Source organism: Chamaea fasciata, unplaced genomic scaffold, assembly GCF_029207755.1.
Source record: "Chamaea fasciata isolate MVZ Bird 193981 ecotype frontalis unplaced genomic scaffold, bChaFas1.0.hap1 SCAF_4, whole genome shotgun sequence".
Taxonomy (NCBI): Eukaryota; Metazoa; Chordata; class Aves; order Passeriformes; family Sylviidae; genus Chamaea; species Chamaea fasciata.
Genome location: NW_027094089.1, coordinates 30,657,993 through 30,802,171, shown reverse-complemented (window position 1 = coordinate 30,802,171; position 144,179 = coordinate 30,657,993). Strand labels below are relative to the sequence as shown.

Here is a 144,179-nt window from a genome sequence, read left to right as displayed (position 1 = left end):
ACAAATTTTAATGAGAGAAAGACGAAGAATGATGGGTTTGAGGCCTTGGTCTCATGGCTGTGGATGTGTCCTCTCACTCCCTTTTTCCTCTAGCTGAAAAAATGCGATGTGGCCTTTTCCCGCTATTTTGACCAAAACAGGTTTCTGGCACCACAGGCGTTCTGCCTGCTCATCTGCAGGTGGGCAGATGCTCATGAAAGACTCAGTGGATGAATATGGCATCAGGTATCACAGGTGCCTTGGACCAGTACTGCATAAAATTGTTTCCTGTTGAGTGTGGCCTTTCTACCCCCTGGCTTTCATGCTGAGGACAGGATTCCAGAGCATCTTTGAGATTTGGCCAGCAGCCACCTCTTGGTCTACCGCAACAAGTGTTCTTCAGGCCTTTATCGGGGCTCAGCTGTGGCTTGTGGCTGCTCAGAGCTGCGGCCAGGATGGGGGCTGGAATGCTGGAATGTGCAATTCTGCCACAGCAGCTGGCAAGCCCCGATCAGTTGTGTTTGTGTGGGGTGCTGCTGGGTTCTGAGCCCCTGCAGGTCTCCTCTGTGAGCACCTGAGGGGAGGCCAAGACCTCGGCATGGTTTGGCTTCACTTCAGGGAAGTGTGGGGAGCTGCTTGTGCCAGGCTGAGCAGCAGCCCCTGCCCAGCCTCCAGCTCACCACAGCTGCCCCCTCAGCTCGAGGGGCGAAGGGGCTGCCGCAGGGAGCAGCCACCACAGCTCCCAGGAGAGAACACTCTGTGTGGGAACAGGATGGCTTGAGCTGAGGTAGAAGGCCGGGGACAACGGTTTTGGGGGAGCTGTGCTGGGGCTGCTGGTTTGGGAAAGCTGTGGAGGGGCCAGGGAGCAGGAGGAAAGAGTGGGGTCATGAGACAGAGTGTGAGGAGCTGAAGAAAGCTCAGTGAGGGGATCCTGGGGCAAGAGTTGGGTAAATAGGTCAAGTCCACAGGTCGCAGCCAGAGGAGAGGTACCCCTACAGAGGAGCGGACATCGCTCCTGTGGGTAGATGGAGTGCAAGAAACTTGCAGAAATGGCTTTGAGCTGAGAGATGTCCCATGCAGAAGCTCAGTCTTCAGGGTGAAGAGTGGAGAGCCCTTGCAGAGCCTGCAGAGACAGGGAGACCCTTGGTCAGTTTAGTCCTTTTGGTGAACACTTGAAATGCTATATATATACTACTAGCAAAAGGAGCTGTCAGTCTTTCAGTGAGTTCAAGCAGTGAGCAGAACTCTATACCACTTTGGATAACCTGTTTTTATTTGCCATGCTGTATTTAGCAGATGAGTAAACTGCAAATAATCACAAAAATCATGTCTGTAAATTTCCCTGCCACAAAGACAGCTGCTTTCTTGAATGCCAGATACTTGCTGGGTCCTGAGTAATTCTGCTGAACTGATGAACAAATGCTTACAGGGTGTGTTGACTCTCAGCTGGTAATCAAGATAGAGGAGGGCTGCCAAGAGGTTTGTTGCTCGTTAAGAGTATGACACTTATAGCCTTCAAAACAATGAACCTTGAACCTTCTTTAAAAAGAAAAGAGAGAAGTAACATGTTTTGGTAACTTTGGACTGAAATTTTGATCATTCCTCTGTGGCTTGAGAAACTTGATTACAAAAGCAGTGACCTTGCATAGGGTGTCCAGAGTTGTGCAATGGAGTCTTGTGGTTACATGTGAAGTCTCAGCTTGATTTTGCTTGTGTTTTTCTTATTATACCATGTATGTCATTCAACAATATATGTTTACCTTTGTTTTGATTCAGTTCATGCTGGTTTTGGAGGTATGGACCATTCTTACCTGGATAAAATGTACAGAAATTTGGAAAGGGATGGACAGATCACCCTACTGCAAAAAAATCTCGACCCAGGATTTAGAAAAAAAATCATGCATATGTCTGTGAGAAATAAACCACCAAACCAAAGTCAAACTTCTGAGTTACCATTCTCTTACTAGCCTTTTTTAAGTCTTATGGTTTGCTTGTTTCAGATTTTCCTGCTCTGTATACTGAAGAAAGCCAGAAAATCACTTTCTAAGGGGAAGAAGAAAGGTAGGAAACACAACAGTTAGATTTATGCAACTGAAGAGTCTTTCAGTAGAAAACACAAATATTTTCACTCATTATAATATTACACAGGCTAACAGGATAATACCCTATGCTGATTAAGAACTAAATTCTCATTACACTTCTAAGAAAGCGATAGGTATCTTCCTCAGTGAAGGCAACTTTTGTAAAGCTTTAAGGTTTCACTCCCATTTTATAAAAATAATGACTTGACTTAGCAAAATGCTGCATCCTTTTGGGTCATTACAACGGATTGTCTTCCAGCTGGAAACTCTCAGAGTCCAGGGTAAACTGCCCACATTCTCTTTGTGACCTGCTAGGAAAGAGAAGGCTGCAATGCCAGCTCTATACTAATTAGTAAACCATCAGCATCAATCTAGCATCATCCTATCTTACTTGTAACTCCTTTCAAGAAGATGCCCAGTGAACCTGAGCTTGTGGTCTCCTGAAAGATTCCTCAGAAGGTACACAGGCAGTGTTGTTCTACAAGAGTCTTGCTGTGCCAAAGAAAGTGAATCTGGAAAAAAAGTCAGAAAAATGATAATTTATAACCAGGTTTGAGTGGACATATGCAAAACCAGTGCCTTTGGCTTCCATTTGGGCTGACTTTTAAATTTATTTTTTTTTTACACTTTCTGGAATAAAGTATAGAAAAGGTGGCTAACTTTGTCTTGGTAATAGATAGTAGATCATGGATAACTATCTATGATCTAAAAGACAGTAGATCATAATGTAACTATCTTCCTCAAAGTCTCATTTTTAATCAAGGCCTCTGTTAATTACATCATCAAAATTTGCCCAGTTGAGACTGTAGATGTATCTGCTATAAATACTTGCAGAGCAGCTTGAGGCCAACATAACCTTGTTCCAAATCAATTTTTAAGTTGAAAAATATACTTTTTATTAAAGAGTTGAGAAACAGTGGATTCCTGTGCATCAGTAAATATAATGAATAAAGTATGTAGAATTAATTATGGTAGGGCATTTATTACAAAGCAACTGTTAAAAAATCTTGAGGGAAAAAAAGAAATAAATCACACAGACACAATTTAAAATAATTTCTAATAAATAAGCATGGAAAAAACCCCTCAAACTAAAACATCTTTTGCTGTTTAGAGGCAGATAATCCATTCTTAGTCCAGTGCACAAATTTGATTTACAGTGCATTTCAAAATATTTATCTTCTTTTTAGGGTTTCCATCACTGCCTAAGCCAATAGCCTGCTGTGTTTGAAAATGTCCGGGCAGTAATTGTAATTGTTTTTAAAGCTATTTTGGAAAATAGTGAGCTTTGTTGCATTTTGTAGATTTAAGGAATGCAATTATCAACATTGTATATATAATCCAAGTGACCTGCTGGCTTCAGAAGCCCAGACCCATAGAAAAAAAAATTAACAACAGCAAAATGTTTGTTTAATTTTTGTTCTGTAGTTGGTCAGTGCTAGGTGAATTATGTTACAGCCAGTTTGGCAATAATATGATTAAATAACAATTCCATATAAGTACATAACAGTGTTGAAGTAAACATACAAGGAAAAGAATGATTTTCTGGGTGGATAATCTGACCCATTTTCATATGTCAGTATTTGATGAAGTACTGAGCTGATACGATGGTATCTGGGTACTCCTGTGATTCATCCGAAATTGTTGACAGTTAGGTCTGAAAACTCAACACAAAGTAATACATCTTAGAAACTTATGTGTAAATATATTAGATAAAGAACTGAGTTTTCTTCAGTGTTGTTCCTTATAAACTGATAGAGATCTATCCCAAACTATTTTGTCTCCTTTCCTTTCTGTTTAAGAAGAAACCTACATGAGGTTCCAGACTGAATATACTTTTCTGATAGGCATCTGTTGAACAAGTGCTAGGGTGAGGAGAATGAAGAATATGTCAGAATTTCAGTTCCAATTTTTTAAAATAAGAAGCACAAACAGCATTTCTGACTTAGAACTAAAATTATTAGTCAGTCTCTAAAAGCTGTTGGCAGTCTGCTTTAAAATATATACCTGCACTAGGAAAAATACTCACAAAACATTAGTTGGAGAAACAACTTTGAAATAAAGTCTTTCACCATGACCCATACACTGCATAGCTAACATGCAGTTGCGGGTTACTGACAGCACAGTTAAATTTAATTTATAAAAATATTATAACCAGTTAGGGTCACATTTCAGTTAAGCCTCACTGTTCTTTATTGTACCTTGACACATTTAACAGAAATCAATTAATGCTTCAGAAAGTTCACCAACATTCCCAAGATCATGTGTAAATGAGCATATCCAAGCATGAAGTTATTTATTCATTGGTAGTTGCATAAGCTGTGCATCCATGTTATGTATAACCTCTAGGAACTTCCAATTGTATTATATGCTGCCTTGTAACTGGTATATTTTTCTGTTAAAATTTTGTTAAAATTTTTTGGAAAGCAGCTTGGGAAGGGTTTTATAACAAAGTTACCTCTAACTTCTTTTTTGCAAACCAAGCATTAGCAGTCATATTTAAGCCTTAAAAGCTATAAGCACTTCATTCCACTGTTACCTGGAACCAGGTGCAAAATTATATACGTTGCATGTTTCTACATTTATTTTAAAATCCTCCTCTTTTCAGATTAGTTACAGGTTTATTGTTGGTTAGCAAGAATCAATACAGTGTCATAAGATGCATTTACACTGCTTTCTGGTTAGTGTAAAATAAATATATATTTTTAAAAACACTTGTTAATAGAACTACTCATTTCAGAATAAGCTCATTTTAAATGCTCATTTGCATATCCTGGGCTTTGTGCCACCTGATTTCTCAAGGTCAAATCAATGAGTTTAGACTGGGTCACAAACTTGACTGCCTGTTCCTATATCTGGACAGAGCTTTTTTCCTCTCTGTTGTCATATTCATCTTGGATCTTACCTTCACCCAAAAAAAAAGCCAAATCTCAACCCTGATGAAGCTTTAGGATGTCTCTGTCAATACTGAGCTAATCTTTCTGTTCTGTGTAACCCACAGCAGATCCTCTTTTACATTTATGAAGAACTTGCTCTGGGCAAACTGTAATTCTTAGTCTTCGTGTCATGTTCCTTTTGTGTAGAAGCCAGCAGAGACAGACACAGGGCAGTGATATCACAGAAAAGAGGGAATGCACTTGCTAAACTGATGCATGGATGAAATTGACTGGAAGAGTTTAGGAACAAAACTGCTGTTCCTGTTTAATGGAGCTTTGAGATACTAATTCTGCATGGCTAAGCCAAAAAGCGTATGGGAAGTGAACTGATAATACATGTGAGGTGCAGTCCCATGTTTACTTAATTTACAAACCCTTCAGATGTTGTAGTCTGTCTCTCTGATATGTTACTCCCTGGTTTGGTTCTGTCATTGCAGCTATCTAAAAGGCCATGTACAGATAGGACTGTATACAAACAGGGTCAAGTACTTGCACATTTGCAAATCAGAGATCAAAAGTTCTTCTGAAACAAAAGTAGAGCATCCATCACACACCAGTTGGGCACTGGAAATATAAATAGATTTGAAAAAGTTTGGAAACCATCTGTGAACCTTTTGCCGAGAGTTTTGAGAAACCATTTGTCGTAGGTAACCTCAGACACTTTCTAAAGCCAACAGAGGTAGCTGTCAGGCTGTAAACTGGGTTTATTCCCACCCTTGCATTTCCTCTCAAAACTGCCTTTGGGTGCCTATCCCTATTGGGTGACTACTGAGGGGGAGGTTACAGAAGATTATTTATGTGTCCTTTGGTGTTTCCTTTGAGGTTTGGAAGGGTATTTCTGGCATTGCTATTGGAGCAATTCTGTCTGAAGGAAAGCTAAAACTCTTGATGATGTTCCTGTGACTTGAGGTTTGAGCATACAATTCTAGTGAATAGGAAGTTGCTTCCAAAACTTTTTCAAGAGGTCTTTGTGGTGCTATCATGACCTGATCTCTTGAAATGATAAAGTGGTCCATACAGATGCCTGGATTTCACAGTGAATGCTTGATCTGGAGCTGGGAAAAGCAGCAAGACCATTTAGGTTATTGGATTTGTGTGGAGCAAGTTATCACATTTAGTCAATTCTATACATTCTGTTTTACTCAATAAAGTTGTATGAGAACAATTAGAAAGACACAAAGGCAGATCCCAGGTTTACCATGGTGTTGCAGAGTCCTGTAATCTATGCTTTCTCTCTATATATCTGTGTATTTAATAATTTTAATAATATGTATATAATTCTAACAGTTAATCTCTTACCCTGTGGAACATTCAATAGAGGGCAAGATACACAGGATGGTTGCTGTTTGTAATCCCTTTTGAAGGTTAGAAAAAAAGTTCTTTATCATTGATGGAGATTAAGACTTTTTCCCTAGGAAGTTAATAGGTTTTTAGATCTCTGCCTAAAACAAACAGGCAGTAAAATAGGCTTGGTCTCATCCTGTAGCACTGAGAACCCATAATTGAGCCTGATTCAGTCAGAAGAACTTCAGTGCTGCCAAACTCAGAGCACATAACTCCTTTAGGACTGCAACGACTTAGGGCTGATATAGGTTTTCAGGTAGTTAATGCAGCTTTACTGATGTTCCTTGCAGGGTGACAAGGGAGGTCACATCACTAATGTGAGAGGAAGCAAGCATTTGGTATCTGGTAATTAGGTGAAAATCTACATTTCAGAGGTTGTAGATCATGCAGACATTATCAGAGCAGGAATAAGTAGAGATTTGGCCTAACCAGGTCTGATGATCCTTTCAGAAGATAAAGTCATTCTGACTGAGCCTTTGTTTTGAAATCAAGCAGTGCTCTGGCATGCGTGCACATTAAGAGACAATTCTAATTGTCATTATTGAACTCTGTTAACAGTCTTGGAGAGTTAGATCCTGCATTTGTGTGATTAGCTATTTTGAGCCCTGTTTGAACAGATAGAGAAGCAGAAACTCTATTCATACTCTGCTTTCACATAGATATTATTTTTTTTTAAAGAGCTGATAATAAACTGAAAGAGCAGTAGCTTAAACATTGCTAGGTTTAGTCACAGTTGTATTCTCAGTATTCAAAGAATTATAGATGCTGCAAGTCCAGGTGGTAAAAAAGCTGTGAAATATCTGAAGTTGCTGTCTTGCTGAGTTGCTGATCACTTGAGGAACAGGATGTTATAAAAGAGAAATCTAGTAATCTTAATAAAGAACCATTGCTAATGGTCAAACCTATGCTAGAAAAGAACAATTATGGTTTCTCCTTTTCCTTATCCCAAGGAACTTCAGACCAAAGGCAGTGAAGTGTGATTCCCCTCCTTGCATGTTTATAATATGTTCATTGGCTTCTTTATTAAGATGAAGCAAAAAATCCTTTGGTGTTGTATTTACAAAATCCATAGTGTGTTACTGAACTCTGTATTATTCTTATTCTAAAAGCAGTAGAAGAAATTGAGGTCCCTACTGTTTGTGCCAGAACTTGTGAGATCTAGAAAAAAATTAAACACTTGGCTCTAACCAGACTCTCGGTGTCCAAGTGAGGTTTCACTTGAAATCTACAGTCAGAATGTATACTTATCCCATCTAATGCTGCTTATCATCACATATCTGTCACTTGTTGTGTGCTATTGAAACAGGCAGAAGCTTTCTGAAAGATGAAGCCAAACCTAAGACAAGCCCAGGAAAACACAGCTCAGAGTGTGTTCAAAATATAAATCTTTTAAGATCAGCTGAGCAAAGCAGAAATAGTAGGAGAGAAAAAAACAAACAAACAAACAAACAAAAACAAAAACCAAAACAAAACCAGGTGCAAAACCTGATGTAACTTTCTTTTTAAAGTACTACTTTGTCTTCACTTTACTTTCTGTTTTCCAACTGTGCTTTTGTAACTGTCAGCATCATTACACCTTGAGACTGTAAGGATAAATGGAAAGTTTGAGTTATAGGTAGTAATTTTCTCAATATCCTACAACTGAACAGCATCCTTAAAAATTAATATTTTTTTTCAAATTCTTTGCCTATTTCTTTATTTCTAAATCCAAGTGGTGGGCTATGTGACAAAACACCCACAAAGGAGGTCAGAAGAGACAATGGCAGGAGGGGGAGGCTGCCAAGCCCATCAGAGGAGCCAGCAGTTCACTCAGTGCCCATTTGCACACAAGAAGCCAAATCAAGGGCTCCTGAGGAATGACTACCTTGTCTGGTCCCTCCTGAAAAATGGAAAAAATTAAGTGGAATGGGAGGACCTTGTACGTAAGGAGTCGTCTCATAGGGTGTTTGATACAACTTTTCATTATCAGATATGGCAGACAGAAAAACAAGACATTCCTGGAGAATTCTTAGTGAAGGGAGTATCTGCATTCTTAATAATGCAGATAATTCTTCTGCTGTTTTTTTTAGTTTAAATTGAAAATAGAATTTTTATTTCAGAGCTGTGAAAACTAGACAAAGGTGTGTCTTCAGCTTCAGTCTCATAAAAGGTTGCTCCTTTGCAAGAAATCTGTTTGAATTCAATTTTTGAGAACAGATTCATCAGGTCTCCACCTAAACAATTACAGGCCTGTCAACTGTTCTACTTCAGTGTTCTATCTACAAGCCTTTAACTCGATTTTGTACAGCCTTTGATCAATGCTGTGGCCTTGGTAGTGAGCTAGTAAGAAATAAGTTACAAAAATTTAGGTGGGATTTCATTTATGTAAATCTGGGCTAGCCTTGTGTGTTTTTATCTTTGGCTTCTAGTTTAGGGAGAAACAAGCTGTGCAGATATGTTAAGGAAAAGCACCAGGAAGTAGCAACATGATTACTCAGCTTGGCAACAAGAGACTAAAGTTTGATCAAATTATTTTGATTTTATTTCAGTTTACTTTTCAACTCATATATGCAGATACTATTTTGCACTTTTTGTTTACCTTTAACCAATATGAATACTTCTATGACATACTACATTGTATTATAAAACAAGGCATATTTTGAAACTGGGCATATGTAAATTATCTGTCTACCATATATTTTAGAACTGTTCTCCCTAAGTTAAATCAAAAGGGTTGTTGACATTGCCAACATGGAGAAGCCACCATTTAAGGACCATTTATTGAAACACATCTTTCTAGATTCAGAATTAGGAATTTCATCTACTTGTTTACAATGTTTCATTCTTAAACCTTGCGGAAGGGAGACAGGACACTATATGACTTAGACACACAGGCTTTTTCGGAAGGGGAGAAAAAAGAAGTCCATTACAACCCTATTAGCCAGATATTTACATCCTTTAACTGACATCAAAAAATAAAACACAGACCTGTGATTAAAAGCAATTATCAAAGCATGCAAAATTGAGAGATGAAGAACTATACCTTAGTCAGGGATCCTTTGTACTAGTTTCCTATACCAACAAAAATGAAGAACTAACCTGTACTTCAGCCTAAGTAAACAGTCAATCTTATCATCCCCTAGCCTATATTGATACTGGGGGTTGTCCCAGCCCAGGTGAAAAACCTTGTTCTTCATCTTGTTGAACTTCCTGACATTCATGGGGGCCCACTTCTCAAGCTTGTCCAGGCCCCTCTGGATGACATCCCATCACACAGGTGTGTCAGTCACACCACTCAGCTTGGTGTCATCTGCAAACTTGCTGAGACTGCACCTGGTCTCATTTATGTAATTAATGAAGATATCAAACAGTAGTGGTCCCATTACAAACCTGGGGGACACCAGATATCACTGATCTTCATTTGGACTGTTGACCAATACCCTCTGCAGGTCACAATCCACCACCAACCTTCTACCCATCAAATCCATTTCTCTCCAGTTTAGGGAAGGAAGCTGTGGCAAGATGAGGTTGACAGGTTCATATTCCCCAGGATCCCATTCACCTTTTTAAAAAATGTGTGTGCAGTGTTTCCCTTTTTTCACTGGGCACTCCACCTGACTTCATATATCAGAGGGGGCTTGGCAGGCTTGGAAACTGGATTAGCCAATTCTCTTAGGACTCTGGGATGGATCTCATCAGACCTCATAATCTTATGTGTGATCTGGTCCCTCAAGTAGTCATGAATCTAAAGTTCACTTACAAAACCAAAGACACACTTCACTTTCACTCAATTTTTAGGAAGAGATACTTGAATCGTGGACAACCTGGTGTTCAGTGTTAAAGAGGAAAATTTCTTTCTCCCAGATCTAGTGCAATTAGAAAATCAAAGGTATGGAGCGTAAAGTAAGCAAGAGAAGAAACAAAACAGGTCATTTTAAGATTAATCCATGTAGGAAACCCACAATTTATCTGTGAAGAGGAGAAAAATCACAATCTAATTCTCCAGTGTTTTGCAATGATTTTGGATTATATGTAGCCTGAAGCTTTGTGGTCAAACCAGTATCAGCTGAAGGCAGTTTATAACAAAGAAAGAGGAAAAAAGAATAAAACCTTTATTTGACCTTATAATTAATTGCCAACTTTTGTAATTAAGTTCTCTGTATTTTACCAACCACAATGAAGGAAAGTACTTTCTGTCCTGAGAAATGAGCTTTAATACAAACCGCTGAGGTCCTTCTATTTGACATCAATTTTCTAAACAGTTTCACATTTTAAAAAGTTTAAAAGACTTGTCCTGTGAAATCTTAGAAAATAACCAGGCCTATAAATATTATTTCCTTAGTTTGAGCTATTTCATTAATGAAGTTCTAAAGGTAGAAAAATGTAAATGCCATTTTTTGTGTTTAAGACAAAGAAGACCATATTAGATATTGTAGAGATTCAGAAAACAAGGGAAAAATGCACCAATTAGGAGAATTTTGCACAAAATAAGAGAAAATGGCCTCTATCTCATCTTTTTCTAATGCTTTATTTGCTAATGACAGTATAAAACCAATAAAGTATAAAAATAATAAGGTATAGAAACAGTAATGTATAAAAATTATAATCCACAGAATTGCTGTTGTTTTTCTCCTTTTGAAATTTAATAATTACTAACCAGGATGACAGTGCTAACAGGAATACTGTTTGGAATTCTGGATTCTGTCGTTAAACAAACTCAGCATTTTTAAACAGGTCCTTAATGCAATGTATAGGAGTTTTACACATGGGGCCAAATATATTCTGTAGCTTTATTTGCTCCACTACTTCTGATACTATAACTGTTGATGAGATAACAAGGAAACTAACATCTAAACCCAACTATATTGCCTGTGCTTTTAAAAATTATGCTAAATAAATAGATTTATTAACTTTCTGATTGTTTCTTATGGAAATTGACATGACACTATCTAAGCATTCTCAAATAATAGTAAAGTATCTCTAATACTTTCAAAACACTTTAAACAGGTCAATAGGTCTCATATTTCACAATTTAATAGGTCAGAACTTGTTTTTACAATTGAATGCTCTAACCCACTTTGGGTGTCCAGTTTCCAAAGTCTTGAAATTAATTTTTTCTGTGGGTTTTTGGGGTTTTTTTAATTATTATTTCGTTCCTTCCTTCCTTCCTTCCTTCCTTCCTTCCTTCCTTCCTTCCTTCCTTCCTTCCTTCCTTCCTTCCTTCCTTCCTTCCTTCCTACCTACCTACCTACCTACCTACCTACCTACGCAGCATTGTATGGCATTGTATTGCATTTATTAAAATAAAAAGGGTTATGCAGAGACAGGTCCAGAGAAAAATGCTTCAGATTTTCACTTATCAGCCTTGACTATGAAACCAGTCTCTTCTTACTGCAGTTCTGGCTTTGTTCAAATATTTCTCCCAGTGTTTTTGGCCAAGCAGAGTGCTTTCAGAAGACAGCCTTTTGTACTTCATGTGCAGCCTTGATTCACCCTCCAAGTCTCAAACATACAGAATGGGGCAGAGGTCATTAATGAAAAATTGTTTTGTGATCATTAAAGTATGCAACATAACATCATGGACAGATGAAGGGAGGGAGGATTGCAGACTCATAGGGAGTGTCCTGAGGTTCAGGCTCTCCCTGCTGAAATGCTGTTACTTCCCTCAGTTTTAGGAATTGCCACGTTCACAGGAAAGGAATGTGGTGGTGTTTAGTCTCTTAGTCTGGAATCAGCATTTACACAAGAAAATGTTAGACAAGTAAGTAAATAGCTATTTACCCAACCTCAGGATTAACTCCATAGTTACAACGTTAACTTAGATGAACTCCTGAAGGATTTTTTCCTTTCATTTGGTGAAGACTTTCATACTTCACATCAAGACTAAGACTCAGTCCTCCCAAATTTTTTCTTGCATAAAAAATGTTACATGTAATATTGAACTTATCCTGAGGTTTTGCTCAGATTCAGCCCCCTGTCTTACTAATAGAAATACATTCAGAATTAAATGTCACTTATGCTTGTGGCTTGTTCACAACCCCTACCTGCCTTGAACTGGAAGTACTCTTGGGCAACGTTCAGGCTCCCAACAGTAAGCAGAAATTTTAATGACTGTCCTGCTGCTAAAATACATACAAAATATTACACTGTTGTGAGAGTAATATTGGACTGACGATTTTGGATTTGGTTCTAAGTGTGTGTATAATTGCTTTCTGAACTGAGACCTATTTTTCCAACAGGCAAACTAAGAATTTCAAAAGCATGCACAAACTATTGCAAGTTCTTCTCTGAAACTAGATGGGCTGTTTTAAAGTGACTTTTTGAATGTTAATAATTTTGCAGAGAATATTACTGGCCTTGGCTTCAAGAAATGCCTTTGTAAAAGACTAATGTCCTTTCAGCTCCCTTCCCTATTAGATCTGACCTGAGCATACATAAATATGTAGCTGAATTATGTTGCATAAGCAGGTCTCAGTTTCATATCTTTGTTGCTCTTGAGTGATTGATTTTGAAAATCACACTGCTTTCTCCAAGGTGCTTTTTTCATTCAAAATAGACTGAAATTTTCAGCCTTCAAAGCAAGAACTTTGAAGTAAGCAAGCCATTGGCAGCAATAATAGGTTGCTGTCCTCTATGTGGATCTTGGATGCTTTGACAGTGGTTTTCATAAATCTAGTTGGTGAGGGAACAGGGAAGTCTAAGATGAGTATTTTCACTAAGATCATGTTCTTTTTAAGCTCTCCATTTTTTTTCCTAACCTTTTTTTTTCCCCAGAAACAGCTAGATCATTTTGACTGGCACATTAAGTATGGCCTGCTTGCCTGCAGAGGCTGCTCCTCCCAAGATCTCAGATTGCATTACTGTTTTACAAAAAACTTGACAAATTTTCAAGGTGTGGGTCTTTTCTTAAAGATAGGGACACAAAATAAAAGCTAGTCTTTTATTGCTGGCATTAGCAAAAGTTTTTGGGGAAGTGATATAGAGGAAAATTCTCAATCTTGCTATCTTATATATTGCAAACAGGCATCCTTAGGTTTTTTATAGTTAAACAGTAAAAAGTTAAGAAATGCCAGGACTCAAAGTTGCTCACTGCTGAGTGGAGTTTATCATTTGAAGCTCAATAATGTGCTAAATGCACAGTATGGCTTTTCATTCAGAGCTGGCACATGTCCTGCTGGCTCTGTTTGTGGAATTTTCATGTGCCTGCCTGCAAAATGCCATGTAAACAAATACTATGGGGGGAATTTCCAAGAATATGTAATGGCTAGATGCACAAGAACATGTTGTGTCAGAGTAATGGGATATCTCCCTTAGTGGCACATGCCTTCACCTCTTGTTTAAGGTGTCCCAGATCTTGGTCTTTGAGGAAAAAGTATTGAGAAAAAGCATAGGTGGGGTATGGACTCTAAGCCTCAGGACAGACATAAGTACATGCACCCTGGTCTCCACGTCCTGGACACTCGTCATTGCTGAAGAGCAGAATAAGTTACATGACATGAGCAGCACAGCTGATTTGTTAAAACTGGAGCAGCAACAACTTTGAATCTGACCCGGCAGCACAAACCGCATCCGAGAAGATGAAACACTGCATCCTGTTCATGCATGCAGTGAACATCCAGCACTGCCCAGGCAAGCACAGGAACCTGTAACCAGCAAACATTAAGTGGAGCAACTTATCACAGCTTTGAAAGTATAAATATAAGCACTTGAAACCAATAAAGGTCTTTGCACTAACATTGCAGAATCCATGCCTTATTCCGCCGTCAGGTCGTAATCACAGGGTAGGAGAGAATGATGATATTTCCTTTGTGTCTTGTCTGGAAATATATGTGTTCTGAATGCATATACCCACAAGTGAGAAAAAGTCAACATCTCTGTTCTGCAGTTAAAGATTAACCTAGTCCACCCCTGCTTAATGCAGCTAAAGAGGTACATATCTAAATCTAAGTTAATTTCTTAGTAACTTTGGTTATTTACAGACATAGGTAGGGAGGCTTAAGGAACAAGGTTTTCATGGGTCTCTAAGTGGATGCAAATCTTGAGCCTCCTTATGAGCTTAACGTATTGACTTCCCCTGTCCTCGTAGTAACCAAAAAATACTTCTCTTTGTTTGCCTGAAGGTCAGCCTTAAACCATTTTCCTGTGCTTATGCTAATTAAATAAATGAATGAATGAAAAAAAAAATCCTTTTTAATGTGTTTGTGAGCTGAATGCTCCTGCAAAACTTATGCTGCATTTAAATAATGTCAGAAACTGTTTTAAGAGGGATGAGTCCTGAGGATAAGCATTGATTTTTGTGAGTTTTGACTAGCTAGAGTATAGTAACTGGGTGTTTGGGGTTTTTTTAACTATCTTCCAAGTTTTTCTTAGCTTCTCTTCCCTCTGGGGTAAGCTATGCCCTTTGGAAGCTTGGAAAGGAACAATAAGATTTGATGCATGTTTATGCAAAACAATTCAGTTAATAGCTGAAGGGGTAATTCTGTAAAAGTGACATGATTTATAAAACACAAGGTCAGCTTGGAGTTTTTGAAGCCTTAAGGAATGGATGATTACAGTGCACCATTTGTGGTCAGAGATAACATAGTTTGCACCTATGAAAGAGCAGTTGCTCTTTCAACATTTGTGCTCTGTGCAATTGATTTCTCAGAGGCCCCCAAGGCTATCCAAGATGATATGGTCTAACCTGCTAAAATGAAGAATAAAAATAGAAGGTAAAAACATAAACCCAAAAAAACCAACCAACAAAAACAAAAACAAACCCCAAAAAACCAAAACCAAACCTGAAAACTAGTTTAGGCAGAGAAAGTGTGTCAAAATTTTAGTTAGAAGCTATTCTGTGTTGAGTCAAAAAACATCACACTTCTTATTTGGTTTTGATCATATTGAATATAACTAGCAAATAGTCCATATGGCTGTGTAGCACTTGTAACATCAGCTGTGTTAATTTCTTTGTTCAAACAATGTTTTCAAAGGTTGTAAGAAAATGATAGGAATAAAGAGTGGAAAGACAGTCCATAGGTTCTCAACTTCCAGCAAGGTTAACTGTGTCATTTAGAATACAGAGATATTAAATGACAGATGATGACAATTCAGAATGGTGCTACATGAAGCTGGTCTCATAAAGTATTGGAGATGCTAATATGGCTCTTTTTATTGTTTTTCTTATCACAATTTTTACATTTAAAAATTAGTTGTATTAAACTTGTAGGGCTGCTCTTGTCCATCTGCACTAATTCATTGGTGTTTGTACAGGCATTTTTTGTTTCATGGTAAATCATTCTTTGCTTTTGATTTTCTTTTCTTCAGTGAATCTTTCTCATGACTGCTGTTATCAAAGGCCAGGCTGCATGGGGCTTTGATAAACCTGGTCTAGTGGGTGGCCTCCCTGTCAGAGAGCCATAGAACCTTCCTGACTTTTAAAGTCCCTCAAACCCAAACCACTCTATGATTATATGATGCATGTATTTTAAGCTCATGTTTTTTCTGATGATCAGAAATGCTGTCCATAACAAGAAGTTATCATGGTGATTAGGGCAGTTAGAAGTGCCACTTAAGAACTAAACAGCTCACTGAAACTAAACACAGTAGTATTTCTTTAATTGTTGCATACTGATGAAGTGTGCCAGTCTTTTAACGTCACTTCCCACAGAAACTCTTTCCCCCTCTAGAAAAGATAAATTGTGTGACAAACTCTGGACATGAGTGTGCAAAGGCTTGCTGATAAAAAGGGTGAAGGCCTTTATTTAAGTATAAAGGCTGTTTTGTGGCTCTGCCTCTTCTATGATTATGGCTATGCTTTTCTAAGCTTCATCTTGCTAAAAATGTTCATACTTCTGTTTTGAAAAAGTATCTCCCATGGTTGTATAGTACTTTCATCCACCAGTAATGTGAAATGGTATGAGAGAAGATCTTTAAAGAAGTTAGTGCAATAATTTACTACCTGTATCTCAGCTCCACGAGCCAAATCACATTACGGCAAGAAAATTGGTGTTTGGAGTATTTTTAAATTTGGCAGCTCAAATTTTGTACTCAAGAGTCTAAGTGCACAAATAGAGAACTGTAGGTACATTCTGAACTTCTGGTCATAGATATTTTTCAATTACTGAGGCTAGTAAATTCTTATAAATAGAAAGGACAAATTAAAAATATGAACTATTGTCCTCCAGAGTAAACTAACACCGTAATTTAGGGGAATTAATTTGGGGTAGTGCTTTGAGAGAGAAAGGGAAGGGATTGCACACATCAGCTTGCTGCTTTTAGTTGTTTTATCTTAAAGAAATTATTCTCTTTATTTTTTTTCCATTTTTATCTCACTTTGACCATGCAAATTGTGATGTCTGCATTTATAAAAGTGCTTACTTATTATAGACACTTCTGAAAGTGTCTCTTCAACACTGAGTTGTTTCTCTTATGTCTTTTAGTGGTGTTCTATTGCTGCTCTGTAATCTCTGAGCACTATTTACGTGTCTTCATGGCTTGTAGCACTTTGGAAATTTCTCTTAAGTGGTCAGATGTGTCTGGTGCGTTATTCAATTAACTTCTGCTTCTGTGAGGTTGGAGCCTGCCACTGGAGTGAACACATTCATGCTGTATTGACTGATGCAGCTGTCTGTGATAGGTGCTTTATCAGAATGAACTGACCTCTTCAACTAAAAACACCCTGTGACAATCGACATGAGTACAGATACGGGATATCTGCTTGCCTAAAACACAGATAAATGGCCTTTAGTGCATGGCCCCTTTTCTACTGTTAGATGATCAGTATTAAAGGTGAACAGATATCCAAAGAAACAAAAAACCAAGTTTTGCAAATATGGGTTCCCTGTCTTTCCTTTATTATTTCCAAATCTTGTACCAGTGTCGCACAATTTTTTTACCTTTTCTAGTGAGCCTTCACTATACCTGTCTACAGCTCAATGCATTTGTTCCCTGGCTCCTTCCTTCCTTCTTCTATAGAATGTGGTAATTGCATCAATTCTTTCTCCAGCCCTTTTGTAACACTCTGTTCTCAGTAACCTGTCATAAATCTTTTCTGTAAGGTTTACAGTTCTCCTCTCTTCCGCTGGGTATTTAGGACATCTGGGTCTAGTGCTTTGTTGCCTTTCAGGAGTTCTAATTGCCTTCTTATCTGTTTTATGGTGAGGGTAAAGCTTTTCAACAATTCACTCCCCAAGCCTAAGAAAACATACCTAAGTCCCTAGGATGCTTTCTTCTTTCTTTTTGTGTGGACTGTCAAGAAAAAAAAAGCAACACCTGCAACATACTGACCATCTATCACTAGTTTTCTTTTTTGATCAGCTAGTGTTCCTCCTGCATATTTTCTTTTTGTTTTGATGGCATGGGGCTTTTTGTTTTGTAGGGTTTTTTTGTTTGCTTGCTTGGGGGTTTTCTTGTGTTTGTTTTTGTTTGCTTTGGGTTTTTTTTTTTTTTGCTGTCCTTTCTTAGTTGATTTTCCATTTAGGAACTGCCTTCATTAACTATAAGTTATAATTACTTTTGTTTCATCCCAGATGTCTTATTCAGTTCTTCTCTTGGAAACATGAATTTCTGACAACTCACTCCCTTTCTCCCTTGTTGATTCAGTTTTGGTTTTTTTTCCCCCAGAATTTTATGTTATTTTATGTTTATGATGCATGTTTTTGGCAAAACGACACACAAAAAGCACTGCCCATGTAACTAAATGTAGATCTATGCAATTTTACCTATAGCTATTTCAGTAACTCTAAGCATGTATTTCCTTGGCAAGTGATTCAAATCTCTTTTTACTGATTGCCTAAAACTAAAAAACTAAAAAGCCTATTGGTCCTATCACTATCCAAACAGACAGACAGTCACATTGCTTGAAGTTCTTAAAGCTCTCACTGCATGTTCTAAAAAAATTGTGTGTTGTGTTTGGCTTTGGTTGTTTGCAGTTGTTTTTGTGTGTGTGCTAACAGCTTACTCAGTTTGGGAGGGGGAATGGAATGAATATTGGCTGAGTGTAAATGTCTGAATCCAAAGGAATTGCACAGGAGACCAGGAAATGTGAAAGCAATCTAAACAATCAGGTTCTATTTCAGCATATGAAAATGAAAAAAGTAAAAGTAATGTAATGTAATGAAAAAGTATGTAATGTGAAAGTATGAATTGTAGAGGTTTAATCTCCTTTCCCTCTGAGACCTATCAAATGATAATCTGCCATTTGCAGATGAAAAAAATTTATTTGATTTCCAGATACTTTCAGTATTTCAGTAACACATTTGTTTTCATAAATGTTTAACATCTACATTTATTTATTGCTTTTTAATTTTATTAAATCTATTTTATTATTAAATTTATTTATTGTTATTCCAGCCTTTATTGCTATTTTTTTGGTACATAGTCCAGATTACATCTTAGTCCAGGAGAGACTGAGTGAAATCACTGCACATGGATCCTGCACAGGGAGGGAAGGATATCTGTTTGTTCAAAGAACCTGCAGAAGCACCACGAGATAGGAAGAAATGTTTTCTTTGTTGTTGTTGTTTGTTTTTTGTTGTTTTGTATTGTTCAAAAGAACTTCTCCCTTCCCCAGAGAGGTAATATCTTATTTATATCACTCTGAAGACTGTGGTAATGAATGGGTTGCACTGATCTGGAGAGCCTATTACCTTGATTTGAGAGTCCTAGTTTAAAAACTAAAAGTTTAAAACTAAAACTTTGGGATCTGACAGATTTGTTGTACTTCCATAATGTTTTGTGTTAAAGGGGTATCTTTTACTTCTTATATATTGCTAATGGACCTCGTTTATGTTCTATGTCTTTTTTGAGTCATCTCCCATTGCCCAAATCCACTAGGGAAGCTGTCCTTTATTTTGAATGGATGGTGAAAGACTTTAGATGATCCCATAAAAGGGGACCTTTCTCTCAGTGTTTGGGTCTAAACTGTACCGAACCTGAGCTCATAAGACAAGGTGGTTCTTGTCTTATCACTTGTTAGTTGGGAGAAGAGACAGACGCCATCTGGCTACAGCCTCCTTTCAGGCAATTGTAGACAGCAATAAGGTCTCCCCTGAGCCTCCTTTTCTTCAGGCTAAACACCCCCATCTCCTTCAGCTGCTTCACTCCTCATTGGACTTGTGCTCCAGACCCTTCACGAGCTTCATTGCCCTTCTCTGGACTCACTTCAGCGTCTATCTTGCAGTGAGGGCCCAGAACCGGACACAGCACTTGAGGTGTGGCTTCACCAGTGCCCAGCACAGGGGGACAATCCCTGCCCTGCTCCTGCTGGCCACACCATTGCTGATCCAGGCCAGGATGCCATTGGCCTTCTTGGCCACCTGGGCACAGCCTGGCTCATGTTCAGTCACTGTCACCAGCACCCCCAGGTCCTTTCCAGCCCCTCTGTCCCAGCCTGTGGCCCTGCCTGGGGCTGTTGTGACCCAAGGGCAGGACCCAGCCCTGGGCCTTGTTGAACCTCACACCATTGGCCTCAGCCCATGATCCAGCCTGTCCAGATCCCTCTGCAGAGCCTTCCTGCCCTCCAGCAGATCAACAGTCCCACCCAGCTTTGGTGTCATGCATGAAACTTAGCTGAGGGTGCACCAGATCATCAATAAAGGTATGACACTGCGCTGGCTCCACTACTGAGCTCTGGGTAACACCACCTGTGACCGGCCACCAGCTGGAGGTTATTCCCCTCACCATCACTCTTGGGGCCCAGCCATCCAGACAGTTTTTAACCCATGAACTGTGCACCTGTCCAAGCCATGAGCAGCAGTTTCTCCAGGGGAATGCTGTGGGAGACAGTGTCAGAGGCTTTAGTAAAGTTCAAGCAGACAACATCCACATGCTTTTCTCATCCACTGTGTGTGTCACACTGCCATAGAAAGAGACCAGGTTTGTCAAGCAGAACCTGCATTTCACAACTCTGTGCTGGCAGGGCCTGATCCCGTGGTTGTCTGGCATGAGCTGCACGATCACTCTCAAGATAATCTGCTCTATAACCATCCCTGGCACTGATGGGCCTGTAGTTCCCCACATCTGCCTTCCAGACACTCTTGTAGAATGGCATCATACTTGCTAACTTCCAGCCAACTGGAAACTCCATGGCTCACCAGAACTAATGGTAAATGATTGAAGGTGGCCAGAAGAAGAAATAGAAGAAACCTATTTGAAAATAAGGAAGAACACGGAGGAAGGATTTTTTAGAGAAACCCTAAAAAGATAAAAGGAAAGAGAGAAAATGAGAGAGAAATTGAGCTATCTATTTGAGTTTTATCCCCTCATAATTTTTCCTTTTCTTGTGCTACACATAATTCTAAATAGACCTTTTATACTATAAAGAAGTCCAGTAGTGACTCCAGAATAGAGAGTATGATGACAATTATTTTGAAAGAACGACTACAATTATTTTGAAATCATGACTACAACTTATTTCACACAGTAATTTTTTTTAAAATTTCATGGAGTAATTAAGTTTATGGGCTAAGAATGAAATTATTTCCTTGATGACTCCTTGGAGGGGAGTTGACCATCCATTCAAGAGTTTCTAAGAAGATGGAGAGAGAGAATAACTTTTCTAAAGCAACAGTATATTTTTTTTGCTGTAAGGTTGATTTACATGAGAACAGATTGGATGAGATCTTAGTTGGATTTTTCTGTCCCATTAGCTTTTAAATCTCTTTTTATTTTATGAAACATGCTTTTCTTTCACTTCAGAGAGAAAACATTCATACAGACTACCGTGCAGTTCATAATAATTTTTGTGCGACACTGAGTACTAACTCTGTAGTTGCCGTAATATGTTGATTGTGGTGAAGGAGAAAAAATTGTAACCAGCCCAGAGACCTTTCTTTCAGCAACCTCTAAAGATATACGGTGATACCCTTCAGATTGTTCATGAATGAAGAAAATCCATCTGAATCTATTTTAAAGGTATTTGCATTTAATCTATTTTGTGCATCAAATGGATTTAGAATCATAGAATCACAGAATGGATTGAAAGGGACCTTAGAATCATCTTCCAACCCACTTGCCATAGCCAGGGACACCTTCTCCTTGGCCAGATTGCTCAGATCCCTATCCAGCCTGGCCTTGAACACCTCTAGGGATGGAGTATCCACCACCTCTCTGGGCTACTTGTTCCAGTGCCTCACTACCCTCACAGTAAAAAATTTATTCCTAACATGTAATCTACACTGCTTAATTTGTCCTGTCACTACATGCCCTTGTAAGAAGTCCCTCTCCTTCTTCCTTGCAGGCTCCCTTCAGATACTAGAAGGTGATCTGAGCTCTCCACACACGCTTCTCTTCTCCAGGCTGAACAACCCCAACCCTCCCAGTGTGTCTTCATAGTCCAGTGATTAACTTAGTGGCTCTCCTCTGGACTCTGTTCTAGAGGTCCGTGCCCTTCCTACACTAGATTCCCTAGAGATGGAGAAAAATTGGTATGGAGCTCAGTAGGGCCAAGTACTGGGTCCTGCACTTGGGTCACAACAACTCCAGTTGCCCTAGAAAAATATTCCCAGAATTCTGGTGAAAGAGAATTCATAAAACTTCCTCTAAACATCACAAAATGTATGATAATTTTTTTCCTCATTAGAAATGTAGTCTAATGTTTAGAGCCGTCAAGACTACTACAGTTTTAAATCTCTCAGGTACTTCAGAATGGCTTTTAGGTCTCCTATCTAGTCTAAAACCAAAATCCTGAGTTTGAGAGCTGGTCTTGAAATACAGGTCATTACTCAATACCTAAAACTTGTCCTAGTTCTATCTGCATGTAAAATATAATCAGGGTCCAAGAACTAAGCAGGGATATGCTCTGTTGGGTTTTAGGGGAATGAAGTTCTGTATTCAAGCACTTAATTTAAGACTTCTTCATAAGCATGGGCCAGTGTAGCAAGAGACTGAAACTGTATTATTTTGGAGGTGCGTTAAACTGCTTTCAAATAGCATTGTCCCTGTCTGTCTTCTCCCTCCCTACAGCCTAAGAGAAATTTGGCATGGGTGCTGTGGAAAAATACTTGTAAAGAGAAAAATGTCATATTAGTAAAACCCATACAATAAGATGGAAGGTTTAATGCATGCTTTTCTTTTTGGTCTTCTTCCAAGACAGATTTTGGCCAAAAATGAAACCCCCAAACAAACACAGCTTGTTGGTAACAGTAGCTTCTAATATCAAGTAAGTAAAAATACATTAGGTAAAAGAGAAGCAACTGTTTTGGTGCAACCAGTGTATAAACAAGTAGTGCTCTTTACCTCTGACACCTTGTATTTTGCTCTAACAGGAAAACAGTTGTTTTTCAATGGACAGCCTCACAGCATAAATGAGGTGCAAGCAGACAGAGGAGGTAAGTTAGCCCTGTGTCTGAAGCAGCATGCAGGTGTTTCCAGCTAAGACAGACTGAGCTTCTGCAATGTGCTTCTTAGAAGTACAGCCCAGACTGCAGCACTTAGACATGGCTGTATTTTGCCTGACAGGTTCTGCTTGGGAAGGGAGAGACCTGCAATACAGTATGAATCCAGTCAACCTTTATGTAGGACTGCTTTCATTCAGTTATGAAAAGATGAATATTTAATCTTTCTCTTTAGATCTGAAAAGTTTTTTTTTCCTGTGCATCCTACAGTAAAAGATTTCAGTCTTGTTTGTCATGCTAAAAATCTTCTCATTTCAAAAAAATGAGACTGGTGTGTCTTTTGTAGGAGATGTATCTCTGACTGTTGTTTGGCCAGCTGTTTCTTATTGTCCGGGGAACAAAAATTTGGAGTCCTAAGGCACAAACTACTCTTACAATAGCCACATCTGTTCTGATTAGGTAATGGCCACTGAAAAAGTCTTATTGAAGAAATGCAGAAGTGTTCATTTATTCAGATGATATCATGTTTGGGTCTGAGTGGCTCTGTTCAAGAAGTGTCTTGTTTAAGAAGGGTCAAAACTTTGAGGATGGGAAGGGATAGTTCTACAGAATGCATCAACAGCAGAGCATGAAGACTATGTTGATCCCAAGGAGTAATTGTATGTCCAATACCTCTCAGGAAACAACCATCACTATTTTTTACTTATAAAAGATTGCCCTATTAATTACCAGGATTAAAGCAGTACATGGAAACCCTATTCCCCTGAACTGGACTGGTATATCAACAGGAACATGGAAAATCAGTTGCTTCCCAGATCAACAGACTTTTCAAGTCAATAGGTATTGTTTTCCTTAGATTTTGTTTAATGAACTAGCAGGTCTCATCCACAAAAATATGCCATTTGATTCTGAGAAGACAGACAAATCAAGCTATCTGAAGTCTCACTAATGTGCAGAGAAAGGGTCAGAATCAAGGGCTACATAAAGCAAAGACTGTGCTACCAAGGACAAATGTATTTGGACTTAAATAGTCGCAACAATTCAGACAGAAGATGTGTTCTGATTACATGTCCAATATTTCAAAAGATAAAAGAGGAGAGATTCCCCATCAGCATCACCAGTGACTGAATAGATGCTGTTTTCACATGCAAGATTGCGGGTCTTTTTAAGAAAACATCCCAATATCTCACCCTATGTGCAGTTGGCTTTCATAAATGTGAAATGCTGTTTTACATTCACAGTCACCACTAAGTAGTTCACACATTTAGCATCTCTCTTATCTTCCTTCTCTGTAGGCTGTGGGCTTCCTTTCAGTGGCAGTACATTAGACTAAAGTGTAAAAAACCATGTGAAATCTAAGAACAATGGCTAGAGGCATTTCACTGCCTTTGTGCAGACATGTCAGATCAGTTATCAAATGACAGATGAGAACAGTTGTTCTGACATTTGATTCATTTCCTTTTCACTTTCTACATTGGTTAGAGAAATTATAACCATTCATATGAGGACTTACAGGAAATGAAATTGTTTTAGTTACTGTGCATACATAACACAATTTTCCATGTCAACACAAGGAAGATTCCCTTTTTTCAGGAGCTCCATACCCTTGCTAACATGAAAAGATTAAAAAAGCTCAGGAGTGTTTACCTCCTTCACATCATTCTGTTCAGACCCTTTTTATTCACTTCCATACTTTCATCCAGACAGTTTAAACGACTTGAGGTTTGAGGTATACTAATTCCTGAACAATAGTTATTCTATTGTTCATTACACACCTGGGGAAGAGAAATGCCTGTAACTGACTGGATAATCAGGCTTTAAGCCTCAACTCTGTGTTATCTTGGTTCATTGCTGTTGGATTTAGTCAAGTATGAAAAGCATTTCTTGTCTTACACAGTCTATATAATATTAAGGATAAATTGCATCTCAGAGTATATTTTCCTTCCAAGGAGTAGATTTTTTTTCCTCCATCATATAATTCTTCAGAACGTGATGAAATTTGCCTTAGTTTTGAGAGCATAAATTTACTTTTATTACCAGTTTGAAGTCTGGTGTAGGGTAATAGGACTTTCATGTAGTAGAGGAGTAATGAAGTTTGACCATGTGATGGTTTGACCAGTTTAATTTCATATGCTGATAAGCATTCTGTGAAGTACTGAGTTGGTGAAACTCAGCTAGAAGGCCTTCCAAGCATGTTTGAGAACAAGACAAATCCATAACGATTGCAACTATTTGATAAAAAACACCAAAACAACAGAGTGCAGTTCAATATGGATGAATATCAAACCACCACTCCTGGGAATAATCAATTGCTATTATAAAAAAAATCCCCAACCTGCTAATCAGTATATTAATAGCAAATAATTTGAGAATTATGAAGGTTGAAGGCTGAACATCATTAAAAAAACCAGTGCAAATGGAGGAGAAAGAAAAGTCCATTCTTGGATGTACAGACAGGGGTGTAGTGTGTTTAGATTCATTCCTCTGTTCTTATCACGAATCAGACTTTGGTGAGATTGCTGTTCCCAGCTTTCTTCAGGTAAAGCAGGTAAAGAAAAATGTAGGTCAGCTGGGAGAAAAGCCAGAGAAGATTAGTAGGAATGATTTAGAGATATGCAAAACATGACTGTTAGGGAGAGAATTAAAATTTTGGGATTGTTTATTCTAGAGGAGAAAAAGGACATGATAAATCTTCCAATACATAAAATACTGCTGCAGAGAGGAAAAGGTTATTCATTCAGACTAGTACAAGAAGTTACGGGTTGTGCTACAGCAAGAGACATTTAGGTAAGATTTCAGGAAAATACTTCTGAAGACAAGAATAGTCATACACTGGGAAAAAAACCCCAAATGTGTGGAGTATTGAGGGAGGGAGGTTAGACAAATCTCTCTCTTAAATTGTAGAAGTATATCTGATTATGTGCTGTCTGCTCTGACTCGAAATGATATTTAGTGGCTGTGTTATTATTATTTGGAAACTCAGTAGAAATAGGATGCTATATATAAGCAGAGAGCTAAAAAAGCATGAAAAGAGAAGTTTCAGGAAAATCTGTTTCATATGTAGCTCCATTAGGTGTTGTAGCTTTGATACTAAACATCCTTGATTAATTCACAGCTGTTAAGGGACTCAAGACTTTTGTTTGGTCCTGTCTGGCCTTTGTACAATAGCATCCTTTTTTCCCTTATTAGCACTGCAGCCTGTATTCTCTCTTCCTAGTGTTGCCTGTATTTCTGAAGTGCAATAATTAGTGTGCAATAGTGCACAATAATTAGTTCACTAGTTTGTGAATAAATAGCACCTCAGCCTCCAAACTCTCTTTTTAGATGCATGCATATGATTTATAAATACGTACTTTAGGTATTCAAGGTAGAAATCAATAGATAACTTGAGGCCCTGAGTCCTTCTTTGTGTGAGATATCTTTGGATGTTTCCTCTAACCAAGAGTTTAACATATTTTTCTTCTAAAACTACATTCCACACAGGGTGTCCAGAAGCCAAATACTGTCTGTCCATAGCTGTGTGATACTGTACTGGCTTACTCAAATGGTTCTGAATGCTTGTGGCTTTCTGTGGTCACAAGGGACTGCTACTCCAAAAGCCACATTGTGGAAACAGCAAACATTTTGTTGCTTTGGAAGTTCTTTACTTGCTTCTCCCCCTCCTGTCTGGAACCTGAATTAAACCTGTGGTCTGACAACTGAAAGACCAACTTATATTTGTGAAATACAGATCAGACCAAAACATCAGAATGGCCAGAACAGAAAGAGCAACAGTCCACCCTCTGCTGCCAGTCTCAGTAATGTTGTTGCTTTGACCAACAGTCTACAAGAAGTATTCTCAAAATTAAAAGGTTGCTTAGCCTAATGTAGTTTTTATCATATGGTAAAAAGTCCCAGATTTCTGCATGTTTTGGTGCTGTCAGAAAGCATGGACTGGATTGGCACATTAACAGAGGAAGAATGGCAGCTACTCCACAGTTCTGTAGAGTATATCAACATTAATTTTCCATATTGAAAGCAGAACTATTACAGAACTTTATGCAGTGGCCTACACAGTGGCCTACACCTTGCTTACCTGGCTGAGATCCTTACACAGACACAGTACTTTTCCTTCCTCAGCCCTCGGGGTCTTCTATCGTGCTTCTGGTCCTCCAAATCTTAATTACACTTTCTTAATGAGTTTGATGCACTGAGATTGTTTGAGTGCCAGCTGATTTTCACATGCTATAATTTTTGGTGTATATGGTAGTGCTCATCTGATGTGGATTTTTTAATCTTAGCAATTTTCTCAATGATTTTAGTCAGCAACAAGGACAAGTTTCAGGCTCTAAAGAATCAGAGTTTGCCAGAAAAACTGTTATAAATTGACCAGAAGTAAAGTTGATGGATGAAAATGGTTTTCTAAGAAAAGACCTTGCGAAGAAATAAACATGCTTGTTTTACGCTAATTGCCTTCAGAAACACTTGGTCGTGGGACTAATTACTTCGGCTTTGAAGACTGTATTGTCTTCACCTCAGTATTTTTTAAAAGCTTTTTATTGGAGTTCCTGTCATTACTCTCCTATCCATTCCCTGTTCTGAGACTGCAGCTGAGAATGTGCTGTCCTGTCTGCTTGTGAAGTCATATGTCTGTGTTACAAAGTCCCTTTTGAAAAATATATTTTTTGAATTTTTAATATCCAGGTAGCTACTGAATTCACATCTATTTCTCACTTGTGCATTCATATTTCTGGTTAAGCTCAGGAATTCCAAAAATAATATCAGGGAGGAAAACTCAGAAGCTCATTGCTTTTGTGGCTTTTTTCACTGAGGCCAGTTTTAGCCCATGTTGCCAATGATCAGTCTGTACACTTTAGTTCTATTTTGTATACTTAAGCTGTGTGTGCAACAAATGATGTTTTCTTAGCCTCTCCATACAGCCTATTAAACAGTGGTTGGAATACTTCCATCTGTAAAGCAAAACCTTTGGCATAAATAATATTGTCATTTGGATAGGCTAGACATACTTTTGCAAAGTGACCTTGTAAAAATATTGTCTGAGGTATGACTGAGCCTAAATTATATGACAGTGAGGTAGTATATTTTGGTCTCTCTGGTATATGAGGTCTCATCTTGTAGCAGTGAAACCACCTGAAATAAAACAAAAAAAAAGTAATGTGTATCAGATTTAGATGCTGAAGAAAGCAGGGCTGAGTTTTTGGGGTTTTTAAAAATCTATTTGCAAAATTTTATGTAAATTCTTTGTTTGGCAAAAGCAAACATTGCTCACTGTGGTCTTCCTGTCTGATGATTATTGTCCTTGTAAAATAAATTGATATGAAACACTGTGAGGAAAATCTTTAGACTACATTATAAATGTAAGTAAATCTGTAATAGTTGGGTCAGAATTATTTTTTCCTCCTCCATTTACAGCTCTTTCAAATGCTTTTTCGTTGTCATTTGGGATAACTTGGTTGTTTGGGTGCCCTAGATAAAAACATCTTGTACAAGATGCACAAGATGAATTATTTTTGTGTCCCCTCAAGGGTCAATCATCTTAAAAAATGTTCCTAATCTGTAGGGCAGGGTTAGGTATTGTAGTTAACAACCCTATTTACCAGCTCATGCCCCTGAATCGTTATCCAGATGTTCATACTTACTATACCATCTTGCCAAGTCTACTTGAACACTTAGGACCAGCTCATGCTCTGACATTTGAAATAATTCATGTGTTTAATGTGCAAACCCTTTGGTTTGTATATTCTGTAAATGTAAGAGAGGGCATACTGTAGCTGTAATGGAAATCTTTTTTAAAAACGACTGACCACATACTGGCGGTTATTTTCTGCTGTTCCAGTGAAATAACATTTTAGATGGAAGGATGCAATACCTCATTATACAGGTCAGACCATACTTCCCAAGACTGGAGAGTCTCTGTTCAAGCAGGTGAAGGAAGTATCTGTTGAATGCAATGTTGTATTAAAATCTGTTTGACTTAGAAGTTACTTCTGAAGAAGAGCACATATGATTTTGGAACCAAGTTTCAATAGTGGCTGCAAAAATGTGATCTTCAGACTGTGTTGAATATAAAGAGGTTCAGCTTTCAATGCGTTATCGTTGCCAAATAAAGCTGCCAAAACTTAAGGCTATCCTAGGGCTATTCTGTGACTGTGCCTTTTTACGTCTACAAACAAATCACAAAGGGCAAGTGTGCAGCCTAAATAACCTTATGAATATTGGACTGGACGTTCAAGTGTGCAATACCCATTGACGTAGAAATACAACCATCATATCGTGCTTTGTTCCAAAGCCAGTGCATTTCATAAATTAGAAATAGGCACCATAGTAGAAGCTGTTCATTTCAGGACTTGTTTTCTCTTCCATGTGATTGTCTAGGTCACGAAGTGTAGATTTCGCATCTGCCTTCCCTATAATGAAATATTTTTCATTTAGATTTGGTGAATTAGTCTTAAAAATGCAAATTGTTTTCTGATGTGTTGAGGTTTAGTGTAATTTTTTTCCCACAGGGTGCTGTCTTGTTGTCTGTAATCTTCTTTAATGTCTGTAAATTTAGAGATATTAAGGCTTGTGCTTTTTTAAAACAGTGCTTTAGGAGTAGAAGGTTGTTAGTACCAACAAATTTGTGTTCTAAAAAAAGGTCTTAATTTTTCCCCCCCCCCAAAAAAGTAGCTTTCAGGCTTTTGTACCACTTTGGCAGTACAGTACCAGACAACAATTGTAGGTTACAATCAGCAGATCCTCATTCTCTGGCCAGATTGGGTACAATGCTATTTTGGTATGTGTTTCAGGAACAATAATTAAAAATAGTAATAATAAAAAAAGATATACAGAGAAAGTGTTTAAAACATAAAAAAGTTAAAATCTAAATTTTAAGCCTACTCTCTGAAGCTTTGGCTTCATGTTTTTTGCATTTGTAGTATGTACAGAATCCACATAGGCACACAGTACAATAAAACGCAGCTTCAGCTTTTGTGTGTGACTTATCTGGTGGTTTACAGATTGTCCAGCTCAGCACTGGGAAGCCAGGAGACATACAGAGAGCTGGAGAGGACAGTGGGGCAGAGGCTAGATATAAATGCAAAAGCTATTGAGAGGTTGAGGAGGAGGAGGAGGAGATAAGTTCCTTTTCTGGCCCTTGGCAACAGAGGCTGACAATGAAGGCATGATGGCGAGAGACGTGGTGACAAAGTCTGGAGGCAGAAACCAATTCTTAGGTGTCAGTGTGAGATGCACAAGAAAGACCGGTACAAGTGTGCAGCAGCTCTTGAAACACACTCTTCCAGTCTGTGACTTACAAACGAAACTTGTGCTCTGTGAGCAGGTTCTTAAAAAACCAAAAGTAAAAAAATCAAATGGAAAACCCCATCTATGATGGTTATACTGAAGTGGAAGTGAAATCTTGCAAAGAAAAAGTACTGCGAAAAAAATGAATTCAGAGGAATATTTTGTTGTCACATCAGCTGAGGTGCACAGGCCTCTGACAGGCTGTGTGCCACCTGCCCGGGATGCCTTGCAGATCAGAACTTACCCATCAGATAAGCCTGCCTGTGGGTACAAGGTGTCTGTCAGTTTGCATGGGGAATTTGTGACTCTCAAGCTGTAATGTGGCACATCTGCCCAGGATAACTGAAGGGAATCACTTTATGGCACTCAACCAGTAGGGCAGGACTGTGCTATCAGATACATTCAAAATCTTTTCAGTTAAATTCTCTATGCTGTATGTACATCAACAGGAACTTTATAAATATAGCCACTACATGATCATTCTTCAATGCAGTGAAAGATGTAAGCAAATACCTGCATCTTTTACTGAAAATACACAGGTGAGAAGTCCCCTCATCTTCTAACAGCCTGAGTCTGTCATCATTTAAGTAATGACAGATGCACATGTCTCTGCCAGAATGAGGCAGAGTCTGGAGCTATCCTTTCTGTCTGAAGCTGGTTTTTATGTTGCCAAAACATAATTGTGTCTCTTGCAAACTTGATGTCCTCTAGACGAAAGCAGAAAACATTGCTGTGTAGTTATTTTAACCATTATAGTTCAGACACTCTTCTGCTGGGGAAACAGTATGGGAAAAACCCCTTCCCAAACCTGCCCATGCTGGAAGCCAGCAGCTCAGGGAAAGCTACGCAATGTGGCATTGCAGACTACACCCCTAGCAGCCTAGGCATACTGGCTATTTGACAGAAATAAACCAGGCTCTGCTGTACTTCAGGGTTTTTTTAGCTCCAAAGCAAAAAGGGCACATTGTATTAGCTGTTGGCATCACTGACAGCATTTGAAGCAAGCCTTTAAGCTCTTCTCAAGGATCTTGCTATTACCAGATGCAGCCTAGAGGGCCCTTATCACCTCAAAATCCAGCTGGTTTGGAAATGAAAATGTTGACTTTACCAACATAATGGTGTCTGCAAGGATGAAAACTTTCCCCCCACCCCTTCTTTTCAGTTAGAAAAGTCACATTCCCTCTTACAAAATGAAAGGCTCCATTAATGCTTATATTAAAAGAAAGGCAGGGATTACTGGAGGGACTGTCTCACAGAACATTTGCCAACACTGGCCCACTGTGTTGGTAGCAAAGCTGATGTATTGAAATTGCAGGTGAGCTGCCACTAAATATTGCTGGACCTTTGGTAGATCTAAGTCAAAATCCGAGTTTACTGTGGGCTTTTACAATTTTTTGCTTGATGTAATGAGTAATCAAAAAAGCAGGTGGTGATGGTGGGAAAGTAGATCATACAGAGCAATTTTAAACACTGACGTCTACAGAAATTATTACATATCAGCATTGTGGTTTGCATCTTTAAGCTGGGCAATCTGTGCTCTTAATCAGTATTTTTAGGAATTACAGCTTCACAAGCAAAGTTAAGACACTGCTTTTGTATTGTTAGTGTATAGACAAATGTTCCTAGCTGAATGTTACAGCCATGTAGAGATTATGATCATGTTTTTAAAGACAGGTGTGGTGGTGGCCATAAGGGTGGAACATGGGAGATGCTTAATAAAGATTTAAGAAAATACAATCAGTCAAAAATCTCATTAACAGAGAACAAATTTCATCAGCCACAAAACCAACTGCTCCTTCAGTTTTCACTAATCTAGCTCAATGTGACGGTTTCTCAGAGAGGGACGCATCTGCCCACATTGTACTCCCCACTCGATTTTCAGTATTGACAAATGAGAAGTAACCCTGAGCACACATATTTCACAGTCTATAAAGAAAACTGCAATGTTGTACAACTCAACATTTTCTGTACTTACGACAATGCCAGATGATGAATGAAATAGGTTTGAGTTAAAATGATTCTGCCAGCCTGGCAGTATGGGAAACAGGCAGGACTGTTACTGGTAGAAAGGGAGTTACCTGTGACACTGCAAACTATTTGTTTCAGACAAGTGTCATCATTTCAGTTTCTTTCTGTGAGGTTCTCACTCTTTGGTGTTGATTTTACCTGACTGAGAATGTACTTCGGAAATACGCTTTTCTTAATCTTGGTCCAAATGTCTCCTAAATGAAATACAGAACTACTTTTGCTTCAGTGAAATGAGTAAAATTTAGACACCTTAGCCCATTTCTATGTGACCCTCAGTTGACTAGTTGTGATAATCTGACTTTCAGTGCACACTTACCAAGAAAATGTCAACGCTGTCACTCTCTTGTTCTTGTCAGGTTACCAATCCTGTGTATGCAAGGTCCAGAGACTTTTCAAACCTCTTCCAACTGAGCAGTGTCCTAACCCCCACATTAAGTTTCCTCTTAGCGCTTCTCTAGTGCTTAAAACTGGGAATCATCTAATACAGCTTACTCAGAGCTGCTGCAGGTAGTCAGCAAAAGTAGTCAGCTAAGAACAGTGTTAGTAAACTTGCCTATTTATTGACTCACACATCCTAGTTTAGCTTGCAGGAAAAATATGTAATTAGAACTTTTTAAATTTTTTTTTTAATTTTTTTTTTTAATTCCAGGGGCAGTAACTGTCCTGGAATTGATGCTCAAGGCTCTTTTCAGACCTAGCCCTCACTTCTTCCCCATGTTCACCACCTTTTCCTCCCTCCCATCTCCATCAGAATGGGGGTTTGATTTGCTCATTTCCTGTCGTGACTGATTTAAAATTTTCTCCACAAAGCAATGAAAAGAGGTAACAGCATGTGACATTAGATGTCCTTCACTTTGCCAGCAGCAGCCCAACAGAAATGATTTAATGATAAAAAAACTCTGACTCATTAATTTGTGAATGGCCATGTTGAGGAATGTAACCCCTCTTAACTTCTTTACACCATGGCACAGTATAATTCACTCAGCCTAAGAGGAGGATAATGACAGCTTTATACAGGATCTCACTTCACACCTCCAAGTTTTCTCCTTATCTCAAAGGTTGCACTGTGCATTAAAGCAATAGTCTGTATTAATCTAACCTCTGACATTCGGGCCATATTAACCCACCAATGCAGGTTTATGTATCTCACACTTCAAACCCTATCAAGAAATTTGGCAGTAGCAGCTTGATAAGGACACCATACCTTACTGAACTTGTTCTAAAAACAACATCAGCAAAAACACTGCTCTGGTGGCACTTTTTAATGACCTTGTTCACTCTTCTTTTGGTATTGGCCATTTGGGTAATTCATGTTTCTGTGGCACCAGAACTGCTGTAAAGAAGGAGCAGTGGAAATTACTGTCTATCTGTAAAAATATTAACACCTAGGTTTGTAAAATATGAGAAAAAAACCTATAAACTGGAACCTTGAACTGTTCAAGTTTAGATGATAAGAGTAATTGTTAAAACCAGGGTTATGTTTTTATTGAGACAGATCACATTTTCTTTTGTTTCTGTACTGGACTAATTTACAGGCCAATCTTCATTACCTGCCACTTTACAGTGAAAATTCTACCAAAGAGATCTTTCTGGAATTGCAACAAGTGGTTTAAGCAACCATTACAGCAAACTCAGACTCTCTTTTTTTATTCATGTGATATGGATAGTGTAATAACACATCTAAAATGTATTAACCCAGTGTCCCAAGATGGGATCTGTACTGGAATGTGTACATCGAAAGGAGGTAGTAGCCAGGTTCTCAAATTAAACATAGCTTGTTTCAAGAAAGCTGTGACCATTCTAAAAAGTACTGCATCATCTTAATTCTGTGTCAGAGTGGTTCAGGCAGGCAAAGTTTACATGTCTTTTAAAGAACAATGAAAATAATTAAAATTGTACTTTCATAAAATCTTAAGAGCCTGCAGATGGAGTTTTCATCTTCTAAACTGACCCTCACTTAGACAAATTCTCATTCATTATGCTGAAACTTTTTGATTACCATATTTGGATCAAACAAAGATTTTGACTACTGTAATTAAAACATGGACAAAAGTCAAGTCAGCTGTTTTATTAAATACATAATTCTAAAAACCTTTAGAGAGGCTGGATAATGAATGCAGTGAGAGCACCTGACTGCACAACTTAAGAAACAAATGATAGCTCTGCTTCAAAACCGCATGACAGGTTCTTGAGAGATTCCTTTTCACACTTGTCCAGTGGTATTTTTAGGATCAGCTTACAAAAGAGCCAGTGCTTCATTGCAGTCACTTTCCAAGGCAGCTCTGGCTAACTTTACACTCCTTTTATCTCCTTTCCTTTTTTTCTCTCATTATCTTCTTGCTTTCTTCTCTTCTCCTCTTAGTTACAGGATTTCGTGGATCATAGATCTCAAAAGTGTCTTCATCCTGCATGCTTGCATCTTTCACCTTTCTGCTTCTGTCTTCAAACTGAAGCACATGTGACATCCTACAAAAGAAACCCAAACTCCAGTTCAGTGAAAGAATGGAAGCTACAGTTTGTAATTATGATATGCATGGGAAGATTTCTGATTTAGTTTCGGGCATAGCAAAAAAGAACTGACCTGGATTTCTTTTGTTGGTGGTTTTTTTTTTTTTTTTTTTTTTTTTTTTTTTTTTTTTTTTTTTTTAATTTCTCAGAAGACCCTATTATAAGGTGATAGTTTTGTAAAGACTCCTTTTAAAAGTACAGCTAAATACAGACAGAGTTGTCTCTGGATTTTATTTCACATACTGAAGTCTGGGTTTTTGTCTTTTTCTATTTAGCATATCTTCCAAAATGTATGGCAATTTTTTCCCAGGAACAGGGAGTGTTTCTCAATTTTCCTATTAGTCACTTTAGACACCTTTCACCAGGGTGGAGAACTTTACAAATTGGGGAAGAGTTTACATGGAAAACGCTTGAAGTAGGTACACAGAAGATCAAAAGGGGAATGCTTCATGTCCTGCTGCTCTACATTAACTTGGTTTAGATCATGCTTTTTAATTCTCTGAACACCAGATTAAACAAATACCTTGTTCAATTCAATGTTTTTCCTACTGCTCATTAGAAGTTTCCCCCCCCCCCCATTAGATATTTCCTTATTTCAGCAAATTTCCAGTAATCTGCAAACATAACTGTTACTTAAAGGAGAAGTGGCTCATGTGAACCTCAGGAGGTTCAACAAGGCCAAGTACAAGATCTTACACCTGGACAACTGCTGGTATCAACACACACTGGAAGAAGAAGGGATTTAAGCAGCCCCACCCAGAAGGACCTGGGGGTGCTGGAGGGTGAGAGGCTGGACATGACCCAGCCATGGGCACTCACAGCCCAGAGAGCCAAACGTGTCCTGGGCTGCATCCAGAGCAGTGTGGGCAGCAGGGCCAGGGAGGGGATTCTGCCCCTCTGCTCTGCTCTGCTGAGAGCCCACCTGCAGTGCTGCATCAGCTCTGGGGCCCCAGCACAGGAAGGACATGGACCTGTTGGATTGAGTCCAGAGGAGGCCACAAAGATGATCAGAGGGATGGAGCAGCTCTACTGCGAAGCCAAGCTGAGAGTTGAGACTTTTGAGCCTGGAGAAGGCTCTCAGGAGATCTTATTGCAGACTTTCAGTACACAACAGGACTTACTAGATGCTGACAAACTCTTTAGCAGGGCCAATTCTTACAGGACAAAGGGTAAAGGTTTTAAACCAAAAGAACGCCGATTTAGATGAGAGAAGAAAGACATTTTTTAAGACAAGGGTAGTGAAACACTGGAACAGGTTGCTGCGAGATGTGGTAAATTATATTTTTGGGGCAAACTCATATGTCTAGGCAAAACCCACACTTAACCTTTGCATTTGGTCAATTTCAAAAATGTCTTTGACTTTGATGGAGCAACTTAAGAACTATACTGATCTGAATCTAAGCATATCAATCTTTATAGCATGTCTTTGTCAACAGTCTTTGTGACAGAAAATACAGGAAAAATGAGCATGTTTCAGAAGGGAAGTTTTGTGCCAATAAAGTACTGCTTTATAGGTCTCTTACAACATGTAAGACATTCTGAACTAAACAGTTTTCAAAGAGCTTTAGTGCAAATCTCCATACATAAAGAAAGGGAGGGAGAACCAGCTGTTACTGCAGATTACAATACAGTACTATTAAAAAAACCAGAAAAAAATCAAAGCTATAGACCATACGTGATCTGCTTGAATGATTTAGAAAATTCCTCAAAACAAAAATTGAGAATTTTCATCACAACTGATTCTTGACATATGTTTTTCATAAATACTTAAGAATTGTTTCCAGTGTAAAAAACTTAGGTAGTTTATAACCCTGTCCACACTACTAACACCCAAACTTTTTTTTTTAGTCATCTCTACAATTCAGAATAACATGATGTACCATCAGAGTGACTCATGGTTGCATATTTGTAGTTTAATTATAAAAACATTGTCTCACAGTGGAGGGACTGAAGTAATTTATTTTAGCTAGCATGCCTTCTGCATTCGTCATTTTCTTCTCAACTTATTAAAGATGAGTACACATATCAAATCCCTCTGTCCTAGTCTGAATAAAGTACAGGCCTAAGAGATGGAGTCATTCCTTGGTGTATGGTTTTAAAGCATGTTATAGGAGTGTATGTAGAAGTGTAGTCACACTTAGTCCTTTCATCAACTCAGGTTTTACAAAGAACATAGCACAGGACATAACCCGCAGGATACTACTAATAGGAATTAAAATTAAATACACCTCTAGTTCTTGGGTCAGGCCATACAGTGTCCCAAGCAGTTTGCAAATTAGATGCAGTAGATTCAGACTAAGCAGTATTTACTTCTCCCCAAGAGCTGAAAGAAGTCATAGTCTCTGACTCTTATTCATAACTTTCCACTAAGACATTCCCAGCTGTGATTAAAAATAAGCCAATATTAAGAAACTTTTTGATATTCCCAGAATCAATTTTAGATGCAGCATCTCAAGAGGTAAAGCAAAATAAACACAGACTGATGTGGAGATTTCAAGAAATATTTTCCTTCTGTGAACTTAAGCTTATTTTAGTGAGTCACACATCTTCCCAGGTAGACCTGTTCTGCATCCATATGAATGGTGAATCACAGCGAATACTGCTTTTCAAAAGCAATTTAATTTTTTTAAAGGAAAATAGGAAGCATTTAATAATTATTTCTGTACTAAGCATTTGAATTTAAAATAACCTTACTCAAGTTCCTCCAACTGAAGTTTGCATTTGCATAATTTTCCAAGTGCAGAGTTAGGGCGTAGATCCACAAATACAAAGTTTCGTAAGACATTTCCTTGTTCAATTTATAGCTCTCTTCCCTTCTGCATGCTCCTGGGTTCAGTGAGGAACTGGCTGCCCAGTCATGTTTCTGCAATCACTGTGCTGAAAGCAGTAACTTCATCTCTGTATCTCTGGTCTCCAGGAACCCACTAAATTATGCTTATCTCTAATTGTTGACAGCTCATTTAATGTGAGAGAGACATTCAATTTTGAAGTCCACTTTTCTTCAAAATGTAAAGGATGAGAGGCAGTCAGTTCTACCAAGTGGAATTCAAAAGAAAACAAAAACTCAGTTTTACAGCTTAGTTTTTTTGCTAAAAAATTGTAAAATAAAACAGCTTGCCAAAACTGATGACTCTGGGCTTGAAACACCTAGTTGTGCAAGCTGCTGTCCTTCTTTAACAGAAGACATAATCACAAAATTATTTTCTTAACAGAAAAGAATGGAGCGATCTTGGTACGGATTTATTGCTGAAGAGGTTGACTTTTACCCTGACCAGATGACAGCATCCTACAGGTTGACCATAATCCTATCCCATGTAATGGGGGAGCAGCTGCCCTGCATTTCTTTCCTTTCGTGTTACTAAAGAACACCCACAGTAGCTGGCTCTTTTCTGTATTCCAAAATTGGAATGCCTTGAAATGTTAGACTGAAATACACAAATTAGTTTAAGACAGTTTCAGAGGCAACGCAGGATTTCAAAGCTACATGGACACTTTTATGGCCTAGTGATATTCTCAGATCAGCAAACAGACCAGGCTCTTTTGAACTACTCTAGTGAGACGGGACTTGTAAGAAAAGATATGATATACTGTAATCCCTCTGCTTTTGAGATGTGTGAGCCATGCACTGGATCTGAGCCATATGCCAGCTGCTGACAGGTGCTAGTCATGTTAAGTGTAGCATAAAGAGAAGCTCCACAGTCCAACAGCTCTGGCCTTTCCAGAACCCCCTTCGGGAGAAATTGAAGTGGCAATCAGTGAACTGAATAATTCTGAATCTTGGCAAGAGTAAGGAAGCACTATGCTTTTGCTCTGCTGATGAAGCTGAAACCTCCAGGTACACTCATGCATCAGTGATTTTTATACTAACTGAAATGGAAATGCAAAGCTGTATTGCCTAAGACCACACTTGTTTTTCAACCTGATATAGCTGTTGTCTGCTACCACCTGCCTACTGCTCCCTTCAACTTTCCTTGCACAGCTGGCCCTACAGAGCAAACCTCCTGGTGCCTGCAGGGAAACCTAGGACATTATCTTGACTCAACTACATGAGCGTTTTAAACGGAAAATCATCAATAAGTGTGAGCAGAAGTTACATCCTGCCAACTCTGTTGTAAGAATAGTAGTTTCTGGAAGAGCAGCAGTAAATTATTCAGCAGTTTTAGGCAGGCGCCTGCCCTTTGTAGGCGCTTGCATAAAATATTGCTGTTGGTGCCATACTCCTTCTTTTTGCACTAGATGTATACAAAATAAATAAAGCAACCAATCACATTGCTGTAAAATATTGAGTATCATAATTTTGAACATTATAGCTATGTTTTATCATAGTTACTGATTCTTTCCATCAGGTTGCTTAAAATGAATGCAGAAGGAATAAGTATCTGTGTCAAGAAATTCAGTGTTGCCTCTTCCATTGTATAGGCTGTCTAAAAAAACGGGACCACTATGGACCATAACTACTAGTAGTACTATATGTTTCTGAGTTGAACATTGCAAGTAACAGGCTTCCTATTTTTCTCAATTTCACAAAGCATCCCATATTTAAAACAAAAACAATGATAGGTACTCAAACACTACTGCTTTCTTTAAATTATATTCTACTTGATGCTAATTTTCCTTCAAATACAGTAAATGTTGAAGTGCAAGCATCAACCATTAATGTAGGAAACATTCTAGCACATTCCTTCCATCATCCTCAAGATACCTAGGCAGTGGACAGAAAAGTAACTCAAGTGAACAGATGAGAATACACAGATTAAAGCAAATGAGATCTCTCTCCCAAGGAAAAAAAAATTAGGCTGCTGTGGAAAAATGAAATCACTGGCAACCTCTCCATTCCCAGCAGAGTAGTGGGTGGCACAGGAAGAGGAGAGTCATTTGAGAAACACTGAGAGACAGTTAAAGAGACTAAAAAAATAAAATTAAGGAAGGTAAACACTAAAAAAATGTAAGAATGAGAAACAAAAACAAAGAGGAAAGAGAGGAAGACACTTATCAAAATGTAAATCAAGTGAAGAAAATTGTTAAATGACAATTAAAAAGAAGCATAAATTTTGAATCAAGACAAGAGAACAAGAGAATGAACAAGGCAAAAAGAATGTCAAGGCCATAAAACAAAGGGAATTTTGAAGGAGGAAATACATTGCTAACATCTAGTATTTTTCCAGGTTTGTTTTTTTTTTATTTTTTTATTTTTTAATTGAGATGCTACAAGCAAAATAAGCCTCTTGGATCAGGCTGCTGTCATCATTCCCTGCATAAATGTGTCCAAGAGCTTTATAAATAATTTTGTAAGCAGCACAATGCAGCAGGACAGAGGAAGTATGTTTCTGTCTCTAATGAAATCTGCAACTATCAATAAGTGCTCTGTGTAATACAACTCTTGCAAGCAAATTCTGTAGCTTCTGTCTGCCCTGTCTCACCATCCAGATTTGTTTTCCTTCTTGTGTAACATAACCCATCATCCCTCTTTTCATCTGTCTTATAATCCACATTTCTCTCCCTTACAGATCATTAAAAGAAAAACCAATTTTTGGCCAAGTACTTTATGTAAGTTTTCTTACAGCAATGAGGGTCGAAATCCTAAGTACCATGATAGACACAGTCTCAAAGATGGATTAATCACTCTTATTATCAGTTTCACACAGCCACTTCAGTCACAAAAAAGATGTTTCACAAAACGATTTCCTTGAGTACTGTTTGTCTCAATAACTCACAGTACTGGAGCTGTGCTAAATTACCTACAAAAGCCTGTACCTCTCTGTAGCACTTGGTATTTAAGCTTTACACTGTATCACACATTTCCACCATGCCTAGTGTGCCAAACCAGGTATTTCACTTTAACTAAGCTGATAAGCAGAGAACCATAGAAACACTGAGGTTGGTTTTGAATCAGCAGATTTGCCTGTTGATCCAGCACTATCAAGCCCACTAAATCATGTCGTGAAGTGCCACATCTACATGCTTTTAAATGCCTCCAGGAATGGTGAGTCAGCCACCTCCCTGGGCAGCCTGTTCCTATGCCTGACAACCTTTGTGGTGAAGAGATTTTTCCCCAATACCCAATCTAAACCTCCCCTGGCACAACTCAAGGCCACATGCTCTTGTCCTATCACTTGCTAACTGGGAAAAGAGACTGACTCACTCTATACTTTCTAGTAATAATTTCTGATCATAGGTTTCTGCTGTGATGGTTAGCACTAAGAGATTTCACTCTTTTTTTCAGTACTTGTTTTCACCATTCCACATTCCTTGTTTTTCTTTCCTCATCTCCCTTTCTAATGATATCTTGTCCTTTTTTTAAATGCTTTTATAACATCCTGTATTTTTCATGTTTATTGTATTGATATATAAAAAGAGAAATGAAGTTTGCTATTCAGATCTAGCAAAATCCAAATAATCAGTTATTCCATAGAAGTTTTAAATGTTTAAATAGTTACAGAAAATAGTTATAAACACAGCTTTGTGCCATATTGCAGTCTACTTGAAAGGTTAAGTATTCACATCAAATATTTACTACTTCAAAATATCGTTTCAATCCATGTTAGTGATTATTTTAAATTTTAAATTTTACTGTTGCTATTAACACTGTCCCCCCTGCACTCTCCTGAGGTTAATTGCAAGACCCAGAAGAGTCTATTAGCTTACAATATTTCAGCTTTCAGCTGTTTGTGCTGCTTTTGGCTGGGGTGGAGTTAACCTTCTTCACAGTGGCTGGTATGGGGCTGTGCTTTGGATTTGCACTGAACACAAAGTTGATAATATTATGATGCTTTTGTTATTGCTGAGCAGGGCTCACACAGAGCCAAGGCCTTTTCTGCCTCTCCTTCTGCCACACTGGTGAGGGGGCTGGGGGTGCCTGGAAGACTGGGAAGAGACACAGCCAGGGCAGGTGACCCCAACTCACCAGAGGGATATTCCAGACCATGTGGCATCAAGCTCAGTACATAAAGTGGGAGGAAGAAAGAGGAAAGGGAGATGTTTGGCCTGTGGCTTCCCAAGTTACTATCATGCAGGATGGGGCCCTGCAGTCCTGCAGATGGCTGCACTGCCCATGGGAAGCAGTGAATTCATTCCTTGTTTCACTCTGCTTGCGTGTCGGGCTTTTGCCTTCCCTGCTGAACTGTGTGTATCTCAATCCACGAGTTTTTCAGGTTTTACCCTTCTGATTCTCTCTCGGACCCTGCTGGTGGGGCAGTGAGCGAGCAGCAGTCTGGGGCTTGGCTGATGGCTAAAGGGATAAACCACAACAACAACAAAGGTATTACTGCTGCTCTTGCACAAAGCAATAAATATCCCCAGTGTTGAGCAAGTAAAACTGATGAAAACTTGCTTTAAAAATATTATAAAGAGTCAGCCTGTACACTTCTGTTAACTTTAACTAGCCCTCTCAATTTGAATAGTAGAATTAGTGGAGGATTGAAAATTGGTTTGACCTCTTCAGAATAACCAGTGAGTTTTGGGTCCTCCACAGACCAAAGAATTAACTGTTTATATTTTCTCTCTGTGTTGGCCTACAGCATAAAATGATGAGAACAGAACTTCTACAGCTATTTCTAAAATAATACTTTTTGAGATAGTTTATCTGAATGTAATATGCTTAGTTTAATCACAAAATAGTCACTGTCAAAATTACAGAAAGAAACTGATAGTTTCACTAACCATGGGACCTCCAGCTTAAAAAGAACCCCAAAGATACCAGTTTTTGCAAAGCTAACAACAAAGTAACCTAATCTTGGTGAAGACTAATGTAGTATTGTAAACATGGATTGTTCTAAAATCTTTTAGACAATACCAAAAATCTTCTTCTCTTGAAAGAACATTTAATTGTAAGTAACCTTCTAAGAGAAGGGGAAATCACCTTAACTATGAAATAGCTCACCTTATTCAGTGATAATCTGTGGGAAAATGTGATGAGTTCTCATAGTACCAGGAGATCTATGTAAAACTATGATGACTTACTTTTTCAAGCAATAAATATTTTTCTATATAAAATTCAGTTATCCTATCTTGATACTGCTTCTGTTCTATAACAATTAACATATATAGTGTATTTACACTACATCCCTGACCCCTTCACAAAAATGTTAAGTAGTTTGATGCAAGAAGAGAGATGCTTTAAATAGACAACTTCTCCTGGTCGAGTAGATTGGTATGGAAGACTAAAATGCAAATTCCAGATGTTCTTCCAGACAGCACACCAGTATAGAAAAACTCTGCACAGCATTTACTACAAGGACATGGGAGCCACCATACCAGAACCGACCAGTGATCCATCCAGTCTAGCATCCTGTCTCTGGCAATGGCTTGTACAACATCTGATACTCTGTCAGTCAGCAAATCACCTACCCAAGTTTACACAAGCAGTCAGGCATTATTGTATCACCACAGCACAGAGCTGGAGTGAAAAGAAAGCAGAGGAGAGTATTTCTAGCACAAAATTACTCAGATTTTCAAAACATTCAGATTTCTCTGGACACCCTCCCTTTTCTTTCGCCTCTCCACTTCTCATTTCTGAACATATCCACATCCTTACTTTTTAATATGTCATTCAATGAGATGAAGTTAGGGTGCTTGAAAAGGTATGTAAATATGCAGGAAGCTTAAGTCAGGCTAATAAAGATTTAGAAGATTATTTCTTCTCTTCACTAGATTTTCTGGCAATAAAAAAAAGTCAGATTTCCAGACAGTAAATCTAACACTAGATACCCCTTGACTGAAGCATGGATCATCTCTGAATTTAAGTCAAACAGTAGTCAAAACTCAGATGCTTAGTCCAAACAAGCTCAGCTATGGAGGAATTAACAAAAAAATAAACAAGCAAAAAACCCTGCTTAATATGCTTTGAGTTTCTCAGACATGCTGAACAGCTAGAGGCAATCAATATACAATGTCAACAGAAGAACGATTTGTTAATAAAAATTACTGACTGAAGCAGTGGGGTAGGGGCTGGCATTTACAGATCAAGCAAGTTCTGACCATATTCTAGCAGTAAAGGGGTGAAGGTGGAGACAAAACTGGAGAAAAAAAAGAAATATTTACAGCAGAAGGGTTTTTTTATTTCTTCCTTTAAAGGTTAGTGGCAGTACTAAAACCCAAACAAACGCTTATTTTTTTGCCAAATAGAAACCTCTCTTTCCAATGTGTTTCTAATACAGACCTCTGGCATTCATTTATCCTTTGTAACAACCAAGTAAGTATTTTGTCAACTTTTAAAAAATGTAGTTGAGTAAATCAATGGCCTTAGCAGGAGAGACCTAATATAGAGCCAGATTTTCCAGACTAGTGAAGGAACGCTGGCTCAAGTCTGGATGGGAGGAGGGGAGCAAACGTGGCTTTAATCCATCTTTGTGCCTCACTGGCATAAATTACAGCAGCACTTTTTCTGTCATTCCCCAAGCTAGCATCAGCATGTAAAACACATTGCAGCTTAGTTTTCAGGGGTTTACTGTGTTTGTCACAGTTAAGCTTCTGAAACTGAAGCTGCAAAGACTGGTGCTAATCTTGAGGAAGCCATATTTCATAACCCTGAATTTGAGGGTTTGTAGGAAAGAAAAATCTGTGTTTTATAAAATGTATATAAAACAAGGTTTATAAAAGAAATATGACCAATACTTTTAGGTGTCTGTCCTGAAGAACTTCACCCTGCAAATCTCATAGTATATGCTGCAGTAAATAGGAAATCCTGGAAATAAAATGGAACACATTATCAATGTATATGGATTAAATATTAACAGTGTGCATCGTGATTTAGTTCTTAAGAGAAATTAAATATTGTAATATAAAGACAGCCTGGCAAACTTCAACATTAACCTGACTCTGAAATTGCAATTTCAATTAAAAAAGACCCAAGTCGAAACCAATTTTAGCCTATACTCTACAACAGTAGACATTGAAAAGTGATGCCTTGGTACTATTTTAAGACCCAAATCTCTCTCTGTTACAAAACCTTTTGCTGTGCGAATGCAAAGTAAGTAAAATATTGTGTGCTTCCACTCCTAATCGTGCCACATTTTTCATGAAACCAATCATAAATATTCTGAAAGGAGACTTCCTTGTATTATGAACAAAAACATTTTTTAAAGAAGATAGAGGGCATAACTATTGATACTGGATAGAGAATACCTTCATTCAATATACAGATCTACTTTTTGTTTGTTCTGGAGTAAAATAAAACTATCTCTGCAAACTGGGTAAAAAACTGTACACTCAAATCGCAATTACTGTCCTGGCAAAAAGAGCTCAGGATTAGCACCCAATGTTCCCACAACATTTAACTGGCCTCAGTGACAGTTTTCTGAAATTCAGAATTGGGAACAGGTTACAGTATCTGACTCGTATAAACCAGGCTGCACTTTAAATGGTTAGCACTGAACTGCTGTGTTTTTTGCCCACAGAGCCAATAAATTAATAAAAACAGACCCATTCCTTTCAATTTCTGCTGAAATCAGGAGATCTGATCTATGTAAAGCACCACTTGTGCACATCAAAATATTTTATGACCAAGAAGATGATATGTTTAAAGGCTTCCTAAGACATGTGAGATTTTAAAGTAAGCATGTCATTAAATTCACTTGAATTGGTTATACTCCTCATTATCTTACAGGAGATTTTTTACAAATAACGTGAAGCACAATAGTTCCAACAACACTAGTAATGACACAACATGGACATGAAACCATACATTAAGCAAGACATGAAATAACTTTTTGTTTAAAATAGAAGACCTTTACTGTCACACAGTTTTCACAACAACCTTTTGTGCAAATTGCCAGATATTTTCAGGCATTGACTTTTTCACTTCAATTTTAAAAACTCTTTTTTTTCCTATACCTCAAATTAATCAACATTCAGAATAGTTTAGACTCAACAAAGGTAAGTAACCAGAAGAATTTTAGACTGAAAAACTACCACCTTATTCCAAATTCCCACTTTACTCATTCTTTTTTGTCCCACAGCATATCTGAAAGCTGAATGGATTTAGGTTATTTCAAATAAAAAGAAAGACTAAGTTTCAGAGTCTAGACATACTTCCAAAAATACTTAAGTGACTTATTTACATTTGTTGCTTAGTTACAGCTGTGACAGCACTCCACACGGAAGAAAAAAGCTGATCTCTTCTAAAGACTAAGAAGCTTTATGTTTCAGATGTAACACCTTACATTCCACCCAGGAAACACTGCAAGTGGTTCAGTTATGAGTACTGGCATCACGTGCTCTTAATTAAATGAACTATGTAGCATGCTGGCAGTCTCAGTCAAATTCTGAAAGGCTGCAGAGTGCACTACTGGGAGCAGATAAAGGCCTGTGATGAGATCTGAATCCTGAAAAAGAAATCCTAAACTTCTAGCCAGGTGCAGAATGCAGGAAAAATTGCTGGGCTTCACTGTAAAACTAATTCTAAAATCAACTGGGGGTCTACTTGCAGCCCTGACTTGTGAACTGATGGGATTAATAACAGACCAAATCCTTCTACTAAGGATGATACAGATTTTGGCTGATTCTCCGGTGGCAGCAATTTTAAGGCACTTCACATAATCATGCTCATCTGATAAGGAACAACTTTCACATTAATATTTAATATTTAATATTTCAGTTTGTACTGAATATTGAAGGTCCAACAGGATGAATGCGGCATCTTCCATGAAGTCAAAACTGAAGAAGTAACAATGTAAAACCATATTTACCAGAACTCAGATAACCAGTACAGAAATAGTTTTCAAGCAGGAAGAGAATACTGCCTCAATGCAATGTTCATAATATAGAATCATAGATTGGTGTGGGTTGGTAGGGATGTTTGAAGGTCACCCAGTCCAACCCCACTGCCATGTGTCAGTCATCTGCCACCCCTCTGGGCAACCTGTTCTTGTGCCTCCACCCTCTGAGTACATAATTTCTTCCTAGCATCTAATATAAATTTCCCCTCTTTTAATTTAAAATCATCACCCTTCATCCTGTCCCTATCTGCCCAAGTAAAAAGTAATTCTCACTCTTTCTTTTAATCATCCTTTAATTATTGAAATACCTACCACCAACCACAAAGTCTCTCCAGATCCTTCTTACCTAGCCTGAACAACCCCAGCTCCCTCAGCCTTTTCTCACAGGAGAGATATTCTTGCCTCCAATCATTTTTGTGATCCATCTCAGCTTAAAAAAAGCCCAAGTCTTTCCCGTGCTGGGGCCCCAGAGCTGATGCAGCACTGCAGGTGGGCTCTCAGCAGAGCAGAGCAGAGGGGCAGAATCCCCTCCCTGGCCCTGCTGCCCACACTGCTCTGGATGCAGCCCAGGACACGTTTGGCTCTCTGGGCTTTGAGTGCCCAGGGCTGGGTCATGTCCAGCCTCTCACCCTCCAGCACCCCCAGGTCCTTCTGGGTGGGGCTGCTCTGGGTCTGGGATTGCCCTGGCCCAGATGCATCTCCTTTGCCTTGTTCACTTTATGACACTCACGTGAACCTGCTTCTCAAGCTTGTCCTGGTGTCCCTGGATGACATCCCATTTTTCTGTAATGTCACCTGCCCTGCTCAGCTTCCTGTCACCTGCAAATGTACTGAGGGTGCACTCGGTGCCACTGCCTCTGTCACTGATAAAGACACTAAAGAGCATCAGTCCCAAGAAGTGAACAAATGGGCATATCTTTTCAATCAATCCAAAAATTAACCCATCATGATTTCCTAACCTTCTTCCATGTTGTTGGGGGTTAGGTTTGTTCCTTCTTTCTCTAAAGAATTTTTACCCCACAAGTTACCAAGGAGACCAAGTGTTGGATACTTGAGAGTACTTAACCGAAACAAAGAGGTGGACAAAGGTGGAAGGGGGAGATAATGCAGGTAAAAGACAAAGTTTGAGGCAGCTGTGCTGCGTGCTCTTCTTTTTCCGGCGTTCGGGGAGAGAGAGAACGGCTGTTGCTGGCTGGAAGAGTTTCACTGTGGCCAAAGGGATCCAGTCCTGGGAAATCTATCACCGGTTCGGCCTGAATCCTGACTTTTCCCTGCCACCCGCAGGAGCTGGGCCAGGCACTGCCTTGCCTTCGGCTTCTTCAGTGCTGCTCCTCTTGCTACAGTGTGACCGTGCACCCCCTGCGCTGCCGGGACATCCTGCCCCTGCCTGCCGGGACACCCTGCCATCCCAGCTACCAGCCCGGGACTTTTCCACTGTTTCAGCTTGGTGCTCTGAGGATCCTGCAGGGACACCGAAACCAAACTGCCCTGGGTTTTGTGAAACAAAGCCCTCAAGGTTCTTGGTACTGTTTTCGTTTGTTATTAATGCTGTAGTTGTTTGGCGGGTTTTTTTTTTTGTGTGTGTGTGTTTGTTTGCTTTGTATTACATACTAGTAAAGAACTGCTATTCCTATTTCCCAAATCTTTGCCAAAGAACCTCTGATTGTAATTTTACCTGGCAGATACCTGTCTTCCCAAACCAAGACACATGTCTTATAAGGTTCTGTAAACTTGATTGGTTTTGTATGCAATGTATGGTATTTCAGTGGTATGGAGTGATGATCATCCTGAGTTTTCAGTTACTTGTTAGTTTTAAATTCAAGAATGGTACTGGAGTCGATACCTGAACCTTTTTGTGCATTTTGTCCATGAGTCTGTATAAATAATGGAGATTCTACATAGGTATGTGCTAAATCGACTTGGCAACTAGGTGAGTTTTCAAAAAGCAATGTGGTGGCTCCCTTACTACCGAAAATTTCACCAACCCAAAAGCGGTCTAGCTTCAGTGTGCCAAAATGCCTTGCAGTTTCAGGAAGCATCCAATTGTTTTAAAAGATCAGAAAGAGAAGAGTCTAAGTCCAGAATTTTGGTTAAGGACATGATATGTATTTTTATAGCAGAGAATCTGTTCCTTCCACAAAAGCCAGTATCCATATAGAAAACTGTAGGTTTATTTCTTACATTTCACAAGCATGTATAATTCAGCTGGAGAGCCCTGTCTTTAGGAGTGCCCTGTCTTTAGGAGTAGACAGCCACAGTTCAATGTCAAAGTGAAAACTGCAATGTGGTAATGGTTGGTTAGTTCATTTCCACTTGACTCTACTGGAGAAGAATATAATTACAGAACATATGCATAATATGACGTTCTGAATGTTTATTTGAATATTTAGAATTCATGTGATTTTGGCAAACAGGAGTAAGAGTATGAAAAATGGGGTACAATTTAAAAAGTGCAAGGGCGAAATTCCAATAAGAGTGACCAACAGTAAGGGTACAGGACAGAACTATGTTTGGCAACCATCGAATAGGAAAGGATCTCTGGCTTAGAAAGGATTGAAAACCAGGAATGAAAAAAGCAGCAACAAAAAAAAGTAATCCTTCCCCTCAACATGGACAAAGACTTAGCTGAGTGTTGTATCTAGTCTCAGATTTCACATTTTGAAAGAAGCACTTGGAACTCTCAGAATTACTTGATGGATGGGTGTTTTACAGTACTAAGTATCACTCTTATCCTCTTAGAAGAGGAATATTTTGCACAGATTAACCAAAACAATTTCTGAAAATACTTGATTGTATTAGATTTTTTTTATCCCATTGCTGGATTCTCTCTCTGAAAAATATTTTGTCATGTTCACAGGATCTGCATCATTAGTTTCATTATCTGCAGTTGCTGTAACACCTTCCGGAATTAAATCTGCGTTTGACTACAGTTGCAACGATTTGATATTATCATCAGAACCCTGAAGTGTCATTACTACCTGAATAGGTATCACATGCATGCAACTGTTACATAATATTATACGTTACATAATATTACAATTGTTACAAATACGTGTTAAAGTAAGTGCTAAACAAAATAAGAAGCAGCAGTGTTCTGAGTAAGTGTAGCCTGTGCAAATTAAAAATACCTCTTTCAAATACAATCAAGTAAAGCAAGTGGCAAGTATCACCTAGACAAACTATTCCAGCTGGGTCTTCGGTTGTGACATACTTGGTTTTCACAATTTTAGTCTCTAAGCAAATGACACCTCACTGCCACTGTGATTGACCTTACCTGCATTTCGGGGAAAAGTCTTGTTTAAGATTTTAAGCCAAGAATGTAACGGAGTTCTGTCCAATAATCTCTACCTACCTCTACAGCACTCTATACAACCTTTAAGAAAGAGAAGAATCTAGTAACACATCTGAGTCCTTCTTATTTGGATTGTAAGCAAATGAAGAACAACTAGTAATCAAAAAGTACTGAGGACATCTAAAAAATCATTAAGAGGAAAGCACAAGCACTAGTTCTCAATATGAAGCCACAAGGAAAATAAAGCCTGGAAGAACTCAGATCAAGAATGTCTTTCTAAGGTACCCAGATGCTGTAAAATTCTGTCCACTTCCTTACTGTCAGACACTTTTATTCTTTAACCCCTTCTTTGAGCAGATATCATGTTTATTATGATATTTTGGAATTCTGTAAGGGAAATTGGATTTTGATTGCTGCAGCAAATATAGATAATCATTCTCAAGAGCAGTAGAGGTTGCAATAAAATGTCTCAGCAAAGATTCCGATTCTGATCCCACATTAAAACTTAGTCTTATGCATTTCTCTTCAGCACTCCTCACAACAGTTCCTCAGATGCGTTCTTAGACAGTAAAATCTGGTAATAATTATCAAACACCATACACACTGTTTACAATAGAGTCATATTTCTTCATTTTTTATTGCATAAAAAGTAGAATGCTGCTGAAAAGTGCCCAAACGTCTGCTATGCGCCATGCCAATACAGCAGCTCAGCCAAATATGCAGAGAGAAGTTTGCCAAACAAAAGAAAACATAACAAATTGGTAATGGTTTCTATCTTGACAGAGAATGAAAATTATACCTCAATGTGTGGCCACTCATAGACACATAAAAATGTCTTAGAGGCAATCATTTTACCTCAGATAACACACCCTGACAGTAGAGCAAAGCACACTGGCAGGCTTTCCCTTCCCATAAAAACATCATCCATGACCTACAAAATGGCCTGGAGGAATCATGTTGTTTGTGCGTATCATATATGCATATGTTATACACTAATCGTATTTCACAAAAATCAAATAAAGTAAAATTACTGTCTTTTGAGAAGTAGATTCAAATTAAGAAAGAATATTAAAGCATGAAGTCACTATAGTTATCTCAAATATTCCTGTACAACAAAGGTACTGAAAATGTAAACAACGCAAAATATGCAATTCAACTTTCTGAGTGCTTCACACAATAATTAATAGCTTTCAGAAGATTTCATTGCTTTGTTAATGTTGTTTATAGCAAATCTGTGTAACATATATTTTACAAATTACTTGGCTGAAAAGTAAATTATTTGAAAACAGACAGACCCTTCTGTCTGTAAAGTTAACATAAACACTTACTTAACTGCAAAATTCATAAGACATTAGTCTATTACTTAGTTTCATATTATTCTAAGTATTTGTTTTAGTGCAATTCTGAATGTAATATTACTGTCAATAAAAAAGTTGTATAAAATACAACTTCATAATCTGAAATTACAGCACTTCTTCATTCAGTAGGAATTACAGTGGATAGCATTACTGACAATTAGGTACCAGCAGTTACTCAGAAAGAAATACGAAAGGGATGTTTGAACTCTATAGAAGTATTTAAAAGACTGGTCATATTACTGTGACAAGAAAATGTTTGATATCAAGATCAAGTTCATAAAAAGGCCAGATAATGGAATCTTATTCTGGACATGGGAGGTTTAGACCAGATATTTGGAAGTATTTCTTTACCAAGAGGGAAGTCAAACACTGGACCAGGCTTCCCAGAGAGGAAGCCCCCAGCCCCCAGCCCCCAGCCTGTCGGTGCTCAAGAGGCATTTGGACAATGCACTTAACAACATTCTATAGCTCTTGGCTAGCCCTGAAGCTGTCAGGCAGTTGGACTGTATGATTTTTCTAAGACCCTTCCAAGTGAAATAGTTGCTCTGTAATTCTTGGAGGACTTAGAAGCACTTTGGTAGCTCAGAAGGATCTCAAAATATCAGTGAAACCCAAGGATCTTGAAACTTACATTGTATGTTATCTCTCACCCTCAAAGAGCCCGAGGTAGGAAAAGACATAATGAAGGAAGAAAACACTGTCTGAAGAAGCAACAAAATAATCTTAAGTCATCTGAAATACAGAAATTCTGGCTCTCTTAAAACATTTGCCAAGAACTTTGTTAAAGTTTGTTCTACTGGTGATTTTGCTGTAGCTCCCATGGCTTATGCACACAACTATCAAAAAAACTGTGGTCAGAGACAGCTTATTTTGTTGGAGCAGCTGTAGTGTTTGCCTTATAAACAGAGATGACATATCCTTACAAAATTTTTTGTTAGGATTTATTTTCTTTTTTCCAGGCATTTTATGCATTTTTGCATTATGTATACTTTTACGAGCACTTAACAGCATGCAGCCTAGAGCTTCAAGATCACACTTCAATCCATTTTGATTTTTATCCCTATTGATTAGTGGGTAGTCTGCATGAAAGATGAACATGAGACAACAGGTTACACACTGATTCTTTGACTGGGAGGCACTGAGGCAGTAACATCTGCAGTGCTTTACTAAGTTCAGTAATAGCCCACTGTGTAGGGGTCATCCTACACTTCAGATGAGTCAGTCTATCTTCATCTCATCCATCATTTAAAAATAATTACCACCCCCAAGACACAGTTTTAGAAGGATTTGAAACTACAGAATGCTAAATATCATGTACTCTCATGCCTTATTTTTCAGAGTGCTAAACCAGTACCTTTTAGCTGACTCCTAATGAAGCAGCTGCCTTCACATTTGGTGTTTTCTGCTACTCCAATTTATACTTGCTAGTGAGACTATGTTAACACAGCAGGATTTCTATTGGTAAACACAGAAATCCAAACAAAAAATACTCACCATCCTTCGTCATTATCCATGTCAGGTTCAGAAAGCTCATTTTCAGGAGTTTCTTCAATTGCCTGGGTTAACTTGGTTTTAAATCGGTCCAATAATGCCAGTGTCTGAAATTACACACGTGGTTTTAGAGAAGTTGTGTATTTCGACACACCAGTAGGCATATACAACATTTTTATTATTTTGAGAAAAAAGTACAAGGAGAGTGATCTTTCATACAAATTTGGAAGAAACACTTTCAAGAGGCAAGTAGAGTGAGAGGTGATGGTGGGTGTGAGAGAGGGACTGCATGGAGGACACCCATGGAGAGAGTGGGAAGGCAGTGCTGAGACAAGAGCAGGCAGGGAAGGGCCTGTCAGGTGTGAAAAAGCATTTCTCTCACCATCTAGTAAAATAAAAAGGCATATTTAAGGAACAAATACTTGTAGCTACTAACAGAATAAAACAGCTGATTAAATAACACTACTGACAATGAATTTTACTTTTTGGACATGCTACTGTCCTCTTTTAAAGCAATCCACTGTATAAATTACAAACCATTCAAGCCTTGAAGACCCAGTTTAACTGATATTTATATACCTTGTGTTGATGACTTCTTAAATTATGTGTGGACATTGAAAAAATTAAAAGTTTTTTGTCCCAAATAAAATGAACCAGCTTAACTAATTCTGCAGATACAGGCTGTTATGCTGCACACATAAAGCTGATACTCATTTAAATCTGCTATTCTATTCTCAACAGGACATTGCCAGATCTTTCAGGGACCATGAAGTCAACGAATCTCAGATGACACCTGAAGATCATACCATAGTTCTTGTTTCTGATCATCTCAAATGGGAGTTTGATTATACAAAAGTCGTAGGCCTGAGCCTTGTGATGGTAGAGGGGGGCTCTTAAAAAAAAAGTGAAGAACATATGAATAATTTGCACAGCCCACAGCTCTTTTACTTTTTTTTTTTTTTATCCTGATATTTGAGACATTCCTGAAAATGAAAGCACCAGGGAGTAAGTGCCTAACTGAATTTATGTGGCAGGTGACATTTGATTTGTAGGTGATAGGCTGGCAACCTATGTTGTAAAACACCTCTCTATGGCTGTGTAGTTTTGTTTGGTCAAGTTTTTCAAATTTAAAAGAATAAAAACTAAACAAGAATAGAAAACAGAAATAGGAAATACCAGAAGTGTTCACTGGAATCAAATTTCCTTCTGGGAGCAATCTTAACTTGAGGAGTTTCCTGGCTTTTGAATTCTTTCAAAAACATATTTTAGCACTGCCAAGGGCAGATTTTGGAGGACTTTTTTTGCATTTACTTTCTTTATTTTCTGTCTGATCTTCTGTTTAAGATGAGAGAGAGGAAAGTTTTGAGGATATTTTTGCCTGCAAATTATTATAGATCTATAGCTTTCCATACTACTGCAGATGAACACTACTTGAAACACCTGCGACAGCAAATCTTTGCCTAGGCCATCAGAAGGAAACAAACTGACCCTTTTAATATTAAAATGTGACCAAAAAAAAGCTACATTCCCCATGTCTTGTCTAATTTTCTCTACTGACAGCATTCCTGTGAATAGGTCTGATGACAGAAATAATTTTGAAATATCTTAGTAGGCATTTTTGCAGTGAATCACTACATGCTATACTGTGCTTCAAATAACTTTAAAATTTGACCCTTGTGGAGTAAAAGGGCTAGGACTTCCATTTTCTAGTATTTTAGGGAAACATACCTTTTCTCCCTCTTCCTTAACTACTGCACTGAGGATGCAAAATGGTATTGTGATGTAAGATCAGTTACAAGGGGCGTGGGACTAGAAGAGGCTCTCCACGAGGGAAATGGATTACAAAGAACTTGATTAATTATTGTTGAATAGTTGCCAGCAAGGTTATGTATATAAAAATTAAGATCTACTAGAATATATCTCCCTATCATCTCATCTTGTTTTCTAGTGATGTCCAGTACAGGACTGATATAAATTCATTAGACAAGGTTTTAAGTCCCTTGATCCACACTGCCAACAGTGCTTTAGTACTCTTTGATTCAAAGATAACAGGATTTTGAATGTACAAAGTTTCCATAAACTTCTTAGTTTAGAGCTAAATCAGCTTGCTGCATATATAAAGGTTTGCCAAATGCTGCTTTGAAGTTACTAAGCATCAAGTTTCCAATCTCTTCTAGATTCAACATGTGAACAGGAACATCTTCATAGCTGAACTGAGATGCTCTTACAAACCAATGAGTTTGATGTACAGCACAGATTTTAAGTTGATGGTATTTCCACTTCACAAGCAGTTTCATATATTTCATCATCTCAGACTATTCTAGAAAAAACATGTACTTTTGTAAAGCAAACCTTATTTTGCCCATATTGGCCTACTAAAGTCTACAGACATCCCAACTAATTTTGAATAATAATTTTCATTGTATTTAAAACAGCTTCTCTTTTTACAGTACTTATAAACTATTTCTTTCATTTCACAACAACAAGAAGTATTGATGAATTTAATATTTTTGAACTGTAATTTAAAATGTTAAATACCCCAGCTAGAAAAAATGCCAAATATGTGAACTTCTGTCCCAGTGCTACCTTAGGGCAAGGAAAGCATAAGGTGAAGAAATGCAAACTCTCACAAATGTAATCAAGGACACCTCTTCATGACTAGCATTTCCTTTCAGAAGATTTTAATAACTAAACTGGGAGCCCTTTCAAACACACATTGAAAATTCACTAACCTGTCTACCTGCGTAATTAAAATATTTATTTTTATGAATAATAACTTTCTTTTAATGGAAAATGAAACAACAGATCTTAAAACTTTTCTTTTATACAAATGAAGAGATAAACATATCCAAAAAGGAACATAATTCATTTTCTGGATTCTTGTTGCCCAGGCCATCAAAATATTACCTGATCTTCACGGGATACTCCTTTCTTTGGCTGCTGTTTTCGCTTGTCTTCATATTTTCTCTTCTCCTGAAGGTATTCTTCAACAACACTGTTTGGAGCAGGGTCCTCCTCTGAATAAGGAAACATATTTGGTTAAACAAATTTAATTTGGTTTCATGATTTAGTGTCTTTTTGGAGATAAAATACCAAGAAAAACACTCCCATAAAACATTTAAGTTGTACTGCTTTCTCAGCAGTAGAATGATTTGCTACTTGCTGAAATGAAAAACACAACACTGTACTGGGCGGCGAATGAGTCGAAAGATTTTTGTTTCAATTATATTTTACTATGGAGCCAGGGAAAGCAGGATAACAGAAATAAAACCTCTGATGAAAACTGTTGAAATTCCTTTAACCAGGTGACCTTCATTTCTGCAGATCTTTCTTGTAGCAGTTGAAATGTTATGTGTATTAATATTCTGTGACTATATGTTCAAAAGAAGACAAATACTATTTATAGAAAAATTCAGTTTTCTTCTTTTGTAGGCTGAAGTAGCCACAAATCAAATCCTTGATTTTGCAATAGGGAAAAAACCCAGTAACATTTAAATTTTAAACAGAGTCCATCTTATCAATCACGAAAAAACTCTTTTTTATATAACAAAGTGATATATGGATGAGTCAAAAGCTATTCTTATCTTTTTTAACAGTGTCTTCACTGTATAGTATTCACTGTCCCATTAAAATCTTAATGAATTAATTATCAATAATTTAATGGGACAAAAAATGGAACTGGAAAATTGATCAACACCATACTTTCACATTATTTTCTTCAGCCTGGTGAACTGTAAATCTAAATGAATTTGTTGTTACCAGGTTGTTACCAGCTATAAAGAAAAAGTTTCTGATTCCAAACTAAATTTCTTTCACAACTCAAGTCTTCTATGAAGTTTATAAACACAGGACATTGTAATAAAAGGAAATAAACTTGTAATAATATATCTACATATAAAATATTTGCTTTACATGTTTCTACAAATAAAACATCTTATTTACTTTTTATCTTAATTTTTATACTGTATTTAAACAACATTTAAACCTTTTCTACATTGTATTTAAAGGTTACCAGGGAAAATAATCAAAAATACTTAATACCATTCAGAGCTAGGTTTTTTGCTGTTTTCCAGTTACGTTGGATATAATCATGACCAGAGTATGACAGGTACCAGCAAGATAAAGAAAGAAAAACCCATCTTCCAGAATGACCAAAATAGATAAATTCATAAACATACACATTTAGGGATGAGTAAACAGCTGCATGAATGAAATAAAATCTGCCATAAAATCTCAAGCAGCATAATATCAAATGAACTGAGAACAGAAGTTCACAAAAAAACTACCACACATAATGACAAAGGTCAATACTTCCTCCTATTATGTCAATTCCTTCTACTAATTAATAATCCTATTCTTACTTCAAGACCAACCCCTCGTCAAAATAATTCATTAGTTTCTGCATAAATGCATGTATCCAAAGTGTTGATTGTCCGGAAACAACACAACATCTTCTTTTACTAACATTAAGCTCCTAGATAAATAATTTGAAGCACAAAACTATCTGCTTCCTTATGAAAACCAGGTGACATTTACCTAAATGAGTGCTTTGAAGGGAATCACATTTACTCCATGATCAAGCAAAAGAACTGAGAAGAGTGTTCTTGAACACGTACAAAAATGCCAGTCACAAATTGGCCGCAAACATGTAAACCTGGAATCCACCCTATGATATACATATGCTGAATTTAAAGATGTGATCTTTAGTCATACAGGTCTTTTGACTAAAATTTAATCTAATGAAGTACAGCTCAAACACAATTCTCATACAAAAAGGATAAAATTCCCCTGAAGTTGTGTACATTTTTATCACACTCCTATGTGTGCCACTTACTGTTAATACAAATAATTTAAATTTCAGTTAAAGCCTTCTTTTGAGATTATTGTTTTTTGGGTCTTTGCCTGTCAGAGGTTTTCTAATCCTCAACTTCATGCTCTCTGCCTCCTAGGAAAGCCTTTTTATAACTCAGATAAAATATAATCAGATCCACTTGAACTAACTTCAGAGTGAGCAACCAAAAGAGCTGTGCCCTGGTATGCATCATATTTTCACATCTTTCACTAAAATCACTTAAAAACATGCTTGTATTTCTTCATGAAATCTTACAGCCTATCACACAGCATTTAAAGCAACAAAACAGGAAGGATTTTCAAGAGCCCCTAAGTCAATGGGTTATTAACATTTTAAAACTTGAAAACTCCCATGATTACAAAGCCACAGAGTACTTTTTAATCGAAATAATATATTAAATTTTTGATATGCAGGAATTATTTGATAAAATTACTTTGTGTCTGACAAGTAATTAGCAAGCAAAAAAAAAGTCCAGAAGAGAGAGACTTGGTGGGATGAAACCTTTTAAAATCTGAAAGTAGATTGCTGCCTGCTACTTCATAACTCCCAGTCTGCAACCCAGATTTCCCTTTTGCAGCTGAATTGAAAATAAGAGGAACAACAGCACTGCATGATGGACTTGACCTTATATCAAGCTTAATAAATTTAGGTCCAGCTTGCTGGTTCAGTTGAAGTATAAGGATTGTGACTTTGGCAATAATCTCCTTAATCTAAGAGGATTTATTCAGACAAAAATTAATGAAAAATGGCATGTATACACAGAAGTGAAATAACAAATTCAATGTAGGTATCACATGATGCAGAAGATAATTTAAGTTAAAGGACTCTTGCAAACTTGTTCCCTAGGAGGATCTAACCACAAAGAGTATAAGTAACACGAAGCAAAGAATTTCTTCTTTAGTTTGAACAAGCTGTTGTGTATATTCTGTCAGTAAGGAAGGTAAGGGGAAAAAAACCCCAACAGATAACCTTCCTTACTGAAAACACATTTCATCCTACTTTCAACAGAATTTATAAGTACACTGCTATTTACGTAAGCTAGCTTGAGTTACTACCAAGAAAGTCTTCATCTTACTGTGGCAAAATCATTTAAGTAAATTATTTTCTTTCAGACAGATTCTTCTCTCCTGAAATTATGGCCAATACATGCCAACGTGATGGTGTAATCTAACCGAAAACTTTGGGTTTGGGACATGGTTTACAGTGACAGTCTGAAGCTAAGGAGGAAATTCTGAAGTCTTTAAACCAGAAAGGAAGAGATTGATTTAAAAAAAAATATGAAGATCTTATTTTGCTCACACTTAAATAAGGAACAGTTCAAATTATGTCAGTTTTTAACTACAAAACAGAGGAAGTATAACAAAGGCAAAACTTGATCCAAGGGCATTGAACTGAACTGAGTGGATGGTTTAGGGATGGATCAATTCCTAACAAGAAGTGAAGCAGAAAAGAAAGTCTGGTAATTTTAGGCTTAATCTCTAAAGCATCTGGTACATTTAACAACATAACAAACACTTAACAACAACAAAAAAATATATCAGAATTGCTCTGTTCTCAAAACTGCAGTTTTATCTTCCATTTCATGAAATCAAGAAATATGAATTCTAATTCAGCTGCCTGTGGTAGATCAGAACCGTATGATCACTGCTTAGGCTCGCATTGTTATTGCTCTTAAAAACTGGGCTCCATTTCTAGCCCTGCAGGTAGGGTAACTTTGCCATAACAAGGCCTGAAGTCCAACTGTGGCACAGATAAGATACGATTTCACACAAATGCAGGTCTGAGAGTATGAATACAATTTTCCACAGTACAAACTTTTTTCAACAAACCTTGTAGTAATTATTGCTCTTGAAATTAGAATCTGTATAAAATTTGACAGATTTTATTTCCTTTTTAAGAAAGAGATAATGAAGCTGTGCATAAAACACTTGTAAGAAAAAGAAGGGAATTTGGTTTGGCAAAAGTATTACCAGAAACACACATGAAGGGTAGAAACAACACATATTGTGACAGAGAAAAGCACATGTTGATTCTGAAGATATAATGTCACCACAAAAAAGCAAGAGCCTATAGCATTGAAAAGGATCAATGAAAGACTTATTTTCTTTGATGAGATACAGCTAGCATGGAGATTTTTACACACATTTATGTATCTTACATTACAAAACATTCTTGATATGCTAAAGTAATCCCATTAACTACTGCAATGCAATTTCCATATGTAATCACGAGTTTATGCAGAACAGAGGTAAGATAACAAGAACATACAAAGATGCATATATAAAAAGGCATCCCAGTTTATTTAGCAGGGTTTGTGTTTGTTTGAAATGTGGTGGGCCCTTGAATTTTTTTCAGTATCTGAAATGGACTCTTCAGCAACTCAGATAACACATTTCATATGATAAAAGACCTACTGGACAGAAATTCCAAGAAATGCATGGCATAGCTAGACTAAACACCAAAAGGGAAAAAACCTCAAAAGCTTCTTGTTTGAAGAGAAAGAAATCATGATTGAATGTTTTGGTGAATTAAAATAAGGTGCCTAAAACACATTCCTGTATTAGTTCAGTATATTCCACTTCCAGCTCATCAATATTCAGTTTATATTGCATTCTTTTGGAATTGTAAAGGTATGCAGTACTCATTTTAAAAATCTTACTGAGACTGAAAAAAGAGAAGTTGCTTTTGCTCCAAACCAAATAAAATCCTCACAAATTATAAAAGAAATTCTAATATGTTGTAATATTTCAGGAATAAAATAGAATTCCTGAACAAGTTACAAATACAGAACTTAGAGTCACTTTGGATAATTAATAACCAAGACAAAAAGCGCACTTCTTCCAGAATTTAGAAAAAAAAATACAGCTTTAAATGTTATGTATCTGAAACTTCAAATAGAGTTTAGTGTAAAGTAGTGTAAAATACACCAGAAAAACATTACGAAATAATTTTATGCTTGAGAGAATTAATAACATCCTCTGCTGTATATTTTTGGCTTAGGACTAGTTCTATTTATGGTTTTCCTTGCACCTTCAAGAACTGTTCAGGTAATGTTGATAGCTCTGGCCTGCCTAAGATCCAGAAGAGCCACTGTTTGCCAAGAAGTTAGGTAAGAGTCAGGAAATATTTAGCAACTGTGAGCAATTCAATACATTTGCATACATAATTAGCTTCCAGGGTTGGACTGATTACTATATTTTTAGTTTGCTACAGGGAAAAATGCAACAGTTCTAGAACAAACTTACTAGTTCATTTAGCCAACTCAAATTCTTACAAGTAATTCCTAGAGCTTCAAAACACTTATTTGAAAGACCAGTGCAGATTTGCAAAACAGTGCGAACTCTAAGTTCCTAGTAAATGCTTTCTGAACTTTGATAGCTTTTAGGCACATCCTAGACTAAAACATAATTAATTTTCAAATTTTGGTGGATTTTGAGTACACGCTTAATATTACTACTAAAATCAAAGCTAGTTCAGAGTTAGGTTTTGTCCTTTCTTCTGCAGACAGAGAGACAAAAGTAAAAAAGTATTCACTTTAGCAGGAAGGGGACTGCATTGGGATGCTGGATATTAGGGGATTAAATGTAAAAAAAATGTAAACAGTGGGAAAAAACAAAGTTTTGCAAAGATGACACATTCCAGGTGGTACTTTAATACAATGCAGCTCTACTGTATTTACTGAAAAAATCTTCATACTTAATGCATCTATGCTGCAAAGTTCCCAAACCATCAAAATATGGATTTTATTATTTTCAAAGTGTTCTGAAGGGCGCAAAAGCCTATTAAAGTCCCAGACTTCAAGAAAGTATGTTGTAAGATATTACATGTAAGAAAGGGCTTAATTCTTTGAGTGCCCCTGACATTACCCAAACCTCATAAAAAAACAGAAATAAAACATAATGTTACACTGGAATCCTCAGTTGATTTTGAGAATTTTCTGAACATTTCAATCATTTGATTTTCATATCACAATTTAAAAAAAGGCAGAAAATGCCTCAGTACTACATGCCTTGGTAGAATTGAATGTTGGCTTTTACATTAGTTGTTAGGTTTCCCTGCTCAGACAGTATTTTACAGCTTTTCTGTTTTCCCATGTATGACAATTAAATTTCATCGTCCACAGATTATTTGTTGGTTTATAAAAATGTTCTAACGAGAAAAACTGAAATATTACTTCCTAAATACTACTACTATTTAAAACCAACACGTAATTAACTGGGCAGATGCTGTATGTCTGAAGCAGATTTCACTGAAGTACATTCCCACGTTTACTCTACAGAACTTCGAAAAGTGTATCTTTTTGGAATATTTGACCAAGTACTTCAAAATGCTGAACTAATTCAGCACTCAAATGATTGTGTTAGATGTAATATCTGGCAACACTACAACAAATGTAACATAAAAGAAAAACGTCTTATTTAAAGTCAGGTCTTGACAGCAGTCTGGCATAGTCAACAATACTATTCAGAAATTGGAAGACTGGTTAAAATCAAACATGTACAGAGGGAATTATTTTTTTTTCTCTGACCTCTTGAAGCAATGTAAACACTTAAATTTTCACTCTCCAGTCTTTCTTAAATAATCTAATCTCCAAATACAGAAAAATATCAGATAAACATAATATGAACAATTTGAAGAAGTGATACTAAACGTGATGCCAATACTAATAAAGATCTTTGCAGTAGGCTTAAAATAGATGTGTCATGCTGCTGACCCTTCCTTAGCATCCTCTCAGAATTAGACCCAATCCTATCCAGTATGACTTAAGTCTTGTTCTCACTGTTCTGTGATATTCAGTGAATTTCTCCCACTATGGTTGCAAGTTTTGGCTGAGATGTAGTGTTTATTAATCAGGCACAGAATCACATTAATGTGGTTACATAGCCTGCGAACTAACATTTTTTCCTAATGTAGCCAGCTCAAAGCATAGGCAGACACACTGCAAGTGTCTGCACCATCTGCACAGGCATACCTGATACAGCATGACACAACTCACTCCCCATCCCACACTCCCCAACAGAATAGGCAGAGAACAATGGAAAAAAACTACTGCTACTTACACATCAACTTCCTGATAGAAGTATTTTTTAAATATGTACAATTTCTTATACGTAAACTAAGGTGGAATAGGCAAACTATTATACATTTAGCAGACTGTCCTCCATGTTGATTGTACTGATGAAAATTCAGGCCAATAAATATAAAATGACTAAGTGTTTTTAACTTTGGATTAAAATTACTTACTTGGTACAACACTTCTACTTACGTTAGAGTTCATTATATTCAAGATAAAGTCTTTCTAAAGTCTATTCTATTATTCCTCAGTTGTAAATTCTGTTTCACAATAAAGGTATGCTTCATCCCTTTGAGATTTCACTCTTCCATCCCCCTCCCTACAAAAACCACATATATCTTCACGTATCTCCTAATAAACTTATTCAAATAGTGTTCTGCTAGTTTTGGATGGTGCTGTCCATTTTTATCAAATTGTTCATTATCCTTTTTGGTGGTACAATACTTGGAACTGAGTGCAATAATACAACCACACTTCTACAGGTACTACATCTGTAGCAACACCATACCACTGACTGCCACATCAGAGTGTAAATTCATGTTCAGTTCATTTTCTAGTACAAACCTGAAATCTTTCACTACATGTTCATTAATGATTTTATCCTTCAGTACTTGCATCTCACTTAACGTCATTTTAATTTTGCCTTAAATTTTAGAATGTTTATTTTTAAGATTTTTAGTTAGGTAATCCACTGACTAGTTCAATAGGTTCTTTCCTGCCATCCATCATTCTCAATAGGTACTGGAACAGACCCTTCCTATCATAAAAAGATTATTTTTAATATTAGCTGTAATGTGCAGATTTTCAACTCATTTATGGCCGGCCTGCTACTTCTTTCAAAAAACAAACAAGCCCCCCACCAACCCAGGTAAATATCCTTTTGCTTGAATAAAAGGTATCCTTCCAAACTATACCACAGTAGTAACTATTGCCTAAGCATTACTTTAGTCTGTGACTGCAAAAGTGAATTTCCTTGAATTATGAAGTCCACCAGCTGGCACCAGAACAGGGATAAGTTGAAGCAATAGTGTAAGAACTGCCATATATGGCACTATTCAAGATAATTTGTCATATATGAACATAAGGACTACACTTTACCTTTGGTGTATTTCTATTCACTGTTCTTTTTTTACATGGCTAGTGACAGCATTCATTATTTTGCCAGTGAGAACTTATATTCATCCAGTGACTACTAGAACATTTTCAGAGTCAGCAATTTTTTAACATTTGGTGCCAGATTCCATATACAAATTCATGATACTGTATTTTTTATATTGTCAAAATGCTGCTGATCAAGCTCACCTGTTATTCAAAAGAGTCCAAGAATTTTTCTAAAAATTATGTTATCTTTGCTTCCTCTTTTGTGTGTTATCTGAATTTTTTAAAAAAGTTTTATATTTCCTCTCATATTTCTATGGTATTGAGAACTGAACGAAGAATCCACTCTAAAAGTGTGCCTCGCAACCCCAAAGTGTTTAAAGGCATTTTTTTGTTTCTTCAGTTTAGCTAATAACAGGTGTTTCATCCTTCTGGACTAAAATATGCACCTTACGTGCTATTATAAACTTAGCAATTTATACACATTTGAAAAACAACAGAATATAAAAACTGTCTGACAACAAAGTGGGCAGCTGAAGATCCCATTTTGCTAAGGTTTAAGGAAAATAAATATGGTAGTGAAGTTTCTGAAATTGAGTTCCATTGGTGTCTTACGTAAAAGTTTGAAGTCAGTAGCTTTTAGTTCAAAGTTGACCATCTGCATTTAAGAACCTTTCCACGTCAGAAAGTCAAAAAGACCTTCCAAGTCAAGAGGTCACAGCATGGATGTAACTAAAGAACACTTAGAAGGAGAAATACTACCTGATTTGAGAACAAATGCTACCTTTACAATTTCCTTACACACTGGCATCATTGCATTACTACCATCCCTAGGGAAAGAAAAAAAAATCTACAGCTCAACAATAGTCCACATTTATGTACATGAAACACAAACAAAAAAAAAAAAAAACCTTTAAAACCTTAATGTTAGCTGAAGATCTACACAAAACCTCTTACCTTCTTTCTCTTTGGGTCTTAAAGCTCTTTCTTCTTTTTTGTGCTTTGCTTCCAGCAGTTCTCGTTTCAGCTGTCGGGCTTCCTTCCGTAGCTCCTCACTGCAAAGAGAAATATTTACAAGAATATAATCTTCTGAGATGTACAACCCCTTAGAAGAAACAGAATCAAAGTTAATGGGCAGTAGATTTTTGATACAAACAAAGGGAAGGTACAGATTCACTGATGCTAAGAACATGGCTTAAAAATCACTTAGAACCTCAGAAACTCCATATTGTCATTAGTATAGATAACAAAAGAACATTAGCAGACATCTTACTTTAAGATCCCATTAGAAGTATGTTAAGGAAATTAATAATAAAACAAGGAATCCCCATTTGAATTTTAACATTCTAATTAGTCATGAGACCCACACAAAGAGAAACTGAAACAGAGGTACTGCCAAATAAATACTGCATATATTTTAAAATTCAGTTTATTCAAGTGCTAAGTCTGAGTATCCTGTATTTTTTGGTTGGACAAGCAACGCAGTTGTTCAGTGACAAAGACATGAAACGTATGTAAGTGTATATTATTAGACATGAAAATTAATTTCATTCTACAAACACGTCATTTGTTAACATGAAAAAGAAGAAACTAAAATTTGCAAATCATTGCACCGATAATAAATGAAATCCTTTTCTTCACAGAATCACAGTCTGTAGGGGACCTCTGAAGACCCGACAGTCCAGGTTTCTTGTTCAAATGAGGGCCAAGTACATGAGGATGCTGAGAGCACTGTCCAGTCAGGTTTTGAATATCCAAAAATGCAGACTCCAAAATGTCTCTGGGCAACTACTTCTCACCCTTCCTCAATGAAAAAAAAAGCTCTTCTGTAAATTGAATTTAAATTTTATTTTAGCTCATGCCTATTTGTGTCCATCTAATGGTCACCTGGGAATCTAATGGGAAAAGAAATGATAATTAATTCAAATTTTTCTAATGTCAGAATTTGTATTTTGCACTTCTACATTTTTAAAATTAGCTTCTGATTGATTTATATTTCATCACAATCAATGAACTCTAGAAATTATTATAATGCAGGAATATGACATGCAAGTATTTCCCTGCAGCTGTTTCATTTACCTTAATGCTCATCTGTAATACCACTACTGACTACATCCTTTTCTAAGCAAAAGACTTGGAACTCTTGGGTGACAACTACTTTCGATTTTCATCATCATTTCTATGTATGCACAAACACAGAGCTTGCAAAAAACACTGGCAAAGACTATCATTGTAAAGTTATTCAGACAACCACAACAAATCAAGAGGTCTTTATTTTCAAGAGCATGGCAAAAGCTACACTAAGCAAGATCAACAGCTTTCACAAAAAACTATAGTTCTACTTTTCTATCTGAAAAAAAAACCATAGGGGTGAAAGAGTTAAAGCGATATTTTAATCCAAGTATCAAAAATTGCTTTTCTGTAAATTGGGGACAGCCCTGAAAAAGTTGCATCACAATACTATTATAGTATACTGCCAACATTTTCTTACTGAAATTGCACAGCAGGAACAACACACGTCAACAAAAGGCTGTACGTTTAAAATATTTAGAGTGTCAGACAGTCACACAGAGAGAGTGGATTACAAATGGCACTTGGGAATAAGAGTCTAGCACAACAGAAGTTTCCTGTAAGGGGGACCCATTTACTCTTTCTCTTAGTTAGCTAAACACTATTGCATGAACAATGAACTAGTTAATGACAATTATTCAGCTCCCCACCCCCTCTTTTTTTCCCAGTCAAAAGAGGTTTTTGTACAGAACACAGAAATTCTTAATTCTTAGAAAGTCTAACTCCAAATATTTTTCCAAGCCCTTTCTATGATCAGTACTAGGTTAATAAGCAACTTTGACACTTGGCCCTTTTCAGAATCCACACTTCGCGTATTTTTTATTTCTATGCTCATTCGGCTTTATTTCTTGCCAAATTAGGTTGGTGAGAAAGGCAATCCAAAAAGGCTTCATGCTGAAGAGGAAGCTGGCTGATAGGAAAGCCAGACTACATTCACAAACCACATTCACTGGAACAGAACTAGAAATGCCTCTTGACTTTGTAAACAGGAAAATGTCAAACTGATAAGGCAGAGCAGAATCAAATAAGGGACTACAGTCTGCACCTGTCCCTTCCACTTTTGAAGCCTAGGTCTTTGCATGCAGTAAATTTGCATTCAGGTTTCATAAAACACAGTTGTTAGTTTGTAACCAATTATGTAAGTGCCTGCTAACCCTGGAAAGTTTCTGCTGCTACAAAAGCACAGCTCTATGCTCAACCCTAGTCTCTTTGTTCCCTTGATTCCACAGCTACACTGTAGGCTCTCCTCTTCCTCTTGCTTCCAGCTCCTTCCTCTTTTTCCAAGTTTCCGCAGTCTGGAAACTGTTCTTCTGCTTTCTACATGCAGAGATACTGCCAGAGCAGATGTAACCTTCCTCTGCAGAAGACTGAAAAGGATCTAGCCAAATGGTTCATAACTCCAGAGTTTTCAGATTCTACTCAGAACAATAAAATGATTTTATCTAGAAAATATATAGCAAAATAAGATTCCATTTGAATTTCTGTTTCAGTTGTGCCTTGGTTTGATAGGACTGTGAATAGTGAACTGATAGGAACTCCAGAAGTTAAAACTAGTACTTAGGTACTGCTCAAATCTAGTTACACCCTAAAGACACGATATATGGTGAAGGCATCAGCTTTCCTAGTGAACTGTTTGAATGCATGATCAAGAAACAACAACTCGACATTGCTAATTATGGTTACCACTCTGGCTTTTCTTTAGCAGGTTAATTCGTACTCTCTTCAAAGAGCTCTTTTTAAAAGAAAGAATGTTCTTCTCATATTCACTTTAATCACTTCTGTCTAATCCATAACTCCCTACAGTATTTCCTCAGCCCTTCTGAAGATGGAACCTGGAATCAGATACACTGATGGGTTTCAGCTCTCCTGCAGGTCTCCGCTGGTGGTGTGCTTGGTTCCTAATTCAGAAAGGAACATAAGATCACTTCACCAAGCACTCATTTCCCACAGTGACTCTCAATTCACCTCTCTCTCACTCCTTTCATGACACTAAAATGGCATTCAGCAGTTGTACTGTCCTGCAGCTACAATCTGCATTTTTGATTTCCAGCTGTAAAACAGCATTTAGTTCTATCACAAGGATATTTTTATTGTATTGTGCCAAATTAGGTACTAAATTCAAATTACTTGTAACACTCTGTTCACATATATTAATTAATTTCTTATGAGGACCTCTAAAAAATAAAAATAGGAATGTCACTGGCTTTCAAAAAAAATGCTTGATTCAAATCTACCCGTACTATAAACACTGAAGAAGCTCAGTTATTTCTCCAAATGAAAAAGTCAACACTTTCAGAACCTGTATCATATCACTCCCTACTCCAGTCTTCCCAAAAGGCAATACAGTTATCTACTACCTACAAAATCACACTAATTAGCATTAATTTCAACTTTGGTAATTTCTTTTTTTCCTGAAGAGTATACCAAACCATTCTATTATACCTGATTAGGAATGAAGGATGCCTAACTTGCCTTCGTTTCTCTGTATCATACCTATCACAAAGACTGGACTATGAAACAGTAGTTCTGCTCTTTGAATTCTTGCAGTTTTCTTACTTTTATTAAAATGAACACTAGTAAAGCAGAAAGCATTACATTTTCACCGAAGTTCTTATACTTAAGTTAGCTAACCCTGTTATCTGAAAATGTTTGATCTTAAAAGATGGGTGAGGAAGTGTTTGAGAAATGCTCTAGTGAGAAGGACTGCGAGGTGCTCTGAATGAGAACATGGACATGACCCATCAGTGTGCACTCAAAGCCCAGAAAGCCAACTGCATCCTGGGCTGCATCAAAAGAAGTGTGGCCACCAGAGAGATGGAGGTTATTTTCTGCAGTTATCTTCTTAACAACATATATTTCATGCTTCAGCTTTCTAATATGTATATATCTATATCTATATCTATATCTATATAGATATATATAGATATAGATATAGATATAGATATATATATTCTTTTTTTTTTTATTTCAGATCAGAATAAGAAATAAAATCAGTTGGAGATTTAGCCAAATATTTTAGGTTAAATGGATAAAATTGTTTCTAAGTGCCATGTACTAAAGGTGTTTTTCTGAAAGTAAGGTCTTCTGAATTTACAAAGTAACTTTATTCAAAAAAGGGAAGTTCTGCATTTGACTTCACTTTGGAAAAAGAAAAGATAACTGATTACAGAAATAGACAGTAATTTTGACTTTGGTGTGACCATATGATCATACTTCCTGTGCACAAGTCCAAAACCACTCCTCCGTCTCTACATACATATATAAACCTCTTTGTACTTGTAGGCTTCTGCATGCATGTATATAAACCATAACTACCTGTATTTATTTAAGCATACCAAGTCTCTAACAAATAAATATATATTATATACAGACACAAATAAGACCTGGAGAGGCACAGTATGTTATTCAACTGTGATTTAGGGAAAAAATGGCTGCAAATATTCAAAACAAATCCAGCAATTCCCACCCACTCTTAAAAAATGCATAATATTCTGTTTGAGAATTCTAATTCTAAGTTAAAATACAAATAGTATTTTCAAATAGAGAACCCAATGATAAAACAAAACAATGTAAAATGTCATGTTTGCACAACTAACTGATTTGCAGAATGTGTGGAAGAATCAAGGTGAATGTCTGCTCTACACTTTCAGTTTTGAAGCTCTTTCAGATATTCCCCCTTCTGCTCCTTGGGGTATCTGTGAAAACGTAATTCTTGGAATGGATATCAAATTCCCCATTTGGCACGTACATCTAAGACTTTTCTAGGGTTCAAGAATCTTATTTTTTTCTGGATTGCATTACTGTTCATCTTTGGTACTGCAAGAATTTTACAACTGTAAATATGAGAATAAAAATTATGGATTTGGAATATACAGTTTGTCTTTTTGCCAGCCTGGTTTTGCTGTAGAAGTCAGACATATATCTGTCTCTTTTCTGTAAATGGTGTATTGTAGCTGTATCTCAAATAAGATGATGACAGAAAAATGGTGGCAGACATATTCAGTCTTGACATGGGAAACTGTAGATGAAACATTTTAATATAGCTGTTGGGTCCTGTACGGCCACCTGTCAGTAAGGCTGACAGTTATTGCTGTGCCTAACTTTAGCAGTGGCTGGTATACTACAGTAGGCCAATTAGGACTGTAACTCCAGTTTTAAAAATAAAATGTTAAAAACTTCTGCACTGAATGAATTTATGGATCAATCACCAGTATTCACACATTTTACAGAGGAAAGATTTCAATTATGAAATCTAAAAGGACTGGCATGTTTATTAAAGACTACATGGGCAACTGTTACTGTCTTTTCATTGCCATGAAAATTACATTCATTGCCAGAGTGTAAATAGGTGCATTGCATTACTAACACTTCAGAGAACTGGCACTCTATTTTAATTATACATACTGGACTGTAAACTACATGGTAGCACAATACAGCAGTGGCAGTATTGTCCAGTGAATTCTACAGGCTGAAACTGATGAAGAATGTTACCATTTTACTCTACTGGGAGAAACTCAGCAAACAGCAGGGTCCATAAGCTGAACATGAAGTACAAACTTGCACAAGGAAGATATTAAAGGAGATGCAATATATTTTATTATGGTTACTGACACAGATGTAGAAGGAAAAAACCTCACAGGTTTCAGGCACACAAGCTCTTCTTCAGCTAGTTTATTTTTCTTCCACAGTTTGCTTAATAAAAGGTATTAGCTTTCACTATAAACCTTCTCTGCTTACATTGTTCAGTCACCAGTTACACTGCCAGAAAATGCAGATGTACGCAGTAGGGCATGTACAGAAGCTTAAATAATATATCACATATCATATATTAAGGCTGATTTTATGCACTATCTGGATCTTCCGTGTTCACAAAAGAACCTGGAACAGATAGGAGACCCTAAATTTTCTCAGTTTAAGATGAAAACCTAACTTTGCTTACTGCATGACAGGTTAAAACTGTTAAACAAAACAAGAAACGGGAGACAAACAGCATCTCTCATCCACACCAATGCTGTATCTATCTGGTTTGCTAATTCCTAGCTTAATGCTTTATAGAAGCCGTTTTGCCTTTTTATTTTTTTTTAAAGTAACACCACACTGCAGACCAACAGAGCTGCGGCATTCCAGAGGTTTTCCTCTTTGTCACTTCTGAATGATGGCCTGCAGGAGGAATATTTGGTTTTGTTCCTTACTGTATGATTCCACCCTAAATTTCCACTCTTAAATTTCACCCTATTTCTATCATTCAAGCTTTTGAGATCATACAATTTTGTGTTAGGATATTCCTATCTCATTAACATTACTTTCTAAATATATTATTTACAAGCTTCTGTAACAAACTGTGGTGGTTTGTTTTTCTGGGTTTTTTTTTAGCATTTAAAGTATTATTGAGAACCTGGAATTACAACTAGCCTATAAATTTGACCCAAAACAATAGCTTTCAACATACTTTACACTCTCTTTTACCAACTTCTTACCTATTCTGTGGTTCTTGTTCTGTATTTCCCTCTCTTTAATTTAACCATCTTCTCCAGATTAATCCCAAAGAAATTTTATCATTAACATTTAGCCCAGAAAAAAATTTCCTGTGGCTCAGGAAATACCTACAGGAAGGTTATTTATCAGTATCTTTTTTAGTAAACCAATTCAACATGCTTTTTTCCATTAGCCACTAATAAGCATCTTTAATAGTCTTATTTTCATATCTAGATCATTGTCTTATATTGTTCTACTATGTTAGGGGAAGCAAACCAAATCTATAACTTGATATGAAAGCTCAGAAGTGTGGTTTCACCAGATAAGTCAAAAAAGTTCTACTATCTTCAATACCAGTAATGAATGCTTTAAAAGTAGCAAGGGCGTAAATCAAAAAAATCCCCTGAGTATTACTTCCAATGCAATGCTCAAAAAAAAAAAAAAAATAGACCAGAAAGACAAACAATTAAATAGTGTGATTAGCAAGTAGTAAAGCAATTTTTATAAGAATTTTGTATCTATAAACCTAAAGCTAGAACTGTCAGATTGTAAAAGGCCTTATGTTAGAAGGTGTATTAAAGGGGCTATGGTGAGTTTTAAAGAGGAAACAGCCGAAATTTTACTGCAAAAATGACTGAATTAAAAATTAAAACAAGAAACATAAAAGAAAAAGAGGTCACTAGGTCACACAGGATTAAGGGAATGATAAAGTAAAATAAAATCACTGCTGATTGGATAAATGATTAATTTGTGTCAACTTTCTCAAAAGAAGATTCTAGGGAGACAACTCTCCGTGAACCTGACCTGATTTGGACATAAAGATTAGACAAGACCAGAGAGAGAGGTGCCAGAAGGGTAAATTTCAACCAATGTTAAGTGTGATAAAGATCCAGAATAAATCCTCAGGAACGAACTCAGAAATAACTGTTTCACCAACTCACATTAAAATCAATGTTGTACCAGATGACAAAGTAGCAACAAACATGGTATCTCTAGAACAAAAGGGATGACCAAGGAACAGTGAATGTCATGACAGCTTCTGTTTTAAGTAATAAGAAAAATATCATATTGAACAGCAAGTCTGTAAGTTTTGTCACAAATCCAGTAGTTTTATTCAAATGTACTGGTGAAAGTGTGGATGAACAAAGTCATGGACAACAAGGTGAACAGCTCCAGATACTCAAAAAAACTTATACAATGAGCCTTCCAAAGAGAGAGAGATAAGGGTGAAAAATGGATTGAAAATAAAGTGCAGAGTGAAAAAAATTAGCCAGACTAAGACAAGAAAAAGCAATTACCTTTCAGTATAATTAAATTAATACTTCAAGTTAAATACTCTGAATAAATGGAGTGAGGTACATTTCCAGAAGATCCAAAATCAAGAACTCAGCCAATCCCAGACAAATATGGTGATTTCTCATGATTTTCTCATGATTTTCTCATGCTCAGGAATGGAAAATGAAACAAATATGTTCTCAGAAACTCTAATTAAATTATCTTACAAAACTGAAGAATATCCTGAAGAGTGAATTCCTTCTACTCTTTACAAGGACAGTTACTCTAAAGTAACAGAACAAGTTCATGAAAAAAAGCCTGTGAACTTTACTATTAAAACCACAATGAAGAAGTCTACCAGTTTGTAGTTGTGGAAAGCTATAACAGAAAATGCACATTTATTAAGGAGAATAAACTAAGAATTATTATAGTGGCTCTACAAGAGACAGCCAATATTAAAATACCATAAACTAAACTGAATATCCCATGCCAAAATGGCCAACACAGTAATACAGGAAACTCCAGAAAAGATGACGTTATTCCCATCATGAAAAATCATCCCTGACATGAAGATGAAGGAAAAAGGAATTATTCATTTCAGAAGATGAGACATAGGAAACACGAAAAAGCGTAGTAAAACCACGACTACTGCAAACTTTTAATATCTAGGCAAGGAGGGACTCAGTAGTATCTCAGCAATTTAGAAAAGATAAAATTTTTTTCACTTTTCAGATGAGACCACACAGTTTCTTTCGGGTAAAAAAACTTCACATTATTAGAAGTGTGTCCGACATTTACATGAAAACCAGGAACATCTATTTGGAATAGTTAATGCTAGAAATGAACTTCAGAAGAAATAGAATACTCTATGCCTTGGCACTACCCAATTACAAATGAGCTTATGGTATTGCTGATGGACTCCTTTCCCACTTTTCTGAGGCCAGTGGTACTGGCCACTGGCCAGACAATTCCACTTGCAGATTCCTACATCATCAATGGAGGCAAAGACACTTCAGACCGCAGCATATGCCAAATGGAAATTTTTCTCTACAAGTCTCATTCTTACTCTCCATTTTATGGAAAGTGTCATCAGTGCTCATGATTACTAAGTCCCAAGATATTTGTATCACCACCAGAGTGTTCAAACAATATAATATGAAGAATGATGGAAAGAGCTTTCTCTATATTCTACTAATACTGGTATACTATAGGTTATTTAAAACATCTAACTGGACAGATTAAACTAAGAACATAATATATGCCAATTATATATCACCATTTCTTGGAAATAGGATAAAACACTTGCTCTGAGTTTTGCCTGCTATTTCCCAACATCTGATAAAAATTTTTAACAGATGGAAATGATTGCAAAGTGAACAGCACTCCCTTCATGTTCTCCATTCTGCTGATTTAATCACAAACCCACTGAATCTGATAGTAATGAAACAATAGACTTGCTGCTGATGAGATCACCAAATGGCTTCCATAAAAACCTATCAGACACTGTAAAATATAGTCACCACAGACTATACAGAGTTATTTTCTGATCTGCCATATTACCTGTCAATACAAAATAGTAAATTCTATAATAAAAGCAATGTTAAATAAACAAATTTTATTTGTAATTACATTAAAGAACCATATTAAAAAAAGAATTTTGCCAAAAATCTTTCATAGAGTTAGCTGGCCTAGACATTTATAGATTTTAACATTCTTCCCTATTACAAAATGGCAACATTATTCCTCAGTGAGTCTGCTCTGCAGTCTCTATATAACAGGTATTTAATAAAAACAAATCATGTTAAAATGATTTGCTACTGCAGACTACAACTGGGAACTCTGAGTACACAGTAGCTAGTAATACTATTATGTAAAAAAGGCTTGAAATCAAATACGTCTTGAAGTGCTCTCAGGATCAATGCTGCAATGTCTGAAAGGTCAGCGAAACATTCTACAGAATCTACCTAATGTATTCCTCCACAAGCAACTATAGATTTTCTTTTTTTACTAGGGCTTGAAATGAGTAGATCTCTAAAGAGAAAATAATTAATTTTTCTCAAATGTCAACTTTACATAAAACTGCTTTTTCATACATAAAAATATCATCAACTTAATGCCAGTTTAAAGACTGTCTGAAGAGTATTTCAAGTCTAAAAATAATCACTGAGCCTCACGCAAAACAACAAAAAAACCCCCCTCCTTCTTCTAGCAGTACTATTTGAGCCTCAAAGGATCCAACAGGGTGATTCACCCAGCCTAGGGATCCTCCCTGGCTGTCCCCTTTTCTAGGGGCTCCTCTGATCCAGACAAGAGAGAGCAGACTGGAAAGAATTTTTCTGGCAGCAAGAAAAGAACCTAGCTGCACCAACTGCTTTTCCCAAGCCCTCTTCTGTCACATGAAGGAACCACATGTACATGATGTGACAGGGTAGAGATGTAGGACCCTATGGGAAAGTCAAAAGCCAGGATTTCCACTGTCAGAACAATTTACATCATACTTCTGAGGAACTCTTGAAGACAGAGATTGCTAGGTACAGGCTGGATGAGATGCTCTGGTAGCAGCATCCAGCTCGTTTCCCTTTTCCTGTTTAAGGCAGAAAACAGAGACATACACAGTAAACACAGCACGTCAGAGAATCACCCTCCAGACATCCACAACAGAATACAATCATAATTAGCCAGGTAATATACTGTGAATTCTCTGTCTCTGGAAAAATTATGCAGCTCACTCATAAGTCAAGCACTGTTAGCTCAGTCTACACCTGCTTTTGTATCAGAACCCAAGCTAGTTAAGAGGACCTTTTAAAAAACCTTTGCCTTAATTTTATGATCTTCTTTATCTAAATAAGCTGACAGAAGTAGCAGATCAGTTTCAACTGGGATTTTGTTGAGAATGGGCCATCAAGTCCTTCTGGCTGTCCAGCAAAAGAAGAGATCCTCATGTCAAAGTTTGTTCATAAATCAGCTTCCAGACACTGGAGACAGGATGTGATTAGAGATAGTGGCTACAGACGTTTTGTATGGAAGGTGAATTATTATGTAAATGGAGAATGAATGAGCCTAAAATATATCCAAACAAACACAGGACAGAAATATTTTCAACAGAATGTAAGCTACAGGTCACTTGCTATTTTTCATATGGCAAGGACTTGAGAATATAAAATGAAACTGCAAAATAGCATATTTAAAAGAAATAAAAGGAAATATTGTCCACACTGCATACAATTAAACTGAGGGATGTACTACCACAAGACACCAAACAGATCAAAAGCTTGAGCAGGTACAAAGCAGCTAGGTCTACTCATTGAAAAAAAAAATACAGAGTATTAAACAGAAAAGGCCAAATGAATTTCCTGGCAAAATAAGCCTTGAACTTCACATTGTTGGAAAAAGGAGAAGTAGCCCAGTAGTATTTTAGCACTGTGTTGCTTCTGTCCGTCATCAGAGACAGGACATTTGGCTAAACAGATCTTTGATCTAATTCGGCATAATTTATTCTTAAATCAGTTATGATTTCTAAAACCTGACAATTATTATCTTGAGTAGTAGCACACACGCGTGGAGTGATATCTGCCATGAGAGCTCCATGTCTGAACGTGCATAAATGTATTTATTTTTTAACTGATTTCAGGAATTAAATATTGCTAAAGACTATAGAATTATTTACACCAATGTATACACGATCAGAAAAACTCTCCCAGCTTCCCAGTATTATCAAAGCATGTATTTTAGTGCTTAGTATATTCTGTACATTAGTTTTTTAATTTCAACAACATGAGTCACAAAAACCAGCAAGAAATAAGCACCACAGTAAGACTACTACAAAAGAATTAATAAAATAAAAGTGATCATTTCTGTTACAATTATTATAATCCGTGAAGTCTGTGAATAACCAAAATAAGGTCCATTATCTCAGAGTCCTACAAGCACCATCTCAGCTCTTGGTTATTTTACAGAGGAATATTTGAGTTGATTTGCTTCATACTCCAGATGGATTTCACATTCTTATGAAGTAGTTTCATCTCTAATCTCTTCCCATAACCCACTCCCTGTTCACGTGAAAAAAGAATGGCTCCAAAATGCCTCTTACATTATTATGCCACATCTGTACATCAATTAAGCATGGACTATATGTGAGCCAGAAAAAACATTCTGATACCTCTTAAGGCTGAATGAAAAGAATTTGTAAATTGAGCTAAAGCACATCTCAAAAATGAAATCAAGTAGCAAAGATATTTAATTTTTTCAGAAGATCTGAAACAGGACCTTATGTTGCAATAAAAGTCTACTTCAGATGATCATCTCACCCTCAGGTGTGACTGGAAAGATTTGTAATTGACTTATAATGAACATCATTTTTATCAAACCTATTTATGGATGTTCAACAGGATGCTTTATTCCAGTGGCCATAGCAAATTAGAGATAATAGATTGACATATACAACCATGTAAATCATTTGTGTTAGTGCAGTCTCTAATTCTCTGGTTTTACACAATGCTTTATATATAAATAATTCTACTGGGTTACTATAAGTATAGTTTAAAGTATTACAGCTATCTCAAAATGGAATAAAATGAAAGAACCTCCAAAAACCAACCAAACAAAAAACCAACCAAATGGACATATCTCTTTGTAATATAGGCTTAAAATACTGAGGAGGAAACATTTCCAAACAACTAACTGTAACTATACGAGGAAAACTAACCTTATATTTGAGCATTTGTAAGACAGGTGCTATTTAGCATGCATTTTATCCCATGTACAACTGCTTCAATCACAAAATATCCCGCAAGTTTCATCTTTTTAGGCCTTGGTCAATTAAGTTTTTGTCCTTACTAGCTGAGTTCATTATAAAACAGTTGACTAACTTCTATATTCAAGCTGACAGAGATAACATTTTCACAGCTCATATCACAAGAACAGTTTGATTCTCATAATAATGCCACCACTGACATTAATCAACAGAAGGCAATAGAGGGTATTTATATATCACATATAAACATGTTGTCATATAAGTAATATTTTTTACACGTAAATATAGTACTTGATTTAATAAACATGCAACTGCTTTACTATTGCTTAAATAATATTCTAGTGTAACTCATATACATACAGTGTTTTACACGCTATGAAGTGATGCAAAGTATTCTTGGTATAGAGAAGTTCCATTAAACAGACAAGAAAACCAGCTGTAACAACACAGAAATATTTCTATGACCTGCTGAAGACAGTGTTCCTGTGGGTTGCGGAACAAAAAGTTTGTAACTGGTTCATCTCTGCTTTGGAAACAAAACAGGCATGTGGCATCATAACAAAGTTTGTAACATGGGTTTTAATTAGGTACAAAAACATTAAGACTCAACTGTGCTTTGTGAAAAAGTCTTAGAATTTACAGCTGTCTATTTGTCCCAACCTCTCAGCACTAAATAGTGTGTTATCTCTAAGCTCCTTTGAAATTAGAATCATAGAATGGAGATAAAAATACTAAAGTCTACCAATAAACCACTAAAACTCAGTGCTTAAAAAGTCAGGTAGACAGAATAACAATTGTATCTGCACTCAGCAATCAAAAGTATGTCCCTTTCTTTAAAAATTTCTTATTTAAATCACTGGCAAAGAACATTTATTGACAGCCAATAAAGAAAAAGAGTATTATAAAGAAAAAGATAACAAGATCCTACCAGGAAGTAGTCTTTCTACAACAACATAAATCAAAAAAGTTACCAATATTCTTTTCACTTTTCATCTTATGTTTAATTGCTTCACTACACCTGCTAATCACTGCTTGTTGTGGTGCTAAAACAATAAGGTCACTGGACACAGGTAATGGGTCTCATGATCCTCAGTGTTACTTTTTCCTTATATTAAAATAATTCCTTTTTATCATGAAGTTTATGCATAACAACATAAAAAATAATACATCTATAGTAATTTAGGGGTTTTTACTTCAAAATTTGTAGTATTATAATACATAGAGTGTATAGTACAGTATACTATATAGTATTATAATATAAAGAGTATTAGTTACTTCTCTTTTATCATTATCGGCATTTTGGGATCTGGTTTTCATTTGTTGATCAGTCAGTAAAATCCCGTTCCTGTTTTATCTGAACTACTACAGATTATTGCTAAATTTTCTCAAGTAAAAAAATGTCAATTGAAATGTTTCACATAAAACACTCTCATGTCACTTAAGTTACCATAAATCAAATTTTTTGTGAGAGTCCATCAGATTTTTTACAATTTAAATCTAGAAATACTTCAAAAAATACTTGCAAGCTAAACTCAGTAGTTGATCCTCATTCAAAACAGTTGTACTACGTTTTATTCTAAAAGTATTTTATATCTGTAATATCCTTATAAATAGAAGGTTAAAGCTGTATGTTCAAAAGTTCATATTCTAAAGCGTTAAATGCAAAAAAAAAGACTAAATTGAGGGATGGCAGACATGTCACTTGAAGAAAACAAAATAATGGATTTAATAAATTCTTCAATGTTAATAGATTTTTGAGATGAGGTTTATTCTTGAGGTCAACAAGTGAGTATTAGATGATATTTAAACACAGAGTTTGTTGATACTTGTTTTAAGAAAAACTTGAAACACATGTGGCACACAGCCTCAGTTAGGAGGCTGCAAAAGGAGAGCAGGGGATTCAGCACGTATTTTATTAACTCAACTTTCTTTTCAGCTTCGCAGTTCACCTTTAAAATAAAAGCTTAGATTCTGCTGAAAACAGCAAAATTTGTGGAAAATCCACAGGGAGGCTCCAAATCCTTGGGATTTGTGGATTTTCTGTTTGAACAGATTTTTATTGTTCCTGTTGATTGCCCCAACACTCACTTTCAGGCACCAAGCAGTTTGAGTTATGTTATCTGTGGGCATTTAAACAGTACCAGCAGGTAGCTTAACTTTCCAAACTCTTTTTTCCTAGAATGTAGAATGCCAAATAACTGTTTGGAGAGACATGAAAATGTAAAAAGAATGATCTGATCAGTTTTGTTAATTTAACTTGGTTTAATAATTGCCACTGACTTGTTAGATATATTAAGTTATAAAAATATTTTTATATGGACTGACACCTCTATTTTCATTCTTTTTGATATTGCCTGATCACATACTATAGGAAAAATGGCTCTGTCTGGGCTAAATGCCCAGAACATTTGAAGCATCTCATACTGAAACAATAGTAGTCTTTGTTGAACACCATCTGCTAGCAGATTTTTTTTTTAATCATTGTGTGTCTGCTAATACAGATGCACTGCACTTCCACAAAAGTGGAATTACATTTAAGCTCAGCCTAAATACTACTCATGTAAAAAGTGTTTCATTTCACATAATGATTGAGCTGCAGTTATATTGACGCAACACATACAAGATAATCATGTTAATAACCTGTAACCAGATTATTCAGAAATACTTGCTCTTGCTCTTTTGAATTTTTCAGTCATCATTCATTCAGTGCCATAAATTTTATCTTTCAGTGATCATTTGTGTTGTGAATTTGTTAGTATTTCTCATGACTCTGTGTTTCTTCACTAGCTACTACGGGTGAACTGACTTGGCTAACTTGCAAATCAGAAAATAAACAGTACATTAATAAATATCTGCAGACACTAAATTGTTATCTGCAGTAAGAAAACAGAAATGCCTTAACAGACTTATGAAAACTAAAATATGGGCAGAAATGAACTCTGTCTTGAAAAGTGCAAGAAAAAAATCCAGGGAAGATAATTAAAAGTGCAGTTAGTCAATAGGAAGAACCAAGCAGTAGCATGAAACCCATACACAATGCAAACAAAATTAATTAAAGACAGCATTGTGGCTACATCCACAGTTCTCTTTAAAAAATTTTGTGGAATTAAAATTCTGGTCATACCAGTCCTGGCTGAAGCTCCACTGCGGAAATGACATGACAAATGTTAAACTGATTTTTGGAACAGCTAAAAAGGGACAGCGCAAAAATTGTAGCAAATTATTTTTAAAGCGGGATGAAGAAAATGCAGAAGATCTACTAGGTCACTTAGTTTATCTGCTTCCTCATTTCTGTGAGACACGTACCACTTTTCGGTATTCTTAGTACAAATATCTGAAACAATCATTTCCTTATGTTTCATAATTTGGAAAATATTTCTGATATCCAGTTCAAATATTCTGATTCTCCCTTCCTTTCAGCATTTTGGAACTTCTCTGGTTTTGTTTGTTTAAAATTCCCATAAGAAATATGCTATTGTACATCCTCAGAATGAGTAGACACTAAAGCTTTAGAAATGACCTTGCGTCCATTGACCAGTTATAAATGTACATACACTCAGGCAATCACAAATATGAAAAGCACATCAGCTTAACATTAAATTAAAATGCCAATTACAGCTTCTCAAGGCAATTGATCTTGTAGCACTATGTCAATTCAACTTCAAGATCTTTGGTAAGCCAAGCCTGAAGGCACTTGATTGAGACTATATTCAGATGTATTTCTAAACTGAATGGAATTCAAGAAATAATGGAAGTAGCATGGATACTTTAGAACCAGATTTTCTGTTTAGTACTCAAAATGCATTAAGATTTTTAAATGGATAACTGGCTTCTTTAAAGTTTCCTTATCCCTTAGTAGGCACAGTAAAAAAATAATTTACAAAGAAAAAGCTAGGCAGCTATTTTCATGATCCTACAAATCAATTAATATTTCTAGTGAACAAGACCAGAAATTTAATAATCAATTCCACATTTTTGGGGGGTTGTGGCCATTGGAAGACAAATCCAGTACCAAAGCAGAATTACATATCTTTGAAGTCTGGTACTCCGTGAGTAGCTGATTAATATTTTATATAAATGCCTTCCAAAACATACTCCTGAATGATTTTACTATTTACACTATCACATCCTTAAAATTCTGACTTCCAAGACAAGGCTGCTGTTCATATTTCACATAATTTAGGTGAGGAAGACAGTTAGTGTTCATTGTATTATGAAGTAATAATGTATTAATAAATAGACTACAGGCCTATAAATGTTTTTCCAGCAAAATATTGTAAATAATTTTAAGTGCCCTGTATAAAATAATCTTCCTTGAATATCTATTCTCAGAAATGATCAAGCAGTCATGAACCATTGCACATTTGTTTAAAGTAAGTCTTACAAGAACAAAATAAAGAAAAGATAAATAATGATTTCTACTGCTGACATATATTGCAGAATGTTTCACAATTAGTAAAACCACAGTTAAACAAAGCTTTAATAGCAAAGCAAGTAACACATGAAGAAACTTTCTTGTAACTCATTACTATCCAAAGAACTTCCCTACTTCAGGATCTTTCTCAACATGGGATTACAATAACAGCCAATACCTTTTTTAAGTAATCCACTGAAGCGATTACTATAAAAGAAAGTACTAATAGGAAATCATCAAGTTAAAACCTGGCAAGTAGGGTTTTTTTTAAACTGTGTATTTAACACAAGCTCTTAAAAACCAGCAACAGTTTATTGGATTTTGGTAGGCATAACATGATCAAAGTGTTCCCTAAACCACGAAAACAGGGAACGATTAATTACAAATTCAGAACATTTTTAAAGTACATTCCCTTTAAAAACTGCACATTGCAAATAAAGAAAAATTGAACTCCAGATTTATATAGAAACTTCTGTGCTCATGTGTTTATGTCTCACAGCTACATAAATATATCATTCATGCAGGTTGCCTCCACCTGCTCTCAGATTTTTATTTTTTTTTAAAGCTTGTTCACAGCTTTTTCTCCTCAAAAATAATTTTTTTCCTGATAATGAAACCTGCAATAAGCTGGCAGCTAGTCAGCTCTTTCACACACTCTTTCTGTAGGTACTTAACATAACTTTGTGTAGCTTGGATGCAGGAAAATAACTACCCTTTTTTCCCTGACAAAAATAACATTGATTTGTCTTGTCCTTAACAGCTTCTTTTCTGTGTCAGTGCAACTGCAAGAATTCTCCAAACTTGTCTGTTTCACTGTGTTAACAGGTAAGAGAAACACTAACCAGATGACTCCTGACATTAAAACTTATAACTAAAAAATACATGAAAAATTAAATATCCAGTAAATTCAGGGCTAGCATTTATTTTAGGTAAAATAGTACTTGATATTTACTTAGTTATTCATCCTAATGAGACATCAATGTGTTTGACATCAGTTTTGGCTCATGGCTCATGAGTTTTCCAGTAGATACTCTTGCAACAGTTTTTCCTGCCTTTCTACCAGTTATTTTTCTTTTCAGACTGCTCTACCACCTTATTTTTCCTTTTAACAATTCACCCTTATGTAAACTATTGCCAAATACTGTCTTTCATATACTTGTGTTATCGTTCTTGCTAAAGATTAAGCACTTGTTACAAAGACTGCGGCAACCTTCAAATTACACATTATTGCACAATTTTTGATCCACTATAAAACATATGAAAAAGAAGAGAATAAATTCATTTAACATTTCTGAAAGGTGTGTGAGATACTGAAAAGCCATACTACGTATACTTTTATCAATACCTTTACTGAAACAACTTTAAAAGATAAAAAGAAGAGTTAATTAATCAAGAAAGTTTTTCCACTAGTTTAAAATATGCAAAAGATTGAAACCAACAGCATCAGAAGTGAGCTCTACTAAAGTACTGCCATGTCTTTCACTTTCCAGGCTTCATGTCTGCCCTTCCTACTCACCCCTGACACTAAGCAGCTATGTCAGAACCCTCTAACAAAAGAAAGATTTCTTTAACATTCATAAAAAAGCAGTAAAATTGCTCAAGTAGGTAGAGCAAAATTAAAAAATACTTCTTATAAAGGAATATTTAACTTCTTAGCTACATTTCACAAAGCACAGCACTAGAAAAAGAAGCAGTCTTCTAATTACTTCATTTTCCTGTACCTGATGATATTCAGCATTTTCTACACAAAGGATTTCATACTAACAGAGAACAAACACTGCCTTAAAAACTGTGGTTTTAAGTTTGCCTAGAAAGTAGAGCAAGGTAGCAAGGGCTTAGCCAATAACAGATCTCATATAAATACCACTAAAATACAGCATCAGATCTATCAAAAATACTAACAAGCTAGAAAATGAATTCATTTGGAGAGAGGCGTAGGTAGTAACTGCATTCATACTCCTAGCAGTATATGGTAATGTGCTACCTTTAGACTAAGTAGTCTGCAGAAATACAGCAATTCACAACCCTCCAGAAACACATTCTACAGCATTTAGGAAAGAAGAGACAAGTAAATACGTAGTTTTTAAACCCAAATTTCAAAGATGCCTCCTTAAAACAGAAAATTACAATTGTATTTTTAAGGTAACGGAATTTGCTGCTTCTGGAGAGGACTGATGCCTTGAAATTACAGAAGTATAACAGAAATGTATTAGATTTGAGAGAAGAAAAAAAAATGCAAAATGAAACGGACCCCAGGTGATGATTAAAGTCTTATCTTCCTTTGCATTAGACAGGACAACATAGAAAAGAAGCAAATAATGTCAGTTCTTGCGTTTTTTTCTACAAGTGTGCTAATTGGTATTATAGAAACATACAGAGTCTGCCTTGGGTATGGGTAATAGAAACAACTAGCTCAAAATGCTACCCTGACATTCAGTAGATTGAATATGGTAACACCACATGTTCACTGTTGATTACATTTTTCCAACAGGAGATCAATCTCACACAACTGTGTAACACTGTGTGTTGATTCCAATCAGACTCTATGAGCACAAGGAATAAGAAAATTTGGGTTTACTACAGTCAAGTAAAAAAAATTCAGGCAACTGCCTTTCATGCATCTGCTGTTGTGTAAAAGGGTAAGTCACTGCATTCCCATAATAGTCTAGTTTTGCACACAAATACTTCTCAGCTCCTCCCCCAAACACTCTTTTGCTTTCTATTTTCCTGCCACTTCTGTCTGGATTGAAATTCTGTGATAAAATCCAGATAGAAACTAAAACTTCATCCTCAAAAGCTTCCTGTGTTACTGCCATAACAACCACAAACCCCCAACTGATACCATGTGTAAGCAGATGTCAACCTATATGCCCTTCTGTCCTCTTATTTTTCCCACTGTCTTTCTCTACTCCCACTTACCAAAAAACAATAGCAGAACCACATTAGTTTCTAAAGACAACCTTGTGATTTTGTGCTCTGTATTTGCATGTTGTATCTATACCCCAACTCCACTTTTCTGATTGCCTATAGCTTGGAAATACATTGGCAAAGACTGTATCCTTTACATGCTAGCACAGGATCCAGCTTAAAATGGCATAAATACAGTTACATATGGTGGTATTGACACCCTCGCTGTGAGTAATCCTCAAGACTATAAAGAGTGATGGAGAATAAATTACTTTTCTTTTTAAAAAATAACCTTGCTGAATCCTTGAAGATGAGCAAGTATATTAAGCATAATTTAAAAGATCATTATCAAGGACCATCTTCCAAACGAGCAACACCATCAACTGGTAACAAAGAACAGCCATTCACAATTTTTACATGCTTACTTTGTTATAATTAAGCATAATCTACCACCAGGTTGGATTTATTTAAACACACATACAAAAAGTAACTTTTTTTTCTCTCCAGTTCTAATTGCCAAATGCCTTTAAATATGAAGACAATAACTGAATGAATAAAAATACTTCTTTATACAGAGTAGAATATATAAGTGGAAAAAAACAACCCTGCAGTTCAAATGCACATCGTGAAAGAATATTTCAGGGACCAAATTCAGTGCAGTGTCTACATCATATTAAAAAAAGTTAATGTTGGAACAATAACTGAATACAGCTCATGGTGTTAGTCTGGATGAAGCTACTTCTGGGACTACTGGCAATCTTGCGTTTCATGTCAGTGCAAACCAAACTGGCTTATGCAGGCAAGGAATGGCTTTAGGAGTTCTTCAGGAGAAAAAAATTAATCTGGTTGAGGGGGAAAAAAAAAAGTGATTTTGAAAAAATGTGCACAGTGAACTACTAAGTATTATTTTTAAGAATGAAGACACTACATTTTAGAGATTGGTAAACACATACAGAATATGTGTAAATTGCAGTAGGAGTAGAGACCCACTTGCTATGTTGGGAAATGCAGTAATAACTTTGTTTGTGAAACTATCGGTTGCAATAGTTAGCTAACAGCTTGATATCTCATCAGGCAGGCCAGCAGCCAGGAGAACAAAAAGAGCATACATGCTCTCTCATATATACTCAAAACCTGCAGAGGTGTACATATTAAGTGATGGGCTGAAGGAAAGAAAGGACAAAAGTAATAATTCATTAAACAGTACTTCTTAACTGAATAATTTTTAGTATTGATGATGCACGGATTCCATAAAGTATTTTGAGATTATTGCTACACATGTATTTTTACTCATGTTTAAGGCCTTTATTTGGGTGGGTTTTGTATTGTTTTAATTTTGGGTGGGTATAGGTATCACATATTTGTTCCTGAAAAATTCCCAATTCATGATACCACTCGAAGATGAGTTTTAACTACTTGGTGCCTTATCTGTTTTGAACTCAAAAACTAAAACTTAGACGGAGTTAAAGTGCTATTACATATTTAATATTTCCTAGTATAGAAACAATGAAAGACTAACTTGCTCTTCTACTGTTCTTGTAATTGGAAACTTCTGACTTGTCCATGTTCCTTTTCATGACTGTTAGATTAACTTAATATCACACAGCTTTTTCATTCTATTTTTCAATATAGATGAGCAGGAATTATATGCAAAGAACTTCAAGTCATTAACCTAAAACATAGCAAGCTAAGCTTTATAAAAATGCTGGTCTGTAAATGAGTGCAAAAACATGTGATAAAACAGTGAATGTTAACTGCCTCAAGACATTGCTCACTCAGACTCCCTCTCTTCAGACAGTGTTAGCAGTCTTTTTCTGACCACACCTGTCCCACAGGAGTCTCCAGCGGGGTAGTGATGTTATGTTTCAGTCTCAATTCATGAGAAGAAAAAAGCACCCTTTCATCTGCTTGGGGGGCATATAAAAGACATTTCCAGCACACATAGTGAGTTTTCATTAAAATGCATCCTTTTCCTCTAACTCAATTTCCTTAAGATACCTCCAAACTCCTTCTCTCACCTCCGTTTTGTGCTACATGTTTATGTATTTCGTAAGAAGTTCTAAGACCTGGACAGTGTTTTGTCTGTCTCCAGTTTCAGTCTTAACAAGCGTCTCCTCTTACCACACAACCCAGAGCCTAGACTTCTGAATTCAATGAGTCAGCAGCTTTTACCTTCCACTGAAATGTTTGCAGAGCATGCTATGTCTCCACCAAAAGGAGAACTGTTTGCACTGCATGTAGGAACAACGATCAAAATTTACAAAACCAGGTAAATAGAGCCTTCCTACTTCCATTCAAGCTCACTAAATATTTAAACCAATTTTGTGAATCTTGTTATAAGTTTTACAGCTCACACTAACTACAGCTGTACTGTCTCAATTCTTTTACTTGCTGCCAGTGTATAAGATAGTGATAAACCATGCACAGAAACTGCCAACTTTAAGCAGAGTCAACAGCTAGCATCAAAGGAGAGAAACAGATACTGGCCAGCTATGTAACTTCTCACTGAGTGATGCCAAGGATTTGAACTGAACCATACATGGTTAATCCACAATAATTTTTAGTAACAACAAAAGAAGTAACTGTTAAAGTATTTTACGTACATGAAAACATTTGGAACAACAATTAAATGAAAGAACTGTAACCTGACTTCGCGGAGAAGGGTGAGGAAAAAACATTACAAAGATGGCTATATCAAACAACTTTTATCCACACACATATGGAGATTAAAAAAAATATTAAACAGAGCCATAACACATTAAGATTAGACTTTTTAATGAAATGGTATTTCAGATTACCCTCTTCCACTTTTCCAAGATTATGATTACATATTAATGTAAAAGTCAGTACAGTATGAAGAACAGTGGATTAACACTGAATGAGACAATAAAATTAGTACTTCAGCATTCTGGTGGAAAATATAGAGGGCTAAGACACGTGAACTCACTTACTGACCAGTCCTCACAAAAATAGAAAAAGATATCAGAGTTGCACAAAAGATTCCTGTTTAGAAGCATCCATATAACCTGGATTTTAGGAAAGGCACTGCCATCTTAAAGAACAGGGCACAAAACCAGCAAAACCAGAAATACATTGCTGAAACACTTGTGTGACCAAGACAATTGCTAGTACCTTGAAGTTCACTTACTTAGTAATTCAGTAGGAAAAACACACACACACAGACACAAAGGTATTTTGCTGCTGGAAAACATATTTGTATGTGCAGTAATTAGGAGACATGACTGAAGTACCATTACTTGGAACATTTTGTCCTCAACACGATTTTAGGGAATATGAAAGAGTATGATCCCCCTCTGATGAGATGACAGACTAGATTACCTTTTATATCCCTTCTGCATTTAGATTATATAAATTTACTGCAACATCCTCATTTCCAGGAGGAATGATCCCACATTCCAAATATTAAGTGATATGACACTAATTGGTATAATTGGCTAACTGATACAATTGACATTACTGAAACCTACAGGATCAATACACATGAAGTCTTGAAAACTCTAGGAGGAAATCATTGACTAGAATTCTAGTTAAAAGAGACACTGCAAAGTAAAAGAAAGTCAGGAAAGTGGAATTATTTAAAAATACTTTTGAAGCTGAAGATTTCTCCAGGCTGGCAGATCAGCCTGTAACTAAAAAACCTGAACACCCTGAAAAAAGAGTATTTTGAGATGCTGTCTACAAAACAAAACCCCAGACAAAAAAAGTACAACACTCGAAAATTGTCTGTTAATAAGATATTGAGAGAAAATTCAGAAATTATAGTGGAAGTTCTTGTGAACATAGCTTAAGGAGTATTATACGACCTTTTTAACCACTGATATTGCATCCAACACGAAGTATTTCGGACTTCACTATGAGATGAAGGTTAGTCGGTTTTTGAATTGATAACGACTGCCTAGAGACCACTGGTCTCAAACTAAAATAAGAGAAAGTAAGAGCAAACTGGCTCAAAAACATATGAAAACAGTGTGACATTTGAGCTGGTTCTCCAACACTGACAAAAATTATAGAAGGATTGTAGAATTATTACAAAATTGGGAATACTAGAATGCAAAGAAATTGTGATTGCATTTGAAAATCCTTAAAGACATAAGTTAGCTGGCCCAAAATCACAATTCTGCAACACATAAAAAGGACAACACTGGTAGGAGCCCCACACTGGTTCACTGGGAAACTGAATGCAGCAACTTGAATTGAAAAACACTAAATGCAATGAGGGATATAAACACATAAATAAGAAAATGCTTCTCTGTGTTTAGTAAAAACCAGAACCATGCTAGCACAAAAATGGTGCACAAATTCTTCAGTCCACCAGTTGTAAAGGAAGTTGTTAGAATTCATCTAATGGAATAATAAATGCATTTTAATCTGTCAACTTCTATTTAAATATCCAAAAGGATTAGTTGAGTGACTCTGTCTCCTCATCTTTTGATTTACCACATGGAAATCAGAAGACTGAGAATATGCCAGTCTTTGCAAAGTGATTTAAGATTGCCCACCAGTTCTATTGGCCAACTGCCCTGGTATCTACAAACTACTAAATACGAGGGAGAAAAAAAAAAAAAAAAAAAAAAAAAAAAAAAAAAAAAAAAAGCAGAAGGGGGAAAAAAGGGTATTTTGTAAAAACTAAGTGATAAATTTTCAATTATTAAAGATGCATATGGAAAACAGTTTGTTAACAAGGGCAACTTCATAGGCAGCACAGAAGAGAGCCAAAAAATTGCTCAGCTACTGAAGAAAATACTTTGAATAAAGAACCACAGAATCATGGAATGCTAAGGGGTTGAAATGAATCTTAATCATCTAGTCACAACCACTCCTGCCAAGGAAACGGGTAACCTCCACTAGACCAGGCTGCTGAAGGCCTTGGCCAGCCTGGCTTTGAACACAGCCAGTGTTGGGGCATCCACAACCTCACAGGGCAACCTGTTCCACCGTCTCACCAACCTCACACCCTCCTAATACCTAACCTAAATTTCCCCTCTTGCAGTCTGTACCCCTTACTCCTTGTTCTATTATTACAGTTCTTGATGAACAGTCCCTCTCTGGCTTCCCTGCAGGCCCTTTCAGATACTGGAAGGTTGCTATGAGGTCTCCACACAATCTTCTCCTCTTCAAGCTCAACAACCACAACTTTCTCAGCCTGTCTTCACAGGGAAGGTGTTTCAGTTCTCTTATCAGCTTCATGGCCTCCTCTGGACTTGCTCCAGCAGTTCCTTGTCTTTCCTATGTTGGAGACACCAGAGCTGGATGCAGCACTCCAGCTGGGGTCTCATCAGAGCAGAGGGGCAGAATCACCTCCCTTGCCTGCTGGCCATGCTCCTTTTTCATGCAGCCCAGGATTTCCTTGGTTTTCTGAACTGGTTAATCCTGAGTTTTTTATTTACCATCACCCCAAATCTTTCACTGCAGAGCTTCTCTCAGCCACTTCTCTGCCCAAGCTGTTGGTGTGTCTGGGGTTGCCATGACCCAGCTGTAGGACTTTGCACTTGGCTTTGTTGATCCCATGAGGTTTGCACTGGCCCAGCTCTCCATCCTGCCCAGGTCCCTCTGGACGCAATCCCTTCCCTCCAGCGAGTCAACTGCCCCACCCAGCCTGGTGCTGGCAGTGAACTTGCTGAGGGTGCCCTTGATCCCACTGTCCATGTCCCTGACAAAGATGTTGAGCAGTATCAGCCCCAGCACTGACCCCTGAGGGACACCACCCGTCACTGGTCTCCATAGGGACCATCAGCCCTAGACTACAACACTCTGTGGCTAGCCATCCAGCCAATTCTCTATCTACCCAGTGGTCCATCCCCCAAATCCATGTCTCTCCAATTTAGAGACAAGCATGTCGTGTGGGACCAGTGTCAAACACCTTGCGTAAGTCCAGTAGGGGATGTCAGTAGCTCTGCCTACCAGTGCTGTCACCCCAGATGGAAGGTCACCAGATCTGAAAGGCACAATTTGCCATTAGTTGGCTGTTACCAACCATGCTGACTGTTACCAATCCTCCCCCTGTTTCCACTTGCCTTAGCAGAGTTTCCAAGAGAAGCTGCTCCAGGATCTTGCCTGGCACAGGGGTGAAACTGACTGGTCTATACTTCCTTGGGTCTTCCACTTCCCCTTTTTAAATAAACCTTTTTCCAGTTATCTGGAACTTTAAAGAGTACAACACTGTCTGTTTTGTCTTTCCAAGACAAAAACAATTAAGAAGACAGACAGTGTAAGTGTACAAATGAAATAAGAGGCAATAATACTGAGACACGAGGACTAACATTAGCAGAGAAAAGCAAAAAAACATAGTTGCTGGTAACAAATGGGGCAGAAGGTATACTCACTTATTAAAAGAAACTGCCAAAAGAAATGTATTCTCCATATTTTCTTGTCTTTATATCAGGATACCCACTTCTTCAAAACATATTCTGGAATGGAGCACAACTTCTGCCTTCAAAAGACATGGATTACTGGGCTTATGAAAAGGGTAAGTGGGACAAAACATGGTGTAAGGAAGGTCAGACTAGATGATCTAATAGGTCCAAAAATCCATGCTTTTTTCCATTACTAGTTTACATGATGGGAAAAAGGAAATATTCACGTTACCGTATCTTTAGCCAAAATAAACATACCTCCTTGCCAAGCATTCAAAAATCTATAGTGCCCAAAGTTGACTAAGATTTATAAAACAGAACACAGACTTTTATATAAAAAGAAATGAGCAAATCATAGATATCTGATCAAAGTTTCCATCACATACTATCTCTTTGGACAATCATTAGTATGAAGGTGACAGAACCAAGCAGGATTTACTAACTCACATAAAGACAGCATGGTTTGCTTGAATGTTATAATTTTGGTTATTTATCTACAAAAAAGTTCAAAAGGAAAATATGGTGAGAATTCTTTGAATATGCTGTACTTTCCAAAGTTTGAATACTATTAGACAATTTGGGCTCAAGTGTTTAGACAAATTTAATAAACACCATGGTTACTTGAGTTAATGTCAGAAACACGCAGACCCGCAAGGAAATACTCTCTTCCCAGTCTCTTCCAGGCTCTGCATAATCCATGAAGGATCAAATGGTTACATCTCATTCCTGACATATATGTTTTATAAATGCATAGTACAGTTCTTTTTAGAAAATCCATACAATCTTTTTAATAAACAGAAAAAACTCCTTCTATACTCTTCTGCAAAAATCTGACATCCTTGCTGCAAGAAATATTCCTGTGTGTCATCATACCTCTGAGACAAAGAGTACTGCTGGACATCACTGAAAATACATGATACCTCAATACATTGGGTCTGTTATGTAGTAGCTTGCCTGATCTAAGGTCCCTGTACTCTGCTGTACAACACAAGCTGCAAAACTCAGTTTACCTAGACTAAGAGACAAAAACCCCAAAACAGACCCTTCCATTAAGAGAAAGTATGCATGGGCTGAAATACTCCTTGATTAAGCATAACTAGTTTTGCACCTCTTTTCAATCATAAGTTTAGACCAATTGAGACAGACCACGAAGTACCACAGGTTATCATAAGCAAACAGCATTTAACATGAGCACTTCATACATGAATATCAAATACTTCTCTTGATAAAAGACCAATCCGTACTACAAAGCTTAGCTGCCTGCTATTTTTTCCATCAGTTTGAAAGCCAATCTGTCATCTGAAAATCTGCTAGGTATTAAATTAGGAAGCACCGTAACATGTACACAGACAAGCGAAAATTACAGAGGCATTTAAGCTAAAAATGGATTGAATTTCTAAACTGTTATTTAATCCAATGCAGTTTTAATTTATGTCCCAGAAGTTATTTGCAAACCCTAGTCTCAGCCAAATTCAGGAACTACTAAATCCACAAACTGAATGATATTTTTATTCCAATTTATCATATTTTCAAAGCAAAACATAAAACAGCATTTACTGAAATTGATTCAATTGTCTATAGTCAACAATTGTGCGCAGCTCTTCCTTGGGTATTTTTTAAAACCTAAGAGCATGAAAAGAAGTTAAAGACTACGGCAATGCAATGCACATTGTCAAAAGCCATGCTTTTTTACACCAAGACGGTCAAGTACTCTATTCCACCAAAAAAGGCAGAAACCCCTGACAAAGCAGAGTGGAATCTGCTCTGAGAACCACAGCACGATCTCAAACAGCAATCACTGTATAACTATAGTTATTGACCTTTCTAAGTAGCAGCATTAGAAAACTCCCACCCTCCTGAGGAAGTGGATGCCTAACTACCTCTGGAAAAAGCAGAAGTTCTCACTGAGAGTTCTCATCCCGTGTGACACTGCAGAACTGCTGCTGAGCTCCTGTTCTCCATTTGCTTCCCATGGAGCTCAAAGCCCAGCTTGGCAGCTCTGAAAGTTCTCACCGTAAAGGGTTCAAACTATTTACCATCACGTCCTCCCACACACATACAAAAAACCACAATGTCAAAAGTCATAGATATTTTTTAAAAAACATGAGAATCATGGAATCCATCACTCTTATGACAGCCATGACAAAAATGCAGTTTTAGCGATGAGCTGGCAAAAAGTTTACGTAACCCTAGACTCTTCCATGGAGAGTGAGTTAGAGGGCATTGCATGGTTCATTTCACATTACAGAAGTTTTCCCTGTTTCATAGTTAGAAGCACTTAAAGCCTGAAAAGAGCATCAGGTGCACATGAATTCCACTTTGGAATACTTTGCAAGAAATCAGTTTGAAACAAATCAGGTTTTAAAATTCCTGCATTAAAAAAAAAAAAAAAAAAAAAAAAAAAAAAAAAAAAAAAAAGCTTGGAAATAAAAACACTTGAAATATTTAGAATTTGTGGTAGCATACATCTAAAATCTCAAATCAGTCCAAGCAATGGATAATAACTTATCCCCAACTGGAGAGGGTAAATAAAAGAAAAAAAAAACAACCCAACCTAAATTGGGACAATGCTCAACATGACATCAAAGTAGATCGGACAGAAAAACTAAATAAGGAAAGAGATAAATCTAGGAGAGAAATAAACGATGCGTATTTCAAAAACAGAATAACATTATCTCACAGTGGCAAATTACTACAGCAGTACGTATGCCACAGAAAAGAAAACATAATTTAAAAGTAACCAGTAATTTCATTAGCTTTCTTTCAAAAACTTTCAGGGAGAGAGGCAAATCAACTTCAGAGAAGTTTCTCTTTTTCAATTTATGCTGAGCCTACCTGAACCTAAAAACCTAAGCAGAAATAATACTATCTAAGCCCCTGAAAACACATTTGAAGAAGAGAAAGACTCTGATCATGTATTCAAATTCATCATGTAAGTTCCCACGGAAATAGTAGGTAGAAATTTGCTGTTCTGCATTAGGCTATTCTCCTCACTATTGAGAGAAGGGCACTAGTGGAAGTAGTCGTAAAACACTGACTGTACAAGTGTGACTGAAGCACTCTTTCATTCATATTGAGATAGAAAACTGTTATTGGCAACATACAGGAAAAGACTATAAGGAACCAAATTCTTACAAGTATGCACCTCAAGTTCTAAAGGCAGTAAGGACATAATTTTTTAAATAATTAAGATATATTATTCACACATACACTTTCATTCACATTGAGACACTGATATCTCTCGCCTTTCACATGACACACTATTCTATTTTACTACTACAGGACTGGCAGACATACAGGGAGAGAAAACTACGCACATGATCTTAAATTTGGGGTTCCTGTACCAAAACCCCTGGATTTTCTTTTCCAGGGTGAGTGCTGCAATAGTACCAATTCTACATAAATCACATTATTTCATATTTTTTCAAAGGATATTTGCTACTGTAACATCCCAACAGTCCACATTTCTCATTCACAATTAAGTAACAAGTCTACCTGTAACTAACAAATGGAATAAATTTAATGGAAAGGAAAAGATCAAAAGATCAAAAGAGGAAATACTGAATGTGTTATAATACATTTGGACAGCTGAAAACTAACCATGATATTCTACAGAAGCCATTTGAGATTTAACAGCATGCAGAGATGAAATTCTCATGAACAGCCCAGCTGCAGTTGGCTGACACCGAAAACAAAAGGTTTCAGTGTTTTTTGTTCCCCCCTAAATTGCTCTTCCTTCATCTACTATGACACCTAGCTTAGGCAGCCATACTTCTAATAGCTTTTTCTCAGTTAACCTTCTTACAGGAAAGTGAAATAAATTAGTGCTACTCTGATGAAGGCTGGAACAGGTGTGCACGGTAAGTGGTAAAAATGCAAAAGCAGAGCTGGGGTTATAGGGGGAAGAGAGTAACACAAAAGAGACTGGTAAATTATTCCTGCAGACCTACTGATGATTATTTGGAACTACCAAATAAATTTTAATTTTCGCTAAGTAATCTGGTCACCTCTCTATTTTTCAGGTTTGTAGGTCGTGCTTTGAATGCTCATAATCATTTAGCTAGTTTATGGCATTTGCTGGGTTTGTTATTTGTTTTGCTTCTGTCTATCCACATCGAGATAAAATACTGTTTAGCATACAGCCACAAGACTCGAAAAAAAAAATACATGGGATTATTACTTAATGTAATGACTTTGTGCTACTAGGAAGTCCCTATAATTTTACATCTTCATTTTAATGGTGAAAAAGGTTTCTTTAAAAAAAAACTCCTCTGGTTTTTTTTCATTAACTATAGATTACCATTCCTGTCAATAGTATCACAGAAGCACAGAATATCCTGAGTTGGAAAGAATCCACAAGGATTGTCAGAGTGCCAACTCCTGGCCTTTCATGAGACAACCCCAAAAATTACAGCATGTGCCCAACAGTGCTGTCCAAGCACTACTTGAACAACAGTGTTGGGGGTTAGGTTTGTTCTTTCTCTAAAGAATTTTTTCCCCACAAGTTACCAAGGAGACCAAGTGTTGGATACTTGAGAGTACTTAACCGAAAAAAAGAAGTGGACAAAGGTGGAAGGGGGAGATAATGCAGGTAAAAGACAGAGCTTGAGGCAGCTGGGGGCTCTTCTTTTTCTGGCGTTCGGGGAGGGAGAGAACGGCTGTTGCTGGCTGGAAGAGTTTCACTGTGGCCAAAGGGATCCAGTCCTGGGAAATCTACTATCACCAGTTCGGCCTGAATCCTGAGTTTTCTCTGTCACCCGCGGGAGCTGGTCCAGGCCCTGCCTCGCCTTCGGCTTCTTCGGTGCTGCTCCTCTTGCTACAGTGTGACCGTGCACCCCCTGCGCTGCCGGGACATCCTGCCCCTGCCTTCCAAGACACCCTGCCATCCCAGCTACCAGCCCGGGACTTTTCCACTGTTTCAGCTTGGTGCTCTGAGGATCCTGCAGGGACACTGAAACCAAACTGCCCTGGGTTTTGTGAAACAAAGCCCTCAAGGTTCTTGGTACTGTTGTCGTTTGTTATTAATGCTGTAGTTGTTTGGTGGGGGGTTTTTTTTGTGTTTGTTTGCTTTGTAATACATACTAGTAAAGAACTGCTATTCCTATTTCCCAAATCTTTGCCTAAGAGCCTCTGATTGTAAATTTATAATTGAAAAAGAAAAAAAAAGGGGTGGAGGGAGCGTTTACACTCTCTATTCCAAAAGAAACTCCAGTTGTGTTTTTTTATTACCTGGCAGATATCTATCTTCCCAAACCAAGACAAACAGAATACCTATTTCCTCTAACTGCAGATTCCTAAAAATGCAAGAATAAGATTTTTTCACTCTTTACATCAATGCTACCACAAAGTATGTATTTCTTGGCCAACCCATAGGACAGACCATAGAAAAAGACCTTAAGATATGAAATACATTGTTGTACTGTGAAATATGAATTCCAGAATCCAAAACTTATACTAAGTAGAGTTCCTTAACATCCACTTGGAACAACAGTCCTTCATAACACTATTTAAGTACCCATTTTAAACACGTTTTTTATTGCCCTGGCAAATATAAGGCTTCAAACAGTAAACTGATATCACCATGACTGAAATTAAGCATGAAAAGAAAGCACAAAGAAGCATATTAAGAGAAGGGAGAAAAAGACTTAGAAATAATAGGAACAAATCTCCTGTCTAACACAGAATAGTATGACCAGATCTTTTGCCCCAGAGATGAATGGAGCCTGTCTCTAACAAAAATTTTGATTGGTGTGGACAGTAGGCACTATTTAGAAAAGCTTAAAATGACAGACCCTGCCCTTGCAGATGATACAAAGAATCTCAACTGATATGCAAAGGTTTTCATAACTCTGTGTCTTGTTCTCTGCCAATGTAAGAGCCTACAGATCCGTGGAAAACAGGTTAGAGCACCCATAATTGTAGTTTTTGAGAGATTCTCTGGGCAGATAATAAAGTTCTAGAATTGTTTAGGTTGCAGTGGACCTTTAAGATCATTGAGTTCAACTGTTAACCCAGCAAATGCCAAGTTCAACACTAAACCACGTCCCCAAGCATCACATCTACATATATCCTGAAAATATCTTCAGGGACAATGACTTCACTACTTCTCTGGGCACACTGATCCAGTGCTTGACAACCGTATTGGAGAAGGAACATTTTTCTAATAATCAGTCTAAACTACTCAAGGTGCAACTTGAGGCCATTTGCTCTTGTTCTACTCTGGTTATGTGGGAGAAAAGACTGCTACCCACCTCACTACAACCTCCTTTCAGGTGGTTGTAGAGAGCAATAGTGTGTTTCCCCTGAACCTCCTTTTCTCCAGGCTGACGAACCCCAGTCCCCTCAGCTGCTCCTCACAGGACTTGTGCTCCCTTACACTGCAGGTAGATACATGTCCTAAACCCAGGGACATGGCCTACTGGTGGCTGTGGCAGTGTTAACTTCAGTTTGATCCAAAGATGTTAAAGGTCTTTCCCAACCAAAACAACTCTTGATTGTATCAAGTGCACCCTCTGTAAGCTTGCAGACAAGACCAGTCTGGGTGGGAGTGTTGATCTGCTGGAGGGCAGGCAGGCTCTGCAGAAGGATCTGGGCAGGCTGGATCATGGGCTGAGGCCAATGGTGTGAGGTTCAACAAGGCCCAGGGCTGGGTCCTGCCCTGGGGTCACAACAGCCCCAGGCAGGGCCACAGGCTGGGACAGAGGGGCTGGAAAGGACCTGGGGGTGCTGGTGACAGTGACTGAACATGAGCCAGGCTGTGCCCAGGTGGCCAAGAAGGCCAATGGCATCCTGGCCTGGATCAGCAATGGTGTGGCCAGCAGGAGCAGGGCAGGGATTGTCCCCCTGTGCTGGGCACTGGTGAAGCCACACCTCAAATCCTGTGTTCAGCTTTGGCCCACAGGACAGACCTTCTTCTCTCTTTGGGCAAAGAAGGAGTGGGTGATGTAATTTTGGTAACAGGAATAAGAAAACAGTATTTTATTCAGTACTGCATTCAGATTACTCTTAGAAGTCAGGGCAAGACTTTACCAAGAGCTTCCTTCTGCACAGATAAAGGGAATTAAAAGATTATGCACAGAACAGAGACTTAGCCTAAACCGCCTGCTACTGCAGCAAAGCATATTCCTCATGAAGATGCACTAATTTTTCAGAAAATGAAATAATAATAATAATAAAAAATAAGTCTCAAGTAAGTTTCAAGGAACTTAACTTAGGCCAGAAGAAACAATTTTACTAGAGTAAGAGTAACCACAAAAAATGACTTGAACCTTCAGGTACAAGTCTGAACAATTCTTCTTATTTAATAAAATAAATGTATGCAACCCCACTATGAGACTGGGTCCTCATATTCTGGTAATACTGTAAGTTATCCTGAGTATTTGGAACCATGGAAGCTCTAAAACACATTCATCTGCAAGTGCTCTAAAACAGATAATTTCATTCCACTTTCACAGATAAGAATTTGCATTGTTTGGATCTGAGAGAAAGGGATAGCCTCACAAACTTGATAAATATAAAAATCATAACTGGAGACAGAAAAAAAAAAGAAATAAAATGACATTTCCCATAATATCTTCTTCAAATACATAAAAATCATACCTCTTTATAAACTAGATTAAAATTTTACTTCCTAAGAATTTCACTTTTCACACTGTGCTGTTGTGCATCACTGTATTTATGGACAAGACATGTAGAACTGCATTTAGGGACATAGTTTAGTGGTGGACTTGGGAGTGTCAGGCTTATGTTTGGCTTACTGATCTTAATGGTCTTTCCAACCTCAGTAATACTCTAATTCTAAACTAACAGCTTCAACATTTGCTATAGAATTTCTAAAAGTACACACTGCTGTAAAGATGAATTACTGTAAAGATGAATTCTCCTTGAGCATTCTAAACTTCTGTACATGTTAAAATATTTCAAGAACGCCAGAACATTTTTAATCCAAGATATTTTGGAGCATGTGTTTGTATACTATTATATGAATCACAAATAATACTTCACACAAATGCATTTAAATAAAGCTGAGTATCTTTTGGAGTAGGCTAACAGAGTCTGATCAAACAATTACAGCATGTATCTTATCTACAGTTACCCCAAATACTCAAATATATGAAAAGGTATGAAATACGAACATACTATTTAGCCTTTTAGGATACAAATTTCAGAGCACTGGAAATAAATTTATTTAGTAGACATTAAATAACTCCTTGTAAGGATTACATAATGCCTTGGATGTTCTAGTATCAAGAAAGTAACATGAAAGTAGGGAGAGACAGAAATAGAACCTCATGATTTGTAATTGTTTCAAGAACAATCAAAACAGTACAAATGAGCAAGGTTTACTCCTACTTCCGAACAGATACTAGTGGACAAATTGGCTAGCAAGTGAGAATTCTGCTGAGCAATACACGAAGTTTAATACAGCTTTTCCCACCCTGAGTCCTTAGGGCTTTTTGTACTGTCATAGTTTATCAGCAAGTTATTTCCATGAACAGGAGACAACATTGTCACTTAATCTTAGCAGGCATTCTTGCTGATCCTCTAGCCAGAGGGTCTAATGTTAATAGAACAATAGCCACCATTCAAAACCATCCTTTTCTGCCAACAGCCTGCAACTATCATTTCATCAGTCAATGAAAAAAAAAAACAACAATGAGCCTAAAGGTTACTGGGCAGTAAATTTGTGGAGGAAATGCCTGAATGAAAACAGACATCCATGAATGCATTTTCCCCTCACCAATATTCTACCACCTTACTGATGACACAGTTTTGAATAGATCTGCTTAATCCTTTAAACTTACCATCAGAAAATGGCTACAACTACAACCCTAAAGCCTTGCTATAACCTTATAATGACACATCTGCCATGGACAGACTGCAGATAAAATTTTGAAAATGCAAAATAGAAGTATTTTTATACCTTTGAACAAGTTAAACTATTTATTTTTGTCTGTCCACTGGAAGTTTCACAGGAGAAACTTCTAACCATACAAACAGGACAGGATTTGAGAGACAGCCCCTGAAACTGACCTGAAGAAGACTATAGATAACATGATTAAAAATTTTCTCTAATTAAAGATGGTCATATTATTCAGATAACTTTTGTTAAAGATTTGTCAAACTAATATCAGTTTGTAACAGATAATAGCTCTTCAAAAAGTATCACTGAATTTTGATTAACAGAAAAAGCAATATAAATACTGTTTTCTTGGTAGGCATAAGTAATTTTTTTTTCAAAAAGGCTTATATTATACAGGAAGGATAAATGACAGTGTATTAAAAACGCCCAAAATTCTGCTAACATTCCACCAGCTACAGCCCTTTCTTCTGGGCAGAGGTGTAATTAAAATATGCAACAGCTTCAATTAAAAGGATTGATTTCACCAGATCATGCACTTGTTTTTAAAAATAAAAATTAGTTTTTAATTCAATTTTTATGCTTTTGAACAAATTGAAGATTATTGTCAAATTTAATTCAATTACTTCTTCCACTAAAAACAACTATTGTGAAGATATTATCCTCATGATGAAATAGAAGGGATACCATGACATAAAAAATACAGCTATTTTAAGTAGAAAAATGTTTATTTTTCATCTAAGTACTTATTTTTTTAGATTAAGTTAGTCACTTATGTTGATGAAAGGTGACTAACTTCAAACATGTAATGCTGATAAACAATATCAAATTTTAGAGGCTGAAGTGATCTGGTTTCCTTTGGACATTTTAACAAAATGGCTAATTTCAGATACCTTTTTTTGTAATCAAAAGAGCTAGCAACATGAACATACCTAAGAAATAGTTTGGTAACTTTTTCTCTTAGGCTGCTGTGAATGAACACTAAATTGCTCAGTGTTGAACTGTAAGAAAAAAATGAGCACATAAAGTATCTAGGAAATAATCTGAAACCTCCACCATATTTTCATTATAAAAATAACGTATTTCATCAGAATACTCCAAAGTACATTGTAAGTAATATCCCAGTAAGTCTTAACGAAGCTGCAAGTTTGTTTCACAGATAACAGGTATTAAAAATGAAAATTAAAAAAAAAAAAAATGGAACTGCAGTTCAGAATAAGTTGAACACATTAAATCCATCCTCTTTTTCTGGAGGTGATTATGCAACTCCTGACTTCAATTCACACTAACAGTTGGGGTTTTTTTTTCATTTTGTGTTCCAATCACAGAAACAGCCACACAACCTACTTGTTTGAGAATGCTAACCCATAGGGGGAAAATATATTAATAAAATAAGCTTGAACCCTATCTTCTACCATAGCAAAAGCGGCATAAATACTTAATCTACAGTGAATTACAATATCTATGTACTTAAAATGAGAATACTACCAGAATGTTATTTCTGTGACAGTGACATGCTACACATAAAATCACTACTATTTCTTGAGGAATTATTCGGGAATAATGAAACATGAACACTGTACTAGGTTAGTATTTAATTCACATGCAACCAGATATACTCTCCTTCCCATATACAACCAACAACTTCCAAAGCAGATGCTGTGATCTCACAATCAATATTCAAATATTAATTCAACCATGAAAATACTACCGACTTAAACCTCCTCTGAAAAATCATGATTCCTGTGCTTCAAGATGTCATGAGAACAGCCCCAGTAAGAACAACTTGGACATCCCCTGGTTAAAATGCTGGGCATGACCCAGCAACGTGCAATTGCAGCCCAAACAATCAACCATGTCCTGGGCTGCATCCAGAGCAGTGTGGGCAGCAGGGCCAGGGAGGGGATCCTGCCCCTCCGCTCTGCTCTGCTGAGACCTCATCTGCAGGGCTGCATCAGCTCTGGGGTCCCAGCACAGGACCTGTTGGAGCAGGTCCAGAAGAGACCCATGAAAATGATCAGAGGCTTGGAACATCTATCCAACGAAAAATGGGTTGAAGAGCTGAGGTTATTCAGCCTAGAGAAGAGACGGCTCTGGGGTAACCTTACTGTAGCTTTTCAGTAACTAAAGGGTTCCATAAGAAAGATGGAGGTAATCTTTTTACAGCAAGACCTGTTGGGATAGGGGTAATGAATTGAAACTAAAAGTGTAATTTCAGACTAGATATAAGGAAGACATTTTTTACAATGGGTGAGGTGAAACACTGAAACAGATTGCCCAGAAAAGTGGTGGATATCCCATCCCTGGGCTTCATTCAACGTAAACCTGGTCAAGGCTCTGAGCAAAATAATATGGTGGAAGATATCCCTGTCCACTGCAGGAGTGTTAGATTAGGTGACCTTTTAAGTCCTTTCCAACCTATCCTATAATTTTATGGTTAAGATTATTCCTATTTAATAGGAAGATTATTCCTATTTAATAAAGAATGTTACAAGAGATGTTTCAGTTAAGTAAACTTACTCAAATTATTTAAACAAATTCAGCAGCTTGCTTATTGTACAATGTACAAAAAAGACAAAGGCAAATTCTACTACCCAAGACACTTACATGTACTTTGAAAATTCAGGTACAGTATCAACATATGTGAAAATTATTCTCCTGATTTATTGGAGGACTCAAACTACTTAACTAGCTGAAAAGCACACTGGAGTTAAAAGATAGTTTATGTATATAAATAGCATCATAATTATTCGTATATAGTAACAATACTGAAAATTCAGTCTCACCAGATATGATTACATTATAAAAGCAGCACAATGACAAGCACCTGAGACTGCTGAGGACCCAAACCCTATGACATAAAGGGAAAGTGAAATACCAACAATACATTTGCATGTGTTAATATAGATATCTAGACATATTTCACCAGATTCATATAAATTTTACACTTTTATTTTTAAAAGCCACAACAAATTCCAACTTTCAGAAGAACAAAGTTGTAAAGAACTTTTAATTACAAAAGAGAAACCTACAAATTAAAACATTCTTTAAAAAATCCCTCTGATCCTAACTAAGCAATGCCTTGCAGGAAAAGAACCACAGACTTCATTTTCCAGTTATCTGCACCATTCTCATTTTGAGAAGCTCACGTCATGAGCTGAAAAGTGACAATCTGGATTTAACAGGCATGACAGGTTGCCAAACTAAGATTATCTCTAACAATGCTTCACAGTGCACCAGACTCTCTCCTGCTGACCTTTCCACACGTGGTTCAGAGACCACTGGATTAGAGCTGTTAACAAATCACAGGTGCAGCCAATTAACCAAGAAATGACGTAACAATGACTTCCAGTCTTAAGCATGAGGCTTGTTCAGCAAATAATGCTCTTCCATCAATGAGCTCAGTATGGCTGCTTATCAGCCAAACTTAAGAAGAACTTCAAAAGGTCTGTACTGCTGATACACTTCTCATTAAAAGGCGATTTTCTTATGAAATTATCCAACTGTGACTATGGTATGCTTTGCTGTTCTCTAACTTGGGAAGTTGTCAAACAATGTGCATTAACCTTTTCACTGAGAGGATCACAAATTTTCAGGTGCACAATGAGCCAAAATGAGAACTAATGGAAATGGTGGTAAGAATTACACTGTTGTGTTTATTGTGGGCTTTTGCTTGGTTGTTCATTTTTTAATAATGAGTTAGTTTGGTTGGTTTTGTCAACTACTTACCCACCCCACTTCTCCCAGGTGGGTATATCTCAGTACATTCTACATTCTGGAGGTTTACAGACACTATGGAGATACAGTTGGGTGAAGCCTAGATTTTGCAGGACTCAGTAAGCCACGCTACTCCACACATCACCATGTGGTCCAAAAAAGACAATTGCACTGCTCTAAGAACATGTACAAGAACACACAGGGTTTCTCCACATGTTATTTCATAGGCTGGGCATGATTTTAGAACTTTCATTCTACATTGAAGTAACATGTTTTACACAACTTTTAAAACTGAGTTCCCTTTGCAGATAGTTAAGCCCCATTTCTATAGCAATGCACAAAATCCACTAGAAGTCAGACTGACTTCTCACTAACTTTTGCAGCAATATGTCTTTCTTTTGTAATATCCCTTACCTAGAAATGAGTGGACAAGAATAATACAGCACGACAGCATTCTACATTATCCTCTCCTGCTCACTTTTATGGTCCCTATCTATCTGATGCCTGAAAACATCCCCTAATTTACTGGAAAATGAAGGGGAAGTGCCACTAATCTCAGAGCTCTGAGACCCGGGAGAACCAGAGAACATGTCACGGTGAAAGCAGCAAACTGTAAAATGAAAATTCACATGCTATAGCTGGCTCCATGAAATTGTGTATTTTGAACTGCTGGTCCTACTGCCATTAATAGTGCTACTTGTATTACCAGAGTTATTTCCTCATGCCAGATGCTATATTATCCTAAAAACCCCTCAGAGCAACAGCCATTCTGTAGTGTTAGTCCAAATCTTTTATAAATTTTTAGTAAAAAAGGCAGTCTCTACAAACTGCCATGCTCTATAGAAACTAACAATACCTGGTCTAATTATTAGTAAAAGTATTTTGGGTTTAAGACAACAATAATCTCCAGCAGAATAAGAAGAAACTACATGAATTCACCCAATCAGTTTTTCTGTTGGGTATTCATTCATAGACACACATATTTACAATTTTTAACATACTAAAATACAAAAAATCCCCACATTACTTTCCAATAAAAAAAAATTACTTAAAAAGATGCCAAGAACACATGATATTTGGCTTGATACCTTGATTTTACTAGTATCTTGAATTTTATACTGAAGGTCCAAGAAAATACAAAGAATAAACAACAAAATGGAATAAAGGGCAAATCTGGGTATTTGTAATTTGCTGCCGAAGGCCTGAATCAAAAAATAGTACCATACAGGGAGAAAAAAAATTAACTTGGTCCCAGATGTTCTTTCACAAGGTAAAAATATTTTTACAAAGAAAACTGATTGTTAAAAAACTCTTGTCCATTTATTTATGACAACAGGAACAGCTGAAGATATAGACACGTTCACCTTTGAGCACGTACAGAAATCCCCCCTACACTGTTATTGTTTCATGTTAGGGATTAAAATCCCCCAAAGAAGGAGAAGGACTTACAATGTAGAGAAGGAAGAAAAAAAAGATTCAATGGCTCTTTCTGTTCATATATCAGAGAAAGTCAGATATGATATCTGAGGATGACATATTTTTCTGTCTTCTTGAATTATCCCAAAACAGAAAGAAAAGCAACTACAAATACATATGAGAGAAAAAAAAAGGCAACATGGTCATGCAGTTTGCTTCCAAGTGTTTTTTAGAAGTTGCTTAAAGAGATTTTTTTTTTGAGCCATGAAGAATACTGGTTGTGTATAAAATGGGAGGAAAAATCTAGAGAACAGGGGGTGAAAGAAGGAAAAACAGTAGTGTTATATCTTTCTTTACAATGAGAAAATACAGCTCAGATAATTATATGCCTGAGATTGATAAAGTGCTCTTGAGCAAAAATAACAGAACCGTAACTTAGAGTAATGAAAAAATTGCTTCTACTACTTGTGGACATAAAGTAAAGATAGGCTATCAAACTATCTTGTGTGAAGGAAGAAAATGCAGAGTAATATTTTATGAAGCTGATACATGACAAAAGCTGGGGAAAACTGTAAAATGCCACAAAAGAAAGGTAATGCTCAATTTACCTGATGCACCAAAGTCCAACAGAGATTTAGTACAATTTGCAAATGAAGATATGCTAACAGAAAGCTAGCTGATGAGTGAAAAAGGGTCCAAGAGGAGCCAAAAGGTAGACTGAAAAGCAGTAGCATTTTTATTTACTTAATAAGAAAAGCAATTACCGAAGAAAATTTTTGTGTGCTATATTCTCTATATTAAAATGGTATTTTTTTTCCATCAAAATATAAGAACGAGATAAAAGAATTTAGGAGTCTTGTGTGCTCTCTTAGGTGAAGCACTGGATGACATGATCCTAACAGCCTTTTCTGCCTTAGCCTCTCAAGATTCAGGCTTTTTGGATGTTTTCCACTTTCATTAGATAAACAGCTGCTTATTAGAAGCAGATATACCCTTATAAGGATTCAAGCTGAGTTTCCTTTATTCATGTTGACATAGATTCTATTCAATCTCTCCAACCTTACCCTTCTGTGATTCAGCTCAGAAAGTTTTGTAATTTATTCTGTTTCACTATTATCAAATTATCAACTATTAACTAATAATTATCAGAAATGTAACACAACTTTTTAGGCAATAATTGAATTCCCTTCTTTTTATTTCCAAACCATTATTCATTATAAACATTCCAAAATCAGAATCTGGTAACTAATACAACTTGTTCTACACTATATTAAAAATACTTATTACCTGCTTGGCTCTGTAGAAAGGCATGAAAAAATAATAAAAATATTGAATTGTAATATGGATTGACCGTGTAGAGTTAAACAGCAGATGCGATGTTTAAAGAAACTGTTTGAACATACTCCAGTCATCCTCCATTCACTGCAGTACCACTTTAAAATAAACTGCCCATATTTACAGAATATGTATTCTATAATAGAAAGAAAACCCTCAAAAAGTCTCTTCCCATGCTACTCAACCCTGTTGAAACAAAGAAAGGAAATGGAGCATGAACATTTAGCAATTAAAAAGCACATGGCTATACCACCGCTAAATCCATCTTGTTATGTTACAAGGAAAAAAAAAATCACATGTGCAGCTAAACAACTGAGAACACTCCAACTCTTTGAAATGGTATCTTACCCACTATATAGTGCTAACAATTCACTGTATAATAAGGATTACACGTTCTCACCTTCCATTACGCTAACTGCATTTTCACGGGTCATATACGCATCCTTTTTTCCAGGTGACTAGACAAATGCACACACAAACTTCACCTAAAAATACACTGAGTCTTGCCAAGTAGCAGCAGGATGAAATATACCACAGTAACAACCCCGTCTTTGTCCCAGCCTAACACTCTACCTATTAACACGCTTTGATGCTTAGCCAAGAAAAATCTCAGTGCTGGGATTCTGGGTTTTGTGCCCAAACAATCTGGGCTTGTGTTTAATATAGTATAGTCTGCTTTTAAGTTACTGCCAATCATTAACTCTACAAAGAGTATGTCTGGGATTATTTTGTCTTTATAATGAATGTTATTAAGGTAAAGAAGGCAGAAAAATTTACATTATTTTGAAAAGAATAAGTGGATCATGCAATCCTTACCACTAAGAAAACAGTCTTATTCAGAACATAAATGTAGCTCTAAAACCGATCCTAGAGTAATCTTTGTTTTCTGTGTATCAATAATATGTGTCTGAAATACTGCATTTCTTTAACCAAATCTAAAAATGCAAACTGAATGAAATGCACTGGATTATTAAACTTGCAGGTAACTTAACAATTAATTTTTTACCAAAGGAAAAGTAGGTAATTGTTTTCAGTTTCTTGAACAATTAGAGAAAGACTATCATCAGTCGAAAAATAACTTTGGAATATGCTAAAGAAAAATGGTTAAAAATGAAACATTACTCTTAGATAACCCAAATATTATTGCTATCTTTACAGAAAAATAGACTGAAGTGAGTGATTCCTCATGCACTGAGGAAAAGAAGTATGTAAAGCAAAAGAAAATATCAATTAAATATCTTTTAAAGCATTAATGCTATTACATTAGTGGAGAAGATGAGAAAAAAACTAATACAACATGACTTGATGAAACACATACAGATTGAAACGAGCAAATGTCATTCAAGGTTTTAGTACCAGTAAGGGGCTGCTCCCATTTCACTGTAAGACTGATATCTTTTATACAATATACTGTGGACAGAACGTCATGCCCACCTTCTACAGTACTGAAACTTGCTTAGAAGTCTCTTGTCTATGACAGCTTACTTCTGGCTTTGTAGCTGACTTCTTAAAATTTGATTTACTGAGGTTGTGTAAGCAATCTATTTTATAGAGAACTCTACAAGCAACTACATCACTCTAGCTGAATAAAAAATTGGCAATAAAACCAGGTCAAGTGGACAGGAATGGAGGACGACAATCTCTTGAGACAGTCTTAAAAAAGTCACTCAGTCCCAAGGGAAAGGATTTTTTCTGTCATTTTCACCAAAATATTCCTTTTTCTCCTTTATCCTCATATCATAAAATGATTATCAAATTCCAGTCCAAAGGTACTTCATTGATTGTCAGGTTGATTTAGGAATTTTTATTTACAGTAATAGTTTTTATTTACAGTAATAGTTTCACTACAACCATTGAGTCAGGTAAACATTTGCAGAAGTGAGAAATTTCCATATGACTGTGGATAAATGGCAATTTACAAATTAGAAATTTCATTTCAAATCCTTACTGAATTTATATGCTATGACAAGTCACTCAAAGCATATAAAATACACATGAATTAATGTGTAGAATCCTATCAAAATAAACATCTGACATGTAGGTAAGTATGACTCTAAGAATATATGACCTGTGTGACTGACTGTGTACGATATAATTACAAAATTAGAATATCAATACCAAACCAAAATACTCTGAAAACACTTCCCCTCTTTCAGACACTTGAAATACATAAAACTAAGTCTCTTCCTTTTTTCTCTTTACATCTATAGTGAATTTGTGTGTTTGTGTGTGTTTTTCTAGTTTAACATTTGCCATAGTCAAGATCAAGCAAGACACCATAAAAGTGTCTAACATTCTTCTTCTGGGGATCTAGTGTATAAAGACATCTTCATAGAAGCCAAAGAACTCCCAAACAGAAACAAACAAAAGTTCAGTTTATAAATTACAAATATGTGGAAGTTTAAATGTTTATTCTCTCTGAAAGGCAGAAACTTAGAACAGCTACTACATAACACACTCAGTCAAATGCGGTTTTAAAAAAATACATAGAAATAAGTTCCTTTTACACGTTGCTTCCATTCCCACAGTTTTTGATACCTAGCCAATGAATTCCCACCAGTTAGTGTCTGTGCTTCTTAATACCACAGGAGGAAATTCAAAGTTTTCAGGTAGCTTCAGCTTACGCGTATCTGCATTATCATTGGTGCGGCAATAAAACATGACATATTCTCTTGGGTAAAACAATTTAAAATGTATTTAGAATTCAGGAGAGTCCCATCTGCAAAGCACTGGAGAAATGTGTCATTTTGTCTATTTTATTTCTGACACAAACACCAAAATTCTTCAAAGATAGTGCCCCATCTGCACTCTGAGTACAAGCTGAGTTTGGCATGTGAGGCAAGGACTGTATGTCAGAGCATCTGTAACTACAGCATAAAACCTGGAAAATGTGTTGATCTTGAAAATTGGCAGGTGCTTTCCATATTCTTTGCTGTAAAGTCAATTCATAAATAATGGAATAACTTCATTACTTCCTCACAGGCAATAATCCAAACTGTACCTCTTTACTGGGGCTGAGTTCTGTCCAGATTTCCATATAGTCCTTCTCTAACAAAAGAGCACTGTCCTGATATACAGTGAAAATACTTAGGTAGGTACAACCTGCATTATCTGCTACAACCTTGTCAGGTCTTCACAGCCAAGTTCACATGCTTGAATACGTACCTTCTCAAGAATTTACACGATAAACAAGAAAAACTGTCTAATTCAGCTAGTGTTCTTGATGTACCGTATCTAAGGCAAATGACTAACCTTGTGAAATTCTGCTTGGAAACAGTTCAATCAAGACACAGAAAAACATAAAGACTTAAATACTTCCATACTGTTCTGTATATGTATCAGCACATTTCATATGCCAAGGAGCTTTTCAAATGACAATTCAAACCAAGAGTGAAAGAACAGAAACAGAAATCTATTAACCACTGAAGAGCAAGTAGAACACTTAGAACAGTCCTAAATGTTTAGTGTAATAAAGGCCACTGAAAGTTAGGATTTAAGAGAAACATTTCAATAACCTGAATTGAAACAGGACAAGTAGCAAAGATCTGGTCATTTGCTCTCTTGAAATTCAGCATTATAGGAGCTCTTGGACTTTTAGAGAAATATTGGTTTGAATTTTATTCAATATTATTTGAAATTCAGTATGTGATTAAATAGCTACTTCTGCATAAAGCTGAATTTTATCCATTTGATACAAAAATTATTTAAAACTGTTTAAAGCTTTAGACACTTATTTTAGTGTCAAAATGGCCAGCTTCAAGTTAAGTTAAAATTGAACAACACAACGTGTTTTGCCAATTTATTACTAATGATGATTCCTAATTTTAAAAGAACGCCATACAAATGGAGCATGATAAATACAGAGTGAACAAGTCATTTTTGAAATACAGAATTAATGATTTTAATAAAATAAAAGTATTTACAATTTCCACATGAAACGCAAGCACTAGCCTTAACAAGAGATACAGATGCATGGAATGGTTTAGGTTGGAAGGAGATTCAAGAGGGAGAATCTTAGAATGGTTTAGTTTGGAAGGGATGATTAAAAGTAATTGCCTTCACTCCAACAATGCTACAACAGTGTGCAAGGATATCTTCAACTACATCAGCTTGCTCAGAGCTCTGTCTTGCCAGACCTTGAACAAACTGCATGAGTGGAGCATCTTCACCTCTCTGGGGAAGCAGTTCAGTGTTTCACCATCCTCATTGCAAAAAACATCTTTGTTATACCTAATCTAAATCAACCCTTTCTTTTTTGGTTAAAACCATTGCCTCTCGTTCTTATTGCAAAAGACCCTGCTAAAGTTTATCCCCATCTTTCACATAGGTTTTACCTCCCTTGCCCAGCTGGCCATGCTTCTTTTGAAGCAGCCTAGCTGGCTTCTGGGCTGCAAATGCATGTTTCCAGCTCATGTAAAGCTTCTTGTCAACCAACATCCCCAAGTTATCCTCGGGGCTGCCCTTAACCCATTTTATGCTCGCTCTGTATTTGTGCTTAGGATTGCTCAGACCCAGGTGCCACACCTTGCACTTGGCACTGTCAAACTTCAGAGTACAATGAGTTTTATTTTTAGAAAAAAATGAAAGAGGGGAAAGATAGGTTTTGGAGTAGCATACAGACTTTGATATAATGCTATCGGGGAGTTTCTTAGTCAAACCAAGCATAACTTCCTGACTGGTTGCTAACTTGGCTGATTTTAGAGTCAGTCCAAAAAACCTGAAAATCTGCTTCCTAGTACACACATGTTAGGAAGCCTTAAAAAAAACAGCAACACAAAACAGGCCAGAAGACCATGTTGAAGAATTAGATTATGAAGTTATTGCTTAGAATAGTTGTCAGAGATACAGAGGCACATAACCACTGAGTGGAAATATACCTATTCACTCCAGGGAATTCCACTAAATCCATTAGTAGTGAATTGCATACTGTCACAGTAGCAAACTCTCATATCAGAACTGCTAGATAACCTGGGTTCACTGAATAAGACAAAAGCTGAAGATCTAATTGCTAAAATATAGAAACTAAAGAACAAAGAAAATGACAAACTAATTCTCAGAGAGTGATGACTGAAAAGAAACTGCAAAGTCCAAGTAATGTAACTGATATCAGTTGAATACCCGTAAGAAGGGCTGACGCGGTCAACCTGCGAATGAACAGGGAGGTGGAAGTAACAAAAAAAAGTTGCTGCTCTCTGTGTATGGCACTATTAAGGCTAATAAGAGATAATTGATGAAAGAGCTTTAAGGAATGTTGAAAAATTGGAGAGGGAAAAGAAGTTGAAGACTAGAAAAAAAATTCTTACTGTGAAGGCTGGAAAGAACTTAATCTGTACAGCTTATTGAAAGGACTCAATTGGAACTGAAGTAGTTGAAGTAAGAGAAAATACAGCCTGCTGAAGTGAACTTCAGAAAAAGGCACAGCAAAAAATAATTCAGTGGCTACAAGCTGAACGCAAACAAGTTAAACGTAAAACTGGAAGAGGTACTGTTAGGAATCATGCATCTAAGTACTGGAATAGAATATGCTCACTGACTAAATATGGAGCAAACTACGCTCTCTTGACATCTACAAAAATTATGTCTGAATTTTTCTGTTCAGCTGGAGCCAGTGAGTTCAATACAAGGGTAACTGGCAGTAAATTATGGCATGACATACACAGTTTATCTAATTGCCTCCTTTGGCTTAAAACACTATTAAGACAATACCTGAATTTGCTGTATGAAAACAGCAGCAGGTCTCTAGGTACAGTGAAGTTCGAAGTCAGTTGCAAAAAGAGTTTCTATTCAGAACCTCGAAAGTCAGTCTTATTAACATACAATGTATATCTTCTGGTGCTAAACTGAAAAACTAGGAGACAAACTCTATTGTTGGACAAAGCCTGATAGTAAGTTACACTCAGTTTAAGAAAATGCTAGTAGGATTATTAAATGCTAGTACAGTTATTAAATTTAAAATGGTAGTTTTGTGAAGAAATATATCTGTTTATATAGAAACACATAAAACTTAACGTTCCAAAGTAAATAAATAGCTCTAAATATATGGTATTGGCATCACATTACTATACTTATTAACAGCCAACATCAACAGAAAAGTAGCTTCCTGTATAAAAGATGAGATACTAGCTTAAGTTAAAATAAGTAGAAACATATAAATACACATTTTTATTACTTTTCACTGTAATGCTTGCTTTATAAGCACAAGGTAACAGTTGCAAAATAAATGCATTGAAAACAACATATTTTAACGCACATTATTAATTTACAAATACAAAATATCCAACTCATCATTTGCAACAACTGCAGATTTATAAAGAGAGAAAAGTTTTGATTTAAAAATTTTTTAAAAAGCATTTCCACATGATCACATAAAATTACCTTTGGCTTTTCCACACCACAGTACTATACATGCACTTTAGAAAAGCAAACTTCCATGCTTTCAAGCTTCATGCTGCCAAGAAAATGTTGAGGTGTCTTGACAATATTCTGTTTTTTACTGTCTGGCCTGAACTGGGCTTAGCACAAACTTGAAACCCTGCCTAGCATTATTAACTATTTTTATTACAATTGTGCCTGGATGACAGATGGACCGTGGGGATGTTAGTTATTCCTACAAGTTATTTCAGGTTGTCTTTCAACAAAAAACTAAGTGTGAGGAATTTCATCTTAAAAACTGTTACAGGTTTCTGCTTTGAGGATGAAGGAAGTAATTACTTATCTATGCAGAAAAAATATGTAAAGCATCATATATGATTTATTTTACTCATAACAAGCAAATGGATATACGAAAAAACAGGAATTCAAAGGAGTGGCAATAGAGCTACTATTAATTACAAGCGGTTAATAGCAGTAGTAATCTGCTACTACTACTATTCATCTCCTTAGGATAGTAATAGTTGGTAAACCAAAGTAAGTATGATTACTTAGTTCAATTGCAAATTATGTGATTATTAAGAGAAAATATACAAGAGGAAATGCCAAATTAAATTCATGTTAATTACTCAAAAAGTCAGCTTTTCTTCCTCAATAGTTAAGCTCTTTTAAGCACTTATTTCATATTGCTATTTAAATACCATATCCATTACAAGGATGCAACTGAACTCGATTATACAGCAAAAACTTTTACAGTCTACAGTTCTGTATTTCACTCCACACTGCATGTCTTACAAACACGAAGCACCGAAAATTCTTAAAGCTATTAAGCAGAAATGTGTAGCATCCGAGCTCCACCTACAGGATGAACAGAAATGTGTAAAATTATTTTTAGCTATCAGACTAGAAGAGAACTACTTACCCTGAAGCCTTCAGACGGTCATCTCAAGCCACAGCCATTTTACAAACTCAATGTGATGCTGAGAAAATTTATTACTTATGCAATGATGGAAAACGCTTCTATCTCCAAACATTCTTATATGTAAAAAGCTGTGAAGTTTAGGTTTAAGCTTCTAATAAAAAAAAACCTAGACCCAAAGAATTTCTCTAACAACTTGCCAGAATGACTGGGAAACTCTTCTTCTCAAACTTTCTTATCTAATACAAAGTTGTCAAGTGTATAAAGTTGTTTTTAAAATACACACAAGAGGTTAAAATGCATACTGAAATGACTCAAATTAACTTCATCATCTGAACGCTTCAAGTATGGTTGCATTTAGAAGTGGTATCGAATCTCAGTAGCATGACTTCAAGAAGGTGTCTATTGTTTCCATACTGTTTCTCTAAAATAGATGCGCAACCTTCACATCCCACAAATGGATTTGGATTAAAAAAAAAAACCTGGACTGATACAAATGAATACAGTTTCGCAGAAAAAGTCATGCATGCTTAAGACAGTACTCTGAAACAAATATTGTTAGAAATTCAACTATTCTACTAGGCCATTTAAGTACCTGATGAGAAGAAATTTTGATATCAGAAGTTTCTTCCTCTTCTGATATGTTAGTAGATGTTACCCTCAAGCTATGGACGGTCCATCCAACATTTTGTTTGATATTTACATCTCCCACATCTCTGCCTCTGATCAACACAAGCTTTAACTGCAGTGGGTGGTGAACACCCATGAGTATATTATTAAACATCTCCAGTACACTGACAAAACAGTCACTATTTCAGACAATGAAACTTGATATTGTTTATCTTACTTTATTTAAACAGAATTCAAATGTAAAAACACATTATTTATAACAAACAATATCATGCCTTTGATTTTCATGCCAGAGGACAGCACGCAATTATTTGGAAAAATGTAAGTCTAGAAATTTATGTTATTTGTGATACTATGCAGTATCTCCCAAGGCCATGGCTCCCAACTGCTAAAAATGCATCCAGTAAAACCCACTTCTGAGTTAAGACAACCCATTTGGCTTTAATACAATTACTACTGCCACCCTGAAAGAACAGAATAAGCACAAACAGAGCACACTTACTGACCACAAGCAAAGCCAGCAGCTTACAGACTAACTACACAAATGTATCTTAAAATAAGCTATAAAATGATGAAAGCTTGGGCATTGAGTACCTCATTCCTAAGGGTATCCTCTAGCCTTGTGTTCTCTTCATGCTACAAACTTGCTGTTACACCTCAGAAAATTTTGTTTCCAGCAGCCATTCTAATAAAACCGCAGAGACAATTAAACAGATTGGTGGACAGATAAGTAGGTAGTATGTACAGATAAATATGTAGGTAAAAATGTACAGATTCCAAAGCCCTTTGCTGTTGTAAAGGTGTTATTTGCCTGCCATATACTTCAAGGTTCTTTTCCAGAGAAAGCTTTTCTTAGAGGTCTTCCAAATTTCTGAATCCTTGTCTCCATTACCAGATATGGCTATGTAATGCTAAACTGTAATTGTTCAGTCTGCCCAACCAAGAACAATTGATGGACTCTGAGAAGCTTAAACTTGTGTCGATCTCAACCACAGGACTAGTAACCAGATTTTGAGATTGAATTTATCCATCATACTCATTGATCTCAGTACACTTCCTGTGGACCATTTATCTACAGCAGAGAAAATACCGCCACCAATTCCCAAAGCAACACACAGCACAGCTTTAAACCCAACAGAAAGAAAAGTCAGGGGATCTGTTTTACAAGATGTCTTGTACATATGCTTTAAAGAAATACCCAGTTATGTCTAACATAGCTGTAAAATCACAATACTGTATTTCATGTACTGCAATTTACATGCTCTTACTGAGGGATAGGAACACTGAAAAATAGAACATCAATGCTCCAAAATTAGAGTTTCATGCTGGTTTCAGCTGAGGTACAGTCAGCTTTCCTTGCAGTACCTAACCTGGGGTTGTGTTTTGGACTTGTGCTGAACACAGAGTTGTTAATATAGAGAACCAAAGCCTTTTCTGTACTGACACGCAAGCAGGAGAAATGGAGTGCCTGGGAAGCTGGGAGGAGACATAGCCAGGATTGGTGGTCTCAATTGACAAAAGAGGTATTTCAGGCCATGTGACATCATACTCAGTATAAAAAGTGGGGGGAAGAAGGAAGAAATGGGGGACATTTGGAGTGATGGGGTTTGTCTCCCCCAGTCACTATTACATGTGGTGGGGCCTGCTGCTCTGGATATGGCTGAACACCTGCCTGCCCATGGGAAGCAGTAAATTCATCCCTTGTTTTGCTTTACCTGCATGTGCAGCTTTTGCTTACCCTAATAAACTGTCTTTACCTCAGTTGAGTTCTCTGTCTTTTACGCTTCTGATTCTCTCCCAGATTCTGCTGGTGGGGCAGTCAGCGAGTTGCTGGCTGGGGTCAAACCACAACATGTGACCCCACAAAGCGATCAGATTTATGTATGGCTCCAAAACAAACAGAATAACATCAGTTTACAGATCTGAGCACACAGTACTTGTTGACTACACAAAACCTGAAAAATAATGGAAGTCAGTTTACCTAGCCTCTAACCAGAAGTAAATCATATGACAAGAAAAACGAATGCTCACTTAAGTTACAGATTTTGTTTACAGCTTATTTTTGTTATTATGCTGGTCTTTGATATCAAATCCTCTTCTTATATATCTCTATTGCACAAAATTATGAGGAACTTTAGAAGTAACATCTTCCAGGCCTGAGAAAGAACTGACTGGAACCAGTCAGTTGAAGAGATCTGCTCAGATTGCAAAGGTTTCTGTACTGTACCTGCTGTGATTCTTAGATTCGAATCATCTGTGAAGATGTAGGAAAGGACACTGAATTCCCTCTTACATCCCTTGAATATTTTAGTTTCTAGATCTCTTCAAACCTACTAAAGTGGTTAATACAAATTGCTTTCTTGGCAATGTTGTCACTGGGCTTTTCACTGCTCCAAAAAGGCAGCCAAACAGCAACATTTACAGCTGTAAACTGTAAAATGCTGTACATTTTAATGTACCAGTATTAAAAGATTATCCAAAGTAATTCAAGTGTTCCTATCCCCCTAAAACTGTGGCCTGATTCTAAACATATAGACCACACAGAGTTAAAAATAGTTCCTAACATGGAATGGCAAAAACTTATAAATCTTGCTTTCAAAATTATATAAAATTCTTCCAATAAAAATAGTTATACTGATATGTATCAAGATGCAAATATCAAGCTGTAATTTTTCTTTTCTCTTTATAATAACAAGTTTTGTTTTACAATTAAGATAATGACTGAACACTCACCATAACTGACAAAACCCTTTTTTCAATAAAACATAAGGCTGGTTTCATTTTTAGCAGTTATATACAGTCATATAGAATCATAAAAACCTGCAAGAGGTGGAAGTCAGATACCTGAATTTCTGGGGACTGTAAAACAACTGATTCTGTTTTAGTTACTCCTTCTGTTTTCTAACCAAAGTTTCAATGTTTTATCTCAAAGCCTACTATTATAACGAATTTATCTTCACATGTTTTGATCCAAAACCTTTACTTCCCAGGGACATATCCCAGGGATATAATAACGATGGTAACTGCTATGGAAATGGTGAACCAGGTATTCTTTTGTCACAAATGAAGACAAAATCTAGACTGTTCTAGATTCTTACATGTCAGCACTAAACCTTGGCCATCACCTACATTATCTTACCTGCAATGACGGTAAACTAAAAAAACCCCACCAATTAAAAGAAAACCTATTAAAAGAAACATGAAAACAAGGAAAATGAACACAGTAAGAAAATGGAACAGGAAAAGAAACCAGAATGGTTTCCTTCAAAGGAAAGCATCATGGGAGAGAATCCAAAACAGCCATTACATATGCAGAATTTACTACAGGCAAAGCCTGACTAATTTAATCAGTTATCCATGAAAGCTGTTTAGAGTTAAGAGCAAAAAATCTAAATTAGCTTTGATGTTTCCTCCAGCAATTCCTCAGCAAGTTCCACTGAATAAGTAAACTTACATATTTAACCCTTCAGCTGCAAAGTCTTAATTCTTCAGTAACTTCTGAAGTCTGTATTTACTGGAATACTGGATAGTAATTCCTAGTAAGTTTGACAAGAGACCCACTAGTCATCACTTGCACACATGATGAGTGATTTTATGCAATATCAATACTATCCTCAAACTCACGCTGCAAGAACTGTTGAAACACAAGGTTCCAAGAAAACAAATTAACTCACTGAAAATTGAGTGCTAATCAGTACACATCACAGAATCGCAGCATATTCTGTGTTGGAAGGGATGTTCCAAACACTGTCACAGCTAAATGACATGACAGGAACCCATGCTTTTGTGTCTGCAAAGGAAAACTGATGCGTCTGCTGCAGTGTTGGAAAGCTGGTACACTGCAAAGATGAGCACTGTGTTAAACCAGACTTCACTGGATGACTTTCCCCTCTGTGAGTCTCAGTGCTGGACAACACTACGTGTTAATACAGATAAAGAAGCTGCAAAACTCAATCTTACAACTGAGAAGACAAAGTAAAAAACTGAGAAATACATACAATTACTCTTTACTTCTAACTGACAGGGAAAAATAAAACTCCCATACAAGTATCAATAAATACTGAAAATCTTAAAACTGTAGACAATCTAAAGAAAAATACCTACCAAACGACACAATCCTTACCTGCGACTAGTTGTTTTCCTTTCTATCTTGGCTTCTTCCTCTTGAAGTTGCTTAGTATTTTCATTTGTATCAATTTTCAATTTCTTGGCAATGCGTTCCTTTATTTGAAATCTCTCATTACTAGCAGCTTCATCTTCCACACTATCAGCATCTTCATCATGTTCCTCTTCGTCCTTTATTGATTTAAAATTGTAAAACTACTTTAGATTTTTTTTAGTACAGAATGACAAATATGGAAATCTTTTTCTTATAATCTCTTCCAAGAAAAAAGAAAACTTTTCAAATGTATCCATATTTTCTTCAGAGGTAACAAAAAAAACCAAATATGGGGGTTTTTTCATAAACAAATTATAACCCTTATCTGTTGGGTTAAAAACCCTAAAACAGTCTGTTCTAGACTATTAACTCTAACAGGTCTATAGACGACATCACAGCAGTGTGATATTACCTGCACCATTAATCATGAATTCAAAATTTGAGACAACACATTAAACTTTTCCTTCATTTTCCACTGAAAGAAAAACTTAACTCCCTACCACATGGCTAGACTACAGTCATGGTGGGATGGAAGAGGTTAGCTCATCAGCTCCTGTTAGGGAATTTACAAATAGTAAACTGATCATAACAGGCTGTGAAAACCTGTGGAATCGATCAGCTTGGTACAGAAGACCAAGGAGAGGCCTCAGGCCTCCACGCCTAGCATGAGTAGGCAAAAGGGGATAAACCACCTTGGATCAAAGACATTTGAAGAGAGAAATAATTGGAGAACGAACAAGTGGCCTGACTAGACCAAGGAACGCCCACTTCCTTCTTAAGGAAGGAAATCTGTATGAATCTTAATTGAAGAATAACAGCTTGAAGATGACATGGTATATTTTTTACATTTACTTTGGTGTGATGCTCATCAGCAAAAGGAAAGTGTAAGATGCCACAAGATTCTAATTTTAGCCAAAGAAAGAAAGAAAGGACACTTAGAAATAGTATTCCAGAGGACTTTACTGTATCCAGGAGACTGCTAGAATGTACGCACTTGGGAATGAAGAACATGTATGTGTCCTGGATGTGATGCATAGGTAGGATGAAGAATAGAATGAAGACCAAGTCCATAAGCATAGTGGAGGAGGGGCTAAAAAAGTAAAAGAAGCAACAGGCAAAATTTGGGAATAGAAGAGAAAAATCAAGAGCTGGATTTCAGAAGTTGTAGGGGAGTTACTGTTTAGCAATCTTTAGACTACTGCGCTCAGATTTGAGATTTAGAAAAGACCAGTCAGAAACAAGAAAAAAATCTCTGAATATTCAGCATATTACAACAGCTGAATATTTTGACAATTAAAAAACTGAAAGGTTGTTGGGGGAGTTTTATCTCTTCTATTATAATAGGTGAAGAGAAAACTGGGACAGGATCAGCACTTCCCTTAATTTACCAGAAAACTATTGTTTGACAGAGGAAATTAAGAAACTTTCTAGAAGATTTGCTTACATGACAAATTGTCAGAGAGATAGGTGACTACAGACCTGAATCACAGGGGGAAGTCCAACAAAAAAGTGACAGGCCTGTGTTAGGAATCTTTAACAGTAAGGATAAAGACAGACTGGAGGTCTGTAATGGTAAAACCATTTCACTGAAACACAGCTGATTGGACAGTTTCTGGAATAAAAATGAACAACTCTAGACAAATAGCAGTTGCTAAATAGTAAGCTAGTTAAAAATTAAGGATATCTGAGTAACAGGAGAGGGGTTAAAACTAAAGGGACAAAATGGTTCAACTTATCCCACTTGGCTAAATCCCCTAGCTCCCAAGCCATCCACTAGCCTCAGTTTGTGCACTATATCATCACTTTTCTTCTAGAAAAATACTGATAAAATAGGATATACACTTCCTCCTCAACTGCTTTCCCTCCTGCAGCTCTATGCTTTTCTCCTGCCCAGTCTCCTCCTCCAGTCCCTTTCTCTCTCATTAAGTCCATCTGATCTCAACAAGTAGTTTTAACAATAGATTCAACAACCCAGACTGAACTGCATGGCACCTCAAAAGAGAAGTGGCTGTTCTGTTGGGTGATGGTTGTTCCCTATGTGAGACAGAAATGCAAAACAGCCTGCCTGAAAGCTATTCTACTTGCTGCCATTATTAGCTGGGTGGAGTGGCCCTATTCTTCTCTTTAACAAAATTTGAGGGAATAAAAATGTAGTGAGACATTTTGTGACAATGACTAGTGGCTGCTGCATGTAATATGGTTTTCCCATTTAAGAAGATTATTGAACTGAGGGGTGGATAAGTAATTTTATCTACACATAGTACTGTATGAAGCTTACTGTTAGGCAACTGACAGACTAACAGGGAGAGGAAAAGGAATTGTGCAGAAAAGAATTGTCACTGGTGGGAAAAAAATTGTTAATCTACTTCATATAATGTTTTCATTAACGACTTGGGCACAAAAAGCATCTAAACAAATAGCTAGGAAGACTGCAGTGAGAGAAACAGGACAGTATTTAATAGCGTGAACAGCAAGGCCAGGTACTTAGGGAATACCAACAAGAGTTTCTCTTACATACTATGGGCTTGCAGGCTGGGGGAAGTAGGGAGATCTGGAAGAATCATTTGCTCTTATGTTTGGCAATAAAACTACCAACATGTTGCAGCTAAATGCAAAATGTGAAAGTGATCTTGTGATGTATTAACTAAAATAACTCCAAGAGAGATGATCAAATAGTAGTTCTACCTTGTAAGACCCAGCTAACTGCCTGAAGTGCTAGATCTTAGCTAAAATCTTAAATGTAATGAAACCTAAAGAGAACACCTTTCCAGGTAAAAAAGAGAAAAAGCCTTCATATTTCTAACGTTGGTTTAATTAGATATATTTATTTAAATTTTTATTCTTCAACCTAGTATGTCCATGTTATGGAAAATTCAGTTTGCTTAAGAAAGGGATATTTGAATATCTGAAGTATTATTAATTAAATAGCACTCCACAAACCCTTCTAACACTAAAATGCTCCTGCACAGCAGGAATTACAAAGGAGAAGAGTGAAAAAGCCTGAATTCATACTATGTCTTGTGAAAAAAGAAACAGGGTGTTAAGAAGATGCTTTTTTTTTAGGCATACAAATGGGACAGACTCTGTTCTTCTTTACTTCCGCTGTGTCAACACACAGTGTAGTTAATACCTGTGCATGATGGACAGATATAGAAAACAATACTTCCCAGGATTCAATTAGGTGAATGGGAGATTACAGTCCTAGTCATATAGTACATCCTTATCTCAACAGCAATTCAAAGGGGTGCTCCCATGATCTGTGGTTGGAGATAGAGGCATACTTCAGCTAATGAGCTTATGCTTACCTGCACCATGTATGAAAATTTTCTTGTACTTAAATTGCCTCCATGTTTAGCTGAATGTTACTGCTTGACTATTCAAATTTCACATCTTTCAGAGGTGACAGTTTTCATCGATACAATTTCACTGCTACAATTTAATAATTCACTGAGTTTTGCTCTCTTGAAATCTTTCAAACAGGACCCTAACTCACATGCAGACTTACCCTTAACCATTTGCAATTATATAATTATTCATGACGAACTTGATTTTAACTATTTTTTTAGAAGCAGTTTCAGGGTTTTCACCACTCTGATGGTTTGTCACCCTGCGGTACACAATCCATATGCCACACTCCTATACAAGTAATCTAATGACTGAAATACGATACAAACAGTTTCTATAAAAGGTAGAAGGCAGTATGCTAATTCTACCCTGCTGTAAATAGCCAAACCTCAGAGCTTAGAGAGCCTTCACACTTTTTCCAGAAATCTGACTTGAGCTAGCTCTTAAAGATCTCTAAAGTAAAATTTGCTCCCCAAAGCAAATCTAGTCTGCACACAGTAAAAAACAAAGAATTATTTGTAAAAAAATAATACTTGCCTCACTCCAATCCTTCTCTTCATCTGCCACCTCACTAAAAGAAGAAAAAAAAAAAGTAACTACTTTGAAATGCTAGAGATTCAAAATAATATTTAAAACCCAAGATTTCTTAAATAAAAAAAAAAATTGTTAGCCACTTGAAATGTTAGTAAACTTACTACTTTACATCATCCTTGCATTTATCTTAAAGGTATCATATTATTTTCTGTTATTTGACTATCACAATCTTTTCTAATTAGAAATGCTTACAAACAAGGGCTTTCATACAACGGAGAAATCCTAACCATATCTTCAGCTATTCAAGCAAAACATTAATGTATACAGTTAAAACCACCAAAACTCAGTTGAGATGTTTTTGATCTAATTTATCAAATAATTAGTAGGATTTCATTTCAATTAGTAGAATTTGCAACTAGTTTATATTTTGGAAGATGCACTTTACTGATACTTAAGCTTAACATCAAGATTTTGTTATACAGCTACAGTTAGGTGAATTAAAAAAGAAATCTATTTGAATATACTAAGGCTAATATACCCACTGTTAATTACCACAAACGAGTAATAAAGGCACTTGAACCTTTTTAGCCCACTTTTAAAAAAGAGAAGTTATGCCAGAGAAGAACCAAGGAATATTAAGGAAGTCTCAAAACTCAAGGATTTCAAGTTTGCTCTAAGCTATCAACATCATTAAAGAAATTCTAGATGTGCTGCAATCAGTGATAATAATTTAATAAAGTGCTGCACCTGTGTCAGAGCAATTGCTGACAGCAATACAAAAGGGGGATGAATGGACTGAGAGCAGCCCAGCAAGGAGGACCTGGGGCTGCTGGTGGATGAAAAGATGACATTGTACACCTGAAGCCCAGAGAGCCAAACGTGTCCTGGGCTGCATCCAGAGCAGTGTGGGCAGCAGGGCCAGGGAGGGGATTCTGCCCCTCTGCTCTGCTCTGCTGAGAGCCCACCTGCAGTGCTGCATCAGCTCTGGGGTCCCAGCACAGGAAAGACAGAAACCTGATGGAGGGACTCCAGAGAAGAGCCATGAAGATGATCACCTCTCCAATGGGGAAAGGCACAGTTGCTCAGCCTGGAGAGGACTCTAGGGATGTCTTAAGGCGTGCAGCCTTTCTGTACTTAACGTGGGTCTGTAAGATGGGAACAGACTATCTAGCAGGGCCTGTTGTGAAAGAACAAGGGGTAATGGTTTCAAACCAGAAGAGGGTAAACTCAGACTAGACATAAGGAAAATGATTTTTATGATGCAAGTGATAAGACACTGGAGCAGTTTGCCTAGAGAGGTAGTAAATACTCCACCCCTGGAAACATTCAAGGCCAGGTTGAATGGAGCTCTGCACAACCTCATCTAGTTGAAGATGTCCCTGCTCATTGCAGGGGAGTTGGATGTGATAAATTTTAATGCTTCCTTCCAAACCAACTAGTCTAGGATTCTAAGATAAGCAAATTCTTGGAGTTAATGTATTTTCATGGAATTTTCTCACCTTAAACTCAACTGTGGTTTAAATCATAATTTATAAAGTACTAAAAAGAAACAGAAAAAAACTAACTTTATTTAACCATACAGACTTATGATTAACCTGATTTTTTGTGTGTTCTTTAGATTTGGAAAAAAAAAAAGATATTTTCAAGCATAAGCAGGGTTAGAGGGTTGGGAAAAGCAGTCCTCTAGAATAATCACAGCCAAGAATATCTTCAACACTAAGAAAACTTAAGTAACTTTAAAAATTTAGGCGATGAAAGAGATAGTCTAAGAAAGAATTGTGGTAAAGAGAGGTATGAAAGGGACTGCCTGCTCACTGCCTCTTCCAGAATGAGAGTTAGAATTTATGGAATGCCACTAGTAGCATCCAGGTTCAGAAAAAAAAGGGGAGATACTTCTTCCTGTAGTGGACAGGATGGTGTGAATGGAAACAATATTACAAGAGACTTAATACACACTTTGAGGAGTGTTCTATTAAAGATTACCAAATAGATGAACCACATTGAACTCAGACAGTCCTCTGAGGTGAAAGCTGATGGAGGCTGGGAGACTACTCAGATAAACTTTACATTTACATTCTTTACTGGGCATCCACTGATGGCCAGTGGTGATGACAGCTTAGTGGGTTAGAGAAATATTTGGTCTGATCTAGCACTGGCGCTCTTTAATTTTTGAAGAGTAAGATGAACTAACATTTCTTAAATAGTATACATGGGTATATAATTGGGTATAACATATTGAAAGTAGATCTGTTCTAGAAATTGGAAATCACGTATTAACCTTTTGACAGCAGGAACTGAGCTTAGATGTGGATCATCCTTCAGGAGATCATGACTACTTTTACTTTTCCCCTTCATGATCTGTTAAAAAGAAAAAAAAAAAAAAAAAGAAAAAAAGTTGTTATTCATTTCAGTGTTTAAGAGACTAGACCGTGAAAGAGGATTATGGTAAGAAAAACATAACTTGCTTCTTTTTAGCTTTAGCCTATCCAGTAAACACAGACACTTTTAAGAACAGAAGGACAGAGAAAGTGTTCCAGAAAGAGAAACATCAAGTTGACTCCACAGATTTGTTTTTGCAACAGCAATGCACTTAGTTTTAAAGGACAGAGAGAAGGGGGTAAAACATATACTGTTTAGTCATGTACAATCATTACACATCACAAAGATGGTAGGTCTAGCACATACACATTTGAGTGAATGAAGAGGTAAGAACCTGACTTTCCAAAAATGACACATGACAACTGAAAGAACCACCATGTACAAAACAGTATTTGTTTACTGGAAGAACTCTAATTAGATCCCTAGGAAAAGAGAAAAAGAAATTAACAAACTGAGATTAATCAGTTTGGAATACATCACCCAGGAATCATCTACAGACACAAGGAGTCAAATAAATCTAACAACACTTAAGGTCTTCAGGCAGAAAGACTGCAGTTAGAAAGCATTCTATGTGCTAATCTGAAAAAAAAGTATACTTTATTTTCAGAGAAAAATCAGACTGAAAATCTCTCCTATAGGAATAGTCTGTATTGTGACTGTACTGTGAAGGTTTCCATTGCAGATACCTTGTCTAATGCTTTTGGAAAGACAGTAGACACATGGATAAAATCTTATTAAAATGCCACTACGATTTTTTATTATGTAGAAAAGAAAGACTAACACATTCAGCAACATGAAAAGATAATTCCTTCACTAAGGAAGGGGTAATGTGTTTGGAGTGGTGGTGGGGCTGTGTATCCAAACAAGTGCTCCAAACGAGTACGGACAACAAGCAGTTTGGACATTAAGCAATTTGGACACTGAAAGCTACAGTTTAAACACTGATCAACAACCAGTGGAGGCCCTATAGCCAGATCCTGACTGCACTAATAGCCTTCATGGCCCTGAGGCGTTTTAGCCAGAGCTTCTCTCCCTTCTTAAACAAGCAAGACTTACTGCACCTAGCAACCAAAAAAAGCTCATAGGATTCCAAGTTTCTGGGTGCCAAAGGATCTCAATAGTAATTCTGACCTTCCTTTTTTCTTACCAAAAACCGAGAATGCAAGTTAGTGCTGATATTCAAGGACTTCAACTTAATCAGATTAAGATAATGGCCAGAACTACAGAGACACTGACCTAGACCTCTTATGAATTAACAGTGAGGTTTCAAAATTTGTTACAAAGAATGAAGATAAATTCTTCATAAAGAATTGGTGTGGTTATCTAGCTACAGCCAGTCCAGAATTTAATCAGGACAAATAGGCAGATGAGATTTTGAGGCTGAGTTGGAAGAGAGCATGAAAACACTAAAACAAGGCTTATCCTGAAAGAGGCATTCTATTTAGATAATTTAAAACTGAGAACAAGCATTTGGCACGAAAAGAAATAAAGTCCAAGCAACTGAGTTAAACACAGTATTATTACAGGCCAGATATACAGCAAGAACAAAACAGCAGATAAGCATATTAAGGTAAACAAGTAAAGTTTATCTCACTGCTAAGTTGAAAAAAAGCAAGAAAAATAGTTATAGCAGATATTGTAATAAATCTCTATTTTCATTCTGACTGCTATCATCCCACTATAATATTGTCCATCATTATTCACTGCTTTCCTTTTGTATTTTAGCTACCTTCTGAGGACTAACGACTGTTTTTTCACTTATGTGGTCCAGGATGCAGGACTGTGTAGTCTGACCACCAGCTGAAGCAGAGAGGTACTGTAGAAAGTCTAGCAGTCTAGTAAAACAACTTTCAGCAGTAGAAATGAAATCAGCAATTTATTTAGGAAATTTTTAAACTAACCTTATTTAAGTCAGAGAAGGAAATGTTAGATCAAAGATTATCTGTGCAGTCCTGGTTCTGTGAATGTGAACATTTCACTGTAGTGCACAATTAAATTACAATAATGGACTACTTTCTCCACAATAACCACACTTAATTTTGCTCACGGATGGATATACGTAAGAAAAAGGAGCAATACATGCACTGGAAATGCATAAGATGATGTTCAGAATTCAAGTATTTTACCATATAATCATACTCATAAATAAAGGACTTGAAAAAGAATAAAGTACCTATTGCTTCCATGACTTTAAAACAGCAGACATAGGTTTATACTATTAAACTTTTTTTCATAGAAATGTAAAAATTCCATGCAGTAACTGAAGGCACCTTAAAAATCAAGAAAGCTAAAAACCTCTGTATTTGCAAAATACTGCAACAGCAGAATCCTAAAAGCTGATGCAACTGCTACTATTACTGTTCAAAATGCAAATGTAAGAAGAAGACTAAAAACTTTAAAGCTTTTCACAAATATGCAGAAAAAGTAAATAGGCTGAAAAGAAAATTAAGGACAATTTGGTAAAATACCTGACTAACTCTACTGATTTCCTCCTCTTCTTCTTCAGCTTCTTCCCCAAAGGAAAGCAGGTTAAAGTTTCTTTAAGAGAAAAAAATAAATTTCTAGCAAAATTTTAAATACTGTCTTAGTAACATTAGTAACATTCCATTAACTTTAAATATATTACATTCATGTTATACATGAATTTTTAAAAATCTTTTGTACTAATAAAGGTATCAATTTCAAACAACTACTGCATTTTGCTTTGCAATAAATCACAAATATTTAGAAAACATGTTGTATTCTGCTCCTGAGATAAAACAAGGATAGCCAAGCATCAGTTAAGACACAATTTAAGAAATCCTGTCTTGACTAACTTTCTCAGATTCTTGAATGCTGACAATTCCGTTGCATTTTTTTTCTCTACAAAGAGGCATTCAAGACACAAGATTTTCCAGATATGATGGCTCAGAAATCAAATGTGTACACATTCACAGAATGCCATTAAAAGAAATTATGATCTCTAGTTTCTTTATCAAGACCTAATTGTTCACACTGTTGGAACCGGTGAGTTGCAACATGTTCTATTTTTATGCAGCAGAACTCACAGTATGTCCACTTTAGTGTTTCTATTACTTTTCACTGCGTGTTTGTGACTGTGAATTTCCATTCACAGAAACTAAAATTTCCCATGTCAAAATGCTTGCCTCTTGCTAAGTAAGTACGTCAGTGGGGGAGAAATGGTATCTGATAAAGTAAGTCCAAAAAAACCCAAACATACCACTGGGTTTTAATTGCAGTGTCATCTCAGTCAGATGAGTGCACATTGCGGCATACAAGAAAGATAAACTACCTTTGATTATTCTCAACAAACTATACAAATTATGCACTAAACAGTTACAACTCAGCAAATGCACAGTAACATTTCAGCCAGAGGCATTAGATTTGCATGATCCTCCATGGAAACAAGGAAGTGCTTCCAAGGCAGAAATGGAAATAAAAACCTGCCAATCTACAAATTAAAGGTGTAAGAAAATTAAACACCATTTATGTTACATATATTTACTTTGTGCCTTTTACTTTGGACTTTTTATTAGTTTCTTCTTCTGGTTTGTCCTTCTTCAGTTTTCTGTTTGGTCTTGGGACAATGTCATCAAAAGGATTAAACAAAACCTGTTAAGAAAACCATATTTTAGACACATCTTCAGTAAATATTTTGGAATTAAGTGATTCAGTATTTTAAAACAATACACAAAAAGACAAGCCGAATTTGCTTGAACATTACACAAAAAAGAATTTTTAAATGTCACATTCCAAAACAGAACACTCACCTCACTACTTCTTATTTTGTGTGGACTGAGAGGTCTCTCTTCCTTGTCAACTTCTACTTCAGCCAGGCGCAACATGTTATATATCGTATCCCCTGTAACCTGGCAAATGTACAAAGAAAAGTTTGAAGGTTCTTGACTGTAATTTGTTTATTTATTCTGCAAAATACAAGGCAATTATTACGTATAAAGTTTTGAAAGTACAAGTGATAAAGCAAATATTGTAAGCATGCAAGACTTCTAAAATACAGCAAGTACTATGTACAAAATTTTTGGTTTTTAAATTCAGTGGCAAAAGTTAAAGGAATAAATAAACCAGGTAGAATAAATAAAAACAGGTAGTTTTGAGAATGAATCAGAGGAAGATGTTAAAGTCTTACTGTGAGCTATGGAACAGGTAAACAAAAAAAAACAGAAATAAGAAAAACGTTTGCTTTATTTTCTTTTACATAAATCACGAGAGTGGTAAATTCATCTCATGTTTTTCATCTTCCTGATCCTTCTTGGGTAATTAGAATCCAATTAATTCTAAACAGAATTTTCTAACATGTCATTAGTATTAGATGGACTGACTAATAACAGAGCCATAATAATACTAGTAAGATTATTTAATGACAGCACAACACGAAAATACAATTTAGAAGAATAACAACAGCAAAACAGATAATAACAGGAACAATGCACAGAAACATTGCCACCAGATATAAGAAACAAAGTGAATGGAGAGAGCCTGGAAAGCATTGAAATAAATTTCAAATCCACAGAGCAGCGAACAATACTAAACTGGCCTTCAGAGAAACTTCTAGCAGCTACTGTCAGACTTAAGCTGGGAATCCAATTCATGTAACAGACCTTTCCAAAGATTGTGTGCTTGTTGTTAAGTTCATCTGCACGACCCAATGTGAAGAAAAACTGACTCCCGTTATCATGAGGCCCAGCATTTGCCATAGCAACAAGTCCTCTTCGATTAAAGCGCAGTCGTGAGTGGAACTCATCCTGGGAAAAGCAGGACAGAAAAGAGAACAACTTCAGTATAAAAATTCAGTAAAAAACTATTTTATCACTCCTTTAGCTGCAGCGTGACAGGAGATAGGAGTGATATTATTTACATCAACATGCACATGCAGAAAAAAAAGGCTGCTAATTTTCTTTTGAATTCAGACATTAATAATCCAAGTATTTGGATTAATAACCCAAGAAAATAATATAACCTTGGATAATAATCCAAGAAACTCCATGCCAGAATTATACTTACAAGCTCCTACTCAGAGCAGCAAAAATTATTTTTAGTCAGTATTTCTGATCCCTAGTGCCTATAACGATGCAAACAACCGTCACAAGAAACCATAAACACACAACGAACAAACATGAAACAAAAAATTAGAAACTGAAATATCAATAACAGAAAGACACATTGCTAATTAAAAAGATTCTAAGTTCTGTCTTGTTAATTTTATCTTTTTCCAGTCATTGCCTAAAAATCAAATATTATTTTTATTTGCATGTTATCCCCCCAATATTAAGAAAATAAAAAACATTTTAAAAAGTAATGGCATTTCAGACACTTCTTGCAAAAATACTATTCTTGACAATCACTGTATTTATGTGAAAAATTCATTTAAATCCTAATTCACGTAAAGTTACTGAAAGCACATTAACAGGTTGTAATAGTATAGTAATGCAAAAATCCATAGCAAGAGCATTTTCTGGATTTACGAAGACAAAATAGGACTCCTTTCAAAGCAAGGGGAAAGTGATGAACACCACTGTAATACCATGATGCTAAACACTGTAATGCTGAGATACCACTACTTTGAAGAAGCAATTCTACTACAATATTGGTAATTTTTGTTTTGTTCTCTGCTCAGGTATCAACCCCTCCCACAAACTTCAGGTTTGTGCTAGATGTAGAAGTCCAGCAGCAAGAAGATGGAAGGCCCAGAAACAGGCTTTGCCGCTTCAGTCACAAATTCAAGGTGCCTGCCCCACCTGAAATAAAAGAGCCAGGCAGAACAGAACACAGCTGCTGAGCCTGTGCGTAGCTTCACTCAGGATCTGAGCCCCCAGGTTTGTCATTATAATGTAGCTAGATCTAAGAGCTCTCAGTTTAAAAGGCCATATTCAAACGTACTGAAGCAGCACATGAAGAGGCAGCTACTGCCCATGCATGCACTTCACATAAGACTTGATTTTTCAGAACTTGGTAGGAAGACCAATGGATAGAGAATAACAAATTACGTGTAAGATATAGATACACACCTTGAAAGGAGCTCCATACACTGATTCTCCTCCTGACCCAGTACCAGTGGGGTCACCCCCTTGCACAATAAAGCCAGGCACTACTCTGTGAAATATTGTGTTATTGTAATACTCTAAAAAAGAAAAAAAAAAAAAAAAAGGGAAAAAATAAGATATTAAATACATGCAAGTGGCCTCAAACCCTAACTTTTATATGGATCATGCAGTGATGTCCAGACACAGGACTTCCAGGAAGCAAATACCGTAACTAGATTCTACTGTTGGCCTCTATTTGGTTCCCTTCTGTTCTCCACAGTCTTATGAAATCACACCCTGTGGTGTCACATGTTTCTTTTACAAAAAATCCTGCCCATCACTGACAAGATGACCTTGATGAGCTACAGTCTTTTCAGCTTCTAAGTTTTATTACTGGAATGACAGTACCACAATACAGCAATTTAAAAGGAGAACTAGAAATACTGTGCTTTATCCTGGATGAGATCTCAGATACAACATTAGCAATATCCATATACAGATCTGATTTACACTTTCAGCATAGAACACCTTTCATCACCTATACTGTACCTAAACTGGTAATTTTTACACAATGAAATATGTGGTACGTTTTGCTCCCTAAGCTATCTTCTTTTATCTATCTGATAGAGGTTACAAGACCATAAGAAAACAAAAGGAATGAAAACATAACTTTACCTGAACCAAACCTCTGGTTGATATAATAATAATAAATCTGCAGCATGCTGGAAGACTAAGTAGGGTATGCAAATGTTGCAGCATAACTAGACAGTCATATATGGTTATATGCTGGGATATTAATGATAAATACTTAAATGTATTATACAAAGCATAAGATGCTATGCAGCAGTTAAAAAAAATCAGAAAGTAAATAAAGCCCATTGAGTTTACGTGAACCTTTATCATGGGCTAAGAAATTCCTTCACCATTGCAAAAAGTCTCAACATTAGGCAAAAGAACACAAAACAGACTGGATTTGTGCTAGAGGCACAAAGCCTAGACTGCTATTTTTGTCACCAGTTGAAGGCTAAAAGAACTTTCAACAATTCTATAAATGTTTAAATGGGAGAATAGCACTAGTTAGAAAACATATAAAGGCATCATGTCTTTCATAGATTTTTGTTAGTTTTCTCAGTAGGGAGCTTTTCATTCTGGTACCCACTACTTCAGTGGAAAGTTTTAGAGAGCTTCCACCAACAAAAAAATACAGCAACTGAAACATTAGGAGCACTCAGGAAAAAAAAATAAATGGGATCTGATAAAATAAGTAAAAAAAATCTGATAAAATAAGTTCATTGTGATGCAGAAATGAGAATTTTGGAGAATGTCCAATATAGCATCATTGTCATTTCATACACACACTGAAGTTGTTATACTTTGTAGACATTTGCTGAAAGTAAACCTTCTCAAGACTCTGAAAGACAATGTTTCAGTACTATGTCATCTGCTTAATTTGAGAAAACCATCCAAAATTTTTACTATTTTTTCTCCACCAGCTTCCTTGGTAACCTTGAAAAACATTGTCTGAGTGTCAACTAATAATTTCTAAACAGAAATAAACTTATGACATACTAAGTTATGACCTCTATTTTACAGAAAGAGCACAAAGATCCCATAAGAATTAATTTCAACAACTCCCATCCCATTCAGTTATTACCTTCCATACATAGCTGGATGAAATTTCTGCATGCTTTTGGTGCTTCTTTCGACCACAATTCTATATCTATTTCTCCTGCTGTAGTTCTCAGCAAAACCTATAAACATACAGATAAACGTAGCCTCAGTTTTATTGTAACTTAGCCACTGATCAAAGAATTAACTGCCCCCCCCCCAAAAAAATTGGAATTTGTTATATTTGTAAGAGTGGTATACATTTAAATGTGTTGGGTAGCTACTGTTAGTTCTAACTAACATTTCCAGAACTTGATATACAGCTCTGAATCAACATGTATAATAAAGATGAATAATAAAAATGTATAATATAGCTAACATAACATACCATACCATAACATAACGTGGCTGATACTTTATAGAAACTTAGACACGCTTTATCATTTCCATAACGAAACAACGTGGGGGGGGGGGGGGGGAAGCCAAAAATATCCAGAGGCATCGCTCTTAGAAGGAACATCATTACATACAGTGAGAGATCATAACAAGATTAAGGACGTAGAATATAATCAGGAATAGAGGAAATTAAATTAAACGCTCCGAGGACTGCTCGGTGTTACGTCTTCGGACATCACGCCTCGTGCTTTGACTCTGGCAGCGACAAAGAAGTAACTTTAACCAAACCAGTCCACCACAGTAACAACGAGGTCCCGATCCACCCCCAAGCATCATCATCACCACCACCACCATCATCATCATCACGAACACCACCACCCCCCAAGTTCGTGTTCCTCTCACCAGTCCCCCCATAACCCTCCAACACACAACGTCTCCAGGATTTCACCCTGGCAGTCTCACCTTCCCGTTGGTGGGCGGCTCCTGGATGTAGATGTTGCTCATGTTGGGGAAAGGATAGCGGGCCCGCCAAACTCTCCCCAGCAGCCGCCGCCGGACTCCGCGTCACCTCCGATACTTCCTACCACCCCCAGCCACCCGCCATCTTGGGCGCCTCTACGCAGCCCAGGGAAGGGGGGATGAAGTTGCACAAGCCGGGAGAAATGACGAAGGAACGAGTCCTCGGCCGCAGTCTCTCCGAGATTCGCTGGGAAAGAACATGTCTTGGAAACGATTCGCAGGCTTCTCCACACATCTGTGGTCCCCCACCACGTGTCCCACACTAGGAGTGCTGAGGCCCCCTGCCTTTCTTGGGAGTGGTACGGTTCGGGAGTGCGCCGAGCAAAGCCTTCCGGCGGGGAGAGGGTTCCGGTGCGGAGAGAGCGGCGGGATGGCGCTGCCGGGTGAGGGGCTCCGGCCCGGGACCGCGGCGGGCGGCGGCAGCGCCGGCGGGCTCCGGCCCGGCAGCCTGGGCACGGAACGAGCGGCGGGGCTAGCGCGGACAGTTGCGCGGGCAGGGCGCGGGGCCGTGCGCGGCGCTGGGAAGCGTGCGGGAGGGGGTGGTCCGCGCTGCCGGGGGCCGCGGCAGGGAGATGGGGATGGGGCCGGGGCCGGGGCCACGCTGGGCAGGGTCAGGGCTGGGGCGCTGCGGGCGCATCCTCTCGGGGCTGCGGGGCCTCTTCCCGAGCTTCTGGGCGACCCAGCGCCGCGTTCCCGTTGCCTCCTTCTCTGAGGTCGGAGCTCAGGAGCGGCGCTTGTCAGGCCTCCTGCACTCTCGTCCTGGGCTAACGCTCGTGCCCCAGTCCCGGAGGATTTCTCCTGTGAGACAGGGCGGGCAGAAGCACCTGCGCGGTTTGCAGGGCGTTCAGGTCTGCGCTGGCCGAGCACTATCGCTGTTGGTTCGTAGTGTCTGCCTGTCCTGAGAAACGGGGAGGGTTGGGTTCGAGGGCAGCTGCACAGGCCGGAGCCCTGGTGAGCTGCTGCTCTGCTGAACAGAAGGCCTTCATAAGCTTGTTCCCATTCCAGAATGAGTTTTTTGAGGGAGACGTGTTTGCATTCCAAGGTTTCCAAAGCTTTTCTTTTCAGTCTTATGCTCCACTGAATGAATGAAGTCCTCAGTTCTGTGCCACTTGTTAATTGTCTTGAGAATTAAAATGAAGGAGTGAGAAAGGAAACTTCTTGCAATTCGGTTTTGTCATCTAAAATTTCATCTAGTCTAACCCCTTGCCTCTAGCATTATTATTAAAAGCCAAAAACAATAATAAAATTTCAGTCCTAGGAATTTGGTGGGATTTTTCGATGACAGTATTTACATTCTTGTCATCTGCTGGGTGTCTCTTGGGAAGATTCTGACTTACACAGGAGATTTCTGTGGTGTCTACATGACTGTGCTGACCTCCCTTAGGTGGAATACCAAATCTTTCTTTACCTATGGCTCAGCTATGCTGTGGGGCTGAGGTTGACTCTGTGTTTCAGAGTGTTGAGACAAAGTGAGTGGCATGGGTGATCTTGTTTTCTAATCCCAAAGAGCAATGTACAAGCAAATAAATGCTCGTTTGAGTGTTTCTCTGATGTGACACTGCAAGATACAGGGATGCTTTTCATTTTTATTTTGTGACTCTTTCCCTACCTCCTTACCTCTCATGGGTGTTCTGAAAAGATAGTCACAAAACAGGTCCCTGAACACTGCTGACATTGAAGGGGATATATAATACTAAGGCTTTGGGATCTGCAGAAAATCACCTGTATAATGGAATGTATGGATCCTTGTTCCTTGGCTTTCCAATACTCCTTGAGTACTGGGTGTATGCCTGAGTATTGTACACCTGAGCTGTCCAAGTTTCCAAGGTAGTTTTTTTCAACTTGTCGTTTGAAGGTTTCTGTTATTTTGGGTAGAATTTGCTAAAGACGGTGGTTGTTTCAATAAATCATAGTTTAAATTAATGGGGCCAATGTACTCCATTTCTGATAGTATGTGACTACTTAAGTTGCTGGGTTTTTTCTGCCCTATTCAGTTGGGAGATAGAATGGCATCCTTTGATTTTGGGAATTCAGTAGTCACTTTCATTACCAAAGGCTTAAATGATTAAAATTAAGATTGATCAGTTGGGGGGGTGAGGCAAATCTATGTCCTGCTGTGTCTGTTTAACTTAACTGTTGTTTCACATGGGAGAAACACACACTTTCAATATCTAAAATTTGCATTATTCAGAGCCTTCTTCCTGCTTAGAACCCAAACTTTTCTGTTACTGTCTTCACTTTCTTACACATTTGCTTTCTTGCGTTCTTTCTATTTGGTGTTATGTTGTCTGGATTCATAATAATTTAACCATTTTTTTTACTTCTTTATTTCCTTCTCTCTTTTCAGGAGTGATTTTTTGTTTGGTTTGGTCTTTTTGATTTTGGTCTTGTAAACTCAGTTCTTGTAATTAAAATATAAATCACTTCAGAGTTTCCAGTGAATACCTGTCAACATCCTTGAACTGCTAGAGTTTATATAGTGTGTTACACATCACTGGAATGTTAGATGTCTCTTAATGTGTTCATACTGTAACTAAACAAGTGGAAAGGTCACAATAAATTAAATGAGGATTTGGCAGTAAATTATTTAAGATTAAATGATCTTTAGCAGTTTAAACTAGTCAAATGTGTTCTGATAGATTACCGCACAGAAAAGTTGCCTTAGAAATGCGGTTTTTTAAAGAGATTTTAGTGTACTTAATACTCATGAGGGGTGATCACTTCTCTCTGTGTATTGACATTATCAAGCCACATTTGAAAGAAATTTGGAGATTCTCTTTGACAGCACCTGATGGGTGCAATTTTGTCTTTCAGGTGGAAATAAGGATAATATTAGAGCTGGATGCAAGAAGTGTGGCTACCGTAAGTCTGTAATAAGCAATATGAAGTTACGGTGTTTTCTTCAGCTTATGATGTTGGTTGGAACTGCCTTTTGAGGAGGGGGGGGGGAAAGGAAAGAAATATTCTCCCTTCTTGCCTAGACATTTGTTAGTTTAAATTACCATATTATTTTTTTTTTATTTAGTTCATGTTCATTCTGTGGTTTCTCACACTTATCAATGTCTCTAAGTTTCTCAGCAAAAAAAAAAATTATGCTACTACATTCATACATACTACATTTCAATGCAATTACTTGAGAAACTTTGAATTGAAAGCACCTTCTTTGATATATACTGAGATGAGCACTTGTGCTTCTTCTGAATCTTACTTCAAAGAAGCAGGCATTTCAGTCCAATCTAATTCACCAGAAAAAATAGTTTAAAATCTGTATCATTTTTTATGCTAAGAAAATATGATTTTGTGGATTGTGTATTTCCAGAAACACTTACCTTTATGGCTTACAAGTTCTGCAGTTGGCATTTAGGTCATGCTTTGGATTATACACTGATTGTAAATGTCTGTGGCTACTTTCCTGATTAATGGAGACAGGTTTTAGTGAAGATTTTAAATTTTTAATCACTGACTCCTATTTTTAGAACATTGGAGGAGTGGACACTGTTTTGTACTGAGTTGCCTTGAACTTTTAGCACAGTGGGTTAAGCTGTTTGGGTTTTCATGAGCTTTAGGTTGGGTAACAGGATAAAAGCTTGCTTCATTCTTTCACTTCAGGCTTTGCAACAAATTTTGTCAATGAATTGCTTTGTGTATCTGTTCTTTCAAAGAGCAGTGGATATAAATATAGATTTAGTGCTTTGTTTCTACATGCAGCAAGTATCAGAAGCTTTCTGGAAAAGAAGGAAACTTGTAGTCAAATCACCTGATTCGTGTTTAAATGTTCCTATAATCTCTGTCTTCAGGGTGTAGTAGTTTAGCATCATCCTTACTAACAATATTAGCTTGTTTCAATTACTGCTTGAATTACTGTGTCTTCCAAACCATATCTTCATTTTTTAAAAAATTCACTTTATTATTTCAATGAGTGTATTCAAGACAAGGTTTCTGGCTAGTCATGATTATCAAGATGTAACCTAGAAAACTAAAAATACTGGTCAGGCAGTAGTTTAGTCAGTATTAAGTGCTGGTTGTTAAAGATTATGTCTCATAAGCAAATAGGATTCTACAATTTCACTAGAGGGAGTTAAGCAATGCAACACTTACTGTAGTTTTTAAAATATTTTACGCTATGTTTTTAGGTAATTTCTTAAAGAAAGTATCTAAGACCATTAGAAAACAGAAACTAAAGTTGAAACAAATCTTCAAATTAGCAAAATAGGAGAGGCCATAAAGCACTATTTAATGGAAGAGCATTGCATAACCTATCAAAGTTCTTCGAGACTTTTTCAAAGGAAGCTTTCTCCTGCCCCTTTCACAGATCACAGCCTACCTTTTTTCCTTTCCTTTCTCAGAACTGAATAATACAAAAATCAATGTTGTTTAGTTTTTGATGTTTTTTGGTAAATTGCCATTTTTCTTTCTGTACATTTATTTTGTTCAGCTGGTCATCTGACATTTGAATGTCGAAACTTCCTCCGAGTAGATCCACAAAGGGATATTGTTTTAGATGTTAGCAGCACTAGCAGTGAAGACAGCGAGGAAGAGGAGCTACAGAGATTACAAGCCATGCGTGAAAAAAAGAGTAAGGTGTTTTTTGTGAGTTTTGGATAATAGTCTTCTGGCATGCAGGGACTCTCATTTTATCCTTTTTGATAACTGCTTTTAGTTCTTTTAGCCTTTGATTTAAAAATAGGTCTTTTATTTTATGTGTTCAGACTTCAGAGATTTGATAGCACCTACACTCTTTCAGTTTTATGATTAATTCCTTCTATAGGAAGTTATTAATGTTCTTGTTTGGAACATCTCGAAAGGAGCTCCTAAATACAAGAGATTAAGTGATCTTTTACTAAAAAGCTGCTTAGAAGAAAATGTCATGGATGTTCTGAGTTAATCTTTTGATTACGACATGTACTTTAAACATCTTCTAACTAATGAGAAATATGACATCTGAATTTCTCTCTGGTTTCTAAGTAGGATTTTGACTGAAACAGCTAGTAAATTGGAATTCAGTCATTCACATTTGGAGAAGTATTGTTCTGTATTTGGAAGGTCTGAGTATCAGCTCATTGTCAGAGTGAGAATAGATGAATTGTTTATCAGATACTTGAGTTCATTTGAATTTGGACTCCAAAGAGCTTGTTCATGTAAGTAAGAAGGGGAGTTTGTTCCACCACAGTGTGTTTTAAATGAATGAACATTCTTCTCCTCTGCCCTTCTGTGTTTCATTATGTTTTATTCTGTTGCTCTCATATGCTCTGACGTTTAGTTCCTACAGAAGATGCTATTTAGAAAGGAAAAGGGATAGATAGAACCCTTTAGTTAGCTGTACACTTCAAAATAAATGGATGGGCTGTTTATCAAGAGTGCTGAGTTGGTACTGCAATGGTACGTTCTTGGAACAAGTCTCTTCGGAAAAAATACTTAACCACTTATTGTATGTTTTTCAATGTAGAGGTTGGGGTTTTTCAGTCCTAAGCTGATTGAAGATGGATATCTGCAGGAAAAACAGCTGTTTACTCGGTCTTCTAATATTCCAGTTTATTATATATCTTTTTCACAAATTGTGGCTACTGCGTATATTGTAAGGAGATGTGTATCTGTCACTTATCCAGGAAGAATTTTGCCATTTTCTCATCTTCTCAAGATTTTGCACAATTTTCTTTAAAAAATACTGTTTGTTCACACATTCTAATTCATGTTTTTTGATTGCTTCAAAGTTAATTTGCTCTTTTATGTTGTACTAAATTCTTTCAAGTTCCACTCCATAACACACAGACCAATAATTCATATTTGTGGTAGCAAAGGAATAACTACACCAGCATTCAGATTTTATGGAAAGGGTCATAGGAATAAGATGAAATACTCAAAATTGGCTCTCTTTTTTAAGGATAAATTGTAAAGCCAGTGTTTTCCTGGTAGCTGAATGTGTATTTATGTGGTGGATTTGCATTTTGGAGAGTTCAAAAGTACTTTTTGAACTGGTATGGGAAAATCTAATGTCAGAAATTTCATCTGTGTCATAAAAACATTGTTTTTCAGTGAAATGTGAAGTTGCTATACCACCCTGTAGAGCATTAGGGCAGGAGGCATACAGACCAGATGAGGGGTGACTCTTCTGCCAGTCTCTGTAGGCAGCACACTGACAATTAACTCAAATGTGTCTCACTTACAGCATTGCTGTTTGTGAAGCATGAAATAGGGATGTGTGAAAGTAACTCAGGGAAGCTTAACAGAATATTATTTTTTTTTATTTGTTCTAGTTTTCAGACTTGGACAATTATATGTTAAATATTAAAACTGCTAAAATACAGAAGAACCAAAAGATATGAAAACCTGATGTAAACGTATTGGAAAGGGTCTTTTTGCTACATTTTACAGGCCTTCTTTCATTCTTAGTGCTTAGATCAGTGTCAATACAATGTAAGTTGTGTATAAAAGTCCTGCTGCTACTGCAATATATTTCTGAAATTGCTATACTAACCAGAATTTGGGGGAAGGAAGAGCAAGCCTTTTAACAAGAATTTTGTAACTTGACATTACTATTAAAGCTGCTTTTTAATGCTGATCTTAATTCAGACAAATGTTTTGTAAACTTTAACTTTCTACCCACAGATTTGAATGAAGAGGAAGAAAAAAAGAAACAAAAAAGAAAAAGCAAAGAGAAAACAAAATTAAAAAGACCGAGGAAAAGGTAACCTTCACACGCCTTTCCATTTCAAAACACAGCTTTAGAAATATTTTTGATATACTTGTGTTTTCTCAGGAAATACTGCTTTTATTGATGCAACTTTATTTGCAAGTACATCTTCTGTTCAAAAAGTTTTCTGTTTTCATGTGAGAACTGATTAATGGCAAGGTAATGGTAAAATAGTGGTAGGGTAAAGGTTCTTAGAGTAGTGGTGGAGTCACAGGATTTCTGCCATGGAGTTAGGATCATCGAAGTCTTGAAAGCTGTAGCAAGCTGCAGGTCTGCTGATCAGAGAAAGCGGAATTCCCCGACTGTCCACATCCAGGCAAGCTGTGCTGGGAAAAGAGCAACTCAGGAGGATTGTGGAGGTGGTCCCCAGCCTAGCCAGGATGGAGAAGGCTCTCTGAAGTTCAGACACTGTAGGGTTCTTTGTGTGCACGTATGGATGTGTGCACGCACCTGCAGGCACACACATCTGCTCTGAGTAACTTGCAGGTTTCAAAAGGGAAACCTCTGTAATACTGAACAGGTGTTGAACTTTATTGTACCTGTTAATGTAGAAGCCTAAGAACAGTGTTACTCCAGTTTCAGAGGAAAATGTCATAATGCCCCAATGTATTGTGAATCAGAATTCTGGCCTGTGGACAGACTTGGTTTTTTGGGGTTTTTTTTGCTTTTTTCTTAAAGTGAGACTATAGGTGAGACTGATGTTTCATCATTAGGACAATTGATAAGACAGTATGCCAGGAACTGCACTGGAAAGTATAAACTGTAAAATGTATTTGGAGACCACAAGATGTCCCTCAGAAGTAAAGAAACAGGAGTTAATACCTGTTGTATTTGCATTTTTCCTTATTTACATTGCCTAACTTCCAGTTTTGAAGACAGCCCTTACACTTGTGAAGAAGTAGAACAGAAAAGAGTCAGTCTGGTTGTTTGTTTTCTTTATATTCAAGTAATAGTTAATCAAGTAAACATTAGCACAAAAACTGTCCTCTTTAGTATTCATGAATATTTAATGACTTTTATTGCTCTCATAGTTCTTTTATGTATATAATCACTCATCACTGCTGGTTAGATACCAATAGTATGAGCTGCAAGAACATAAAAAATTTTTGTAAACTGTTTCACTTAGATTTTTCCATCGGGTACATATATCTGAAGGCATTAATTAGCATTGTTATTGATTATGTGGTATTTTAAAAGCAGAAGCTCTACCTTGATGTCATACTTTATTTTTTGATGGCTCGTACTCTTGGTCTTTCTTTTCTCAAAGACTGAAAACCCACATAACTTGCATACTCCATTATTTTTTAATCTGTATTATAAACATACCACTTTTCTGGCATGAAAGTCTTATTAGAAAAGTCATCATTTAAATTAAACATGCAGACTCAGATACCATAAGCTTTCCAGTGGATGCTGCTGTACAAATTCTACACCAAATTGAACTTGTGACATTTTAAAAATACTTAAATTATTATTGTGTCATTTTCCTTTTTTAATTACATATTTGTCTGCATTTTTTTACTAGATCTTCCTCATCAAGTTCAGCGGAAGAGGATGAGCCAAAGTCAAAAAAACAAAAATCACATAAAAAAGAAAAGGGGAAAAAGCATAAATCTAAGAAAGGAAAGCATCATAAAAAGGAGAAAAAAAAGAGACGGAAGGAAAAAAGTTCATCTTCTAACAGTTCAGACAGTTCAAGTAGTGACTGACATCCTGGTCTATTTTTCTATTTGCTTCTGCAGAGAAGACAATTTTCCTTCAGAGCAAGTTTATTTATCCTTCGCAATGCTGGTTTAAAATGGGATTTTTTTTTTTTTTTTGAGAGAGATCTATTTGCGTGCTTCAAATTACTAGATGGACCATTTATGGAAAAAAAATCTGCTTTTCTGTTTCATGTTTATTACTACTAAACCATGCAACTAGTTCTTCACTCTTTTAGTTCAGTTGTGTTTGTGTTTGTAATCCTTTACAGTAGGATGTGGTAAATTTCAGTTTGCAAGCCTTTGTGCAGAAAGGTATGGACTTAAATATGTTTAATGTCAGAATGGTAACATCAAATTTGGAAATTCAAGTGAGATTTTCTATTACCCTTTAAATAAATGTACGTTTTACACATTTTCTGCTTACATAGGTTAATCAGTAAGTGCAAATATGAATCAGTGTTCAGGTCCTGAGAGGGGAAGAATAAGCAATGAGAAGCTAAAAAAGATTGATCCTTCAAAATTATCTTCTAAAATTGATCTAGTCATAGACTGTGAAACATAATTACACATTCCTTTGGCAGGATCACTATAAGCAAGCTGAAAATAAACAGAAACAAACAAAAGCTATCAGTTTTTAAAGTCCTTTTTTCATAGGTTTTGTTCTTTTGTGGTTATGGCCATGTCATCTTTGACATAGATGTAAAGGTTTGTATATGAAAACAAGACTGCTAGTATTAAACTTTAGCTATTTCTTCATTCCTATCAATTGTTATTAGTTTCAGTTTGCATTTATCACACTTTTGAAGGCTAACCCTAGCATAACTGCTGCTGTCCTACGGGCCCCAAATAGTGATTGTATCCCTGCTACCCTACAGGCTCCAAAGCTCTTGCAATACAAAGGTGATGCCAGTACAAACGAGTCCCATTCCCTGTCAGCTTATCTCAGCTACAGAGTGAAATGCCTATTTCCAGAGAGAAGACAAGAATAAAGCATGTGACTAGTATGTGGGATGGGCATGCCAAGTGCATGGAGTAATGGATAGTCAACAACCTCCATATGCCTTACAATGAACTCTGAAATGCAAATCAGGTTCTCTCAATAGGCACCAGGAAACAAAAGCAGGTACTTGGGTGTTTCCTTCAGCCATCTTTCTCAGGTAGTGGAGGAAAAATGTGCACATTGGCAATCTGAGCTGGGAAACAAACAGTGCTGTAAAAGGCACCAAAGCCTGGAATCACTGAACTGCAACTAAAGGAAGGTCTTGTTTCATAAATAGCCAGAGGAAATGCACATTCACAGCATAAAAATTACAGTTTCAGCAACCTCTGCACCTTGTGAGACACTGAGGAAAACCCTTCAGTCTCTTTCACAGTTTAGAGCATATACATTTTTTTCAGTGTGTTCAGTAGTTCTAGAGTAATTGAAAGCTACTTTCAACAAGTAGTAATTACTGTAATTTGAATACATATCAGATTAGGATGGCAATTCAATAGGCAATTCAATAATTTTCTCTTTAGATTCTGCCAAAATTGTACTTCAATACTTAGTAGTTTTCATAGTCTTTAGAGGCATTTTAACAAAATACTTGCCATCTTCATAATCTTAAACTTCTGAAGTCTTTTACCTGCTACTAGCATCATTTTGCAGTGTGAGGAAAGTGGCAGGTGACTGATTGCAATTTAGTATTAGTTTCCTGTATTGATGCCATTTGGGTTTTGCCTTTTTCTATGTTCTCTGTGTTCTTGCCACATATTTGTAGCTCTGTCACCTATTATATTAGTAGCTAGTTTTCCCAGTACTTTTCCATGGTCTTTCCTAAGCAGAAAGACAAATTCCAGAGCCTTGTACTCTAAGGGGGTACAAGGCTCTGTACCAATGCCAAGAACAACTCTTGGAGATCCATTCTCATGGACAAAGTACAGCTAGTGCTGAAGTGGGGGCTCCAGAGAATGTGCTTGACCTGGGGGGGGAATTGCATCACCACTTGTCCTCCTAATTGGTGCTTTTTATCAATTATGCTAATTTCCTAAAACCTATAAGAATGTAGTCACCCCTGGGGGGTAGGCTTTTGTGGACAGCTTTCCATAACTGCCCCAGAAAGCGTTCAAAAAAGATCTCCTTTTGTATTACCTCCTTACTAAAACTACCTCAAGTTTCATTTCCAGGTTGGCATAAAAGGCAAGGGTTAACCACTACAAGCTGTGCTACCATTGAAAGTTGTATGAATATTACTATAAAGATTCTGTCATTTGGTAGTGTCAACTTCTGTTGTTTACAGGACTCTTCCCTGAATATCTCCTGCAGTTTGGTCAGATACTTCCTCTGTTGTATTCTGAGCTCTCTTCAATGGTATTGCGTTCATTCTTGTGCATTCTGCAAGGGAGCGTAAGCGATGGACAAACAAAACTCTCAGCCATAGGTACATAAGAGGTAGAACAAAAAGAAAAATAAACTCTTCGTGATGCAGTGTTATTATGCAGCTCTACAACTGGAAGGTTTTAGTTTCTTTTTCCTTTCAGAAATAAGTCATAGTGAAGAATCATAAGCTCAGAATTTCAACAAGGCAGTTATAGATAAAAAAAAAATGCAGCATCTAGCTGTGAACTTGGAACGAACTGAGTAACATTTACAGGCTTGTTCTTTAAGGACTCGAAAGCTGCTGAGATAATGCATATTGAACTCTGTATTTACTCAGTGCTTTTGTAGTTGACAACAGGAAAGAATGTCATAGCTGCTGGTCCCTCTGACAAGTATCATGAGTAATGAATCTGACATGGTGCTTGTTATCTGTTTCATGTAACAATCAGTTCTGGGAACTCCTGGGATGTATTTTTAGAAGATCATCTTTTGTAGTTCCTCACATCATCTCTCCCCAGTCAAAAAAGGACACAGTCTCTGTGTATGCAAAACAGAATGTCAAACATCCCAAACTTTTACACTCAATTCATGATTTAGTTG

At 36.9% G+C, this 144,179-nt stretch overlaps 2 protein-coding genes across 2 annotated transcripts; one reads left to right on the top strand and one right to left on the bottom strand.

The window, feature by feature from the left end:
* Positions 1-33,997: 33,997 nt before the first annotated feature.
* Positions 33,998-132,914, bottom strand: CWC27 (CWC27 spliceosome associated cyclophilin). The gene is made up of 14 exons (XM_066181205.1): positions 132,770-132,914; positions 131,958-132,054; positions 130,289-130,401; positions 128,882-129,025; positions 128,033-128,131; positions 127,768-127,874; positions 126,731-126,800; positions 124,162-124,241; positions 121,887-121,920; positions 117,969-118,141; positions 64,289-64,386; positions 55,215-55,324; positions 52,311-52,414; positions 33,998-34,410 (listed from the first exon to the last, which is right to left on the bottom strand). Exons 1-14 carry the CDS (start codon positions 132,809-132,811, stop codon positions 34,248-34,250), a joined length of 1,434 nt encoding a protein of 477 aa, XP_066037302.1. The 5' UTR covers positions 132,812-132,914; the 3' UTR covers positions 33,998-34,247.
* A 220-nt stretch (positions 132,915-133,134) lies between these two features.
* On the top strand, positions 133,135-141,847 carry SREK1IP1 (SREK1 interacting protein 1). Its single transcript, XM_066181207.1, has 5 exons — positions 133,135-133,209; positions 135,641-135,688; positions 137,262-137,402; positions 139,433-139,511; positions 141,043-141,847. The coding sequence occupies exons 1-5, from the start codon at positions 133,197-133,199 to the stop codon at positions 141,224-141,226; spliced, it is 465 nt and encodes a 154-aa protein (XP_066037304.1). The 5' UTR covers positions 133,135-133,196; the 3' UTR covers positions 141,227-141,847.
* Positions 141,848-144,179: the final 2,332 nt, after the last annotated feature.

Bases quoted from the DNA above. Each gene is read 5' to 3' on its own strand.
- SREK1IP1 (XM_066181207.1), top strand. The intron at 135,689-137,261 runs GTAAGTCTGTAA...TATTTTGTTCAG, and splicing joins ATGCAAGAAGTGTGGCTACC to CTGGTCATCTGACATTTGAA. The intron at 137,403-139,432 runs GTAAGGTGTTTT...TTCTACCCACAG, and splicing joins AGCCATGCGTGAAAAAAAGA to ATTTGAATGAAGAGGAAGAA.
- CWC27 (XM_066181205.1), bottom strand. From the start codon at position 132,811: ATGAGCAACATCTACATCCAGGAGCCGCCCACCAACGGGAAG. The intron at 121,921-124,161 runs GTTAATACGTGA...TTCTTCTTTTAG, and splicing joins TCAGTTCCTGCTGTCAAAAG to TGAGGTGGCAGATGAAGAGA. The intron at 64,387-117,968 runs GTAAGGATTGTG...TTCTCTTTGCAG, and splicing joins AGGAAAACAACTAGTCGCAG to TGAGGAGCTACGGAAGGAAG.